A 143,811-nucleotide genomic window follows, 5' to 3' on the forward strand; every position below is an offset into this window, starting at 1 on the left:
CTCATCCCCTTCTGCACAAGTGCCCAGCTTCAAGAGGAAGGTGTAGAGTGTGTAGTGACTCGCTTCTTGTTAAGTGCTTGGATAAGTTGAAACAGTGCAGCATTTGGATTTTGAAAATGTTGCCTCTTTGCAAAACAGCATTAATTTAAGGATGGGGAAGCATTTATTCTTTAAAAATGACTCACCAGAATCAATGAGCACAGGAGCAGTAAGGGGAATTTTTCAAGGATCTAATTGCACGTACAGGTCATTTGTTTTTTCAAAGACCGAAGCTGACTGGCCTTTAGTTTTATATAGTCTGCTTTTAGTTATTTTACCTGTACAACTCAGTGCATATTCACATTCACAATGCTGTCTTTGGGCCTCCGCCTAGGTTTCTTCAGCATGCAGTGCATGAGGGTGGTATCCTACTTGCAGTGTGTTTGCTCTGTCAGAACAAGTATTAACTAATTCAGAATAGTTATCTGTAGTTTTCCTACCTGAAGCAGTCTGGATTCGCAATGCATGTGAGTCTGCATTCTGCTGCTTCAAAATGATCTTTGTTTTTATTTTTTTTTGGTCTGTGTGCGGCAGTATTCCAACCTTTCTGCAGAGTTAACGTCAGACAGTGAACTTGCATCATACACATCTCCACATACAGTGGAGAGATGAAAAAAAATGTCAATCCCTTCCATTCATTGTTTAAGAATGATGAGCTGGAGGAAAGAGTATGGTGCCAGACTTAGTGCTACATCCATTCCTGCTCACGCTCTGATAGGTCTTGTCACTTTTGCTGGCATACACGAATGGCATCACTCAAGTTAAAAAAAAAACAAACTCACCCAAGATTACAGCAGGAAGGAAAAGTAAGCAGGTTTGTTGGGAGACTACTAGGAAATTTCAGCTAAGCATTTCAAGAATATGAAATAAACAGGCATAGAAATGTGGGCAGTAATTCCCAGTGAGGTAACGTACAATTTCCTTGCAAAAAAAGGTACAACACTCACTTTGGGAAGGGAAATAAAAACACTATCATGGGTATTTTCATGTGAATGCCTACTTTTGGTGTTTTTTGATTATTTTTTTTTCCTCAGTCTGGTAGGGCTTTGTGGTAGCATTAATTTAGAACCTAACTTTTTCAGTAAAATGATCGCAAGAGAACCTTATTCCCAGGCTGTGCTCATTTTAGTACTGATGTCTTCTCTATAGGATCTAGGCCCTAACAGTCCTCCCAAATTACAAACGGTTCAGGGTAATACAACATAACTAGGAGGAAAAACGAGTAACCACAATAAGTTCCACAATTCCTTTTTCCATTAGATTCCCACTCAGTCCGTGTTTCAGGCAATTTCTCAAGGAGCTACGATTCTGTGATTCTGTGAACAAGAAGGGGGCACCTGATATGGCCGGGGTTATCAGAAACAACCCACAGCGTCAGCACAGCGTAGGTGGAGAACTCTGCTCCTGAATAAACAGGTAAACGGACTTTGTTAAGCAACAGGTCAAATTAGTGAAGGAGAGTAGAAAACCATCTGTTACGCTTGGCTGACTAGGTATGTAGGACAGCACACTACACAGAGACAATTGGCTTTTATTGTATGTACAGCAGTAGTTATTTCTTTAAAAAATCTTCTTCTCAGGCTTTTTAGTGATATAATAAATCTGTACATCATAGACTTCTTAATTGCACCAACTTAATTTTGTGTACACACAGGAAAAAGGAAAAAAAAAAACCCACCACAGAAGAAGTGACTATCACAGTTGAATGCTAGAAAAAAAAATGTTTTACCCCACCTGTAATATCAGAGTATAATACATTATTGGGAAATACAATAGAGTTATAGTATTGGAAAGACCTCAGACCCAGTCTTCCCACCTATTTTCACACCATGCCAGCACCTTGCATAGTAACAGTTTAGATATCCTGAGTGAAATGATATTATTCACCCATAACTTAATCACCCTGGTTAAATAGTTACTCTTGAGTTGTTTGTTGCCCAGGCTGTGGCTTAGCAATGTACAGAAGCATATATGCTGACTTTAAACACACAAATAAATCCACTTGGGTCCTGTGGAGGTCAAAGCATGAGGTCAGCTGTTCCCACTCACAATGGGAATGTCTTAGCCCCGAGCTACAGTATACTTAATTCTGTACCAGGATAAGCACTTATCTCAAGCTTCAGCTCTACAATTCAAAAACTGCAATAAACCAAAATAAAAAAGCCATGCGGCTCCCACCTTGTATAGAGCTCTTGCTCCTTGTAACACCCAGAGCTACCAGAGCTGAAAAAAATGTTAAAACAAGAGCAAGAGTCTTATTTTGCTTCCCCATACACATTTGGTAGCATTTTATGTAGTCGACTTCACTTTTTCCTATGATACTTTGCATATCAAGAACACCAAAACTTTACAAGAAATACGTAGCAGAAAGCTTTCACTTGAAAACCACCTAGAACCAGCGAGGAGATGCAGTACCAGAAAATGCTGTAAAGTTTCACTGATCCTCAAAACTGGTATCATTGCCAGGCAATAGAAAGCTCCGAAAAAAGCAGCGCTGTAAGGCGAGTCCTCTCAAGAGCAAGACAATAATAACTACAGGTCTGTATGACCTGCAGCACAAACCTCTCTCCCAAAGAAAAAGCAGGGGAAAAAGAAAATCTAACAGAAAGCATAAGAATAAAGCCCAGTATTTATGCCTGCACAGTTTATGACCTGTCCATTAAGCTGAAGAAGTGTGCCAAAGGTATTTTGCTTTTTAAATGAACTTTTTTCCACTACGGCATTCCTTCTCCTTCCTGCCACCTAAGATTCACAAGTTTCATATACGGTCAGGAGTGAAATTACTATAATTTCTTCCTGGGATGCACTGGATATAAAATTAAATTGGATCATAAAATTAATACCATGTCTTCTTTCCTGAACAGAACATCCAGAAAAACAAAAGGGTAAGAAAAGGGACAAAAAAGAAGAAAAATTTCACAGGTGGTTTTCAAGCTATTGTTCTGAAGTAATTAAATTGGAAGACAGAAAACAAGAAGCTTTCAGTGTAATATCATGCAGAGATTTGTTCTACTCTTCAAATGTGTAGTTATTAAAATTATGAAGTTTGCAAAACATAAAAGAGCAAAATGATTCCCTCCGGCATCCTTCACACAACTGCACAGGAAACGTGCAGCACCCGAGAGGATACGCCGCCGTGTTAGTTACACCAGTTTACAAACCCTCCCTACCCAAACCTGTAGCGTAGCTCCCACTGGTTGTCAGGATCCAACTCACACTGACCTAAATACTGGTACACAAAAAATGTAAGTACTCAGATCTCCTGATCTTCAGTGACAACCTAAATCATCTTGGAAGGTGGGAACGGGATTTAATATTGTGAGCCTTTGGGGTCATCACAACTGAGCAACTCAGTTGTCCCTTTGTGTTCAGTACTTCAGCTTGTTTTTACAACAGGACATAAATTATTTGTAGAGGAGGAGGGGGAGGTGAGGAGCACACCAGCCAGATATGGAGGTCAGACATCAAACCAAGCGATGTTTATTTTCCTGAGGAGTGAAGGCAATTAAAAAATAAGATTCCCTTTTTACCCCAAATGCCTTGCTTTCCTCATCTTAATAATTCATTCTCTCTTAATATATGCGAGCCCAAACCTTCACACAGTTTGCAGTATAGAATGTTCCTGTTTCCCACCATTAAGACATGTATTTAGGCAATCACCAAGACCTTAAGAAAGAGGAACCAAATCCACACTTCTTCAGCGTGTATCTGTTCTTTGGGGGTAAGCTATGAGCAAACCCTACTCCTGTGTTCTGCAAGTAATTCAGTGTTATCTCCACCCCGTTCTACAGTACCTGATAAAGATTCTGTAAATTAAAATCCCAGTTCAGTAATTTAAGTAGTCTTCAAGTAGTGTTACGTGGTCTCTTTACCTGCCAAATTCCACAGCTCTGGTTTTAGTGTAAGGGGGTACTACCCACGGAGCTCAGTCTCACTTGGATTTCTTAAATTCAGTGACCATCTGTGGTTTTCTGCACCAGCAAACAAGACCCAGCATTTAAAACACAACAGTGTTGCACCCTTCAAATGCAGCAGTGTTTTAAACAGACCCTCCACCCTGCCCCGTCCTGCAAAGAGCTCCTAGTAAAGTCAAGGGAAAAAGGATATGTCGCGACAACGTAACATCAGGGGTTTTAATGCTCATACCATGAGCAAATGAAGAAACCTAACTTCTACTTTGTATTAACTTAACAAAAGTGTTCAAGCACAAGCTGGACAAACCTGTATTACTGAACTGGGATTTCTAAGCATGTTACAGCTCTAGGAATACTCATTTGTATCCAATTTTCAAAATACAGATTATTAAAATGCCTTCAAGTGTTTTCATAATAAGCAGCATGCTTAAACATACAACTATTTGATAGCTTGGACTGCTGTACTACCACAGTGATTTTAGGAGGTTACACATAAACAGTATTTTTAAACAGTAGGCTCAGTTAACAGATTCTGACAGTTTATTTCTAATATTTCCTTGGTAAAAAAGAAAACAAAACCCCTCTACTTTTATATTCTTTCTAAAATTATTTACCAAGGAATCAAGTTCATCAGAAATTTTGAAATGTGTTTCTGTTCTTTAGTGACTTTCTATTTTTGAAGAACGGTTTAAGTTGAAAGCCCAAATATCTGCCAAAGTGTTGGATGTCTTAAGGGGAGGATGGGAGCAGGAGGTGGGGGGGAATCCCTGTTGGCAAAGCAGGCACAAATCTACCATCCATTCATGTCGGTAATTTAGATGGAATGGATGTTTTTCTTGACTAAAGAGAACAGGCTTGGTCCTTTGTCCTCAGTAGGAATGTAGATGATGGGAAAGTACAAGCATGCACAAAAGATGGTACCTGTGAAATACTGACTGACATTTCACTCTTCTTAATTGCCAAAACAAGAACTATGCCTTTACTTTCATCAGTTTTTCCTTTTAATTTAAAGGAGCCAGCTGCAATATTTAATGAGGAAAAAAAGTACAAAACCTCACCCAAGCAACCACTCACCACATGACAACACTGGTAGGTCTAGAAACTGAAAGACCACTAAGGGAATTATTATTATTTTTTAAAATGCTCTCTTCACAGCTGTGTTTTCTAAGATCTCAGTAAGTGTTTGACGAGTAAAACAAGCTGTCTAATGAAAAGCGCTATAGGTTTAAATATGCTCTATTCATCACTTATTGCTCCTAGCTTTGCATTTGATACGATGGTTAATACACTTGTCTAACAAGTACTTGGGAGAAGGAATTAGAGCCCCTAAGACAGGTTTTTGCATTAGCAACGCAGCTTCTCACACAGGGAAGAAAAGCTACATCTAAGAATTTGTAAATGTTTTGCTTACGAGTAGACTCAAGTAGACTTTAAAAAAAGTTCTGTTTTTTTTTAAGCGTAACTCTGCACAGAACATTAAACAATATGCTAGTGTAAGTATTTGCATAATTTATTGATTTATGGCTAATATGAAAGGCATCTCTCCACCTACATGGACTGAGCAGTTATTACAGCAGGCTACAGTTACTACAGTAGGCTATCTTTGTCAGCGCTTTAGTTCTGCTTCTGAAAACTTACCCGTTTCCAAATTACAATACAAACTGGATCTGAGTCTCTCTTTTCCCTTTCGGCCTGACTAGAAAAACAAGTTGAGACTTGCGTTGCTACTGTTCCAGGCTGCAGTAAGGAAGCACAGTGGTATCTTCTCACTTTATAGTGGTTCAGTCATACAGCAGCTACACGATGTTTCAGTTCTTAGCTCCCCGTTAATGTAAACTAGGTGCTTACACACAGGTCTTCCCCACCTGCACCTTTCCTCCCTCATCTTCTACAATAAACCACATGGTCCTCCAAAAGCTGTCACGATACAATTACCGCTGCTTGTATTTGGAGGAGCGACTTTATAACCAGAGGGAAAAAGCATTCTGGAAAAATAAATAAAAAAGACAAGCTTTCTGTTTATTCCTGGACCATCGTATTAGTGAACATCATTTTATGCAAGTCATCAGCTGTATTTGTATTCTCTAGTACTGCTCTGTAAACAAATGGTCAACTGATGTGCAAGTATCCCATCAGAGAGTGTTCAGTCTTATACGTGTGGTTCTGCCGAAGCACCATTCAGTTTGTTCTTGCTTTTGGTTTTGGAAAGGAGCTTTCTGTTCAGAATCCGTGAAAGCGTGCCTCCCTTCTTGCGCGTTTCCTCTGACAGTGGCTGCTGCAGGTAGACAAGATCATTATGCGATTGACTCATTCCCGGATCCTTCTGATGGTGTCGCCGGCGGAAAAAGAGCTTCGCACTTTTTTTCAAAATCCCACCTGCAGAAGCAAACAGGAGAGGTGCAGGACACTTTAGACAGAACAGGCTGCTTTCCTCTTGGAGCTCAGCTTTAACTGTAACTGCAGCATGACTGACCAAGCCTTGGTCCTAACGCTTCCAGTTTAAGCATCACCCTGGTAACTATTCAAACAACGTTAGAAAGCTAAGAGCATGGTGAATCTAAAGCAAGAATATTGATGGTTTGTAACCTAGAGGCCATAATAGTACAAGTTCCACCTTGGAACAAGTGGTTTCAGATCACTGGCAAACGCGAGCAATCGTCGTGCTTTCAGCCAGAGGCACACATACACACACTACATGCTACGGAATCCTCCTTGCCCCGCTGTTGATCCAGCTCTCTCCCAACTGAACACCACTGAGAAATTCAGACTCCATGGAAGTATGTATTTCTCTGCTACTCCTCGTTCCATGCAAGTGTCATGCAAACTGAATCATGACAGACTGTGGTAGTTCTAAGATATATGCATATACACACACTTGTACAGTTAGCAGAAATGTTCAGGAGAGAGGAGCTCACATACATTGCTAGAGGAGCGCTTAAGAAAAAAGGAATTTTCCTTCAGTTCTTTCAGAAATTATGCTGTTGAAAAGGAAGGAAAGCTACTGTGAAACATGCCTATGAGCCATCAAATATTAATCCTCTGATTTCAGCTTCTAAAGTCAATCCACGCATCTAGTGGAAGACTCCTTCCTTACACTTTTTTCGTTCGAAATGCTCTTCTGAAAGCTATGTTAGTGGTCAAACATACACATGCACAGCGTTTGGTGTGGGTTGTACACTGGGTTCTCACATGTCAAACAGACATATCCAATCTTTCCAATACAACAGAATTACCGAGTATTTTATAAAGAGAATGAAATAGAGGAAGCAGTGTTACTCTCTGTTGTTTCAGAGACCAAAGGAGCTGAAATGAAAAGATTAGCCCTTGATGCACAACATGAAGGTGGCATTTTAATTTGAGGTGAAGGACACCGTTGGTGCCAGAGAACAGAACCTGGCAGTCAACCTGCGTGCAGTGGGCCCACACAAGCCAGACAGCATGTATGCCATACAAATTCGGTAGCACCACCTAGAGTAACAACCATGAAGCATTTGGTATTTTTAAATCCTGTTAGGAATAGCAATTCACTTCAAGCAGATTAAAAATAATATTACATCTGCTTCCAACAGGTTCAGAAATTTGCTCAAATCCCTTCTGCGGTAAATTAGGTTTCTTTATTTTGTTGTATTTCTTCCCTTGATCCCATGTCAAACCTAATATGCAGCCAAGGCATTTGCAGCTGTCATCTCACCAGGGACTTGGGACTCATGTTGCCAACACCAGCCACCAGTGCTCTTCTCTCTTTGCAAGCTCGGGTTGTTTTTGCAGGCACCGTTCTGCCAAATTCCACCTTCCCTTTCCATGTGCACACATGTGCCTGATGTGTAAGGCAGCTCGGTGGCAGCTGGCAGGGACACCGCTCTGAGCTACCAGCAACACTCAGCCTGGTGTCGGTACATCAGCTCAGCGTTAAAATAGTTTTGTGCAGAATTGGGTAGCGCCGCAGTCCGAGTGGCATGAGCCAATTTGAATGAAGGAGGACCCAGGTAGCAAGCCAACACCAGAGCCTTCTGGCAGTCAGGCTAGTACGTGAGGACAGTCACCTCCCTAGCAAAGCTTCCACACCTCCTTCCCGCACTGCTGTCGGGTTTCCCAATTCTTTCTCAGTTCAGCTATTAATTCCTGCCACCGCACAGTCTTGATTCTGCTCTTCCTCCCATTGCAAATGGATACAAAAAGCAACAGGCAGACCCATTCTTTCCTGCGATACTGTGCAATAGCTAGAATTACATACTTGTCCCCCAAGGACTTGACACAGGCTGCGTGTCATTTTGCACAGCGACAGCTGCAGAATAGGTATTTCATGGCAGCTCTGTTGCATGCAGCCAGATGCTTCTTTGTTCAGACCGGAGCAGTTACAAACATGAACTTGGGATGACTACTTTGTATTTTAAGGACTAAACACTCAGCACCTGGGAGGAGATTCTAGCATGTTTTATCTTGCAGCTGCTGAGACTTTTCTCACACTGGGCACGATGGGATGGGAAGCAGAAGTCAGCTGAAAGCAACTTGAACTCATGGATTTGAATCCTGAGTGCTCTCCCATCGCCCTCTGATTGATCTTTTTGGCAAGGCAGTACCACTTCAAGCTGCTGTCAACAGCATAAAAGAAACAGTGTTCAGCCCCATGATCCTGACAGTTGTTAATATGCAAAGGGTGGGGGGGATTGATGAGGCCTTGCTGCTGTGCGGCTTTTGTTTCAGCAGTCAGCTGTTCTGCCCAGCAGTCTTGGCAGCTGCAGCTGAAGCGGTGCCAAGGGAAGGAGTAGGACAGAAGGATTTATCCGTTAGCAGCTATTTAGTCCTATCCTTTCAGATTGATTTCCCATACGAGGAAACAGAACCAAACCAAGAACCCTGCAAAAATTGTGCTGGTGGCCTGGGACAACCCACTGCAGCTGCAGAACTGCAGGCAGCACTTCCCTGAGAGCACTAGAAGCTCAGCAGAAGCAGCAGCCTCCCCCAGCCCCGACATGAAAGCTGTCTGTGTTTTTGGAGGTACCGAGGTCATTGCTAGCTGGAAGCTTGCCACATCCCCGCTGCCACCCATTGGTCTCTAGCCAGTTTGGTACGTGCTGCCTGACAGCGGCTCCAGCTGTTGTGGAGGCATGCACCCCTGCTAAGGAGGCAGGGCAGGGCAAATCACAAGCTTGGCGATGCTCGTGCTATTTGCATGCTTACTTCTCGAGTTCAACAGGGTCCGTATGCCAACTCTGCCCCTAACACCAGAAGATAAGCAGAGAGCATGTCAAGAGCGCGGTACAGACTGACTAGTTTTCATAGGCTCCTGTGCACTGATCTAGGGTGTTCTGAAAATACTTGTGGGGCTAGGATCACTTCTGAATCTCGTTGCTGTTAATGAAGGAAGACTTTCTTCCACATCTACAGGGATATGAATAGTTTCCATTCCTTCCCAACTTCCAAAACAGTTTTGATCCAGGTGGTTTCGTAAATACCTGCTACGGTCCTTGTAGCTCTATGAGTTAAGGTAGAAAAGAGATCTAGAAAACTGTAAGCAGCAGGTTTTAAAATAAATATTCTGCATATGCATATACAAGTATGGGGGTCTCACATGGCTTGCATGAGCAGATGTTTGATTGATAACCAGATACTACAGGAATGGGCACGATGGAGAGATCAGGAATGTAGAGCACCCCTCCAAGCCTTCCTTGCTGTCCATTCTGCATGACCCACCTGGACAGCACGACCACCAGGAGAACGATCTGTTACTGCAGACTTGTCTGCTAAGACACCTGAGCCCAGGAAGGTAATTTTGGAGGGAGGAAAGAAATGGAGGGGGGAAGAAGAAAACGGGTGCTGAACTATGTTTTGCTTCAGTTTTTACAATGAGTGTACCATTGTAAAGCTACATTTTCTTAAAAAGAAAAAAGACAGAAATAACTTACTGTGTAGGTAATTAATTCTGGTTGGCATAGTAGTCCTCTTAAGTTTATAAAAGGGAATGGGTAAGAAAGAGGAAGTCAGAAAGGTAAAAAACAAAAACATGCAAGAGTAGAAAAAAAGAAAAAGAAAGACAGTGCTAACTTTAAGACATTAATACCATACACAAGGCTTTTTCAAGCAGAGGGGGTTTGGTTTTGTTTTGTGTCCTGGTTTGAGGTAAAACAGAACCAATTTTCTGATTTGTAATTTTACTTTTTAGCTGGGCCTCTTCTAACTGGCTAAACTCCAAAATTAACAACATATTGTTCAGAAACTGTTCACTCTCAGAGTGATAAGACCTGATTATACCAAGGAATGGTACGCACAGAGCCTCTTGCTTATACTTATTGCTGTAACAACCAAGATCAGCAGACTTCGCTATCTGCCCCGTTAGAGGGTCAGAAGCGGAGAAGCGTAGAGGGGTCCCACCTGCAGGGAGGAGCAGACGGGACAGGTGACCCAAAACTGACCAACAGGGTATTCCATCCCATATGCATCACGCTCAGTATAAAAGCTGAGGGATCAAAGGGGCAAGGCTGCTCTGGCTCGTGCTCTTTCTTCAACGGCCGACGTCTGAGGAAGACCCTGTCTGTTTGTCTGCCTTTGATCCTGATCTGAGCATTCCTGACTCCAGATCCAGAATTCAGCTCCTGTCCGTCGCTGACTCCAGTCTGGGACTTTCCCTGTGTCTGCTGGTGACGTGATCGTCATCCTGGGAGCTGGATATGGTTTTGTATATATTGTACACTTTTTAAAAATTATTCTATTATTATTTACTATTTTCTTATTTATTGTTATTTTCATTAAAGTAGTTTAGTTCTTTTTCTAAACTCATAAATCTCCTTATCTCTTCCTCTCTTCTCTGGGGAGAGAGGGGGAGAGGGCCATCTGTCGTTCTGATTGGCCAATCCGGCCAAAACCACGACAGGGAGACTGAGATTGGATATTAGGAAGAAATTCTTTACTGTGAGGGTGGTGAGGCACTGGAACAGGTTGCCCAGGGAATTTGTGGATGCCCCATCCCTGGCAGTGTTCAAGGCCAGGCTGGATGGGGCTTTGAGCAGCCTGGTCTAGTGGGAGGTGTCCCTGCCCATGGCAGGGGATTGGAACTAGATGATCTTTAAGGTCCCTTCTAACCAGAATCGTTCTGTGATTCTATGATTCTAAGGGTGAGCTGTTCTGTCTCCTGATGGAGGGGAGTCTAAGAGAGCCTGCCATGTGTTGCAGAGCCAGAGGACTGCATTCCTTATGGCTGCTAGTAAGACAGCTCCAACCAAGACCGCAATCACAAGGAGTTTAAGGATGAAAAAAGGCAAGAAAGGATGAACTACTACAGTGTTGCATGACACTGCCAATTACGTAGAGAAAACGGAGGCAAGGATCTCATACCTTTAGATTTTTTCATGCTCCCAGTTTCTGAAACACTTAATGAGCTCCCAGATATTTCTTCACAGGTCTGGTCTAAGAGCGTGTTGGTGTCCCACTGTTGGCTGCCGTTCTCCAAACCCCAGGCTTTATGGGCACTTTGCTGTGGGTCAGTATCAGGTACTATTTCTGAAGGACCTAACGATAGCTTTTCATCAGAGGTGACTTTTGCAACAGCTTCATCCACAGTGGGTGGCTCTGCTCCTCTGCAAGAGCTGTCCATGGCTGCAGCATAGTCCATCATCAGTGCAGCTTCACTGTCCTGAGATAAAGAGGTCTGCCCGGTGAAAATAAAAGACAACACTGAAACAAACCACTCTGCTGGGAAAAAAAACAAACACACACAAGCCTCCCTGCAAAAGTTCTTTTCTCTCTTCACACTTTTACTCTATTGCTCAAGGTTATCAGAAAGCCACTTTGAGGCTACCTTAGCTCCACTAAAGGAGAGAAGCACATAGCCAAGTTTTAATGACGTCGTTAAAGCCAAATGACTGGGAAAAAAATAAGATTTAAGTATGTGCCTCCCACCTATTTCTGGCCCCACTGCTAATAACAGGACTCTTTCCTACATGTGCTGCTGTAATGAAGTACCAGCATGCATAGGCAATAACCTTTTGGTCTTTTTAAGAGAATAAACATTGAAATGTTTCATCTTATAGAAGGACTTCTTGGCATCTAGATGAGCTAAACACAAATCCATGCAGTCCCAGTGTCCCCATTTCCCAAGCAGATACATTCATCACTGTGGCAGCTGATCCCCATTCCCTGCCCTCAGCACAGCACAGTGACCACGAGGGGACCCGTGCCCACTGACCCGGCTTTCACTCAGAGCTCCTTAGGAAGACTTGACAGCAAATGTCGCCACAGCAGCCTGCAGGGAAAGGACTATAGGCAGGCACCAAGCATCAGATGGGAGACTTGACGCTGTGGATGAAGAAAGTCTGCAGGAATGCTATATACCATAGGAGAAACAGTCTTCTGCTTGCCTCCCCTCTAGAACAGAGCCCAGAGGACTAGGATGTGTTTCAGAGGGTTTTGTTTTAACAACTTTGAAAAAAACAGAAAAATCTTTCATACTTTTTCTGTGCATCTTTCCACCATGTGCGAAAACACAGAGAAAGACTAATTACCCTCTCCTCCACCTAAATTGTTTTTTCCAAATCCCTAATCATCCCACTCCCATCCAAGGAAGGATACCATGCATTTTTAGTCAGGCTATCAAATCTAACAATCAAAAACCAACACTCTCCCCAACAAAGCCACCCTGATTTGGCTTAACCTGAAACAGCTACTGAAACAAACTGGCACACAGACCTAGAGCCCGCAGAGACTGCTGAATGGGAGACAGCAGAATGCACGTCACTTAAGGTCTCAGTGGACCAAAGACTTTACAGTACTAAGCATTAGTGTCATTTTCTTCTCTACCTTGGACACCCCTGATATGATAATGGTGCTTTTCTTTCTAGGAGACTTCAGCTTCTGCTTTGCAGACTCACTTAACTGCCGAATGGCTGCTTCTGCAACAGGATCGGTGCCATTCAGTACCAGCAGTTCTGAAAAGAAAGCATTATTTCAGAGGGAAGAAAGAAAACCAGGAAAAAATGGAGCAAAGAGAGGCAGAGCTTGCTTTTGACTTAAAATGCAAAGACATTATCAGAAATGGTATAAACACCAAGCATACAAAAACATCTTCCAAATCACCACCCAGCTATTGGGTCTTGGCTTTCCCTTCTGTTACCCATTCTTTTGAGAAAAGCTACCTAAATTGCACTTACAAGCCCTTGCCCTGAGCACACAGGAGGTTTTGGAAGCCTAGATAAAACATCCAATTATTTCAGTGCATTGCTACACTGCAGCGTCTATAACCCAGAAGCGGTGGGTAGAGCATCAGGTATCTCAGTCACGCAGAGCCATATTTCTAACATGGTACAAAGCTGGCACGTGGTACTACTTCTTCAGGTAGCTTTTTTTCTCTTTTTCCAGACATCCTTGCTTGGCATTCCCAGATTTGCTATGGCACTACGATAGGACGGGGAAGGAAATAGTGGCAGTCACTGCTCTTTATCAGCTGCCTCCAAAGCCTGTAAAGTGCACCTCCTTTTCCCCTCCAAACGTCGCACAGGACTACAAAACCTGCTTTATAAAATCTCTTTAGTGACAAACACAAGTTTATTTTTAAGCATGGCCATTTCTGCCATCTACTATACAAGTACTTTGGGGACAGCAAATACACAATAATCAAATTTGCCAAGCTTAGGAACAAACAAGGCTAAGAAAGTTAACAAAACAAAAATCCCCATATTTAATTGTTTGAAGCGGGCTCTTCTAATAAGAAATTGAACAACAAAAGAACTCAGGCAGGAATAGCACCAGTGTTAATTAAACTGAGCAGTGTCTTTTGTTACTGTGAGATTAATGCAATAAAAGACAAGGTCTGAATAATTACGCTGCACCAAGTGCAGCGTAACTACTGGAACAGGCTTCCCAGGGAAGTGGTGGAATTGCCATCCCTGGAGGTATTTAAAATATGGGTAGACATGGTGCTTAGCGACATGGTCTAGTGATGGTTTTGTCAGTGTTAGGCTGATGGTTGGACTTGATGATCTTAAAGGTCCCTTCCAACCTAGATATTTCTATTCTATTCTAAACTCAGATAATTTTGGAATTTCCAAGTATGTCTGCGCAGGGGGTATGCATGTCCATGCATGTCTGCACACTCATTATAAACCTCTACTTTTCCATCTCCCCAGCCACCGCAAAGCCCCCAGGAACAGCTGAGAACATCTAGGACAGCATCAGTGGCACTTGCTAATTCTTACTGTTGTCATCACTTAAAACTGTAGCACGGCCACAGCATCCTTTCCATAGTGCTTGTTGCTATTTTGGCACAATGTTTGTAATAACTACTAATTAAGTTATTGCCATACCAAATGCTCCTTTGTATTTCTTTCTTTTGGCTTGAACTTTTGTTCTAATGAGTAATTCTTCCTGCTGTATTGTATAAACATTTCACAGAAATCCCCCTGCACTCCCATAAAAAGAAAAACACCGTCCGTATCAATGTGCTCTAAGCTGTCTTCAGATGAGTTTTCCAGTAAGTGCTTTGTATCTTTAATATAATAAACAGTTATGAGAGTTAACTCGGAAGTCTAGCACTATCTTAACATTTCCCAAATTGTCTTAGTCATAACCATCCTGCTTCACGGTATCAGAGTATTTCTTAGTGTAGAGGTAGGGAAAGATTCAAGCGCTATTACAGCTATTCATGGTTCATGCTCTTCCCCAGATTTATGTCTTTTGGCCAATACGCTTCTGTCTCTCAGCAAGCCTTCAGGCTCTTCCAGGAGCAGTATAGATCACCTCCAGATTGTCCCATCTGCACTCAAATCTGTACAAAGAAAACTGAACTCCACATCATGTGTCATTTGCAGCTAGACTGTGTCACATCTTTCCTTACTGTTGCCTACAGAGCTACAGAAAGATTGAATGGTGACCACACACAGGACTGAAAAATACGCTGAAGACTGAGAGTTGCAACTTGAAAAGGTAAAATGCCCCAGAGTCAAAATCAGGTTTAATACAGTCAAAATGAATTTATAATTAAAGTTAGTATCAATGCCACCTGACACTCGGAAGGCACTTCAGCTGTATGCCAGGTGACTTAGGAAGGTGGACAAACAGGCACAGCAAGAGAGTGTATTTGCATTAGCACAAAAAAGCCCCGTGGCAGGGTAGGAAGAGAATTCAGTCTTCCTTACATCAGACCAGCCTCATGCCTTCTGTTCAGACAGGGGGGACTTCACAATGGCCTTAGAGGTAAGTTTCACAGGGTCTTCATTTTGTGCAGCGTTCCCCTTGCCTTTATAAAGGAGCAATCTTTCATTCAAAAGTAAGAAAAAAGACAGCCTGGCTTTTCTACAGTCACCTCCCCACTCCAAACCACAGCTCACTGTTATTTATTCAAAATTAGCAATTTAAATCACCAATTAAAACCAGACTTCTATTGCAAGACTGCTATATCTCTAACCACAGTACTTGCTAACATAAACATCTCAGTGCCTGTTGAAAGGCAGTAGCCATATGGGTTTGCTGTTATTTTAACAAGATTAGGTTAATCCCATGTGCAGCAGAGGGAGACGTGTTCTCATTAGCAGCTTTGAACATTTCTATTACCTGTATCTGAAGATGATAAAGTTTTGCTGACTGGAGCACCATGAGAATGGATAGCTTGAATAGAGAAATCCTTTTCAATCACCTTTACTTTAACTGGAGTTTTCACAGGAGAATCTGAGGACCAAGTTTTTCGGTTAATTAAATTATTCAAGACATTTATTATGAAAATAAGAAGAATTTATTATACCAACATTAAAGCCTGTTCAAACCATAAGTGTTTGAGAAAGTTGTTTATTACAAATTCTCAACACATGCTCTCTGCGGTAACCTGACCCCAAAAGACCTGTGAAGCGTAGGAATTTATTGTTTTTAAACATTTTACTGTAATATGCTAGACAACACCCAATTAAGTAAATGATCTACTTTAACAACTTAAAAGACTGTGAGACTTCACACAAAGAATGTTTAGAGGTTTTACTTTTGTACTTATCCCAAGAAGAATCAGAGAATCTACTCCTGAAAGACACGCTGAAAAAAACCCACTTTGTCACAAGATGACGCCAATCCTCATTAGAGATTATAATATAGAACAAGGTTAGAAGGCACAGGATGGTCTGTCACCAGCAAACACTGTAACAGTCTGATACTTTTGTCATGTGGAAAACCATCCACCAAACCCAAGCTCTTCTGTATTATCGCTCTACCATGAAGCTTTACAGTGTGTATTAAAAGAAGCGCTAACCACTTTCATAAGAACAAGGTTTCATGAAAATTAAAAACCTGATTCTGAAGAATACAGACACATGCACACCCCCAACACATCACAGAAGCCTGGAAAACAGCCCCTTCCCTTACATCTTGCTCGCCTCCCAACTTCTCCTGGTCCTTTCCTTACATCCCGCCCCCTCAACTTTTCCTGGTCTCTATGGATAACCCTAAGAGCAAACACAAAGAAGTGGACTTCCTCACCTGTGCTCAGTGGAGATGATCTCCCTTCTAGACGAGGTTTGGTTTTCACAGCAGTGACAGTAGTGACCACAGTCCCACAGGGCATCACAGTGCGATCCTTTTCTATCTTAGTGGCTGGCACTGGAGAAGAGACTTGCCACGTCTTTAATTCATTGGGTTCTATAAAAGAGAACTAGGAAGACAAAAAAATGTCACCTTAGAAGCACAGTCAAGTAAGAAGGACACTAACATTTCTAGCTAGTGCTCCCTTAACATTTTTACTAACGTTCAAGAGCCAAACGGCTGATTCTTTTGATAGACCCAAATACCCTGTGAAGTGTTACCATGCAATCCGAATGCGCTACTCTGACTCAGCCACAAATGGCACTGCGCTGCGAGTGATAGTCCAAAGCACAAGATGAGCATTCCCAAGTACCTCCCGAAGTAAAAGATCCCCTGTAAAACCATCCAAACGCAGTCATACCTCCGCACTAATGGATCCCAGCCCGGGCCCCGGCTCTGAGCTGCCCTCGCTGGCCCTGCTGTTCAGTGCAAAGCTTTGCTGGCCAGAAGGTTGTTTCCTGAACAAGTCTAGAGGTACAGTCACCTTTGCGGATAAAGGTCCTAGAAGAAACAAAAGCAACAAAATCAGCGCACGTTCGAGCTGTCAGTATGTTGAAGGGCGAGGAGATGGGAAAGGAGGAGGAAGAACACAGGCAGCTCATTGCAAGAACTGGTTCCACACCACGAGGCAGAAACATGGCAGTTTTTACAGTTGCTTTCCATTTTATGACAGTTCCTCAGCCTGGCCTAATACTGTGCAACAGGGAAGATTGGAGACATGAAACATTACTTATTTGCCACTACTTCTGGCCATTATTTTTTCCTGTATATGCAGAATGTTAAGGGGAAAAGAAACCATCTAATGTTTCATTTCAGAGAATATTCTGAATTCCTGGCCAACTGGCGCATCTTTAATAATATTTTTCCTTAATTTCACCTTCAGTGCAAGTTCAGCAGTTCTCTTATTCCTCCCCTTACTTTATTAGCTACACTAGACTGGAGCAAAATATCAGTAAAATCACTGCATGATTTCAGGGATGAAGTCCTAGTTTTCTGCAGAATACAAAGAAAAATAGAGATCTACGTTATATTCACATTACTCAGCTCTCTCCTTACTAATATGATTCTACTTTGACTTTTCTAGGCAAATTTCTGGGAGAAGAACAGCTAAGATGGTATAGGGAGAGTGGAAGAAAGATGATCGCCAGTGCAATCAATTAGGACTTTTTTTCTTCAAGAAACGTGGTTGGTAGTTACATGCTCAGTAGGATATGGAATGTTACTGCTTGTTTGGAAGATCCACTGCTAAAAATGCACAAGTACAGGCAAGACTAAACTTTAAGCAAGAAACAATATATGTTTGCTGACTGTTTATAGATCCCGGTTTTTTTGTTAAAAATAAAAACCAGCATCCACATCAAAGAAATTTTTTAAAGCATTTGCCTAAATTTGACTTCCCAGTCCCACAGATAATCACAGATCGCATGCAAGGTATTGCACGACTTTGTATATGTAGATTATTAAAACAATAAATACAGTAACCCCAAACCAAAAATCAAACATAGTCCACTTGGCAATATTAGTTATTAATTTATTAACTGTGGCTTAGATAAAATATTATTACCTAATATATTATCGGCCAAGCCTTCCTCCACTATCACAAGACTCTATGAGTGAAAGCATATTTTTTTTCATCCCTGGGTACAAAAAGCTTTGGCCAATACAACTTTATCCTGAACTCAGTTGGATATAACTGACAGTACTAAAACACAAAGAACTAACTAAGTGTCAAAAATTAGTGCTTCTTTTTTGTTCCGTTTTATGCCTGCAACCTGCCGTAAGAAGGAAAAAGCAAATGGATCCAAGAGGTGAAATGCAGTTACTATTTCTAGCTACAGCAAAACTCCAGATCAGCAAAAGAACAGGCAATGTATAGGAGAAGAATTTATGATGCTGTGTCATCAGTTCAATAAAGCCCAAGTAATGAAGCACCTGGAGCAAGTTTACAAAGCTCAGGCAAACACCTCGACACGCTGTCTGGTCTCGGCACCCACCCACCCCTTACCCCCCCCAAGGAAGGTAACGCTTCTCCAAAAAAAACAAATGCAATAGATCAGTGGAGCGGTTTTCTTGCCACTGAAGGCTACTTGCAAACTGCAACAATAGAATTAAGTAGTAAAAAAGTTTCAGCCCCCAAGTCTTATATTTAATCCAATATAATCAGAATTAGTGTGTTTTATACCTGATAATTGCTAGGCAGCCTCTGGGGCTTGAAAAGGAAGGACTTAGGATTAATGCCTATGATCCCCTTTCAGCCACAGAAAGACCTGGAAAGCTTAACTTGAAACCAAAACTGCTCACAGTGGATCTGTTAAAAGTTTACAAGGCTGAAAAATTAGGCTATCAGCAAATAAAGGCCTCAGGATGTTGACAGTCTAGAAAGAAACTCAAGGCTTCTCTGTAATCTTAACTCTGAGGAGGATGGAGACACATGAACCGAGTATTCTCTCTTCCGTCCGTGATTACTGATGGAAGTAATAGTGTACATAGACAGCACTTAACCCAGGCCAATCAGTGTTGCCCGAGACCTCTGTGATTTTCCAAGGATTTCAACTCTAGGACATAAATTTAAGGACAGGCTTATGGAGCTTAAAACCACAAATTTAAGTTACAAATTTACCCCAAGCTCTCCATTTCATACAAGTTTGGCTGACTATTTTCAGCTGATCTCCTTTCCACAGCTGCTCTTCCCGCCAGGGCTCCCTAGAGCCGTGCTTGAGGCACACCCGATTTCAATGCCAGGACAAGTCAGCGTAAGACATCTACACTTTCATGCAGGTTCAGAAATCTGAGGGTTTCTTACATGGCTATAAAGCTTGGTAGAACTAAAAGAGGACTTTAGCAATGCTCACGAGCTGATCATGCAAGATAATTCAGTTTTAATACTTACTATCCAACTTTCCATCTTCTACTATTTGCAGTTGCAATGCTTTTGATTTGGCACTTAGTTCACTGTGAAGGAAAACGAAACTACGTTAAGTCTTTGCAGGCGAGCAGATTTTCCTCCCCACTTAGGTTTTCCCCTTTCCCATTCCAGCTGCCAACACCCTAACTTTTCTTGTCCCGCACTAAGCCCGGCAGTACAACTTGCTAACCCAGGCAGGCAGCGCTACACGGCAGCACTACCAGGCACACTGTGCATGTTGCGTCTTTTTGACCTCAGGTAGGACTGACTAAAGGGATCATAGTCAGAAAACACCTGGCTTGCTTCTCTCCAGCCCTGCTGCAGAAGCTTGGTTGCCTAAAATTCCAGAGTCTTTTCCTCTCCCTGGCAGTTGACCAACGCTGCCCCTCAAGCTGATGTTGGTCCCTAATCCCAACTGCTACACCACTGCACTAAGAGGCTATTTTTCTCCTGGCAGGATCAAATTTGTAAGTCAAGGTGCTGGAACAGGTCCAACCAACAACCCATTCAAAGCCGGGGGGGTATCCTGTCAAAGCAGGAAAGTGTCCTGCAAAAGCAGGATAGAAACAAGTAAACAAAAGCTGTTACAATTTTATGCAAGAAGAGTACTACTTTTTCAAAATAAGACTCAAGGATGTTGCAAGATAACAAAAACTAGTTTCTGTGTGACAGAACCAACATGAACTGTTAGCAGAAATACGGACATAGGCGGTACGTCGTAAGACGGACTAGACAACAGGTACAAAACCTTTCTTCTAATTGAGACAGTGAAGCAAACTGGGTACCTACTGAGGAAACTTCCAGTAAAACTTGATTTTATAACCTTCTCAGTAGGTGTTCTCCCAAAAACCTTAAGGGCACACATATATGTATTTTATTTTTGTATGTCTCCATTTTCAGGATGGTGTGATCTTGGCGGCAGGCATCCCACCTCCATTAGACGCAGCGGGACATCACCTATGCAGCAGGTTTTAAGCTTTTCCCTGCCACTACCATCCCCCTCCTGCACCTCCAAAACTTGCAAGGAAGCACCTTGATGGTACTATTGCTGCTCTTCCCATAAAGCTAAAGCAGAGCCTGACATGGCGGCTAAAACACTGGTCTTCATACTGGGAGGTATTTTTGTTTTTGAAGAAAGAAATGGAGTGGGCGGGATGTGAATCTGAAAGAAGATATTCAGCCAAATCCTGATCGCTCATCTGTAAAAGTCCCTAAGCTTACCTCATGCACTTCTGAAAAGCAGCCAGTGCTGAGGAAAACCCAGCATTATGCCTGGCTTCAAGGTGAAATTCCAGTCAACTTAATCACATCCTGCCTGCCCTCCCTCTGCACTTTCAGTTGGAAAGGGTATTATTCTTACAAACTTCCTGTCCGAAATTGTTGGGAACATGTTTGCTCTGTGACACCAAGTACGGATGCTGTTCTACCAACAGATGGCTGAAGTGATTCACAAACCCAGTGGCTGAAGCACTTTGAGACACTCCAGAACAGAAAGCTGTTACAGAAGTGCATTTTTTTCCCTCTTACTGTGGAGAGGAAACCGTATCATGTTAATCCTTAAGTCTTGATGGCAGTGCAGCACACTGGCACGGAAGAATGTCATCTAATCTGTGGCTTTCCACAAAAGCTGTACGTCCCCGTAACTAAAATCAGACTTTATAAGTCCTTGGACTCTATTGCGTCTGAAGGAAGAAAGCTTCCTAGCTGCTTTCCCACTTGACAGCAGGATGAGAACCAGGTACACACCCTCCATCAGACCACATAAAAAGGTGAGGTCTTTCAGTGTTTTTCTACATCAGTTTTTCTTTGCTGCCTATAGTGACTCTAATCATCTCCACCCTCGGCAGAAGGGCCTGGTGTTCTCCAAGTCCTGTACAGCTTGTGATGACCGATCCTGGCGCCTTCCTTCAAATCAAGCAGCCCCTGTCGCTTTTCCCCTCAGGTCTCCTGTTTCTGCAGTGCACGGTCCATAACCTTCACAGGCGCAGTCCAATAAACTGCGATGAGGAGGCAGAAAAACATCAGTGCACTGGACGCTCAGTCCCCCTTCAAGTTGAAGAGGAGCACGCAGAAGCACGCACCGCCCCTCGAGGAAGAGAGCACTCCCCACGGACAGGCACGGGTCTGAATACGCGCTCAGTTCCTTGTAAGCTAAGCCTCTGCTTTGCAAGAGAGGGAATGGGTACACTGCATGTCAGGCTCTCACTAGAGAGTGAAGATAAATGTCACACGAAAACAAGCAGCACTACTTTCTGAAATATATTTTTAATATATATATAGAGAGAGGGGAATGGAACTAAGATGGGAGATGAAAGCTACAAGAACCAGAGACTCCACTGTATATCAAATGCCTCTCACATTAATAATCTGGTAGAAAAAAAAACCAAGCAGTATCTGCAGTATGTTGCATGGCAGCATCTCTACTCCGTTCCCCTGGGAAGCTGCTTCTGCCTGTCTGTGCATGTGTTTAAAGCCACTAGAGAAACACTCCTCTGACCCACCCCACCATCAGTGGCTCCCCCTTCCTCATACAGTACAGAAGCTACCAGATATTTCTGCTCTGCCACCATAAAGTGGAAATGAAAATAGTTCTAAAACTGTTCGCTTTTGACCTTATTTACAGAAGCTGTGTGAATCACAGAATATCGTGCAGACTGCCCGAAATTCCCATTTTTGTTCTACAGAAAAAAAACCTAGTTAATTTTACACTCCCTTTTTAATCGTAGCCACCACTCATTTAGATGGTCAATTTTTTTTGGCGCATTTACATTTCCCACTCAGGGGAGGGAAAGGAGAGACATCAGATTTCCTCAAATGGAGCTTTCACGGTAAAGTAACTCCAAAACCTTGCTTATATTTTTTTTGTCACTGTATAATCACAGGGTGATTTATTATACCTGTTACTGCTGTCATTTACTAGAATCAGATACCCACCAGGGAAGATCTGGAGACCTATTTGATCTCATATCCATGAAGAGGGTAATTAGATATCCTGAAGTCCCTACTGGCTCCAGATTTCTCTGAGGCCATCCGACAAGACATATTTCAAAATGTCATTCTTGCCTTGAAATCTCACATAGTTTAATCAAAAAAAATGCTTTATTATAAAAGTATTCCTAGGAGGTAAGTTACTTACAAGATAAACTCTTCCTTCCAAAAGGGATTTGCAGCATTTTTGGCTACAGAGCTGGAAAACTTCTGCATAGGGTCATTCAACTGAACTATACATGCAAGGTTTGTGCTGCCTGTAAGGGTAAGAAAAATCAATATCCAGTTATTAATATTCCATCCCCAGGAGGCATACTCATTCAAAATAAAGTGAAGAACCCCCTTCCTTACATATGGTGCTTTTGAACAGACTATTGGAGACACCTCCTCACCCACCCACAAAATAAATTTCTTCTTTCCCTTCAGTTTGTATACCATCTACATTAATGGCTATGGTCAAGATTGGGTCACCATTGTCCTATGCATTGTCCTACATTAGAATAGAATAGAACAGAATGGAATGGAATGCAATGCAATGGAACGGAACATTTCAGTTGGAAGGAACCTACAACAATCACGTAGTCCAACTGCCTGACCAATTCAGAGCTGATCAAGAGTTAAAGCATGTTCTTAAGGGCTTTCTCCAAATGCCTCTTAAACAGACAGGCTTGGGGCACTGACCACCTCTCCAGAAAGCTTGTTCTAGTGTTTGACCACCCTCTCAGTAAAGAAATGCTTCCTAATGTTCAGTCTATTCCTCCCCTGACGGATGCAGCTTTGAACCATTCCCATGCGTCCTACCACTGGATTCCAGGGAGAAGAGCTCAGCACCCCCCTCTCCACTTCCCCTCCTCAGGAAGCTGTAGAGAGCAATGAGCTGGTCTCTCAGCCTCCTTTTCTCCAAACTAGGCAAGCCCAAAGTCCTCAGCTGCTCCTCACAGGATGTGCCTTCAAGCCTTTTCACCACCTTTGTTGCCCTCCTCTGGAAGCATTCAAGGACCTTCACACCTTCTTAAATGGTGGGGCCCAGAACTGTATACAGTTCTCCAGGTGAGGCCGCACCAACGCTGAATACAGCGGGATAATCTCCTCTTTTGACCGGCTGGTTATGCTGGGCTTGATGCACCCCAGGATGCGGTTTGCCCGCATAGTGTGAAACATGACGACCTGATTTAAATTCTGGCACGAAGCAAAAAAGCGCAGGCATAAAAAGATCAAAAAGGATGGAGAGACAGAATGAACAGCAAGGAGGTGGCAGTGTGAGTGCAAAGAGGGGAGGGAGTAAAGTTGCTTTCAGCTGCTTTAAAAATACCATGAGTTTTGAAAGTTCCTACTGGCTACAGTCACGGTGGTTTCTTTGGACATCAAAGCAAGCTTTTTTCTGCTAGCAAGTGAATGATGACAGTAATGTTAATTAACAATGGCTTTGTGGACTGCAGTTTTTTACAAGTTCACGGCATTTTAGAGTACTGGTGCAGAATTATCTCTACCTTAATCTTTGAATTTGATAGTGTGGCAAATCGGCATATCAGAGTAGTTATATTGCTGCTCCAAGGGGAAATGGTTTGCACAATGTGTTACTCTTAAAAAAATTTTTTTTGAATGGCTTTCACAGCATTAGAAATCATTTCAGCCCCAGCGCTCCAAAACACCACGGGAAGTGGCAAGAAACTCAGTATTGACTGTGTGCAAAGCAAACAAAAGATACACTGCTTCCAGTTCTCCAGAAGAATCTAGTTTATGTTTACTATCATCAACTCCCAGTTGTCCTCTGGTGGTGTACCAGTGCTGTGGATGAGCCCTGTCTCCGGCACAGAAGCAGCTTGGGCCTGGCAAGGTTATTAGAGACAAAGCACTGTGTACAGGCAGCTTATCTGGGATCCAAGCTAACCCTGGAGTAAAGTAGTTTAGCTGCTGTCGCAGCACGCTGAGCCTGAGTTAATGAACCTGGGGTGGTTTTCTGTTAACCGAGCCATATGTCTCTGCAGCCTGCTCTTGCTGCCAGCAGCACCGGCCAGAAACGCCTGTACAGCTCTGCTTGAAATTACACCAGAGACACTGACAGGGTATTTCAACATTTCTGCCCTCCACACCCTAGTGCACACAACTCACCACTTTTTTCCTTAACAGCAGAAATCACTTTTGCCCTAGATGACACACTGTGGACCATATAGTACTAAATCTAGGATAATCTTTGTTTACATACCCAAACTAAGGAGCCCAAAAATGGGCACAGCCCATAAGCAGAGGCCAGTTCTGCTACTGGTTACTTACCAGTTGAACCAACGTATCTACAGGAAAGCCACAAGCTCCTATAAATCATGTTAGCATCCATACGATGATAATGATCAAGACAGACAAACCACCCCTCCCCAGTCCTCTACGTATCTATGCAGGTTAGCCTGCCATATTGCACACTCTTATTGAGTCCCAGAGTTGCAACAAGATAATGAATTATTGCTGCAAGACAAGGCCAGGAAAAGGGAAGAGGACAATAATTACAAGGCAGCAAGCTATGTCCAGAAGCTAGCATCTTCCCAGCTGTGCACTATTTCCACGGGGTTTCGAGTGTATCAGCTAAACCCCACTATGAAGCTTTATTTCTCATATGCAGTTCCAAAGCGTTTACACTCCCCGAGTTGCTAGGGAACCAGCAAAATTCCCTCCATCTCCTTCTAGAAGAGCAAGCGGTGCTTTTGCCTCTCAATATCTGTGTTCTCAAAGCAGAGCACATTAATCGTTCCCTCTTCCTCTCATTTTCAGGGAGCGGGCAGAGAGGCTTCCTATAAGATGAATCCTCTGTTGTATGCATGGTATGCACATAAAGCCACCTCATCTCATGAGTTTTGAAGGTGGCCAAAATGATCTGCTCTATTGAAAAGCTTGGTTTGCACTACAAAACTGTACAGTAATAGCAAATTCTGAATGAGGTGTTCCTGCAATCTACAGTTTCCAGCACAGTTTTATTTATATAGGACATCGCACTGCAAAGAGTTCCAGAACTGCTATAAAAATAATTTGTTTTTAAAAAACAGTCAGCAGAAAGTTACAGGGGAATCATTTCCAATCAGGATGAGCAAAGCAGCATTATGCAAGAGTCTGGGGCAGAAACCTATTACATCTAACTGAAAAAAGGAGTACAGCAAGTAGGATATATTTATCCAAAAATAGTGCCTTGCCCAATTTAGCAGCCACAAGCTTCCACTAAAAAGACTCTTATGGAATTGTTAGTGACCATAAATAACAGAGCCTCAAATTTGTATTTCCGCTGACAAAATCTGAAATATGCTTGCTCATGCCTCAATCAGTGATGCAGGCGTGCTTGCACTTGAAGAAGTCTGAATACTTGCTAGGCAGGCTTGGGGCTTCTTTCTCAAACCAACAGTGCAACTTCACCAGGGAGTGACCTTTTCAGCTTCATTCTCCATTTGCAAGAGGTACTCCCTCCCCTACCCCAAGTGTCACTGTATTAGGGGGAAAAATCCCCAACAATACACCACCTTTGAGGAGCGTTTCCATACAGAAGGAGAGTTTCAGATAAATCAGAAAATTGCTCAGAAGTAAAGGGAAAGTAGCTGTAAAAATAAGGTAATACTGAACCAAACCAATGACATCGCTGGCAGTTAATGGAGAGCTGGATTTGAGCCCCCCATCTTGGGTACACACAAAGTGATAACTTTTAGAAATTAAAATTAAACTCCAGAAAATGACCAACCAACTTTATAAAGATGCTCATTGCAATTTGTTTTCAAAAATGATGGATTTGTTTACAAGATCGAGATGTTGAAATACTCAAACCAAAACATACACAGTTTTGTAGAAGCATGACTAAGTCTGTTTCTCGGAGTAATGCAATTTCTTACGTCTTGTTTTGAGACAAGGTTGTAACTCACAACTTCCAAATGATTTCACCCAAAAGGGAAAAAAAAACAACCACCCTGCTTGAAAATGTGCAGCATTGCATGGGCTACGTTACCTGCAGCACTGTGATCAGTTAGGTTTACTGCGATGTTCTTTACCAGCAGTTTGAGTTCATGAGCCCTTGGAGGTTTAGGCGGACTAGTGCCCTGAGGGAGAAGGCTTATGTTCTGTACATTCTGTGAAAAGCAAGCACAACAAGAGGGATCACACGTATGCAAATACAAAATACTTTGAACTTCTGTCACATTGATATAGGGAAGCAGACATGCGGTGGGGTGTAACACCAACAGACAGCCATAGAGGAATTATGACCACAAAGCCTTCACTGCCAAAGGCTATGTGGTTTTAAAGAATGCGTTCCAGTTGCTTCTGACCACCAAATGGTGTTAAACTTAGTCATTTGTGAGTCACGAATATATAATAAAAACACTAAGCAGAAGGCGACTTCTCAAAAGGTTTAGGTAGGAGTAAGACTTACCTGAACCTCCTTTATATCTGTAGGCCTCGTACTCAACACTACAGATGGAGAAACTGAGCTAAAGAGGTTCTTCAAAACACCTCTGAGCGTTTCAGATATTGCACATGTCCCTGCTGTCTGTCCCTAAGAGGAAACAAACAATCACGCTTCTCAAAACTCAGAAGAATAAAAGTCAAGGCAAAAATTAATTTGGTTTATCTAAACCACCAAAGCTACTGAACATTAACTTTGTCAGAGAGACATGGTGTCTGTTGCCAACAACAAAATGTAACAAGAGATCATGCAAATAATTATTTAAAGTTCTATATTATGCATTAAAGGAGAACTAGAAATATACACTGAAAAAGTCACATGCTCTTCTGAGAGTTAGGAAGGCACAGCTATTAGCCACAAAACCAGAAGTTTCACTAACAGTTTATATCTTATGCTGGTGTTTTAAAGTTTTCGTACTGCTTTGCACCCCTCTGAGAGAGCAGATCAGGTCATCAGATAAGCAGATCGGCACTGTTCCACTAATTTAATGGGAGTTATGCCAGCTTGCAACAGCTGAGAAGAAGCTAATCCTGTGCTGCACTGAATAAATTACTATAGCATCTCTTGGAGGCCTTCAACCTTGCCGAAAAGTGCGCTGCATGGACAGATAGTCATGCTGCTCTGGGGGACTGACCCGTACGTTTGTCCATTCAGAAATCTCATGGCAATCTGTGCTTAACACCACTATCTCTGAGGGATGAGAACAGACCACAGATTTTGCTTACTCACGTAGCTTCACACGACTAATTATAAGGTGTATGAGGACGGTGAACCACCCCTGCCCTCCCAGTGCCCCTGGAGAAGCCTGCTTCCCATGCCATGCCACTCACAAAGTCTCTTCTGCTCAGTCACCTCCAGGGAGTGGATTTTAAATAAAGCTAGCACAGAAAGGGTAGTTTGATACCCAGGTGCTCTGCAGGTAGTCCAGGAGAAATCTCACTCAGTGAGGTTTGTTTTCTAAAGACAATAGTGAAGTAGGAGACAAAGATCTGACTTAAACAATGGAGGACTCATCCATCTTTTCTTACCTGGTACTACACTTAAGGGACTTTACTATGACCAAACCAGGCTTTAAAAGACAGGGAACTGATTTACAGATGCAGATACAGAGTAGCTGGAGAATGCGATAATCACACAAAGCAGGAAAAAGGCACCCTTCCGCACGCTGCTGTCTGACGGGAGCACCCCTACAACTGGCATACCGAGGACAACAAAATGGGCCCTGCTGCAAAGACAAGGCACACTGGTGACAAGGACGCCCAATCGGCACCAACCGGGAGATCAAGTCAGGGAGCAAAGGCTTAATCCTGGTGGACTGCCTTGATAACACGGTGTTACCCGAGCCACGCTGGTGCAGCCGTGCGGCACAGCAAAGCTACCCGGCAGCACCAGCCCAAGCCTCAAAGAGCCACATCTCTGGGAACACAGTGCTCTGCCACCCCAGACACCCTGTCCCACGCTCCTCCGTCACCGAGAGATCTCGTCGCAAGAGGCAATCTGTCATTTCAAAAGCCTTGGGTCCTTTCTCGGGTGTGGGAGAATGATCCTGCAATGACTTCTGCACTCCCAAAGGTCTGCTTGCAGCTCGCACAACAGGTCAAACAGATTTGGAGTGATGGCCCTTTCCCAATTACCCAAGCGTTACAGAAACATTTAGGGTGCTTCATAAAAATCCCAGGAATGTTGCGCACAGAAATCCTGTTTCACTGCCTCCCCACCAAACCACCCTTTGATGACCTGTCATCAAGTCATGTATGTTCAAAACATACGACAGCAGCGTCCACCAGTCCCACAGAAACCCTGCTTTGTCCACTCCCTTGCAGATAATACCCTTTTAAAAATATTAATGAATAAGGCTGCCTAAAGCTTCGGTTTCAGTAGTTTCGTTATTTATGTTATTTAAGTAACCAGATAAATCATAGTTAGTTTCCACCGGTTTGGAGGTAATTTCCCTCCCCTGCCTTCATCTAAACACTGTTTGATGAAGAACAATGTCAAGTTGTAAAATCCCAGCCGCCCCTCGCTTTGCCATCAATCTAATCTGACATTTGTTATTTAACGGTAACAACAGCAACAACAGTTATTGGAGTTCTACTCATAGGTATTTTCTGATGTTTCCATGGTTATTTGGAAAGCCGTTTGGTTAGAGAGCCTCCTGCCAGCCCAACTTAATTTTTAGCCATCCTTATTTGGAAAGTGATGTTCCATCACAACATCCCCTACAAGGCAAGCCATGATGGCTTAAATGCCAACCAAAAAAGCTTGAGACAACACATTTCACTTTGGGTTTGATATGGGCTAGGGGTGTACAGTCAGCTACCGTGGCTAGCCTGGGGCACACCAGCACAAAAAGTCACAGTAGCAGCACAACCGCATGCAAACCCAAGCCTTGCCAGTCAGGCAGGTTGCCAAACGCAACTCAGGTTCATTCAGTTATTATCAACAGAAAAGAGGTTATCATACCCACCTTGTCTGACCGATGACAAAACCACTGCGTAGAAGATCTCAAGCAATTAAAGGTATTTATTTGTACATACAATATTGCTTCCAAAAGAGGAAAAAACAAGACACAAAAGCTGACATTTAAGTTCAGGAGCAGAAGCAATTTCCAAGATGTAGGTTGCTCACGGGTTTTAGCTCTTTGTTTATTGCCTCTTCTCTTCCCTAAGTGCTGATAGAAACTTCAAGGTGAAAATGAAGCCCTTAACTATTAAGAACTTAACAGGCCCATTTGAAAAACGGGGGCAAAGCGCAACAAGTTGCAAATCCTTTGCAACCCTAGACTCAGGCGTCTCTCAAAAAGCAGGTTGTGAACTCCAGTGACTGTACCAGACTCATCTGCATTTGCCAGGAAGTACTTAATGACCGTTCAAGATGTGGATAATCAGCACGCCACCCCAGCACGTGAGGGCCATTTACACTGCTATGTGTGCACAGTAAAATCTACATTAAAACGCACTTCAAAAGACTCATCTGTCTTAGTTACGAGTTTCACATTTTTGTGTACAAAAACTGTGGTAATAAATTATTACAATTCTAGGTCACTCAGCACAGGTCTTTAGAAGCAGCTCTACTACAAAATAAACCTATTTTTTAATGAGGCATTCGGTCAAAAAAAAACAAGTTCACAAAATACAAGCAAGCCTTCACCCAGTGTTGTAAGGAAAGGCCTAAGTCACCATGTTTGTGCCAAAAACATACTGTGAAGGGTCAAACACAGAAGAGAGTCTCAGTCATGAAGAAACTCTTTCAGGGGATGTCCCAGTAAAAAAACCCCACTGAATCAGTGTTTATATACTAAGATAAGGTGCAATTCCAAAAGCACCAAGATGTTTTTAGATCATCCATCATTTCCTTAAATAATTGTATTTTTTCCAGAGCTGTTTCTAAACTATCGTTGCCAGATTTCAAAACTGATTTAAGTTAAGGAAGGGACAACTTTGTAATTACTTTGATAGGAATACCATTACAATTGGGGTTTTTTATTATTTTAGAAGTGGTCTGAAAGAAGGTATTTAGGAACAGACATTTTTCACACCTTTGAATTTGGATGGAAAATGTTTGTGAAGTCATTTGTCTGTCAAATACAGACTTGATTTATCTTTAATGCTTCAGTAATCTTGAGAAATGCTCCCAGATTTCAGAGATGCAAGGTTTTGATGGACAAGCCATGGCAGATGTCACTGAAGCAGTTCAAGTCGGCACTGCCGACAGGTGACTGCCCCACACTTCTACCAAAAGCAGCCAGCAGAAAGGAATGGGCGTTTTTGCTTCAGCTTTTCCAGCCTCACCTGATACCTTATCTCTATACACTTCTACTGCTAACCTACAGCATTACACTGCGTTTTGCACTGAAGGGATGGAGACCCATCTTCTCTACCATTACAACAAATAAAACTAACGGACTGACCTCCTGCACTGTTGGCTGGATTTCAAAGTTGGTTTCATTGGCGTTAATGAGGAGCCACTCAACTTTGACATCTTCTCCTTTGTCTTTCACATAGAGCTGAAGCTGTGGATAGGAAAACAGTTATTAGACAGTGTTCTGGTGTCCTGTAAAGAAATTGTAGGTCAAGCTCCATACTAATGCTCGCCAAAGGAGGAATGATACCAGTTTCTGAGTAAGTAAATTCAGAGTGATAGTCTAAGAAGGCAGAAGTTACTTAAGCTTTGATAGTTCACACCAGTCAAAAAAGGGTACTGTTGTTCTACACATCCAAGTAGTTTACCCAATATGTTATTTACCCACCGTCCCCTAAAGAGGCGGCTTAATTTATGAATTTATCACTTGCCCCAAAGGGAAACTGTAATATTATTAAACATGTTACCGAAATTAACAAGAGCTTGTATGCATTTTGCAAACAGGAGGTTCAGCTCAGCTGCAGGATGAGACGGAACAAAAGGAAGAAGAGAGAGTGTAACACTTAATACTTTACCTGCAAGTAAAGTGGAGACAATTTCACGCTGTATGACTGACTTTCTGCAGCCCCAGGCGAAGTATGTGAGACACTGACAACAAATTTAACGGAATCACCCACAACATTGCAAGAAACAACCTAAAGAAATGAAAGGGGTGGGGGGAAACAAAGGAAGCGAAAAATACTTTAGTCTTCAGAAGAACGTTTGGTGAAGGCAAGAAAGGAACTAAGAAAAGGAAGGACTTTAAGCTACCAGAATCATGTTAAATCCCATAGGTGAGAGATTTCTAAACAATGTCATTAACTTCCCGACCTCCTTCTGTACATTCACTTCTAAAAACCGTAGTTCAAGTGTTCACTTCTGGACACAGAATGTAATACCTGGTAATTCTGGTATTTTCCAAAATTTCTTTTGTATTGTTATCCAATACGAAAGTTAACCCCTCACTTGACAAAGAGTCCTTTGTGTTTCACGTATCTATACATTAAAAGCTCAAAGATCACAATTTTGCACAAGGGAGACAAAGAAGCTTGTTCTTCTTCCTCTTCTGCTCTGAACTGAGTAGCTTACCATAGGACAGCTGGTTTTAACAAACAATATTTGGTTTAATGTTATCCTACAAATGTGAAACTTTGGCATAACCCTGCTGCTGCAGAAGAGGATTTTGTGTGAGTAATTAATTCCAGTTCCCAGTGGGGTGGGAAGGGGCAGGAGCCTTTAAAAGTTTATTCAAGTCTTTGACCAAACCAAGAAAGGCCCTGAAGTTTGGTGACGAAGCTAAACATTTGAGAAAACTTTGTATGCCACTTGACTGCAACAGACCTCGTTGAGTACACTCCCTCACTTTTATGAGCAGTAATTTAACTTGTTATCACGCTGAGTTTACAAACACTGCATGCTTTTTCCTCCCTCTCCTCTGCAAACCGACTGAGGTGCCAGAGCTGCTGCGCAAAATTCCTGGAGTGTGCAGAAAGCGCCTGGCGGCGCGGGAAAACCCAAGCACAGGTAGAGAAGTCAGAAATCACTCATTACGCCAGGGAGAGAAGCTCGCTTCGCAAAGAGCTCTGCTGGTTGAAGACAGCTGCTTGTCACTGTCCCTCTGTGCTTACTGTCCCCACAGCTCCACTGTTGGAAAGGACATCTGAGCCCTCCTTAGATTGACTCGGGCAAAGCTAACCAGGTTAATGCCATGTGCAGATAAATAATTCGCTGCAAGATGTTTGAGGGAAACTCTGCATGTCTGCTATTAAATTACGTTTGCGCACTTATTGTCTCACTTATGGGCACTGAAATTGAAGCTGAAGGCTTTAAAATGAATCATGTAACTTCTGGAAGATCCTTATCAGTCTCTCCTTAAATATATTTCATCTCCCTGGGCTCTATAGCACACATTTTAAGAAGCACCAGAGCATTATGAAGGGCTTTAGAGCACTTCCATTAAGGTAGAGACTTAATTACAAAGGAGCAGGGGGAGGGGGTGGACGTGACAAATAAAAATCCCAACCACACCCACAAGCAACAAGATTTGCCTTTCCAGGTTTGTCTTCTGCAAATTAGAAGTGGACAAATCCGTTTCCTCTCCCCTTCCCCAAAGTCTACGTTCCTTCAAAAATGATTTCTGACCCTTAATCCCATATACTCAGCACAAACACAGGTTATTATGATATAACGTAAAGGATTTTTAAGCATTTTTAATAGCTAACAAGACCGAAGAGCCTAACTGCTTATTTCACTTGCAGTCGAGGTGAAACACAGAATGATTCCTTTCATTCACAAGGATGGATTGGCACGGTGTCTCTTTAAAGACTTCAAAAATGAACAGGTTCTTCCCACTTTTTCGAGGGCAGAGGAGGGAAAAGGACAGGTCTGAAGCAAAAGCTGCTGACACCTGCATGTCCTAAATGCAGTGGTTTATCATCCGCACACATTTCATCCACAAATGCATAGGAAGTTCAGTGCATTCAGAACAAGTTGGACTTGCTGCACATGTGATGCGGAGCCATTTGTCTGGAATTTCTGGATGTCTAAGAGCCACAGTTGCCAGATACACAGTTGATTACTGCTTTAAAAAAAAGTGTGGCAGGATAGTTGGTAGATGAGTTCATGTGACACTTTTTTCTTAATTGTGTTTACTTCTAAGTAAAGGATGGAAACAAACAATGCAGGTGGTGGAACTTTCACTCTTCTGTCTACACATTGTCAAGAGATGCTAAATCCACTTTTTTTTATATTTGTACCTTTAGTTTAGGAACCCAAACCGGTAAGGTTTGGGCTTTTAGTCTCCTCAATTAATTTTCTGCCAAAGAAATCTACGAAGTCCTATTCCCCTTCTCCCCTCACTTCTAATAAAATAAATGTGGTCTTCAGATACAGAGGTCTGCTAATTTTTAATCTAATCGGAAAAAGGAGTGGTTCCACATTTGTTAACAGAAAATAATATGTCTTTACATGAGGTGAGTCCCTTTGTGCTGAGAGCAGGATGGATTATGGAGTCAGAATACTGAGGGAAGTAGAATTCTGGGCTAGAATTTGAAGAGAAAGTGATTCTGTTTTCATCTAAGATGCTGCCGCAAGTGGTGAGAAGTTGATTAAAGAGACCGCAACTGCCACTTCTCTTTTTAAGTGACATTCCTTTAGAAGTGTAGCGGATGATTTTGATAGACCAGAGCAGAAATATGTAGGCCATTTTCCACAGAACAGTCACAGGAAGAAAAATACTGAAAAATACTGTGCTACACTCCTGTTCCTCCGTGCCCCCATCCAACCTGCTTCCTCAAATTCATTTTCTCCCCACAGATGAAGAGCGGGAGAAGGGAGGGTCAGGGGAGAGAAAGAGGACGGACAGATGTTCACAAGAAAACAGCAGCACCTGGACTGATGGGAAGGGAGTTGCTCTTCAATTATTTTCCTCACCTTTCTCTCCCACCCCTCCTTACCAGGGACATCCCCAGTTATCAACACTTTCTGTTTTGGAGTCTAGAAAACCTGTCACTTTTATAACAAACTGCTCTTTAAAAATTAAGCCCTTGCACCACCCAGCAGCTGTGGCTGGCTAATTCTGGACTCACAGAGGGGTCACACTCCAGCTCTCTTTTTTTCTCTTACATCTGGACAAGCAAGACCTCAAAAATTAGCAGGAATAGGGTTAGATGAAGTAGCAGCACAAAGAAAACAGGACTCTTCTACCAGCAGGACCAAGGTGGTTTCTCCCTCCAGCACCCCCAGAGCTCTAGCCTCCCCCAGCACAAATACCCCATCACCAGCCAAGGTCTCTCCGTGCACTTTGGGGATCTCCCATGGAAGGGGTTCCCAGCCCTTCCTCAGGTGCCATCACCGGCAACCCCCAAGTCAGGGTTATTCTTGCTTTCTCCTCAACACCTTCCAGCCTCCCCCCTCACCTGCCTCCATCCCTGACGGCACCAGCCCACAATGTGGGTGAGCTGCCGTGGCAAAACTCCTCAACCTGGCTGGGTTCTAGTCGCCATCTGCCCGACACCAGCACATAGATCCAATGAGCTGCAGATGCTGTAGCACACCTTGCTTATAAGTATCTAAAATCATTAGTACAATTACCCTAAAAAAATTCTCTTTCAGATAAACAGCTGCAGGAATGAAGGAGACTGAAAAAGCACTACAGCTGGAGTAAGACTGTGCTGGTTTTGGATGGGGTACAGTTAATTTTCTTCATAGTAGCTAGTATGTGGCTCTGTTTTGAATTTGTGCTGGAAAGAGCGCTGATAGTACAGGGATGTTTCAGCTATGGCCGAGCAGTGCTTACACAGCGTCAAGGCCTTTTCTGCTCTTCACACCTCCCCAGCAGCAAGCAGGCTGGGGGTGCACAAATGTTGAGAGGGGACACAGCTGGGACAGCTGACCCCAACTGACCAAAGGGATATGCCATGCCATATGAGACATCAAAGCCAGGGAAAGAGGAAGGAATGGGGGGATGTTTGGAGTAATGGCATTTGTCTCCCCAAGTAACCATTACGCGTGATGGAGCCCTGCTTTCCTGGAGATGGCTGAACACATGCCTGCCCATGGGAAGCAGGGAATGAATTCCTTGTTTTGCTTTGCTTGCATGTGTGGATTTTCCTCTACCTATTAAACTGCCTTTATCTCAACCCATCAGTTTTCTCACTTTTATCCTTCTGATTCTCTCCCCCATCCCACTGAGGAGGGAGTGAGCGAGCGGCTGTGTGGTGCTTAGTTGCCAGCTGGGGTTAAACCATGACAGTCCTTTTCAAAGCACAGCAGCTATATTTTTCCAAGAAACTCAAGCATCCAAACTTGTGTACCCACAGCTATTAAAGCCCTTTACCCTCCCCATCTGTATCTTGACCTTTTCCCTTTGCGGTTCCTCTGGAGACAAAAATGCAGAATTTCAGCTTCTCTCTTTCCTGAAGTAGCAGCAGAAGCTGCTTCATCTCAAGGAGCACCAGCGTGCCTCTGCTCCCCACATGTGGTGTCCTCTCACTTTGGAGTGTCAGTTTTGGCACTGGCATCCCATCGATTCCTGCATTACACGTGGCCTTTTCATTACTCCTCCCTCCCCTCTCCACATGCAGCAGCAGGTTCCCTCCCATGGCCAAGGGAGAGTGAAGGGCCTTGACTTCAGGGGGAAGTTCTGACAGACACCCCTGCTGGCGAAGATCATCTTCACCTTCCCCAGGCCCTAACCGCATCACCTGCACATGTGGCATTACAGGCCTTGAATGCTTTTTTGTCTGGAAGGAAAACAGTTTTATTGCATTTGGTACTTATTTCCAGAAAGAGCAGGTTACTCAAGGTTGCTCAGTGGTACGTAAGTAATACAAACCTTTAACATTTTCTCAAGAAAATGCATATACACCATGACACAGCCATGCAGTGAAAGCTGCCTTGATCTCAACTGTAGGGACCAACACCCCATTAGATTTAGGACCCTCACCATTTCCCATGTTTGTTTTGGAGTACTACTCTGAGAAGGCGGCGGCTCTGGTTTTGGCACAGAAACCTTATCTTGTCTATGGCCACAAAGTCAGTTTGTGTGCTCAGCTTAAAACCTAACCATAAAAAAATTTTCCAGTCAGAAACTTCTGCCTCTTTTACAGTCATAACACTTAGCTGTTCAGAAGTAGAATTAGCCCATCTTCCCTGGTTACCAGAGCCTATGCTGGAGGGGGTTTCTATAGCTTCTTCACCATTCTCTCTTTACCCAAGCAGTTTACCAAGTGACAGAGACAAATTGAAGAAGACAAATGCTACATCTAACCTAGGCACAGTTAGGGACAGATTTTTAGAAGCCGTTATCAAAGCGAGTTTGCCTGCAACTTCAATGAGACAACCCCCAGCCAGTTTTCCAAAATGACGGTAAACACCAGGGTGAAGGCAGGGTGAGTGATGGAATGAGTGCAGGAGACAGAGAGAAGAGTTACCATGCCAGCAACAGAAACAAAGCAGAAACTGATAAAACAAGTGAATTTATCCATTCCTTTGAGACTGACAGACATACAAATTCAAAGAAGCAGAAAAAAGGGGAGGGGGGAATAATATAAACAAGCAGGGAGTACAAAGAGACAGGACAGACAGAATTTTCAATCCGCCTATCAAGTAAAGCAAATATCAAACGGTGTGAGGACAGGAAGCAGGACTTAAATTTAAGAAGGGGGAAAATAAATACATACCAGAAATAGACTTGCCAGTTTGGCCTCACAAACACACAAGTCTTTACAAACAATTTGGGAGACAGCGTATCTGAAGACATGGAGACAAACGGAAGACGATAAAATGCATGACAGGTTTGCCAGTTTGTGCTACAGTAGCTTGGAGAGAGATTGGGTTGCAGAGATACAGGCACGTCATGCCATAAGGGTGCCAAGGCATCCCTGGCCGCTGCGCTGGGCTGGTGGATGCGGCACAAGCCTATAGGAGGCCCGCACACATCTGCAGTAGCAGCTGGAAGACGGGCGGGCTACCTTACAGCACCAAAACCAGTATTATCTCTGCTGACGCAAACAAATCCCCACCCTGATGTCTTCCTTTGACAAGGCACTCAGTTCTTAGGTAGGTTAGATCCATTATGTTGCCTTGTCCATTTTAGTAGAGTCACCCCACTAATAATTAAGCTTGTACTCCATCATTCCCATGTTAAGGCGAACAGGGATGTGTCTGAAAGGGAGAGGACTGTACAGTGAGCAAGGAAGTGAAAGCTGGAAGCAAGTCACAAAGCAGCCTGTGAGGCACCAACCCTGTTCCACTGTTAACGTCCAAAATCCCTCAGGAAAAAACTGAAAGAAAGCATGATCCTGAGGAAAGCAAGCTGGGAAGCTGCAATATAGAGGAAGATTAGGACATCACATGGAAAAGCTGAAGAACCTTGAAGACTAGAAGAGAAATGCAATTCAAAATACAGAGCATGGGTGTATGAGAATGTTAACAGATACTACTCCTACAAAGGGCAGCTTATCACTGGGAGAACAGCAAAGGAAGAGAGACCTGGATGCATCAAGTCAGTCACAGCATGAAGCAGCCACAGGACAGGCAGACTGGAAGCCTAAAATGCATCAAGAAAGTACTTTCAGAGACAGAAGGAAGCAGTAATCTCCTTGCATGGTGAGGCCTCACCTGTACTACTGTGCGTCGCTTCAGCAATCAAGATCAATAAAATGGATTTAACTGGAGCTGCTGCAGAGAATAAGTGCACAGGAGTGACTTACGAGGCAGGACAACATAATGAAAGGAGACTTAAGTAACAACTTATTTAGCCAAGGTAAACAAAGACTGGAAGGAAATATAATTCCTTCACAGTGTATTTACTGACAGCAAGCACCATGGAAGAAAAGCAAATGCATTAAGGATGAAGTATTATATTAGCACAGAAACTAAAAAAAAAAAAAAAAAAAAGCAAAAAAGTTGCGTGGGCCACGATTCCACTTTGGCTTGTAAAAAAACCCCAGTCATTACAGCAGTGAAGCTCTAGGACAGCTTTTCAAGCAAAACAGGGAGTTAAAAGACAATAGGAACTGCACATGATGGTCAGGGCAGTCCACCCCACCAACAATAATCAGAAATAAACACACATACGTAACTAGGAGTCCCAGTTAGTACTGTAGGGGTGATGAGAAGAAACCAGTCTTTCCCTGAGCAGAAAGCAGTCTTTGCTGCACAATGTCTCTACCTGCTTCAGGGCAAGTGGAACTGGAAGCCCGAGTGCCCCAGCATGGCATGGACACAGGCTGCCAGCTGTCAGCAGGGTGGCTGCAAACAAAGTGATACAAAGATGAAGCTCCGACAGCCGTGTGGGTGCCTTTTCCGGCACGCTGCGCAGCTCATCAGAGAACAGGACCTCTCACAGGCATGCTAAACAGTGCTCCTTTCTCTCCACTATTTCCCCCAGCAAGATTCATCACACAAAAATTAGCATGAAACTCTCATATTTGCTGTTGTGATCCAAGACAGTCATTCCTTGTATAGCAACTGATTATCACTCATTAAAGGAATGGTGCTCTGAGGGCATTTTCCCCCTTTCTATTTAAGCATGAAGCAGGAAAAGAAGGGAGACTTCTGTTGTAGTCTGCTCCATCTAAACCCTCTTGTGCCAAGTCCCCAACAAGACAATCATCATGTTGCCGCTGTTGTGAAGTTCAAAGCCTCTGGAAATAGACTGCAGTAATGGAAAGGTTGGCCGAATTAGCTAAGAATATTGCTAATGTTTACTTTATTATAACAAAACAACCAACACCACACAACGAAAATGGGCAACTTCATTCTATAAATTTAGGCTCCGGGCCAAAATTGGAGCGAAGGCGACGTATAAATAGAGGCTTTGTCAAGAAGCAGTGTGGTGTAACCTTCAACCACAGAGCAGCTCTGTCCCTGTCACAATGGCTTTGGCCAAGCTCACAGCCAGCAGCTACCCTAACCGTGTCTGCAGCACTGCACCGTCAAGCATACACCAGTTTTACAGCTTTCAGCTTCTTCAAGGCAAGGACAGTATGTATATGCCTAAGGACTGCACGTGTCAGCACGTGTCCTGGTCATAAACAGGACTGTCTGCAGTAATATAATAATTACGGTCTGGCTGGCAATCCTGTATTGTTTTGGAGCAAGACTGCAAGAGAGGCTTCCCAGGCAGGAGGCTCGCTCCGAGCACCAGGCAGTGGTGCATCACCTGGGTGTGCTCCAAGGCCCAGCATTCAAGAGGACAGAGGACCACCCACCACAAAAGACAAACGGCAGGGCTCTATCAGCATACAGCTGCATTGAAGGTACCACACATCCCATGTTTACTGCTATTTTGATCTCTCGCCCTCAATCCTCCACTTCCTTTGATGACCACAACCTCCCTAATGCACGGTCTGATACATATTTGAAGTGACATGCAATAAATCAAGCCCTGGCTGCTGAACCAAGGCACCTATACACTCCTGCCATACAGATCACAAGTAAAGCAGCATGTTGAACTGGGTGCAGGGAAATAAGTCTTGTGCCAGCTGATGCCTCAGGCAAGTGCACAGCTCTGTGGGATGCTACAACATTGATAAACATGCAGCATATGGTCACAAACTACATTCAGAGCCAGTCACACCAGCAGTGAGTTACAAACACGTATCAGAAGTTTGAGTTTGGACAAGCTGCAGAGAGAAATTTCAATTTCATATGCAAAGATTAAGAGTTTAAAGAGCAGGGGTCGGGGGAAGAAACCACCACAAAAAAACACCTTTGGACCCTTGGTATTTCCTGAGGAATATTTAAGAGAGAGAATTACCATATGGGAGAACTCCTAAGGTGTTTAGAGAAAGGTATGCATTTAAGGAAGGAGGAAAAGTAGCTACCAGAGTGCCGCTCTAAGGTTATTATACATTAAAATCCAAATAAATATTCAGATTGTACCTTAACTGAAGGAGTAAGAATAGTTCACAGATATTTTTCCAGCAGCTGCGCACAAGATTATGGAAATGGGTTTTGGGACAGTTCAGAACAACCCAGTTTACGTAAGCAAACCTGTTTTAATCCAATACATTTTTAAATGTGCTTATATTGGTTTAAGCTGCTGCGAAACCACATTAGATTGCTGGCTGTAGTGTAACAGCTCGATTAACACACTGAAATGGCTCAACCCAAGGTCAGACAAGGACCAGAGACTGCACGAGGGAGGGTGCTGGATCGCAAAGCCACAGGTAGAGGAGAGCAAGAGAACAGCCACACAGCAGCCGGCAGCTCCCCAGGCTTTGGCTGCTTGCACTCACTACCTTCTACTGCCCAAGCTTAACCACAGCAGGTTAAGGTGCCCACAGGGCATCACGGGCACTAACTTACTTCACTGCTATAGCAGTCAGAATCTACATTTAAACAACACAGAAGTTAACTGAGGACTGCAGCGGAGATGTTCCCAGTGGTACAATGGGACTTCAGGGAAACCCAGCACTGCAGCGTTGTCCCCTGGTTCTGGCACACAGGCAAAACCAAAAGCGGGTTTTAGCCTTGAGAGGCTGCTTTTATTGTCGTCCAGCCACAGGCAGTACTATGAGCACACAGCTGGCCCCATACACCCCTGCTGAACTTTGACACTGGCCAAGGGCTGCCAGCAGACCCAGACCTCCTGGCCATCCCCCATGCAAACACATTTTCAGCCCTGCCCACCTTCCGACAACTTTTCAGGTACTGCACTGCAAGACACCTGTTTTTTGTGCTGTTAGTCGCTAGCTTTTTTTGGTAGCAGATCTCCCCCAGTTGCTAACCTCACACATTACATACAGCCACACCACTTTTAGACCTAGCAGCCCCCTCTCCATACAATTTCCCATCATGGTGTCTTCCACTGGCACAGAACAACACTAGTGCCAACTCTACAGCCCAACTCCAGTCTCTCTCGCCCCACTGCTGGGGTAGGGACCACTGGTAGGAGGAAAGAAAAAAAAGACCTAAAAGAAAAAAGAGAGAACAAGTGCACAAACAACTTCACATGTTGGCAATCCCCAGCTGCCACCAATCAGGGTGTGCCTATAAGTTGTGTATCAGGCAGATAAGCATGCATGGTTTTCAAAGGAATCATAGTAGAGCAGTTTAACATCTAAATCAGACAAGCAAACCAAAATAACAAAGCAAAACCAGAAGAAACGCACTAGGCTAATTTGATGCAGACGCCTAAAGCTGAGCACCAGTTCAGATGTGACTAGTAGTTACAGTCACTAGGATGAAAATGCAGCATTGCTAATAAGCATACATACATTTTAACCCTGTTCTAAGAGTCACATTCTGCCTTATTTTAATTTCATATCCACTAAACACGGGGAAACTACTTCCCAGTATGTGGGGTGGGAGAGGAAGAAAGAGACCATTCGCTCGTCACCGAATACAGGATTCAGTAGGGCGAAGACTTCACCCTGAGGACTTTGCAGCTGTTCCTCTCATCCTTACCCAGCTACGACTTACGAAGAAAACCTGTAATCAGCCACGCAAACAGCAACAGGCAGACAAAGATGTTTTCCTGTCGCAGAGGAGAAGTGTCCCTTTCCTTCTTCATGAATTCCCCACCCCATGCTTCAGCAACAGGATGGGGAAGCACCCTAACGATGGTGAGGGTGGGGGGAGGAGGGCTGCAGTATGAGTTCATTGCAGGTGTACTTATAAACTTGGCATAACCCTGGTTATTGTTCATTCGGTAGAAGCCCTGGAGCACACTCTGCTCATGACTTGCAAAAGGAGTGAATCAACGTGAAGAGTTTGCACAGGTCCATTAGAGAGGCAGCCTTTTACCAGCCTCAACAAACTCAAGTCAAGGGAACAGAAGTACCGACAAATAAAACTCCCACTGATGCTAATAAAAAAAGTTAACAACAACTGGCCAAAATTACACCAGAACAGAACCGAAGTTTACCTTCTCTTGAGCTGACTTTACAACACTAACAACTTGTTTAACTGCTAGCTCAAGTGGTTCTTGCGGGTCATCTTCCTCAAACGTAAGCAACTGTGAATCCTGAGAAAGAAGAAAACAAGAAGCATCGTTAGGTGATGAACCCATCGCTTGAAAACAAGTGATAAAAATGCACTGACAGCGAAGATCCTGGAATAACGAGACACAGAATTGCAAATGTATGTCAAAACTTGTATGTATTAATTGTGTGACACCTCACTACACAATACAGGGTAGAGCCAGAAAACCTATACTTAGGACATAACTATGAGCCTAATCATAACTCATCTTTCACTGCAGCAGAATAGCAAGGTACATGGCGCAGAGTGAAGCCCATGAGCAGTGGCAAAGTTCAGTGAAACCACCCTACGTGAGTAAGGATGAATCGGTGCTGTAGTTTTAAAAGGCGTTTTCGGTTTGGCCTAATAAAAAAAAGGGGGGGGGGAAAGGGGAAAAAAAAAAGGTCATACAGCTGCACTAGGCTTTGCCAAAACTATGAAAATCCAAGTATCATCCTGCAGAGGTGAGGAAAGAAGCCTTTCCCTCCCCAATCCTTCCTCATGTGTTGAAGGCAGGCAGTGATGACAGCTACTCAGTCTTCATATAGACAGCAAGGAAAAGACAGCGTATACCTGTTTTGGCAGTGAGGTCATACTTTCAGAGGCACCAGCACTCGCATTCTCCACCCACTACCCACAGCGAGCGGCCAGCGCTGCTTCCCTCGTCACCCGAGGTTGTTTTGCACGCAGGAATTTCATTAGCTGTGCGCCGCTGACATTGTTTTGGGAGCCTGACAGCGGGAGCAACGCCACGCTGCAGTGCCAGGCAGTGAACTCATGGCAAGAGACGGCTCCAGCTGCTCACTCCCCCCTCCCGTCAATGTGGCTTTGGACTCCAGTCAGGGATGGGAAGCTGACGCTTGTTTCTAGTTACTTTCAGTTCCTAGCACCTCTGCCCAAGATGTCTGGACTCTCCTCTTCCACAAGCGCAAGGCAAACCTTCGTTTCTTAGCACAATCCATGCGTTTCTTGACTGCACCGTGCAATTTGAAAGGGCAGACGAAGTATTTTCCTTCTGGTGCCCTAGCTTACAGTGATGTCTGGAAAGTGTCAAACTGCTTTTCTTATCTTTCACACACACACGCATCGCCCCGCTCCTCCTTCTCCCCCAGCCTGCCCCCCGGCATGTAAGAAGAAAGCATGCTGGGGCCAGCATGGAACCTCCTAGATCTAGGGAGAGGGCTGTGCACAAATTCGGAGACCTGGGTACATGCCGCTTACTAGATAGTCTAGCCGCAGCATTTGCCACTGACACGGCAAGGGGTCAGTCCTCAGGACTAGGGAATTAGGTTGCCGTGGCCTCACCTAACCTCCTCGCCTCTTAGACCAGGGCGCACTACTACAAACCAGTGAGCGGGATGTCACTCTGTGCCCTTTGCAGGAAGGGTAGGATGGGATGGGGCGCCACGCTTTCTGCATTTCTTACCTGACCCAGGTTAAAAGCAAACTGGCCAAAACCTGAGAAGCCCAACATCCCGCACCCATCTGGAAGACGCTAGCCCTCAGCGTTACTCTGACACACGCATGGGTCCAGCGTGGCCTAAGACAACACGAAGGAAGCCCAGCTCTGGGAGTTATTTGCCGAAGGACTGGCCGCAGGCCCCGTGCTGGCGCCCAGGCCAGGAAGTTTCCATTGTTTCCTCCTCCCCGCACCCGAACAATGTTATCGGTGGCGGCGCAAGCCCCTGCCAGGGGCCACTGGGGACACGGCTTTCCTCCCTGTCCTTCCCTGCTCCCACGCGTGCGCCCACTCCATGCCCTGGGCTGGCTCCTTCCTGCAAGTGCCTGCCAAACAGCCTCTTCTACATATATAAACACATATATATGTACACATATGTATACATATATAGAGATAGACAGAATCATAGAATGGTTTGGGTTGGAAGGGACCTTAAAGATCACCTAGTTCCAGCTCCCCTGCCATGGGCAGGGACACCTCCCACTAGACCAGGCTGCTCAAAGCCCCATCCAGCCTGGCCTTGAACACTGCCAGGGATGGGGCATCCACAACTTCTCTGGGCAACTCGTCCCAGTGCCTCACCACCCTCATAGTGAAATTTTTTTTCCTAAGATCTAATCTACCCTCTTCCAGTATCTATATACGTACACACACATCAATACGCATACCCACACACACAGACGCGCACGGAGGGGCAGCAACACACCGGCGGGCACCGCCACAGCGTGCTGTCAGCACCCCGGTATGTCTTCGGAACGAGTCCCACCGTCCCCACCGCCGCCCCGGGCGGGGGCAGCCCCCGCCGGCACAGGAGCACACGCTGCCCTCTCCCCCTGCCCTCGCCCCGCAGCAGAGGCGGAGGAGCCGCCGGCGGCGCCGCCCGGAGCTCCGCGGCCGGGCCCTTTGGCGGGGCGGCCCCGTCTCCCCCTTCCCAACCCTCCCGCCCGCCGCCCCTCACCTGCGTCCCCGGCACTCACCGCCCGCGCCGCCGCCTCGGCGCTGAGCGCCGCCACCCAGGCCCGCCGCCACTGCCGCCGCCAGCTGCCCAGCGACAGCGCCCAGGCCAGCACCGAGCCGCCCTCCTCCAGCAGCTCGTCCCGCCGCGGCGCCGGCGGCAGCAGCGAGGGGGGAGGCGGCGGCCGGCTCCGCCGCAGGGCCAGCAGGGCGTACTGCACCAGGTAGACGGCCAGAGTGGCCAGCGCCGCCACGAAGAGAGCGACCAGCGCGCACCAGCGCAGGTCGGCCAGCCCGCCCGCCAGCCACGCCATGGCTGACCATAATGGGAGCCGCGCTACAGGCCCCCACCAAGGCGCGCAGGGCGGCGGGGCCGGGCGGCGGCAGCAGCCGGCGCAGGGCCCGAGCCGGGAGAGGCGGCACGGCGTCCGGCCGCCTGCCCGGGGACGCGCCGCGCCGCGCCGCCCCGCCCGCCCACGGCGCGGTAACCGCCCGGCCCGCCCCTGCCGGCGGGGCGGCGAGGGGAGGCCCGGCCCCGGTCCGAGCTCCGGCCCCTGCCCAGCGCTGCTGGCGGGGCCGGGCCGCGCCGCGTATCGCCCCGCGGCGGAGCGGGTGAGGGGGAGCCAGGTGCCCCGGGCGGCGGCGGCGCCGGCGGCACCGGGAAGGTTCGGGGCTCGGGGGGCTGCCGGGGGCGCAGGCTGCGGCCGGGGGGGGTGGTTCGTGTAGGGCGCCCGGAGCCGGCGGTTCGCGGAGAAACGCTTTGCCGTATCGGGAGGTGCTGTGGGCAGAATGGGACGAGAAGCGTTTCCGAGGATGGGCAAAAAAGGGGGAGTTTCAGTACAGACCGGAGGCCCGGGAAAGACACAGGTGTCAAACTAATCGTTTTTGTTGTTTTTCATGCAACAAAATGTTTCAGCACACATCCGCGTCATTTAGTGGTGTCGTTTGCACACTAAGCAACAACTGTAAATGAAAAACCATGTGAACAGCCCCTCATGCCTTTGCACACAGCAGATAAACGTGTTAGTGTCTGCTTGCGGGCAGAGAGGGGGTCGGTTACAAAACAGGCCTTTTTCCCCCCAAAAAAGAAAGATCGTATAATCTTTGTGTTCAAGAGGCTGAGGCATACTCACCTAACGTGTGTCAGAATTACGGAGCCTGGTAGATAAAACTGCCACGCTGCCCCTCGGTCGCAAGTGCGTATTTCATGAAGGCACCTTTCACATAACAGGGCAACCGGCCATCCCACTCGGCCCTTCACAGCTAAGGAGATTACAAGACATTTTATTTTTTCCTCTGCTTCCCTTTTCTTCCTGGTGCCTGAGCATCTCCTCTCCCAAGGATGTCACGCTTGCCAGAAGGAGGAAAAATTCAATTCTGTGTTTCATCGTGACCTGCGGCCTGGAGTGTAAATTCAGAACTCGGTACTTTCTGCAAACCGTGCTGAGTTGTTATCAGTAGGAGGTTTGCAATAAAGGGGAGGAAATTGTCTTTTGACAGTAAATAAAAGTTTAATAATTATTTATTTCTGTCACATTCATTTTTAGCACGTTCCTGTTTGGTTTTCAGAGCGCTACCTTATCAGCTCATCACTATTTGTGTCCTCATTTTTCTTCTGCTTTTCTCTGCCTGCTCTGTTTCTTTCATAGTGACTTTCTTTACCCTTGGCAGTTCCCAGCCAATGGACCTTGCTTGTATTTTTGTCCCAATCCACAAGCTAAAACAACCAGTGATTAAGTCACTGAGATTGGTAGTGAAACGTCACTGTAAATTCTTGCTCTGCTCAGGTTTAGGCTATCGCTACTGTAGCCTTAAAGGGCAGAAACATCTTGTCCTTGCTGGAAATTGGAATTCCAGACTATCAGAGTACGTGCTATGGATCACAGAGGGGAATTACCGGGGCTCCCGCCGTGCCTGGCTCTGGCGTGCCTCCTGAGGGAGCCGTGCAGATGGCCTTTGTGCTGTTGATCACCACCCTCTGGGTCTGGCCATTCAGATGGTTTTCAGTCCACCTCACTGTCTGCTCATCCAGCCCATACTTCATCAGATTCTCAATGAGGATCTTACATGAGACAGTGTCAAAAGTCTAGGTAGACAATGTCCACTGCTATCCCCTCATCTACCAGGCCAGTAGCTTCATTGTAGAAGTTTATCAGGCTGGTCTAGCATAACTTCACTTGGGTGAATCCATGCTGACTATGCCTGATGACATTCTTGTTCTTCATGTGTCTGGAACTGGTCTCCAGGATTAGCTGCTCCATCACCTTCACGGGGATCAAGGTGAGGCTGACTGGTCCGTAGGTCCTGGCATCCTCCATCCTGCCTTTCTTGAAGTTAGGAGTGGCATTTGCTTTCCTCCATTGTTTCTTCTCTCAGTCACCATGGTCATTCAAAGATGATTAAGAGTGACTTTGTGATCCCATCTGCCAGCTCCCTCAGCACTTGTGGGTGTATCCCATCAGGGCCTATGGACTTACATATGTCCAATTTGCTTAAGTATTCCCTGACCTGACCCTCCTCCACCAAGAGCACAACTTCTTTGCTCCAGACTTTCACCTTGGTCTCTGGGGCCTGGGATTCCTGAAGGGCTGTTACATCAACATTTAATACAGTATTTTAGAATATGGGGGACAGGCTTCTGGGAGGAGGAACAGGCTGTTGCCTGAGAAACAATTTGATAATTTTGTGTTGTAAATACACCGTCCACATTTGCACCTATAAGCTGCAGACTTGACAGGGCCAGAACATGGTTTTATCTGCTGTTGTTAGTTTACTGTATGGACGTAAGAAGAATGGGCTACTCAGAAGTCAAAGTATTTGCCTGGGACACAGGGAAATCCCGCCTTCCTTTCACCGACCAGCTGCCTTCTGCCCACCTGACTCCAGGCAGGTGATGCAGAGTACACCTACGTGATACCAAGGAGCAAGCTTCCGAGATTTCCAGAGACCCACAACCAGGGCCATATTCCTATGTTAGTACAGCTAATAGGTTAATTGACCCTGCTGAGAGACCAGATTGATTACCTGTGCTAATTTTAAGACCCAAGCCAGCGTCTCTGCTGTACCATCTTGTTTTGCAGATAGCTCAGAAATTTCTAATAGAGCACTGCATTGTGGCAGACAAACCTGCCCTTAGCTTGTCCCATGTTTCAGTTCCTCACATAGGCCACATAGACAGTTTTCTTTAACTGGCAGGAATTTTGTGAGTCTAATTGGTGAACATGAAATGACAAGAAAGAGTAAAAGATTACATTGAGATATTAAGGACAGTTTTCCTTTGCAGAATTTACTAGCTATCTTGTTACTAGAAATATTTTACATTTTTACTTTTGAAGTATACCAAAAATATGTGGCAGCTAATATTTAATTATTTTCCTTTTTCGTGCACCTGTGAACTTGGAATAGCCCTCTCTTAACATTCAGGATCTTACCCATCAAAGCATAGCTCTGGGGATGCGATTAGTAAAGTAATTAGTTTTTCATAATTCCACGTACTTTGAAGCTGGGAACTGTGATTCTGACTTGCTCTTAGCCTCTGCTATGTGCTGTATTTCTGTGTTTCCCAAATCCCAGCTTTTCTTTTAATTAGCAAGAATGTATCTCTGTCAGTGATGGTTGCAAAGCAAGTTTAAAAAACGTAAAGTGAGTGAGATTGATACAGAGTTGATTTTACAAGGCCTCTGGAACCAGAGAGTTATAAATGCATCATTCATTGTGGTTACCTCACATGTCCTGTTCTTGGTCCTTTGAAGTATGAATTTTGGCAACCGTTTCACTCTGTGTGGGAAAGGCAAGAAGAAAACTGCAGACCTGTAGCTTACCCTGACCTAGTCTATGCTAGAATGTTTTGCTGGTAGAGTTACCCTAGGCACGTGAACAACAAAGAAATATCTCAGTTGGTAACTAGTGCTGCCAGGTTCATCATACATCATACATCATACATCATACATCATACATCATACATCATACATCATACATACATTCAGAGATGCCCTTTTTCACCCTGCAGACAGAACGTGGGCAGAATTTTACGACCTTGACTATTTGTTTGAACTTTCCAGATTTTTTGCAGATGGCTGGAACGGTGGCTTGGACTTGGCACAGTCAAATGTGTATGCCAGGGTGGGACACAGCAGGGTATGCACTCAGATCTGGCACCTGGAAAGTGCTAGATCCGAGACTACCCTGAGTCCCGTGCTATAGATATAAGCAAAGGGAGCAGGACAAGATCATAGTTATTTAATCAATTTAATTTTTAAAGCAGTGAGCGGAACAATGACCAAAAAAAAAGCACAGTATGTTCAATCACTGCAATTAAATGATCACTTATACAATTACAATGCACAGACATAAAATCAATCCAAACCTTTCCCACTAATCCTCTGCCTCTGAGCTCCAGAGTATTTTTTACACACATGAAAGAAAAAGAAGGTTGATATGAGGCCATACATGTAATCTAACACAAAATCTGAAACAAGTGCTTTGTCAGGACAGTATAATAGTGTAAGAGAAACTTAGTTTGGCAAAACTGCATTTTGGCCAGCAGAGCTTTTTCCAGTGTCCCAGGACTCTGTGTGATGCCACTTTTACCTTTGAGGTGGCTATAACTATGTCTTCATTATGAGATTTTGCTAGCGTAACAGTCAGCCTGAGGTGATACCACCGCACACTCTTCATTGACAGCTCTGCTGGCAGAAGTAGACCTGTTAATCTTCACACCTGGAATGTTACCCGACAGCATGTTACTTCTCATGGAGGAGGGGACCATTTCCCCTTTCACAGGTAGCATTTCAGCCTCTCTCCCACTCTTTTATCTACTGTAAAAGGCAGGTAACAGAGGCAGGTAACAAGCATGTCCTTCTACCCGCTGACTGTGGCAAGTTGGCTCAGGAGTTGTGGGGCAAGGAGAGGCACAACGCTAAAGCCAGAAGATGAGCTCCTCCATTTAGTCCTGCCCTTATGTGTACTCTCCAGTCAGTTTTCTGTAGCCCCTTTCTAGATGAGGTTCAGCACGTGTGACCTATCTTGTCTCATGTGACTCGAAGTACGAGAAACGTTGTCCCTTGCTTTGTGACAGCTGTCTCAGAGAGTGATGGGCATGCAAAGAGGTGGAACAAGGCTCAGGTGGGATGCCCAGAGAAGGCTCATTGGAAGACAGTCGGCAGTCTGGCACCAAGGAGGTGCCACTAAGCAAGCTGTTGTAAGTAGGAGCTAGTGTGGGGGCAAGGAGGCTAGCAATCAGCTGGCTCTTGATCTGGAATAACTCCCTCCAACGCACGTATTCCAGAGAACATCCTCGTCTTAACGAAGGAGTCTTGCTCAATATAAAAAAGGGTCCAAGATGATGACATCTTTAGACCTTCACTTTGACTAATTGCTCATATTTTTGGTTCTTTTGCAAAAACAGGAGATATCTGATCTATCCAAACACCAATCTCTATTGAAGAAAAAGACACTATGACCTCATAGTAGAAAAACTTCAATTCATTTAGGTCATTTAGTTCTTCTTTGCCCGAACGCCTACATCTCTTAAGCGCTTAAGAAGGCATACTGCCAGGAGCTGAGGTTTTCATTAAATTAGAAAATTGCTCTTATAGCTTTGTTATTAGGTATGTTATTAACATACAGACCTGGTCCCAAAAAAAATCTTGAAAAAACCATGCCCCATAAATATAATTGTTGACAAATTGGCTAACTTTCAAAACAAATGGGTCACAATATTTTATTTTGACCAATCATAATTTTGAATTATGTATTCAGATATAAAGCAAAACTGCAAAGCCATGTTTCAATTCTATTAGAGCAACCATGGACCCAAGCCGGTACACCTTGGATACTTGTGCTTTCTTTTGAAGCCATTCATGCACCAGAAATACAGCCTATCAAGGAAAAAAAACCCAAAACAAACAAAACAACATGAGAAAGCAAACAAATAAAGGCACCATGGTGCTTGTATTCATCATAGCACATCAGTATTCCACCCATTAATTTTAGAAGTCTCTTACCATTTTGTTGTATTATAGCTATTTTGCTTTTCTTGTAGGATCACACTTTTCCCTTTCTCCAATATCTGGTAAATAATCTATTCCTAAGTGGTCACGATTTTGCAAAAGGAATAAAGGCTAACGACAGACATTTTATCTGGAACTGCCGATTGTTTCTTTTACCACTTGTATGTAGCACTGCAATGGAAGAAGGAAAAATATTTTTGAGAGTGTTATTTTTTCTATGACCATGAATTTTCAAAAATATATTTACTAGACTTTAGTAAAATACCGTGAGTTTTTAGAAACTAAAACATGACAGACAAGCTTTTATTTTTTAATTTATTTCCACCTGCTGGAGCCAGTTCTATTCTCTCCACCAGAGAGCGCAAGTATCACCAGAGGTGATGGTGCTGGGATGGAGAGCTCGCTGTACTCGTAAGCAGTATTGTGAGCTGCCTTCCTCAAGGACGGCACCCTAGGCACGATGGGTGATTCCAGCTGCGTGAAGTTCCTTGCCTATGGGTTAATTTAGGCTCAGAGTTAACATTCTGTCCAAATGGTCAAGGCTTCCCATGTCCAATATAGACCTGAAGAATCTCCTGACAAGGAACTACTGGAGAGATTCCTGCCTCCCCTACTGAATGTTGGGCTCCAGCCCAGGAGATGCTGACTTCCCAGGGACGTGTGCTTCTCCCATGCACTACAAACACTCATGTGCCCCTCAGACAAATGCTTGAAGACACTAAGACCAACTGGCTTTGGGAATGTTGGGCATCAGAAAGAAGAAAGGACTTGGCAAGTAGTAAAAGAGATCTTCAAGTTTCAGATTGAAAGCAAAGGCATTTCAAGCAATGTTGCAGGAAATCAATAGCAAGAGTATGAAATAAAATAAAGGCTTTTGAAAAATCTCACAACTCGCACCTTCCTATAGAAGAACAGTGAAAAAGCTCTAACTCAGCTAGATGGATAAGCAAATCCAAGGGCACGTACCAGTTTTGTGTTGCATGTCATCCCAGGGCACACCCCCGTGGGTACTCTGCTAAGGCTAAAACACCTTGAGTCTGGAGCACATGGGTACAGGCTCACTCACAATACGGTTATGCAAATCCTGCGTTACTTGAAGGAGAATGCAATGTGCTCTGGCACCAACAAAGGGTAAAAAGCTTTTAACTCCTCAGTCATGACTTCACATTATGTTCAAGTGTGTTTACTATATGTTATCGTAACAGGTGTTAAGCTACAAGCAATGCTTTTGTATTTTCTTAGACAACTGTCTGTGCTGCAGAAACCATTGGCATAGACTGGCCTCCTCCTTGGCTGTCCCAACAGGGAGCAAAGGACTCAAGAGCCTGGAGATGCACCTTATCTCTCCACTGCTAGCTGTCAGTTAGGCAGAAACCATGCTGCTTAGTGAAGGAAATACCAGAGAGGACAGCTTTTGGACAAAAGTGTATTGTAACATGCCTTTGACCTAACAGGGAATTTTCTCCAAACGCAGCAACTGCCGTGTAACTGAGCCATATTTAGACACACACATTTTTATACACATACATACATATACAGAGGGAGAGGGGTTCACCTTCTGTGTGGTCCTTTGAAGTGGGGCTCTTCAGGTGGGTGTGATGTTGCAGTCTTTTGTTTCTGGCTCCTCCTAATGCCTGTACACAGTGTCAAAGGCATGTAATAGATTATAGGATCATCTCCATAAAACTAGGGTTTTTTTGTGGTTCTTCCTCACCTAAGCCTTGTACTAGTACTGCCAAAAAGCTACCCAGTTTTTGGGTAGTTTTCAGTTATTCTCCTCCAGACATATTCAGAGTGAGAGTTTGGTATTTTTACTTTTTTTTTTTTTTTCTCATGCTCTTAAAAATGCACTTACATGCCTCAGTCAAATTTCTCCCGAAACAACTAATCTGAATGCAAGCTAACAAAGCTAAGTTTCCTCCTTGTGGCACTTGGCGGTTCAGTTGATTGATGAGTGGAGAAGAGGCAGCAGCAAATAGCCTTGTTAATCACAGCCCTGGGCTGCCACGCAGAGGAAGTCTTTTCCTTTCCACCTATGGGTAGGAACAGCCGTGTCTGTTCTGACATTCACTGGACTCCACGCCGGGTGCCCCGCAGAGCAAGAGACTTGCACACAGCCAAGGACTAGCCAGCTGAGGAAGGAGTACGTACGCTGGTGCTCAACAAAGCTGCTGTACGTACTGTTCTACGGGTTCTCCTTGGATTTTAGATCCCTCTCTTTAGGACCCAGAGGTGCAGGTGGCAAGGTGGAGAAACTGCAAATGTATCTCTACAGGTATAGTTGCCACACCTGGCGAAGCCCTCAGGACATGCAGTTTTCAAAGCCTGTTCCAAGAGGACCCAAACTACCTCCAATGCAATATTGTAGGGGAAATATTATTAAACAATCTTTTGGGAAGTTTTTCTTCCCTTAGACTCTTTTGTAGACTTTATAGCATAGAAGAACGGATGCAGTTTCTTCTCAGACAAAAAGGGTCAGGAGATGTTAAACCTCAAGGGACTCCTAGGTGTTCATTAGGTAAGAAAGGAAAAAGCGTGAACCAAAGAGGTGTCATTAAGGTGTCGCTACAAATGACACCTTAAAACAGAAGCTGATGGTTTTTTTCTTGTTTTTGGAAGGGCCACAGCATGCTCTCTTCTACGTCTTATGTTCTTTTACTGTTTTCATCCTGCTTTCTGCCACCTCTTCTTCTGGCTTGTTGCCCATTGTTCCTTCAGACACCTGCCTGTGGAGCCTGCAAAACTCAGCATGGTTTGTTTCTTCCTTCCAGCAGATGTGTCCCTGGATGCTAGTAATCCCAGCAGGACTTACTGCCTCTTTTTTTAATACCAGGGGACTTCATTGGAGAGGTGCATGTTGCTGGATGAGAGCCTGTGCTCTCCAGTATCAGCTTAAGCTAGTAACTACAAGAAATTGTGAAGGTTTGTATCAAAACTGCAGAGGCAATTTACAGCAAATTCTATTAACAGAATCTGGCTTTGCTTTTGATGCACCTCTTTCAATGCATGTAAAATTAAGGGGACGTAAAAAGGTTTGTATGTTGCTTCATTGCAGCCAACACCTTCAAAATTTCTATTGCCAGAGTATTTCAGGACTGGAAATAGAAATGTTATCCATGTTGGTCTAATAGTTAAAATTATCCTATTAGTGTCTGTGTACTAAAAAGACTGGTAACAGGAAACATCCTATGAACGGAAAAGTAAGTAAAAGTTACTGGATTTGTTTGCACAGCAACTGTCTTAGGAAGCAGATGGCTGGAATTAGAACAAAAAATAACCATGAAAACAGGCACAATGTTCGTGGTGTTATCAGTGACATTTTATCATTTTGGTTTGCTTCTTGACTTTTACGTCTGTCCTGGTTTGAGGTAAAACAGAACCAATTTTCTGATTTGTAATTTTACTTTTTAGCTGGGCCTCTTCTAACTGGCTAAACTCCAAAATTAACAACATATTGTTCAGAAACTGTTCACTCTCAGAGTGATAAGACCTGATTATACCAAGGAATGGTACGCACAGAGCCTCTTGCTTATACTTATTGCTGTAACAACCAAGGTCAACGGACTTCGCTATCTGCCCCGTTAGAGGGTCGGAAGCGGAGAAGCGTAGAGGGGTCCCACCTGCAGGGAGGAGCAGACGGGACAGGTGACCCAAAACTGACCACCAGGGTATTCCATCCCATGTGCATCACGCTCAGTATAAAAGCTGAGGGATCAAAGGGGCAAGGCTGCTCTGGCTCGTGCTCTTTCTTCAATGGCCGACATCTGAGGAGGACCCTGTCTGTTCGTCTGCCTTTAATCCCGATCCCAGCATTCCTGACTCCAGATCCAGAATTCAGCTCCTGTCCGTCGCTGACTCCAGTCTGGGACTTTCCCTGCGTCTGCTGGTGACGTGATCGTCATCCTGGGAGCTGGATATGGTTTTGTATATATTGTATACTTTTTTTTATTATTTTATTATTATTTCTTATTTCCTTATTTATTATTATTTTCATTGAAGTAGTTTAGTTCTTTTTTCTAAACTCATAAATCTCCTTATCTCTTCCTCTCTTCTCTGGGGAGAGGGCCATCTGTCATTCTGATTGGCCAATCCAGCCAAAATCATGGCAATGTCAAATATTATCTGATGGTCTCTAGAGCAGACATTTTCTGTGAAGCATTTAAGCAGATGTTAGACTGCTCTAAAACAGTAACGGAGAGAGGAGTGGATGTAGATCTTAACTGGATGCAGAAAGAGACAGAGGAGTTCCTTATGCTGAAAGGAGAAAGAGGGAGCCAAACCTTCAGTGATTTACGAATCTGTGCACAAGCCGGAGGGCAGCTCTCCATCCTCTCTTTGCCTTTCCCACAGCTTACCTAACTTCTGACGTGCAGGGATACTCCATGGAGGGACAGGCCAGGAGCCCCTTGTCCCTGTTTTCAAAGAGATTTAAGGAGCATCAAAGGCCCAAATCCTCTTGAACTTGGAGTGCCCTTTCAACCCTTGCTTCTGACCATTTAGCAGACCTGGTACTTCAGGTCTGCTGTATGTTTCACCCGACCTATTGCCCCGCTTACTCTGACAAGACAGTACATGTGCACACAGTGACAAGCGCTGGGGTAGAAAGCACAGATAACTGTTCACTACATGCTCTCGCTGCAAATCTTATCCTTCCCACTAAGGCCATTCTTTGCTACCCAGTCAGTGATTTTTATGAAACTTGTTGGGAGACTAACTCTTGAGACCTTGTCTCCTCTATTAAATGTGAGTGAAACTGGTCAATGGGTTGAACCAAACTGCACGAATTAAAAATGGCAAAGGACAGCAAATACGGAGTCCAAGAAGTTGAGAAAACTAGACTAAGAGTTTACAAAGACAGTCTCATCTACTTCAAAGAGAGGAGCCTAATAAACCCTGTTCCCCAAAGATACAGAGATCATTTTCTGCATCATGGGAATCCGGACACTATATTCTCACGGAAGGGTTTTTGAAAAGGGAAAACACATGCAGCAAAACTGCTTTTGATGAGAGCACTGCAAAATACCATAAACACTCCTGACAGTGTATTTTCAAACACCTGCTTCAATCCAGTTTTAGATGAAAGAGATACTCAGTTGAAGTAGCCTTGCTTCCACAAAGCCCAATTTGAATCAGTGATGGCACAGGAAGCAGAATTTGGGCTGTGCTCAAATTTTTAAGAGACTGTCTAGAGCAGTTGGTTTTCTTGCATATTGCAGTGAAAGATTCAGTGAGGCACTTATTAAAACAAACAAAAGCCATTATTTCAGTAATGTAAAAAACTATCATTTACATCCAACAAACAGATCAAAAGATGCTCTTTTATAAACAAAATTCCCATCCCACAGACACAATGGTACGTACAATAACATGATTCTATGATCACACTTTGCCAAGAGATTCCAGTATAAGACACAGTAATTCAAAAGAAACAAAGTGTAAGTTTATTGGACGCCAATATTTCTTAGTCAAGATCTAAGTAAAGAAAACACACAGTAGAAAAAGTTGTACAAAGCAGCAATGGATTTACATTACATTAAAGAAAAAGTAACCCTAAGCTATTAAGTCTCAGTCCTAAAAAAAGTAAAAACCCATCCTTAATCAAAATTCAACACCGGTGTATTGAACTGATATACAATGACTATAAGGTATACAGGATTATAAAACCAGCTTCTTTTGTCTTACCTCTATAATCCTTTAAAATGACAAGTGATTTTGTGTAACTAATTGGAAAATTCTATAGCAAATATATTGGATAATTCCAGTTTCTAGAAACTGTAGGAAACTCTTCCCCTGTACCCAAGCACTAAAAGTGATCCCATTTTCCTGCTTTTTAAAAAGGGACACTGTCAAGAATAAGCCTTAAAATGTGTACTGTATATGTATCTTGCATGTTACATTGCAAAAACATATTTTGTTCTGGTTTTATGTACATATTTTAATTTAAAAAGATGCTGCTGCAGTAGTGGGAAGCTTGTGTCTTTAAAAGGTAATGCGTATCACTGAGAAACTGGAAGAGTGGATTGAGTCCATTTTTCTGGAATAGCAAGAGAAAAAGCAACGTGAAAAATAAGCTCAGCCCACAGAATTCAGACATGTTTTTCAGACATCCTTGCAAGAACTGAGGATGCCCTTAACAGGCATTTTCATGCCCAAGCAGCAAGTGTTATAAGTCAATCAATGTTTTTCTTTGATTTTATTAATATCAAGTATTTTTAATACAGATAAGTACATTTACTGTATACAACCTTTCTCTTGATAGTGTCCCTTTATGTACAACAGTTATAGTACAGTTTTTCACAAGTCATTTTAAATAAACAAGAATCAATGACATTAAAAAATACTATCAGGCTGTGTTCAACAACAACAAAAAAGATTTTAACACTGATTCATTAACAGCAACATTTAAAAAAACCAAATCCCTAAGCTTGCTTTGATTTTTATCTAAATCTTCTGGTAGGAAAATGTAAACAATTTATTGAACAGTAGAGGCACATGCCAGATTACAGGCTCATGCCATATATTTGCACCCTCATTGTTAGTGCCAAGAAGGTAGGCATAGTCTGTCCTTATCCCATGTGAGGAACTTCTAGTTTTATCACTGGAAGCTTGGAACAAAAACAGAGTACATGTAGCTTCAGACCAAACCCGCATGCCCTACTTGGGGAAAAAAACCAAACAAACAACATCAGACAAAAATTCTACTGGATGTCACTAGAAGGCCTGCCAAAATAGGAAATGCAGGAACAAGTCTCTTACAGCTGTGTTTTGGTTCACAGATAAGGCTACATCTCCATTCTGAAATACACAAGACAAACTCTAGTGTCACCCACAGAAAAGCGCAGATACAAGAAGTAGAGACGGTATTATCACTGGTTCATGTCCTTTGATTTTTGTAAAATGACGGAATTATACCCTAGCTGTATACGCAGGTTTCACGTAGAGGAAAATTCATTTTAACTTTTAGTTCTAAGACTTAAAAAAGATAATCTGGATATATTTTTCTGCCATTGCTCACTTTCAATGGCTGATCATGGTCCCAATTTAGCAACTTAAGCACATGTTTAAAAAAAACCTTAAGACTGATCTCAATGGAATTTAACCATAGGCTTAGATGCTTTGCCAACACAGTGCCTGAAAGGAAAAAAAGTCCCAAAACAAAATACATTTCATGGCTCGACCCTGCTCCTCTTAAATGCAATGGAAGTTCCACTGTACTTCCACTGAAGCAGGATAGTTCTCTGAGATTTATCTGACAGATTATAAAAATAGCAAAAAAAGAAAGAATTAAAGATTCTAATCTATATATTAAAACATCTGCACATTCCTGTCACAAATTTTAAGAAAAAAAGCAAAACATTTTTTATATTTAACAAGACCTCTAACTTTGTATCACTTTAGTACACGGCTACAAAATTAAACAAGATATGATGCAGACAGGTTTTTATATCAATAAATTTGCCTTTTATTTTGTCTGTGGCCAAACTAGACACTCTTCAAAAGACCTTTATTTATAAACAAGCAACTAACATTTTTTTCATAATTTAACTTTTAAAACATATATTAAAGTTATATAAGTGGAAGCATATTTATTCCGTATCCTCCAAAATAAACACTTCTATCAAGGGCTTTTTAAGATACTGTATAAAAGCTAATAGAAAACCAGAACTGCTATATAAACATCTCATATTAAACTTCAGAGATCCTGAATTTCTTTACTAAACAACAGGAACTGAATTTAAAAAAACGCACAGAACACGCTCAAAGTTAAAAAAAACAAACTTTAAAAACAACCAAACCAACAAACAACTAAAGAAAAACTTAGAAGGAGGCTATTTAGACCGAAAATATTTTATGGATTTTTTTATAATACATAGTATACTAGGAAAAAGGTAAGGTTTCTTCAAAGATGTTGCACAAGCTTTTGATTTAAAGTGTGTGGAATTTATCATCATATCACATAGCAGAATCCCAGCTGGAAGTTAGATGACTATGACATAGCTGAACTAGTTGCCACCTTCGTCTAGAAAGCACGCTGACTTTTCGAAGGCTACATATCAACTTTCAGACTGTTGCGTAGAGGAATCATTGGTGAAAACTTAGGAACCATTTTACAAAACCCTGTTCTATTTTATATGCACAGATTCCTTACGTACATTTAAATGATAATTAGCGCAGCTTTATGTTTTTCTGATTTTGTTAAACCAGGTTAAATGCAATAACCATTTTATTTTGAAATTGTTTCTGGCAAGAAAAAAATTTAGTCTTATTAGATGCAATAAAAAAGTAACTAGAAATGTAACTATTGAACAAGTACCTTATTTTAATTGCAATGTAAATGAAAGAGTTTGATTGATATTCTAACAAATTAGCGTAATCATATTCAGATAAAATTTGCCTGAAAGAGGACAAAAAAGGACATGTTACTATTAGAAGTATTAAGTAACAATTCCAGATTTTAATCAAAAATGAAACAGAAGATGCTTGATATTTTTTTGGAAGCTGAAAAAAAGTCAGGGGTCCATCCTGAGCCAATTCTTTTAAACAAAATTCTGTTGGAAAAAAAATGGTAGCACACTTGGGCTTTCACTGAGAAAAATCTACTCCTGTGTGTGCCTAGCTAAGGATGCTCATCCTCAGATTCTCAGGAGTTACACTTGTGCTTAATTTTGCTAAATCTTAGTGTCAGCTTGCAATTCTTTTTACTTTCAAGTTTGGGATGCTGAAAAAAAATTCATGGTTACATACACAATTAAAGCCTCACTCCTGATAACCCTGAAACTGGTGACCAAATTCCTGCTGCTTTCACCAAGCACAGACCGGGCTCAGACTAGGTAGCGTGGAATGCCATCCCCCTCTCCCAACCCACATGGGGTAAAGTTGGTCAGGATCATAAATACTGTTTTGCATCATTTATGTTCACTTTAGTCCATCACCACTCCATTAAGTCTAAATTCTAGCAGAATTTTTCACTGTTTACCACCTACTTCTGCGTAAATATTTTCTTTTACTTACAGAATAATTTTGGACCCTTACTATAGCTTCTGGTAAATATTTATGATACCACCTACACTAAATGGTCCAGTTGTGATTTGAGGTAAAATAATGGAACCACACAGAATATCTGCAGCCCATTATTACCATGATTTTCAACAAATTAGAAAATTGCAACACAGTATCACAAATTATAGAAAGCAGCAGAAAGAAATATTCTATGCACTGTATTCGTAAAATGCAGTGATTGTAGTGTGATGGTTTTTCCTCTGCTTTGAGCTGGATATGTATGCTTAATACAAATTTCAAATACATACTTCTTCATTTATACAGGTGTCTATATAAATATTTACATTTTTAGTTTTTGTTAAAACACATCTTTATACTCATGGCCAACCTTATTACTGTATGTAGGAACACAACTCAGCTTCTGTCCCTTAATGAGCTCTCTTCTTTTTTCATTTAATAGTTATACATTCCTTTGTAGTTAGAATTACAAACAGTTGTACAAATAGTGGAAACAAAATTATGAAACTTGTCTGACATCCATTCAGTCTTAGTTCATATTATAAACAGTACCATTTGCATTATGATGGCTGTTACTACAATGACTTTAGCTACCGAAGTATCTGTAGTATATTAGTCTTTGGGACGTTATATAAAGCAAAGTACCCCCTCCCCCAATTTTCCTTAGAAACATAATTAAATGGCTGAAAGCAGGCTTGCTGCTACTTTTTTATATAAAATCTTAGTAATAATATTGCTGACTTTAGATTCTATTTTAATTTGCACAAGTTCCATATAACAACAAAACAATTCTATGTTCCCTTAAAATATCAAACATTCATATCCAACAACATCAGGATTACTCAAACTTGAGGTTTATTTGTTATTGCTAAAGGTTTCTAAGACCTAAGTCAATACAGCAAGACACTCCATCCACTTTCTCCCTAACTGCAAGTGTATGGCAACTATTTATATGGAGCTTGTGTGTTGGTGTCTTTATTAAAAAAAAAAATAATTAATGAAGTTGATTACAGTATTTCACTACTATAAACTCACAGTTAGAATCCAAATTGTTGTTGCTCTTTCATTTAATATATAACTTTATATATAATACACACGCACACACCAACATCACAGGATGAAGATCCATGCATACAATCCAGATGTGATCATATTTCAGTGTTAAATGAAATAAAAATTATTCTGTTACTATTAGATCCCAGACCACAGTATTTTAAATTACTCTGCTTTCTACCTACTAACCAAGTTAGTTTACCTTAATCTTCAAATCCAAGCAGCATCACAAATTCCAAATTTTTCGTCGCTGTCGTCGTTATTTTGATCCTCTTAGATTTCTAGTTTATATGGCATACATCTGAAATCCTGAACACAGCCTCCACTGAACTAGCTTTTTAAGGTACCTGTTAAAGCTAATTGTGTGTCTGTTCATGGCTCCAAAGACTAAAAGCTGTCTTAAAAGTCCTATGACAGAGTTTACACATGTATTGTCTTTTGAACGTGATTGCTGACAGTGGTGGAGCATGATAGAAGAGCGTATCTGACTCCTGCGGTATGAATAATTTTTCAGTAGTAGTGGAGCTTTCAGACAAGCCTGTCGGACTATCAGGCTCCAAAGGCTGGATTTTGGGGAGGGGTGGGGGTGGAGGTAAGGGTGGTGGTGACGGGGAATTAGCTGGTGGACATATCTCAGGCTCTTTATTTGTGGACTCCTCTGCAGCCTGTGACATGTGAGACTGGAAGTGACTCCACAGACGGAAATTGGTTCGGAAGGCCTTGTTACACACATGACAAATAAATGGTTTCACAGAGCATAAGAGCTCTTGGTGACGCTCCAGCTGTTTGCGTACAGTGAAAATCTTCCCACACTTTTCACAGGGCCACAAACCAGCATCTTTGTTGGAGATTACTTCCTTAGGTTCTCTGCTCGTTTCAGTTACCTCATCTTCTATATCATCTGCAGGCTCTTCTTTGATCTGAATTTTAAACTGCTTGGATACACTCAAGTCTTCAGGTAGGCAGGAGGAATCTTCAGAATCAAAATTTATTTGTTCTGACGAATCACTGAATACACCATCTTCCTTTGCAGTAACAAAATTGTTCATTTTATTGGACTCTGACTGAGGAGGCAATCTTGACGAACTAGTTATTTCTCCATTGTGATCCAGGATAGGTAAAGAAAAGTTCTCTGATGGAGCCATTGTGTTTTGATTGTGAACTTCAACTTGATGACGCCAAATACTAAAGGATGATTTGAAGGTACGCATACACTCAAGACAAGTAAGCTTCTTGTATTCACACTTGCTTTCATGCTCATGCTTCAGCTCTGGAGAAGAAAATCTAACGCCGCAGTAAGGACAGATAGTAGCATTTCTACAGAGTCGCTCGTGATTTCCCTGTTCAATAAGTGAAGAGAGCTTAGCATTGCAGAGACGGCACTGATAAACCTCTTTGCTTTCTACTGGACTTTCAATATGAGCATGATCTTTCTGCTTAGGACCCTTATTTCCTCCAATTGGTTTCTCCCCTGGGTGCATTTTTATGTGCTGTTTAAATTGCGAGAGGAAACGATAAGCTTTCCCACAGTAGGTACAAATATAGGCTCCTTTGGTTCTCGATCTTAAATTCCTTTTGATGACTTGTTGTGCTTGTGAAGCAGACTGTCCCTGAAAACCTTGCTTGCCACGTCTTAGTTTAACTATTAGAGCTTTTTTAATTTCTCTCTCTCTCACTATATCGATCAGTTTTCTTTGGAATTTTTCATCCAAAACAGCATGTGAACTGGAAGCAGGTGAGGGATTCTTCACAATTCCATGTTGTGTCTGGCAGTGCGTCCACACTTTGAAATTTGTGTGAAATCTCTTGTGGCATATGTCACAAGCATAGGGCTTTTCCGGATTATGATACATGTTAACATGACGATGAAGACCTGCTGTTGATCGGAAAATTTTAAGGCAGTGTTTGCATTTGAATTTTTTATTTGGTCTTGCTTCTTCCATCTCACTGTATTCATCTTTACTGACATCAGAATCAGGAAAATCAGCATCAAGGTGCGTAGGGCTTGAGCCTTCCTCAAAGTTATCTTCTGACCCAGGAGAACCCTGCTCATCCGCTTTCTGTTTCTTAAATGGTAGTCTTCTATCAGCTTGAAACCTCCTTTTTGCTGGAAGTCTACTTGGTTCCTTATGATCATCCTCAGTTTTAAAAGGAAAGTCTTTATTTGTCGATGCTGAAGCATCACCCACTGTAACTCTTATTATTTCGGCAGGATCTGAAAGTGGACTGCTAGGTTCAGTTTTTATTCGCACCTCTGTGAGAGGGGAAGCAACCTCCCTATCAGTTGACTGAGAGGCACTGAAAGATCTAAGGCGATGTGGGTGTATTACCTGTGGTTTTTCATCTAAGACTAACTTCTCTGATGACTCCTTCACGGATGACTTTTGAGATACAATATTAAATGTCTTCTGGGAATCATTAGTTCCCGGCGAGGAGGATGATGACACCTGTGAAGGTTTTAGGTCAACAGAAGGTGAGTAAATAGGAACCTGGCTGTCCATGGACAGTGACCTTCGAAGGAGACTTTTTACAAGTGGCCCACTTCTGTCAATACTTTGGTTTTCTGCACCAGATCCGCTAGATGGGATTACTAGCCCTAACTTTGAGTAGTACAGCAAATTCCTGTCTTCACCTTGACCAATTCCTTTTCCAGCCTCTCGCAACAGAAATGTAGATTCTGATGTGCCACGCAGAGACAGGACTGGTGGACGCAGCCTTTTTAATGACATCTCTGCAGCCTTTCCTCTTAAAAGCTGACCACTGCTTCCTGGTTCATCGCTTGCAATTTCTTTCTCTGCTAAAGGCATTTGAGGCAATACTGTGTTCCTTTTCACTAAACCACCTCTGCTCTGATCCTCCACAGTTCCAGAAGTTTCATGAAGCTTGGTATAGCTCACAGGGCTTTCTTTCAGCCATCTCCTTTCAGTCAGCGATAAGTTGTGAAGGGTTTCAGTTGGTTTTGTTACTTGTGGTCTAGTGCTAGTTTTGACAGCAACAGAGGGTGAAGGTTTAGAAGTATGGCTTAAATCATGTTGTGTTTGATTTATACTTTTCACTTGTGCTTCAATTCTGTTCTGACAGACAATGACACTTCTCTTCTGAGAACTACTTTCGTCTTCATCTTGATACAGTATTTTCTTAACAGGGCAAGCTGGAAAAGGAGCTTGAGGACTCTTAGAAACAATGTTTGTAAGAAAGGATATTCCAAGACTGTAGCCCAGTTCTTGCACAGCTGCAAGACTGCCTTTTTCAATGAACAAGGATGAAGAATAAATGTAGTTTAACACATTATCAAAAGCATCTGGTTCACAAAAGTCAAGTTGAAACACCGACTGAGACTCATTCTCCTTATTTGTGAACAAAGTCTGGAAGTATTCACTGCTGGCAGCCAGAACATTTTTATGAGCTCGAAATTTCTGATCTCCTACTATAAGAACAACATCACACAGCTGTCCCTTTAGACGCTCCTCATTCAGCGCGCTTAGAAGTGAAATGGCATGTGCTGGATTTATGTAATGCAAGAGCCCCTCCATGATTCTGATGTTCCTGAAAAAGAACAACAAAAAAAAGTTGTAGGTTGCCTTACGTGAACAGTTGTTAGAGATAAAGTAAACACACTAATCCCTCTGTACGTCATAAACTGGCTAAATCACCATCAACAGAGCTGAAGAAAACAGCTTGTTTGGGGGAAAGGTATGGGAACTAAAACAACACTATTAGCTCCAACAGATGCACAGGCACAAGAAGAACCAGCTCACGTACCCACTTTCAAATACACTGTTAAACAGTGATCTTACACCAAGAATATTACACCTAACTAACTGAGGGGACTGTGTTCTCTTCCTGCAATACACCTGGTTCACATGAAGGAACAGTTCAATCGTTTCACTCTTGACCATCTTTTTCTCAGCTTTATCAATATCCACCTTGACAACTCCATTGATAAACTCTTGACTCGGATATTTAAGGCTTAGTTATGCTAACTCACCTTTCTGAGACTAAGCAAACCTGACAGTCTCCTGCTGACTAAACAAATTAATGGGGTTTTGTTGTCCTTTTTAATAGGATGATGGAAAGGGCATTAATACTGGGGATGGAGAAGGAAGCAGGATTACTGTTTGTAATCTAGATTAATTCATCACGCTTGCTTATGTTTAGTAAATGTTGTTAATATATACTTCTAGCTATCAAATCTGTCACTTAGAACTGCACTGACAGGATCTGGTTTGTTGGAAATTTCACAATTATAACTAAAGTATCCCTGCATTGCTTTGTTCTAGATTAAAAGCAACCAGAGAACTAAACAACCCATCATATTCATTAGCATAAATTAGCATGTGGGCACTTTATGCCCACAACCCATGTACTTGAGGAACAGCTACCCTCGGGTGCATCCAAGAGTACAATAAACTCAAACTCCAGTGCAGAAATCCCCACGTTCCAAATGCTTCAAAACAGAGCCCACTCCATACTGCACGATGTCTCAATAACTCCATAGACTGCCCCTGATTAGATCTTAATAAAAGAAGAGAATCAGCTTTTAAGTCAGTTTAAACAAACAACTTCTGTGGCATGAACTGAAATTTATATATCTGTGCACACGCACACACACAGAAACCAGCAATATCTGATTTTCTTTTTTTTTTTTCCAGGTACACTTTTACAATTCTGTTCAAGTTAACCTGTAAGAATTTTACATTATTTTCGTCTATGGTGGTAGTAAAACAAGCCAATGGTGTGTCCGTTAAAAGCAATTCTCTTCTTTTTACAGCTCAGTTGACAAACTACTCTTTAGATATTTATACATGATGTATGCTACCACAACAGAAAGGTTTCACTATTTGCTTACATGCAAAACCGAAAAGTTTATCAAAATAAAAAAACAATGTTAAGAAGCCGTAACCCCATAATTAATAAATAGGGGTGGTAAATCTTAAAACTAATGGATATACATAAACGATCAAGGTCTAAATTGGTGTTATTGAGAAATGACTTAACTGTTGCTCCATAAAGTGTCTTAGGGCATTGATCATATCATAGGATTGAGCCACCACTTCTACACCAGAAATTACCAAATAAATTAACAGTGTCAGAGCAATAGCAAAAGCAAAATTCTGTTTCCTCATCAGATCTGTCTCTTCACTGAGTGCTTCAGTGTCTTGCAGTGTTGTTTCATAAACACTTATTTATCCTTAATTCACCCCAGATGTAATGCATAATCCTCCCCACCTCCATCTAAAAAAAGCAAAGCAGTCAAGCTTCTATGAATTTGAGAAACCAATCTGTTTTGGTTTGCTTTCTATGTTTTGCTTAAAAGTACTGTCTGAGGACTGTGCACTACCTATCTCCTTTGTGGGTGCCACTGCAAGCTAAAGTGGTGGGGTCTGGCCCTAATCCAGTCTCATGGTCTGTGCACCCATTAACTTGGAGTGTTAATAGCACAACCATTGCAAGAATGCATCTTTTCCTTTAGTTTCACCTGAAAGAAATTGAGTTTGCAAACTCAAGGCAATTCATCTGTGATGCAAGCTGCAACATGGTATATGGAGGTAACAGATCAACAGGGTGATTATGAAGGAAACTTGAACTAAAATGGTATTGTAGAGACACTCAATAGAGGTTGCTGCAGAACCCACACTTCAAGGACACAGTGGGAAAGGAGTATATTTGTCAAATGTTTTGAAATGTTTTCAAATCTTCATTTTAGTCTGCTTTACCCAGACCTTGTGTCTTGTGTAAAACACTCACAGAATAAACGCCATGTAATTACTATGCATTCCTTTGTCCGTGGTAACACAGGAATGCCATTAGTAGAGACACGTGTAAAATCTTCACGTCTAAAGCGGAATCCAATAGTCACCCATCCTTCTTTCCACATTCTCCTTTTTTATTCATAGAACACCTTCAATTTATTACATTAAACAAGACAAAGATAAGCATCCCACTACAATCCTTCCTTTCTTTCTCAGATCACAGCCTCTTCTGTGCAGTGAAGGAGGCAGAAGCTCTTGGGTGCAATGTAACTCTGTCACTTTAACAGTAACCAAGGCTGCAACAAACACGAATGGCAAGGGACCAAATTAATCCTGCAAAGGCAGCTTTAATCCTGGAAACAAAACCGGAACTGGTTTGCAGAACCATTTTAACACGTTTACACAGATCATCTGAAAGTCTGAGATACTTAGATGTAAAAAAACCCCAAAAGATTACCAGAGTAAATGTACAATGTATTAAAATTTCACTACATGAACACTTTTCAGTAACAAAGTTGATCCGAGACATTCCTACTCTCTTTTGTTCGTCTTATCTGCACACGGCATTTCACTCCCTCAGCTATGCCTGTACAAATATTTGCAGGCCTGCATTACACAGCAGTTCAGACAATGAACCAAAACCAAATAACACTTCTTTTCAAATGCTGGTCAATTTTTATATTAAACCGCAATCTCAAGAATGAATGCGTTGGTGTAACCGAAGAGGCAAAAGGCAGCTATAAGAAGGCAGGAACTCCTTCCAACCATTTGCCATCAAAGCCAATGCTCGACTGACTGCACTCGGCCCTGACACAAAAGGTGTGCCTAGTTACTGTGTAGATAACAGAAATATGTCAGTCTCCTGTAATACTAGATTTGATTCCAGGTGTTTGAGGAATCACACTTCCTCAGATGAAGATTATTTTGCCATTAGCTACCTGAACTCTTTCCTCCAGATAATCTGCTCCTGTTGTCTACAACCATTTTTCCCCCTCTGTCTTCACTACTGACTGGAAACAAAGTTCTTTCTTTTTTCCTTCCATGAAGTTTGGGTGACATCAAGTACAGTAGGAGCATACCAGAAAATCTCCCATTGTCTGTGTTCAGGTGCCACATGCTATAGCAGCTGCTGGTCCTCAGGAGGAACAGTGACCACAAGATCCAGGAAGGGCAAGTGGAGCAGGCGCACCTGCAGCCTTCCTTGGGGAGACCAGAAAGAGATTTTAGTGTCAATCTTCAATAGCCCTTCTATTGATCTCAGCAAACTGGCTTTCAGAGACGTAAGTACCATATTTGCTACGAGATCTATTTTTTGAACAAGGATAGAAAAAAACACCTCTACTATTTCAAAATTACTTTCTGCAAAAAAGAAAATCTCTACTCAGGAAGGTCTTCACAAGGAAAGGGTGAAAAAGCTTATTTTTTGGCTCAGCAGTCTATTGATCTTCTACAGCTACCCGCATTTGAAGTGGTAGTTCCCCTTCCTTTTCTCTGCCCTTTACTCTCACATCGCCTGCTCCCAGCCCCATGGTACCCTCCTCTTCCTTTCACCAGCTCTGATGCTCATTTCACCTTCCCTAAAATGAAGCTGAAAACAAACAAAACCAACCCTGCTTTTTTATATGTTTGCTATTTTATAGGTTAGGAGCTTCATCAGCTCACTGAGAGGTCAGACGAGCGCCAGAGTCGCAGCAAGAGAAGCCAGAAAACTATCCGTTCTTTGTCAGCAAGTTGTTCAATCAGCTTTGCCCATCTGAAACTTCACTTTCAGAAACAATGAAGTCACCGATGCTGAAACGTTACAAATAGAATCAGGCAGACATTTATGTGAAAAAATTCAGCATAAGAGCTTACACTTGCAAATACACAAGCAACTAAAATAAGATGTTGATGTTGCCTGCTGACTTCCATTATAACAACACAGCTGTCAGCTAAAGCTATGTTAATAGCATGTTGGGGGTGGCAGTGGGAAAGACAATGTTCTGAAACACTTAATGAGAAGCAATGTTGCAGCAAGGAGGCGCCAGGGCTGTGAGAAACTGCAGTTAGAAGCAGAGAATACAAGGAAGGAGGAGAAAATGCACACAGAGGATAGATAGGCAACAAGGGAGACAACAGGGGTTTCAACAGGGAAAACATATGTAAGAAGTGTGGTGGGGGTTAAACCCACTAAAAAATCCAAAGAAACATGGATTATAAAACTCAGCCAAGAAATACAAGTGACTTCTGGGGGTATCACTGTGGTTTGGGCAGGTAAATGCCGGAATGTTGCACTCAGTTGTGACTGCACAATCCTCTTTTGCAGACAATTCGATGGCTCTGAAAATTCATGTGCTATTTCAGACACAAGGGGGGAAAAGAGTCCCATTACTCATCAAGAGCCCAGATGCAAAGGAAACCTACACTGTTTAAAATTCTACTCAAGTATCCTATGCTGGATTTTATTATTTGAGTTTGACAGCAGTTTATCAAATCCCTCTTATCCCACGTTGTGTTAACAACACAGGTACTCTCTTACAGTCCATATATATTTAAACACACACACCCCTACACACCCCCAAAAGCTATATGTAAAAGCTCCAAACCTGCAGAGCAAGATTGTTTGCACTTTTGTAATCTTTTTCTGACTAAATATTTGAGTAATCTCTTGCTGTAAAATTCAGGGATTCTCTCTTCCTGGATTTAATGAAATGTGATTTCAACTGCTATTGCTGTTTTCCACTGCAGACAATACTGCGAACTTCCTCCATGACGACAATTGTTTTTAATTTCCAACAGGTCAGCAACAAGGAGAGACTCACTGGTATGAAGACAGCTATAAAATTGGATAAATAATATATTTGCTAGTGTGTGAAATTGATGTATTAATTTCCAACTACTTATCCTCCACACATAAAGAAGCAGAAATTTAGGGAGACGAAAAGAAGAAATTCTGTAATATTGTGCAGTCTCTCTATTTTGCCCTCCACTAGAGACAAATAATTAGCAGTTATCCTGATACAGACTAGAAATTTTCTTAGAAATTAGAGGCTATTTTTCACATTCAGATCACACCCGTAGTTTCACCAATTGACCCTCAGAATAGCTCCTGACTTGCAGCAAACTACAAGGTGTTAAGAGTAACACCACAAAGCCCCACTTGTCCTTCTTGCTCCTGTTTACAACAAATTGCACAGCTAAGGGTGCAACTTCATCTTACTCTCAGCCCAATCTAACCGGGAATTGCTCCTCCGAGGAGCAGTCCATGTTTCCTCCCCCTCTAAGAAAGGACGAGCTTGCTGTCTGATCAGTAAACTGATACAGCTGACCATGGGATTGCACAACTACTGGATGTAAGGGAGAGGGCAGGAATGTGCTCTGGCTGTGAGCTTTTCCCATTCTTCTTGAAAGAGCTCAAGAAGATTAAAACGCATCAAACACTGTTTGTCCTGGCCTCCATTCCTCAACTGAAAAGTGTGTAACTCATCATCCAAACTGCTGTAAACTAAATCAACAAATTAAAAAGTTTGAAAACTCCATTCCCAAAGGAGTTCTTCATTTTTCGTTCTCTTGAGTAACATTGCCATTAAACTCCCTGATGGGACAAGACCTAAAGGCTTGATGTCAGAATATACATTCAAACATCTACTAAAAGCTCATTCCCAGAAACATATGAAATCAAGAATTTGAAGAAGGGAAGACACACATCAAACATGTATGCTTGCATTCTTTCTACAGGTTGACTTGGTAATGCCAAGATGTACTTACCAAACTGAATAATATTCAGTCATCTGCTTTACTGTATGAGCTACTCTTTCTTTGTTTAACCAGCGCAATTCACAATAAAATCTTGTTTACATACTGATTTTAATTTTGCTGGTATAGTGAAAGTGACAAACCCTAATTGTGGGCATATTTCTATTAATATAAAGGTGCTTTTTACAGGCACAGAATATTCTAGATGGGAAGAGAAACCAATTATACCCCTATAATGTATTTTTCTATGAACAGAATTGCATTTACACTAAGGTTTCTATACGAAAACTAGAGATGGGGGAAAACAGTCATGCTTTTAATCTGAAACATCTAGAACTAATATAAAAGCCAAGCCTAAAAAACTGCCAAGTGAGAAACTTATGATTTAGGGAACACTGGTATCTTCCACCCACTGAAGGGATCCAAAGCCTCCATTCAGCCATCACCTTTATTCAGCCTTCATTAATTATGGGCAAGATACTGTGAAGACAATATAGGATACTGTAAAAGGATAAAGACAACAGCAATTTTACATGAGTTTTACATAAGAGATTTACGAGGTCATGAATAGCACATGGAAGATTTTCAGCTTACTCAAGGTCCACGTGCATTTGGAGGCAAGCAACGTCTCGCACCCCTTTTTGAAAAAAAAGCACTAAAAATCCTCCTCCATGAACAAAAACACTATATTTTTTCTTCATTCTTCAAGAGTATTAATGAGAAAGGAGCTGGTCCTACTCTTACCGAACTTCTGGGGTATTGGCCATTGACCTCAATAGGTGAAGGAGTGTACTCAGAGTTATGTCCTGGCACAAAATAAACTAATTCCTCTTGGTTGTGACAGGTAGATTAGCTTGTGGCAAACGGTGATTAGAAATCACAGTATTTCCACTGCCTTTCCATCCATGTTTCTTATTTCACTTTAAAAGGATTTCTCTGAGGGATATTTACTGTACCAAGTACATAATTTTTGAAAAATTATCTGAAGACACTCACAAATGTATTCAGACCAGAATGCCAAATAGTTCACCCCAAAGTAGCTCTAATGTTTTTTTTTTTAGCTGGTGGACATATACGCAACTGGGATTACTGGTACATCCCTAGTTCCAGTGTATTGTGGTGTGAGGTTTGGTGCTGGCCTATGCATGAACGCTGGAGGGAAATATGTGAGTGGGAGGGATGGGGGGCAAGGGGGTGGCAGGGACACTCACTGTCCCCCATGTGAGAGCTGTCCCTGAGCTAACCACAATTTATCAAAGAGACTACTGAGAACAAATTGCAACCTACAGATTACTCACACTGTTAAGTGCTGATGCAGGATAGACCATGCCTAAGAAGATTAATGCTCCAAGACAAAAAATGAAAAAATATTTCTTCCTTTACCAAAGAATGCAATTTAATTGTATATGAATTACTATAAAAGGATAAATTTCAAAACATTTTTTTTTTTTAAATTATTTGGCCAGAGGATTTTTCATGTCTTTTCATCACAGATTGTATAGAAAGATTTTGTACAACAAAGGTCTGGTGTTTCACTAAATATCAGAGGGAAACCCCCCCCAACAATCAGGACAAGGTGATTTTAAAACTTTTTTATTTTTGATGGTCTGTAAGACTGCTGAACTGACAGGGGTAGTAGTGGAGGTGCAATAAATGTAGAAAGGCTGCTCAACACTTTCTTTCCTTGTTCATAAAATATGGCTGAGCTATTCTAGAACAACATAATACACAAAATAGCCAATAAGCAAAGACAATACATTGGTTTTTTTTTTATTTCACTGCTGATTAAAAGACAATATAAGAGAATTGCTATCATAAATATTATCATTAAGGAAAAAAATATGAAAAAATATTACAGTACATAGACTAATATTAAATCTACACCATAAACATTCAGGGAAAGCAACTCTGTCTGCACAGAATATCTATTTTAAAGCAGAGCATACTGCAGTCTTTCCGCTTGCAACAAATGATTTCGCTGCCTCTAAAGATTTTTTTTTCCCCTTCCTAGGATCTCAGATCATTAAATGTAGCAGAGTTCATTATGAAATAGCTCAATTGCTCAAAAGTTGAGAATTTCTTTTAATGAGAGCTGGAAACAGCTGCAACTGCAGCGTGTGACTCACAGCATAGTACCTCGCAGTGCAGTACAAACCATATGCTGGTTATAGCCCAACTTCCTCTCCCCAGCTCCTCCTTCCTCTACCCTGTAAGTCTACACTTGTTTATAGCCTGTAGTTATCACTGTTTTGCAGATAAAACAATTTGTATCAACTGACAGGGTTATCACCCTGCCACTTGGAACCTACACAGTAAGAAAAGGATGCACAGACGTTCACATTTGTTATACTTGTGTACCATTAAATATACAGCACAAAGAGGACTTCAGGAACTTCTTACAAGCTATTGCCTCTTTTTATATTAAATAAGAGTGCTAATACATACTAAAGGATAAATTACCTTAAGCATTAAAAAAGCACCCAACTCATTACAACTTTAATCCTGTGTTGGATCACAGAGAAGTGCTGAAATTATCGAAGGAGCAAGAGCACCACTGAGGGCAAGAGACATGGTTACCCGCTCTCAGTTCCGATTCCCAGGGGTGATCTTGGCTCCAGCAGGCTCAGGGGAGCTCACAGCTGGAGAAACCCCTGATAAATCCTGGTCTGGCACACATTCTAGCTGAAAACTCCAGAGGTTGTAGTCTGTGACATCACCCTGCAAGTCCCTACTGAGTTCTTTAAATGCTCACGATCCACTCAGGTTGGGTGGATTTTCTACAGGTAGAGTAAACCAAATCTTCTTACGAGATGACAACTGTAGAGCACATGGGTAATACAACTTCTGAGAGAAAAGGATGTCAGGTCCCCTTCCACCCAAGAGATGGCCACATAATTTGTTTTTTGCAAACAGGTTTATAAAAACAGTTGCAAAAGTTTGCTCAGAAGTTCCCCTCAAGAACATCAGCATAACCCTGGTGGAAAATTTTAGTCAAAGCAGTTAGTTTGTCAGTTTGAGAAAAGTCAGAACAGAACACTGTAAGTGGCAGTGTTCAGGCAATGCAAACATAAAGCAGTACTAGATTTACCTGTAATACATATTTACTACTCCTGATTTAATATCAAAAACCTTGTTGTACAAAAATACGTAAAAAACCCAAACTATTTTCATATTAACATCTAAGGATAAAAATATTAACTACAACTTAACTACAAGATCTTCACTGTACTCACAAAAAGTTGTGAGTTTATGTAATTCATCACAATCTCTTCTTACACCTACAGCCCACCTACCTCTTACTTCCACTGAGTTCAACAACAGAAAAACAGAATAGTTTTTAAAGTACCATTTAATTATTAAGAAGAGCTCACTTAGCACACAAAGTTCCACAATATTTCCTGTCTCATAATAACCACTTTAGACTAAGTTTTCCTGAGGCTCGATACTTCAACAAGCCGTGTCCAATCTGGACATACAACGGCAGTTCGGACTTTAAAAAGCATTAAAGTACATTTCTCTCAGACAGCTGTGATCGGGCAAAGCACCTTCCACACGCCGGTACACAGCGCAAGAGCATTTTTCCACTAGGCTATGAGCGGTACTTTTTCCTACTCATGAATAATGCACCCAAAGAGCGCCTGGACTAGTAAAACTACACTGCGTTTAATACCTGCATGTACTTATAGGTGGCAGGAACCTTGCTGGATTGCCTTCCGCCCTGAAATGTGCAGGCGAGCGCGGCTCCCCCTTCGAGACACACCAGGGCAGGCCTACGGCGCGGAGGGGCAGCCCTCCCGCATCCTCTCCCTATGTTTGACGGTCGGGAGCCGACCCGGTAACCCGCCCCGGGGTAGAGCCGCCCAGCCGCGGCCCCGCAAGGCGGCGAGGAGGGAAGCGCCGGTGTATCAACGGGACGCCACGTTTCCCCGTCGTCTGTCCCCCCTCACCCCACCCGCCCCGGCCTTTGCCGTAACCGCCTCCTGAGGCGCAGCGCAGGTAGGGGGGTGACACACGCGGCCGCTCGCTCCTTCCCGCCGGGCGCGTGCCTTCCCCCCCCCCCCCTCTCCGCATGCGCCGTGAAGGGAAAGCGGCGACCGGCGCTACCGCCGCGCAGGCGCAGTTCCGCGGAATTCCGGCCTCCCCCGGGGAAGGGGTGGGGGGAGCGGGGGGGAAGAACGACGGACGGCGGGAGCGGAGCATGCGCAGCAAGGCGGGCCCGGGCGGGCGATGTGGCGGGCGCGTGCCGGCGCAACGGGCGCTCCGCAGCCGTTTCCTCAAAGCTCGAGGGAGCATGCGCGGGGAGGAAGTGGGGAGGGGGGGGGAGGAGGGGCCGGGGAGACGCGTTTCGTAACCGGCGCAGGCGCATTGAGGCGCTCGGGGAACCGCAGCCCCGCTCGGTGGTGGCTGTGGAGGGTGGGGGGGAGGGGAAAAAAAAAAACAACCACCTCAGAGTTACGTCAGGAAAAGACGCCTTTGTACACGGGGGGACCCACGCGGCGCGGGCAGCCCCCGAAACGGGCGCGAGACGCGGCCGTTACTCACCCGCTCCGCCGCCAGCCGCGCCCCCCCCGCTGCCCCCCTCGGCGCCTCCTTTCAGGGTTCGCCCGCGCGCGCTGCCGCCGCCGCCGTGATTCCATCCATCTTGAATTTGACGTCATCCCACACCAGGGATGAGGTCATCGAAGGGAACGCTCGTCACGTGCGCAGCGCTCCGATTGGCCGGCGGGGGAGCGGGGGGCGAGGCGCTGGCGCGGCGGGGGAGGGTGGCGGCCAGGGACGGTTACAGGGGGGATTCCCCACCCCCCACCCGCCGCCGCCGCCCCTCCCCCCGCAGGTAGCGCGGCGCGCGGCAGCCTTCGGGCGTGCGCGCGGGCGCGGGCCGCCCGCGTGGCGGGGACGGCGCCGGACGCCGGCGTCCCCCGGCGCGTCCCCGGCTGTCCCCATCCCCCCAGCCCGGTAACGGCCTGGCGCGCGCGCGGGAGGGAAACTGAGGCGGCCGCGGCGGGAGGGGGGACGACGACACACACATAGGTCACCGTTGTCCCCCACCCGCCCCGCCGCGCACCTCGCGGGCTTGGGGCCAGTGTCACCGCTGGGCCGGTGACAGTGGCGTTAGAGTCTGGTCAGGATGAGGCTGTGGTAACCCGCCCCCCCCCCCCCCCCCCCCCGCGCCCCGGCCCGGTGTCACTGGAGGGCCGGTGACAGTGACGTTAGGATTCAGTTAGGGTGAGGCTGTGATAACCCGCACCCCCTGCCTGGCTGGTGCCACTGGTGGGCTGGTGGCAGTGGTGTTAGAGTTTGTTTAGGGTGACGCTGTGGTAATCTGCACCCCTTCCTTGGCCGTTGTCACTGATGGGCTGGTGACAGTGGCGTTAGGATTTGGTTAGGGTGACACTGTGGTAACCCGCACCCGTGGCCTGGTCCGGGCCCCATGGGTGGAGGGGGTCTGCGCAGGGGTAACCGCTGCGGGCAGCATTAATTTGCAGTTCTAATTTAATAGTCTGGTTTGTTGTGAGCATTTTTTTTTATTTTTGTTTTTTTAATTTTAATCCATGTTTTTCTGCAATGTAGGGGGGAAGGCCCAGCACGGCTTGCGAAGGAGCTCAACTTCTAGTGGCACGCACGTGGTGTCCTCGCAAGCTGGCCCACCGCTTCCCAGTGTTGTCAGGGAGGCACGTGCCCGGGTGCCAGTGGGTCTTGTCTCGACCCTTTGTAACCGCTGTACTCGTTCATCTTGTTGTGATTTGAAAAATTATAATGGATGTTATCATTGCTTTAGGCTTGCTTCTCGTGGAAATTATCCACTTTGAATTAAATACCTGAATAGGGCTTTACGTGTCAAAACCAAGTATTAAAATAGAATTACAAGATTTCTCTTGTTTTTGTTGAAAGCTAATCTGATCCATTATCTTTGCATTAAGGACAGCTTGAATTCTGGAGATTAACATCTAATCCTCATACAGATTTTCCAATAGTGCTTTTAGATATTCCACGTAAATCACAAATACTGTGAAGGAGCTACTAGAATCTCTGTAATGTGTTTAGTGCTGCGTTTAAACCTTTTTGCCAAGGATTTGTTGCAAATGGACTAAACCCCATGTAAGAAAAATGGTGATGTACCTCACTGGGTCCAGCTCCTCTCTCACCTCTCCAGGTACTTTTTTTGCCACTGTTGGCTCTGTAGTCGTTTTGCAAATTTGCTAACCTGCCTGTGATAGGAGTGGGTTTTTTTTCGTTCACAGACTTGTGCCACTGCCACTTCTGTCCTGACATGAGTGTGGCCATGTGATAAGCTGGCAGGAAAACCAAATGAGCTGTTTGGTTTCATTTGGAAGAGTTCCCTGATCTGGTTTGTTGCACCAGTATGCAGGCAACTGCTCTGGCACAGTAGGGCCTACTGTGGTAATGGGAACAAACAACTAGGAAAGCAGTTGGATCTGTTCGCGTAAACCAGTTTACGCAGTGACACTGGCTCTGCTGCCAGTGAAGCATTTGTGAAACTAACCTGAGCTCATAAATCTAGCGAGGCCCTGCTCTTTTTTTTTTTTTTTTTAGTGTACTCAGTTATCTCTCAGCCAAGCAGAAACAAGCTAGTCTTGCATAATTATTTTCTAGTCCACAGTTCTCCAAAAGGTCCTTTGTCATAGATGAAGAGCCTCCGTGCTGGAATTACCCTGCTGAAAAAATTGTGTTCCTTAAGGTGTACACTCACATAGATTCATAGAATTGTTAGGGTTGGAACGGACCTTAGAGATCATCTAGTTCCAACCCCTCTGCCATGATCAGGGACATCTCCCACATATATAATTATGTCTTACTATGCAGGTATTTATTATCAGGATTTTTAGTTTGTCAGTTTCCCTAGTAAAAGTGCAGCCATTAGAATAGAGCCCACATAGCAGCTTGTATAATATTGGCACCAGACAGCAGTTACTGTCTGAATTTCTTACCTTAAGCAGATGATTTGAGAAAATTTTGAATGTAATTCTCAAAGATTTTGTGGTTTGACGGGACATGAGACTCAATCTGACTGTATTTCATCATTGAGTCTGGTTGATGATGTTATTAAAGTTGTATGGATGTCTTAATTCCCTGTAAATCAGATTTTTCTTGATTCTAATGAAATCTAGGCAAGGATTTCATGCTGTAGAATTATTTGGGATTTAAGTTGCTTCTAAGTAGGTTAATTTTGTCAAATATAACATTCACAATTATTTGGATACTTTCTCATTCTTCAAGAGTAGCTTGTTTCTGAACATTTTTTTCAAACGTTTCTAATTTTAAATGCTTTGATGGAGCGCTTAAATAGATATACTTTTCATCTATATGTGTGTGGTTGCAGCTGTTATTACCAGATGCATGTTTGTTGAGTATAGGATTTGTTTTCCATTCACAGTATCCAAGAGCTGCTCAGATTAACTTTTGATCATACTCACCAGCAAGCTTAATTACTGGAATTTTGTTAAAAACTGAACCCCTGCAAAACATAGGATGTGAAGAAAACGATTTTAAAAATATGGATGATTATACATGGACTTTGTGAGAAAATTTACATGTAAAAATTAAAAAAACTTGCATTGGTTGTATGTGTAAATATGAGAAGTCACTATTTTTTGTGATGCAAATGTTGCACTATAGGACCAAGTTGTGTATGTACTCTGAATAGTTTGGGGTTTTTTTTAACGCTAACATTTGTTTCATTTTTGGTATAAAAATATTTGGAATAAAGTCATATCCTGGAGCTAGGGTGTCTTTTTCTAGATTGGTAGTTTCAGTCCTTTTTGATTTATAGACCCCTAAATTTTTTTAATGAAGGTTTGGACCTTGTGCGATTAATTTAAAACTAATGACATCAGGTTATTTTCCTTTAGAGAGCTTTAGAAGTATCTCAGATACCTGTAGGTACTCCTATATTAGCAGCTGAGAAAGAGTTTTGCAGAGAAAAGCTTGGACTTATGCTTCATTTTGGTGGGGAAACCTCATCTAGGTGTAGATGCTAAAATCTCTCATCTTGGTAAATTTTCTTTTGAGTCTTGAGTCTGTGTAGAGAGGTTCTTTCTGTACTTTGATAGCTTTAGGAGTATATACTGCTGCCGCATCCCCTCCTCCGAGGGAGGCAGCGTGTCTTTTCAAACTCTAAGGTTCTCCCATAGCTGCTGTAATAGCAGAAATGCAGTACCAAAGGGACAGAGAGTTGTTATGTCTATCTTGTTTCCTACCAAAATCCCTGAAATTATTATTGCCAGGGACATATTGCTGAGGGAGATCACTAATCTCTAAGAAACTGCCTCCTCTCTTGGTTGGCCCTGAAAATCTTATCAGTGGAGCATATGCTAGTGCTGCAGGACATGCTATTGCTGTTACCCTGTTCCTTCAGATACCGGCTCCTATTCCAGAATTTCTGGGAAGGGAAGCACTGTTACTTGTGATCACAGAAAACACTTGAATGAACCGGTTCCTTTCAGCCACTGTTGAATGCAGCAAATGTCTCTGGAAACACTAGAGGTCTAGCTTTATCGATTCCAAATATTCTGCCAAAACACAGGTAACTTAATGACTTGCCAAAATACAGACACAGAATTTTCTACCAGTTTCTCATTGATGACAGATGCGCGTGGAAAAGGGTGCCTGGATTTTTGGGTTTTGTTTGTTTTTTGTTTTTCTAATATGTGTGTATGAAACCTCCCATAACAAATGGTAAAAAGAAATCTTACTTTTTCTGGCACAAGTATGGACACTTATCAGTATTCAGAGAGACAACCAGGCAGTAAGATACAAAATGGGAATATTACAAAAATGGCAGTGTTTCCATAACTGCTCTGAAGCAAGGCACACAGACAAGGCTCCTTCTGAAGATTTAAATTTCTTACCAGGAAAATAACTATAATACAGTATAACGTAAAACTGTCTTCCTTCCTGGTATTGCCATTTCTGAGTGCCAAGTTTTGAGCTTTTTTAGCTGTCACCCCATGTCTTCTGCAAATAGCACAATCTAGTTAATATTTTCCACTCAGAATCCACATGCCTGGCGGCGTGGACAGTTTCAGATAAACGCTGCCAGACAATGACAAGCTAGATTGTAGTATTACCCTAGAAAACTGCTAAGTAGTAATAAACACATACCTACTTAAAAAAGTGATGGTTCTGTGGGTCAGACAATGATTCAGAGAAAAAGACAAGTAGTAAGGCCTGTGTTCTCTAAGCGGGCAGGCGGTCACAGTATTAAGGTTGTTGTTTAAAAGAATAATGTATCTTCATTTGCAACTAGTTAGCCATTTTTTGGGTACTTTAAAAAGCACCTTGATGAAAAGCTGCAGGAGCAACTGAAATACAAAATTTGTCATGGTGCAGGAGACGATAGGGCGCAATTTCATGTTATCAGTTTTCACAGCTCTGATTAACTTCAGCTGGAGTTTGGCATCTGAGCCTTCTAAAAATAAAATCTGGAGTATTCTGGTTACAGTGGAAGTGTGTAAGACAATATTAAAAAGTGGCTTTGATTTCCCAGTTACAAGTGTGTGCATCCTTTATTTTAGACAAACTGTGTAAAGAAGTCCAGGAAAAAGCAAATGGAAAGGTGGACGATATCTCAAGCATATTGTATAATTCTGCCCATACGCTAACTCCAAGCAAGGAAAAGCAAAGGAAAATGAAATGTCTTGTGCTTGTTATATAAAAAAAGGAAGGCTCATGCCTTTTGTTCATGTTTAGCAAAGTTTATTTTCAGGAAGAATAAATGGAATGATAGTGTGAAATTTTGCATTAGTACAATAATTATATTTATCATCCTGTTTTCCTGTAAATGTGGCTTTAGGGATCGAGTTTCTTGGCAGAAAGCACCGTGACTGTAACCTCAGTTCCCTAGAAGGTTTATATAAGTGAGTCAAGAGAGCAACAAAGAGCTATTAGTGCTATGGTATATTTTAAAAGTGAGCTTGATGCTTTAGTTCCTCAGTATCAGTCAGACAGTTTGGCCTCAAACAACAATCTTCTGGGGTTAGAGATTACACAGAGATGGACAGCATTTTTCAGAGTTGCAGCAAGTGCAGTTTGTGTTTGTGCATTGCTAAGATTCTGGAAAACTGTGGTATATGTTGAATAAATTGTTTTTCTTTTCAGAAGATGGTATCCAAATATTAGAGGTGATTTGTGGTAAGTTCTCATCAAGTAAAAAAGGCAAAAGTTAGGAATTAAACCTATTGGCTTGCTGAAAAATTGTGTCTGTGTTTCTTTGTTTCATCAAATGGTGCCAGAAATGTTATTTCTAGATGGTATTTTTTGATTTGTGCAGCCAAAAAGCAATTTTTAGGTTTGTGCATGTACTATACTCAAAGGTGTTGTTGTGTCACTAAAGTCATTTCATATGTGATGTTAATGTACTGGTCCTAAGACTACAAAATGCATATTCTGAGGAGAGGTTGCAATTTATAGCAACTTTAAACTTATTCTGGTGCCATTCTGTGCACCATAAAGACATGCCCATGTTTTGAGATGAGGAACTGAAACTTGCTTTCAGGCAGTGAATACAGAAATACTGCCCTGTAACAACTGTGCGTCAACTTTTGCATTTCTATGGACAGTGCAGGCTTATTGATGTCATCTCTGCACTGATTTATTCATTACTGAGTAGAAAGTTCAAGTGGCATAGCAAAAATAACCAAGATACCGAATTATTGGTGTCTCTATGTTTATGCTACTGGCTGAATTTATTATTGTCAGTTCTGTACTGCCTATTTACATTCTTTGCACGATGAATTCAGACCCAAAACAGAATGGGGATTTATTTAGTAAATGCTGCTTTACGGTTCTGAAGTACAGAAACAGTGCTGTGGAAGAGGCCTTTTCGCCTGACCTGCTTCTCTGTCAGTTTGACGCTCTTCCTCCCAGTTCCCTGTGGCAGTTCATTATATATGAGCCAATTATATATGGAAAACAGAGGGCTGATTGCCTCTCCAGTACAAGCATCTTGCTTGGGGCCTAACTGGCTCTAATGTGTTATATTCTAGGCATTTGGTAGGTAGGTGTGTTTATACAGCGCTATGTATACGTGTCATTTTGAATGCTGAATGTGGAGACGCAAAATGTGGCCATGCCATTACACAGTTGGCTTGCTCTCCTTCAAATATACAAGCATAACTCTCTCCAGTGTCATTCTCTTAGATATGTTGGCAGGGATCGTAGCTCTAGACCACACATGACCAGCACAACTAGATACTTAACTGGAGAACCACAGGATCAGTGTTTCTGGTTGAAAACAACCCCAATGGTAAAATCACACACATGAGCTGCCCTGCTTTGGTTTCCAGGCTCTTCACAATCTGAGACTTCTTACAGCACCTTCTTTGGTGTTGTCATGGGACTTCTTGGGCAAAAAGCAAAACAAAACAGCACTTTAAAAAAGCCATTTTTTTAATATCCAGACTATCCAGAGTTTTAATCAAAGTTTGAAGACCTAATGGAGGTCCCTGCGCAGCTAGCTAAGCAGCAAGGTCTCTCACCAAGAATCCTCACTTGGCATCAGAGTTAGAAAGAGTCTGGGTCAGTGAGATAGCAATGACAGAGAGAAGGACCTCAGGCAGGGTACCTCAGTTCTTCAGTCTGAGCTAGGGTTGTATGGTGGTGCAAATGCATGTGGACTGCACGTGTCTCAGTGCTTCGTATCGAAGTGTCAGTTTTGCTGCCGCTGTGGACTTCCACCTCGCAATTAATGTCCTTTTAGGCAGACCGCAGTGAAGCCTCAGCATTACAGTGCATGTGACGTGCATTGCCATAAGATACTGAGTATCTGATGTTTTTCTGCACAAATTATGAAGCTGAACAGAATCGTTACAAAAAGGATGAAGAGATGCAGAGAAGTCTGTGCTTTAAACTGTTTTTTTACATTTTTTTTTTACTTTGTGATGTTTGTACGCCTGGAACATTCTTGTTTGTACTGCAGATATGAGAAGATATTTCACTAGCTATGATATCTGATGGCTCAGGACTGGAGAAATCTTAGCTTAACATTGGCCCCTAGGTTGAAATTGGCTTTAAGATTATGCAGGTATATTTTGACACCGGATTAGAAGATGGTGGCACTTATTAGATGGCTAATTAAAGCACAGAAAATACTGAGAGTCTCAGAATTGCGTAGAAGGACCTAACTATTGTGTTTCAGTGTATGTGGCCATTCTTTCTCCTCTTAGGTCTCCTCCTATTTCCAACGTAGCACAAAGTAGTAGTAAAGTTGGTTTTAAATACAAAAGGGAAGTTCCCGGTTGGAGACAACCTAGTGAGAATACAAATTTCCGTCTGTATGTGGACGATCGAGGTAGTCAAAGTGGGAAAAGACAGAGAGTGCCATGCTGCCAGGATGGCATACTGGCAAATTGCTGCTGGAATCTGACACACTGGGAGGAGAGATTAGCGTTTTCCAGGCTAGAGGAGAGGGTAGGTTTGAGTGATTTAGAGCTAGTCTTAAATCCTGACCTCAGTGGCTGAGGAATCTGACCCCTGCAGTCTTGTCAATGGACTCTGGAGTTACTGAAGGGGCGTATTTGTTCCCAGGAATCTGCAGAAACGTGTGATGTGGAACAGAAATTTTGTCCTCTCCTCTCTGGCAGACTGCTCAGCTGCCTGGATATGGTTTCCCCCTGTTTCAGCTGGACATTTTTTCATTTAAATTAGGGCTGTAAAAGTTCTGGGAATATGTGCAGGCTCTCTGCATTGGAAACTTTTTCTCCATTGCTTCTCAACTGCTGCAGACCTACATTGTGATGAGAGCTAGTCTGTGGTCTCATTTTATTTATTAGTACAACGCTGACCTGGAAAAGAGAAAGTGAAAGGTGATTCTATAATTCATGACATATTTGACATCCCATTTTAAAAAGCTGATAAATTGATTCTTAGTTTATTTTGTTTCCTTAATTGGCAGTGTCACTCTTGGAGACTGGCTGGCATGTGTGGTACTTTGGGTGTTGCCTAGCTTTTGTGTATGAGACCTGCAGAAGGGCAGACCTGTCCATTTTAAACTATAGCTCATAGTAGATAAATTCTCCACTTTACCTGGATAAAGCTGTAGTAACCAACACTGTCTTGTGGTTTCCACTGGCCAAACACTTTTGAAAGATTATATCTGGAATTATTTTGCTGTTAAAGCTAAAATGACAGATTTTCTTCCCTTATATGTTTCATCATTCCCTCTATTTTAGGTCAGATGATTCATCTCTGCATTACTGCTTCTGCCTTTCCATTGCCTTAATTGGGTCTTTTGGAGTTATTACAGTCTATATGGAATTGACAAATGCTATTTCTAACAACATACAGATTTGTACTGTCTCTTCCCTTCCCTTCTCCCTTCCTCTGCCCTCCTCTCCTTTCCCTGATTCCCCCTCCTCACCTTCCTCAGTCCCAGGTGGTTTCTTTCTTCTTGTCTCTACTACACTACAGCTTTCCAGGGAGTGAGCTGGAGGGTTTCACTTACTCTGGTGCTAAAATGTGACCTGTTTTCTTTAGCCATGAGTTATCTCAGAGGAAAGTCCTCATGGCTTTTCATGCTGTTTTAAGTTACAGCCAGGTATCTATGAAAACCCTTGCAGGCAAAGGATGTCAGGAGATGTCCTGAACCAGTATGTTTGCTGAGTACTTCAGATACTGTGTCAGCAGTTATTGCTACTCATTTTTTAGCAGCAGGTCCCAGCACACAGAGGGTGACATGGTTGCTTTTCTTCCCATTCTGACCGTTTCCCACCAAGGTGTGCCTTCAGCCACCAAGAACATCCCTCCACCCGAGCATGTACCAACACAGGGACAGCAGTTGCTTCTGTGTACGGTGATTAAAAATTTGGCTCAACCTAATTGCATCTCCATATGTCAATTGGGTGCAGCTGGTGGGTATGGAGAGGCAGTTGCAAGTGTTGTAGTTAACCATAGTATAATAAATTACTGCTTGCCACCTAAGCTGAAAAAACTGTCTGGAAACGTGTTTTTAGCCAGTGGCAAACAAAACAAAATACCACTAAGAATGGTGAACATCAAAGTGTTTAGTATTTAAAAATGCCATCTATGATGCCAAATTGTTAATAGATCTGTGTTCAAAGATGATGTATGCATTTACGTTTTAAAGGAAGCATTTGAAAATTAAGTCATTTGTCATTAGTACTTACACAGAACTCTGTGATTTAAAATTCTGAAGTTAAAGAGGGCTCTTACAATCATGTAATACACCTCTGCATGTAAATAGTCCACAAAGCCCTTCGTTAACCCTGCACTGAATTTATAGCTTCTGGTAGAGATTTACCTTTTCTGCTTGCTTGAAAGACTTGAACCTTTCAAAATCATCTCCTCTCTAATTAAAAATAAGTAATAATTTAGGAAAGCAAGGAGCATTTCCTCTGAAAATATTTTAAGGAAAAAAGGTAATTTATGTTCTAGCAAAAAATCTGACAGGTTTCCTGGACTGGAAGCTGTAACTTCAAGAGCAAAAAGGCAGGGTTATTTCAACAGTGAGGATTATTAACCACTGGAAAAATTTGCTGACGGTTATGGTGGCTTCCCTGTCATCAAGACCAGGTTCCTGTCTGGAGACTGTGCCACAGACTGTGCCTGTGCCTGGTGCGTTCCCAGAGGTGTGGCCGTGTGTCAGGAGCCGGTGGGAAAGTTTCAGCAGGGAACTGGCCCTCGCAGGTCTTCTTGAAGCTCTGAATGGGGCAGCCTGAAGGGTAATGTTGAGCGGGCATAGCCGAACTCTTAATTCCTGCTAAACTGCATACTGATTGTTGTCACTTGATAGCTACAGATTTTAGTGAACTAAAGAGAATAATTTGTGTTTTTTGATCTGCTGAAATTTCTGGACATCTGTTTAGCTTCAAGTATGGGCTCACTGGAGTAAAACCTGGGCGAAAGTTTGCAGTGTGTCACTAACGGATGACCTAAAAATACTAAACTCAGGGCATTCTCTCAAGATATAGCAATCATTTCCTGTTGCCTGGCAATATCTCCGGCACTGAATACAGAACTGGGAATTTATTTTATGATGCTGTGCAGAAAAATTTGTTTACAATTTTCCACTGTGATTCCCCCAAGAGGAAGAACCCATGGCTCATACAGAGAGAGCAAGCGTTAATGACACCCTCTATTCATCTTGGCAAATTTATGACCAAGTTTCTGTTCCTCTTTCTATATTCCTGTAAATATTTACTGAAAGACACTCTTGCGTTTTCTTAAATTCATCCCACTTACTTTCAGTGGGAATTAGCTTGAATTTATTCTAAATAACTTATTATAGCATAACTTAAATTTTAGTTTATTTTTAAGTACTCTTTTTTAATAATCCTGTCTTCACATGGCATGCAAAAATCTTTTCCCTTTTATTCAAGGAGGACTAAGAATTTTTCTAATGTATCTCTAGATGACATTTTATTAGCCAAACAGTATGCAGGATTTGGTTTAAAGGGAATTTCATACACCCATGATGTCCTATGCTTGATAGAAGAATGCAAAGACCTGAATTTCATAGTATGCTTCAGGCAAGTAAGCTGCTACATACCTCCCTGAGCAACAGTATTTACTATCACTTGTAGGACTGGGATGTTTTTGTGACTGAATTCAGCATCCAGCAAGAAAAAAGGAGGGTTGAATGTCTTTGTTCTCCTGGAATATACTAAGAGGAGGACAAAATCCTTCATGGTTTCTTGGGCTGGGATAAGTTTTTCCTGTGACCTGGGTTACACCCAGTGTATGCCTTCAATCTGCAGTTTTTGGGGAATACATTAACACTGGAAATAGGTTTGTATGAACTGACTCCATGAAGAAGGTCATGAAATAAATCATGCAGAGCCATTCCGATGACAACCACAGTGGACCTATTACACATTTAGAAAAAAATATTGCATGCTAAAATCAACAGTTTCAAATAGTTTGAGTTTCTTCTTGCTGTTGGTATTTTAACATTTGGTCAATGCCTCTGATAACAGTAAACCCCCCAATTTCCTTTTATGGTAAATTCTGTTAGAGTGGATCCTGCCGTTGATGGGAGAGCTAATCAAAATTAGGCTTAGCTGGTGATGAGCTCAACTGAGCAAGTGAGATTTTGTTCTTGTTTTTCTTTTGTTTACATGGTAACTGTCTCTTTCCTTTTCCCATACAAATAAATGTCATGTAGCATAGCTGGGATGTGCTGCCTTTTATTTGCCAGAAGAAGTTGCTAATAACTGAATCACTTGAACACTGAAATTTAGAGGCAAGACTTTTCAAAGGAAAGAATATTGATATATGCTACACGATTAACTTTGTGGCCTGTCAAGACCACCCTGTCAAAGCTACCTCCTAAAAATAATGAATTCTTTTGTTCCTATAGGAAAGGTGATGAAGTGTTCCGAATCATCAAAATTCACCGTTTGAGTCACAGATTTTTTTGTACCATCTCAATGGTTTTAAACATAACCTCAGCAGCAGCTTCTTTTCATAGTACAGGACAATAATTCAAACATCAAACTGATCCAAAGTCAGTCCGACAAATACTTTTTGGAGAGAACAGATTTTGAACTGATCCTTAAACATGCAAAAACAAAATACGTTTCATTTGTTTTCGTAGCAGCTAATTGCATAATGTGATTTAGCTTGAATGCAGGGAGCTCGAAGGAATAAACAAGTTAATAAGGTGCTATGGGACTTGCCTTTATGGTGCACATGTAAAGACTTGTTAAGGATAGAGGCTTAAACTAAACTGATAGATAAAAGCTTCTAGAGGGTGTTTACAACATCCCGCTCAAGCATCCAATGCTCAGGGAGCCATTTCCCTCCTCACCGATCACACACGGTTGCTGGAGACCGTAATGCAAGACGCTTTCTATTTTTGCTCCTTTGTCTCATCTACCTGTGCCAGAACTGGTCCTTCCTTGTGACGATTGCTTTCTGTACAAATTGTGACGCTTGAAGAGTATAATAATCCTGGCTGAAAAATGAATTTTATAAGATCAAGTTTCAACAGGCTGATATAGTTCCATCGTTTTTAATTTAAATATTAACAGTATTGAATCAAATAGGATTCCTCTTGCAATGGCTGTATCTTTGCACGTCCATGTATATAGACATATATATGTATGCATATGTTTGTATATACATGTGCATATGTTTTTGTGTGAATATAAACATGTATGTATATAAAAATAAATTTATATAATGGCAGAGACATGATAAGAGAAAAAAATAAGCGAAACATTTGTCTGCATTTACTATTCAGACTGCTAGAAATGTAAATGGGGAAAGACAGAAGACAACCTAAAAGTAAATTAGATTAAAAAGACCTTTCTGCTTGGATAATCATTAGTGCTGTTTGTAGGAATGCAGAAAAGATTTTTGTAAGTGGACGTTGAGTTATGTGCATAACCCTTACCCTTTTGGGAAAACAGTCCTCCCAGATTTATTTTTGGATAACTCTAGATTGAAAATCAGCCCATTTTGTTAGGGACTAGGTAGTTGCACAATTTAGGCACATGACTCTTCAAAATTTAGATGCTTGCTTTTAAAAAAAGAAGATAGACCTCCCCTTTTTGTACTTGGCACAGCAAAAGAAAAGGGAATACCAGTATTGTTAGAATTCACCTTTGCCTCTGTTTGATCATATATCCCTTGAAGCGTGTTTCAGCAGCATCTTAAAGGCAAAAATGTTCTGACTATCCCTCTTTTTCTCTGCCCCAAGGACCAGAGAATTACACAGAGCCCATTTTTCCAGGTCTACATCACCTTGTGCCAAATGAAACTCCAGGTAATGAGTTTTTGACTGCTTTCTGTCACTCACTGCAGCTCCTCAGAGTGCAAAACTGCTTCAGACATGCCATTTTTGACATGGAAATAGTGCTTTAGCTGTTGCCTATATGATAAATGTTTTCTTACTGGAGCCTTGTTATCATAAAGATTTACTTTTTACCTCTCTGTGTCCTTTTGCAGCACGAGGTTTCCACCTTGCTAGTAAGGAAACGTACTCACCACATCCTGGAGGAAGCATCAGATTCCAGCACTGACATCAGGCTGATTTTCTCAGGCTGATGATTAAGGGTCTATCCATCTGCTGCTGTTTATAAGCCCTCAGGGCTCATCATGTGAACTTTTCCAGTGTCTAAAGTTGTGTTAGGTATTCTTGTCCCTCTTGCTTCTAGAAGTATGAGGTCTATCAACACCAGACCTTTTGCAAGCAGGGAATGACATTGCCCTTCAATGTTTTTCCTCTTAGGTGCATGATTGCTTAGAATCAGGGGCATATAGACAAAGCATTCATTTACTCTTGTCATCAGCTAAGCTTTTGCTTTCTTAGATCTGTTGCAACTGAGGCATGGAAGTTTCGTAGACTGTCCTAAAGCCTTTTCTGAGTTTGCCAGTGAGCCCTGGTCCATTCTTCCCATGAGATCTCTGAGAAGAAAAGAAGAGTGAATTAAATGAAAATGTGCTAGACGCAATCCTATTTCACTTGCCTCCCACTTTTTGGGAAGCGCACACACATTCTCTTAACTCTCATTACACTGATGTAACTGATGCACGTAATTATATCAGCCATACTACCTTTTGGGGAAGACTGACACACCCTTCACTCCCACCCGTCAGTGAGAATTGGAGGCATTAAGTCAGTTCATGAGCTCTGTCTCTTGAGCAGGACAATATTCAGTAGTTTTTAGAATATGATAGAAATTAATGAAGAGGGATGGACTATACGTGCTGATATTTATGCTTGGCATTTGAATGATAAACGAATGTTCTCATCATCCTTCAGTGGTAGCATTATCATTGTATGTATAAATTGAAGGCCCCGTCATTTTCAGCAGCAAATAACAAAGAAAATGCTCCCTGCCCCAGAGCACTTGCAATCCAAATATCACGAAGGACAGGGTTGTGTGCCTCCTTAACCAAAGCCAGATGTTTGATTTCAAGGAGGGAATTAAAATCTATTTTCACTAGGGAATTTTTCTCATGCGGAAGGTCGGCATGGGAGAAAGCACGCAGGAAGTTTCCCTACTGGCATTTGTGCTAATTAAGGGTGCAGAACAGATTCAGTAAATAACCCACTGTTTTCACAAGCCAATAAACATTTGAAAAATATTTCGAGCTTTAAATATCAACTCTCAAGATCTGGCAAAGTGTGATTTTTATTTTTTTTTAGCAAAATAGAGATAATTTTAGTTGGGGGTTTTGTGGTCTGAAAACTGGAAGGAGAGAAAAATCAAGTAAATAATTTTCCTATTTTACAGTGCATGACCAAATATTTCTCTTCACCTGAGAATGCCAAAACCTGGTATGAAGTCCCTTTGCGCTCCAAACATCGAACCTCCTTGCCAGGTATCTCTCCATTTTCCCTGATTAGGTTTGCAAAGAGGGTGATCGATTGTTTCTTTTACCAAGACAGTGGTGCAATATAATCTTTATTCCAAGCCAAGCGTTTAGATTTCTGCTTCCCCTTTCACCACTATGGTATTGTAGAGAAACTGCCAGTGTTTGTGTCAGCAGTTGATGCTGTTAGGAGGTAGGAATGATTTTCTTTTCCTGAGTACCTGGAGAAGCAGACGGTGCTATCTAACTGAGGCAGGGCCTGCGTGTAGGGGAGGGTGTAGAAAGAACAGCAGTTTTCCTGGCATCAGAAGTGGAAATGTCAGTGCCAAGAAACTCTGCTGAGATGGAGCATGGCTGTTCCCCAGTATAATGTAAAACTCACGCTCTGAGGATGGAGGCTTCCTTCTGTCTGCACAGTCCTGCAAAGTGTCCCCCTTGCGAGAGACCTGTGGGCTAATATCAAACTTCCACTGTCCCATTACTTAGTTCATGGGTACTGATGGAATAAATCCTGCTGGCATGCTGGAAAGCACTCTGGATGCTGGAGCTTTGCTCTCTGCTGTTTAAGCAAAAGCTTGAACTCGACAGATGCTTCAGATGACAGAAGTCACTTGGTGGGTGAAACCATGGCGAATATATACATGTCAAAATGCAGAGTCAGAGCAGGATGCTAATAGCCTCCTGCTGAGTAATTCAGAGGGTGGTTTAGCCCTGTAGTGCCTTCTGGGCAAGTCTGAATATTTGTTTAGACTTGGCTTTGTTCCGACAGACACCTGGTGCAGGGGTTTGTAAACTTAAGTTGGGGGAAGGGTATGAACAAGGGCGTGCAAACCCCATAGACCCTTTGATTTTAATCACACTGATGATTTAGTATCAATCTCAAACCAGAAATCATTTCAAAACAACAGTTACACTTGAGAGCAGGCCAGGATTTTCTTTAAAAAAAAAAAAGAAGAAAAAGGAAAGCATTTCCTCACTGTATACAGTGAGATCTCTGAAACTACTGGTGAATTTACTGTTTGTTCAGATTCCCCGAGAGACACGGATTTGGGTTCATAACTTGTCTAGTCATTACATTTTGGCAGAAACATTGAAATGCTTTTTCTTTTTCTTACAGCCCAAGCTTCCCTTTACTTCAAACTTCCACTCCATATTGTTTTTAATCATTTGGTGTTTTAGTCATTTGGTGTTTTTTTGCCCACTTAAAAAGCTCCCCATCTCCTTTGTACTTAGTAATCTAGTGTTTTTCTGGGTGGATCACAATTACAGGTATTAACAGGGAGAAAAAAAGAAACAATACACCTCTCCCAAAAAACTTACTGCATTCTTTCTTCTAAACAAACCTATTCAAGTGTTTGTACCGTCTAACCAGGTTAAAACGTGCTGGTTTTTGCGAATCTTTCCTGAAGTCCTTCCTCAGCATTCACAGAGCAGGAGCAGGGTGCCATCCCTTGCCTTGTCTGTATAGTACGTTCCTTTAGTCCAGTGTTTCTGCTTTGAAAGCCTCCTCTTCCTTCATTAGTGTCTCTGCTTTTAATTGAGCTGGTTCAGGAGCACACAGAAACAATATTCCTTTAGGTCCTTCCAAGTAAGAAGCTTCCTATAAGCATTTAAATCTAGTGCATCAATAAAGGATCCTACACAAATTGTGAAACGTTTTCTGGGGTTTGGACTATAGATCAGCTTCTGCAACGATTTAGAAAAATCTCCCATCAGAATTGTGTGCTTGCATCTGTGTGTGTATCTCTGTATTTCTTAGCTGGAAGTAAGGGACAAATCTTCTGTTGACTAACGGTGAAAAGTGGATTGTATATTTTGGTTGGTTTATTTTGTACTTCAAATCTGCTTAACAGAGGCAGGTTTTGCATGTGTGCGCAAGAGATGGATGCGTGAGGGGAATTGCCAGTTGCATGCACAATCCTCTGTCCTTCCCACCTGTATCCCGGCTGTATGTCAGATGGGTTTAGGAGTGGTAAGAAATGGGAAGTCATCCTTTTTCTAAGAGGAGCAGCAGGTGCCTTCAGTCAAAAATGGGTTACAGGCAGTGGCACTGGTACAAACCAGTGTAGCCTGGCTCCTCCATGGGCTGGTCACTGGTGTTTGCAAGATGTTGCTGTTTTTGAGCCCCGGAGCATTGGGTCAGCAAAGAAATGTGAGATCAGTGTCGGTCCTGTGTTCCTGGCATTTTGCTGCAGGGACCAGCCTGGGAGACAGAGCGAAGAGGACTCCGGTCCCATCACCAAGTGCTGATACAGGCCAGGCATGATGCTCTTTGCTGAATAGGATCTTCAGGTGGACCAGGCCCTTGTATCCCATGGGGGGATGGTGAGTAGGAGACTTTTCTTCCAAGTAAGACTTCATAGCAAAGGGCAATACCCACCGCCCAGACTGCTTTCTTTTGAAAACGCTTGTTTTTTAGAGTTCTAAACAAGAAGCCCGCTATGAAATGTCTTAGATGGGACTTAATTCCCTGCAGCACTGCTAAATCATGTATGAGGTGTGATCAACAGTCTCATCTGGTATCAAACACGGCTTTGGGAACTGGACTATGCCATGAAAGCACTGGAGCAAACAAGAGCTTCTCTGTGCTGAGATTGCACAAGCAGCGCTCAGCCGGAGGAGCAAGGCCAGGCAGAGGTTCAGCATGACCTCCGCCTGACTCATATTTTTTCCTCCTGTTACCAATAAGAACTTTTTCCTCATGAGTCACTTTAAGACAGTTTGTGCGTGTTCAGGGAAAAAACAAAACCCGAAGATTTTCCTGAGGAACAGTTTGTCTATGAGACAGAACAAATCACTGAACACAGTCGGGGACTGTTCTGCCTGCACAGTTGAGCTAATTAACTCTTAGAGCTTTAAGTGAATTTTTTTTACTGTCATTTGTCCATGTCCCTTAATCTTTAATGCATTTCTCTCTGAAACACAACAGCGAAATAAGGAAGTGGCACTATTCTACCTTTTGGATGTGCATCTGAACTCAGGGAAACACGGATCCCTTCAAAAAATCGTCAGTCTAGCTCTTGTCCATCCTAACATAGCCCTAGCATATGCTGGCAAACCTGTGCTTTTTCTATTCTACTTTTTTCTCAGGTAACATAAGCAAAAGCATATTTATGGTATGGTAGCCATGGCTTTCACGAGGTCTGAAATACCCGCCCCCCATGGGTTCAATGCAGTGGCAAATGTGACCTGTGTGACTTGCTCGTGGCTGCACAAGAGGTCTGTGGCAGGGACAGGGAATTCAAGTCCCTGAAATCGCAGACTAGAGTTTTAACTCAGAGCTGAGCAGTTAAAGTTTCTGAGAAGTTCTGTCCTCTGTAAGGAGTAGAAATTAAGGTGTCTGTTATACGTATTGATTTTCAGAATCTGGAATAAGTTTGTATCCTGATGGCAGGAGTGATTTATTTTGTTTTGTCTTTAGCTGCAAAAAGGTTACTGCTGGTTAAATCAGCCTTTTTCTCTCTTCCTTTTGGCCTTGCTGACCGATTTAAGCCAGTTTTGACAGATCAGCTGCAGGCTCAAAGGCACTTAAGTTCCTGCAGGCTTCACAAAGATCAGGCGTGGAGAAGAGGAAAGAAACCTTAGCAATGCCCCACTAAGGGAAAGACTGTGGTTTGAGCTCAACCCTTACCAAACATCTGAAATGTCACAGCAACGGCAGTTTTTCAGTCTGCCCCGATGATGAGTTTGTCTCACTGGGAGTCACAGGCATCAGGGAACGCAATCATGGGGCAGAAATCGGATGGAAATCAGGTCTCATCTGAACTTCTTGTGACCTTCATTGGCAGTTAGCAGCATGGTTTTGCCTTTGTTTTCCTGACCTGGATCTGTTTATTTCTACTGCGAGATCCTCAAGACTGGTGGCACCTCCATTCCCACAGTCTGCTGTGGCCGTAGTCTGGTCTTTCTCAGGCTGACAGGCTCTAATCAGATTGAAATGGTGGGAGTCTGGAAGAGGTATCTGGGAGAAATTTACTGACAGCTGATTTTGAGAGGCCAGGTTAAATGATTTAATGGTTCTCAAGCTTTAGGTCGTATACCTCTATGGGAAGGCATGCTGGCTTCTGGAGCACTGAACAGCTTTTGTTAGATTCCCATGGAGCCCAAATGCATAGTCCTGTTTCCTGCATGCAAACCAGTCTGTCTTGAAATGTCATGAGCATTTGGGGCATCTGAAATAGTGATTACTTCGTAAACAAAATAATGTAAAGCAAAAAGAAATGTTCCAGCAGCTGACCTTTCTGTGTCAAACTCCTAGCCTAAAGAAGATCAGGATCTTCTAAGTGACTAATTAAATCAAAAGTGAATGTGTCTAAAGAAATAAATGCCTAAGAAGTATGATGAGAAAGCCTGCTGTCAGCCACAATATTCCAATTACTGATAGTACAGTCTAGAAGAGTCAAATCCCATCTCTAAAAGTCTACTTCTTGATCTTATAGAAGTATCCATGAATGGATTTTGACATGGCTTTTACTGTCACAGCGCTTCTTTGAATAAATTGCATACTTTGCATCAATTCAGACATTACAAATGTAGCTTCAAAAAATATAAAGAGCAGAGCCAGGAGGACTGATTGGCTCCAGATGACTGGGCCGGGAGGACTGTGATGAGCTCCTTCCAGAGTGGAGTCCAGCTCACTAACAGCACCACACAGCCAGGGCTTTTATTCCACTAAACATCTTTTCCTCCGTTCCTCTCTCTGTGGACCTTCCTCACCATCAAAGCAAGAGTGAGCAAATTTTCTACTGGGGCCCTAAGGTAACGCCTAGTTGAAAGGAATAAGGGAAAAAAGACAAGAAATTTATCTCTGAAGTACACCAACGGTTACTAAAAATATAATCATATGTAATCAGCCATGCACGTACAGGTAGTTTTCCAAATTGATTGATGAATCTATCTAGTTTCCCTACAGGAGACTCTCTATTGACTTGTGCTGAGTAAGCGCAACTCATTCCAGCAGCTGCAGTGATATGAAGAGCACACGCTACTGCCTGGGATGCAGGGCATCATCTTAGACTTACTGCAGTTACTGCAGTGCAAGAATATGTCTGGAAGATGTGAAAATGGTTGTACAGGACATAGGATGCATGCTTAATTGCCTGAGTGGTCTCTTCCAGTGTCTGCATTGCTAAAAAGTAAGTTGCTGTGTGCCTAAATGATTGTAACTGAAGAAATAATGCAGATGGGAATCAGAACCTCAAAGAATTCGCAAATTACCAGGTAAATCCTGAAAAACTCATGACTTCTGTATCCATTTCTTGTTTAGATTAAACACCCACTGACTTTACTTACAGTTTTGTTTGAAGAGGAAGTTCTGCATATTCTGTATTTAGGAACCGTTTCATTCACTACTGCAATAACATTGCAACTGGCTGTTAGTTGCCTCACCCAGAACAGCCCGCTACAGCTGTCAGCCATAAGACTGAGCTGTAAATATGCAAAGTTTTATTCATTTTTTTAATAGTTCCTAAACATGAGCAAGTATACTTGAGTCTTTTAGAGCAGGGATGTTAGTTCTTTACCGCAATTTGGAGGATCGTACTTCAGTCAGAGAAGTCCTCAGCAGTGAAGATGATGACCTTTGTTTTATAGCTAACTCTGGAAAGCAGCAACTGTTCAGGGCATATGGCAACCCTATCCAGCAATTTAGGATTGTAAGTGGGAGACCCCAGATACAATGCAATTCAGATGCCAGTCTGGAATTACCTATATTAGAATTTGGCCAGGACATACGCTTCTTGCAGAAGGTGCCAAGACATTTCTAAGGTCTATAGATCTTTTTTGTTAGTGCTAGCTGAAAAAAATTAAATCAAGATTTTTTTTCCAGAAAATCTGGATAGTATGTTAAAAAAAATAAAAATGTAAAGGACCGTGAAGAAATATTTCTATTTACAAACTGAACTTCACTGACTCAAGTCCTCTTTTTCTTATTAGTGGGGTTTTTGAGTCCGATTCATCATCCTCTGTGCAGCCTACAGCCGGGGTCTCCCTGTTGCCTCCCTGTGCTGACAGGAGGTGTCAATGGTGCACCTGGGGGTTACAGCCTGACCACACATCCTCTTGTGTGCAGGAGAAGAGTGTTAAGGTACACATTCTCCTTAGGCATAGCAGCAATGTTTTCAAACCAAAATATATTTTGGGTTTTTTTTTGGTTTTGTGGTTGAAATATTCTCCTCTACCCATTTTTCCACTTTTTCCAAAACCATTTTTCAAGTGAAGTTTGGGCAAGCTTCAATTTTTCTTTTTTTTTTTTTTTTTTTTCCCCCTGATGAACTTGATATTTTATCTTCCAAGCCAGAAGAACAGCTCACAAGTGCCTCGACACTACACGGAGCCCTGGCTCTGCCCTCTGCCAGAGGATCTGAACCACCCAGCATCTCCCCTGGTGGCCCTGCATGTTCTCTAGGCCCCCAGCTCTCCTACCTTGTGAGCGCTAACACAGTGATTGCCCGACAGTGTTTTACAGAAATGATATTACAGATATTCCGAACATACAGCAATGAGAGAGTTTGTGGTTCTAGCTCCCTTACATCTGGCTTTTTCATCCACCTGAAACTGTCTGTTATACTGTAATATGTATTTAAGTGCTGGTCTGAACATACTGCCTCAGCTCCAAGAACCGTACCTGTGATTTTCCATAGTTCAGTGTCAGCTCCTCATAAAACATCAAATTGTGTTTACTTCTTTTCTTTGCGTGAGCCAAGTGTTGTTGCACTGAAGTTATTGTCCTGCATTGTAAAGCTGCAGGCACATTTATCTTGGGAAAATGCCTTCATGATTTACACAATGAGAAGAAAGGGATTTCGGTTTGTCAAATCTCCTGATTCATGCCCTGCCTAATGAGGTTCTTGTTTGCCTACCATTGCTCTGGTTTATGTGATGCTGAAATTGCAATGAAATGAGGAGCACAGTGAGAGCAGCTAGTGAAACAGCTTACATTCAGGAAAAAACATTGACGTAGGCATCTGCTTTTACTCTTAGTTTGTTTTCAAAGTATAAAATTAAAGATCTAAAAAGTAGTAACAGCTGATGTGTGGACAGAAATGAAATTCAAGATGCATATACCTGACATTGGAGGTACGTAAATCTGGCTCCTGGCTGCCAGGTGTTCAAGGTGCGGGAGGGAATAAGTTCTCAGAAGGATAAACGTGGGCTAAACCAGCAATTTTGAAATGCCTTTTTCTCAAAGCCAGGCAGGGGGGTGGGGAGCCAAGCTGAGCGGGTAGAAGAGGCAGGTTCCCCCCTGGGAGAGAGCGAAGGGGAGAGAGAACCAGCAAAATTCCCACGGGAGCCTCTTTGTTTCTGTTGCCAGTAGTTATCGCCCACTTGCAAAAGGTAAAAAAAACCAGAGTGCCTTTCCCCCTAATCCAAAAGCCTGCATGTAAGGACGATCGAGCTCTACCGCCTTGGAAACGAAGGGATATGAAGGGCTTATCCCGGACGGGCGATACAATGGCCAGTGTCGCTCTTCTTTCTGTTCTCATCCTCTGGGCAGCCACACGGCAGGGAAGGGGAAATGAAATTACCGGTGAGTGATGCAAACCCGGTCAGAGGACCACGGCTGTCGTAGAGGACAGCTTGGTTTGGATGTGGGATGTCTCTTTATTTGAAATAAACCGGCCGAGGTGGCCGCTCTCCAGAGAACTGGCAATGTCTCAGCCATTTAAATGGAATTTAAAATTCCTCTGTTGATAATTAAACAAAGAAAATCTAACCAAGCCAAAAGACAACCTTTGTCCCCAGCTCCTCATCCCCAGGCGTAAGCCTTGTCATTTCCTTTGTGCCAGAAAAAAATGAGTAGGATTCCTGCTTTGTGTTCAGTAACGTGCAAATTTTTCTGGAAGTTGTCTTTAAAATAAGCTTTCGGCGGAAATGATGCAGTAATGTACCTGGCAAATTCCTAGAGATGCATAAAATGAGGCTGTAGAAGACACATTTAACTTTCATCTATGGTATGGGCTGTAATTTGGAAAATCCTAACCCAATTGCTAGATTGTAACGGCCAAATTAAATTCTAATTTGCTCTTAATTTCTGGTTTGGTTTATTTAGATGAGAAAAGATCGTGATTTTTGGCTGCTTTTTGTTGCATTTTTTTTTACTTAAGTGGTTTTTCAAGTCTCACTTAAAATACAAACCATATTTTTAAAAGCCTTGCAGACTTTCCAGTTATTCTGTCAAAGTTGCATTTAAAAAAGAGGCTGCTACAGACTGGGGGTCAGCAGAACACCCATTCTAGTGCCATTAAAAGTCAATGGCGTTGACTTTAAAAAGGATTTGGAATACCCAGAAAAAAATAAGCCCTTAATCTCCTTTTCTTCGTGTTTCGGAGCCTTTGCATTTTAAAGCTGAGTTTGAATCTGCCCTCTGTGAACCTGTTCCAACAGATTACTTTTAAGGTTATGTCAAGACAAGAAAGGGGCTTGTCTTTGGCTCTTGCTGTTCTCCAGCAAGAAAAAGATTTTGCAGATCGCAGCTCACAGTGGCGTTTCTGACACTTCAGCAGTGAAGTTTCCGGAATTACAGCTAAGTCTGTGGCATGAATGCTACCAAGCGTATTTTATTGCTGATTTTTTAATCATGCGCTCAGACCCGATCAGGGTTTGACCTTGAATTCTAAGCAGCCTGCTTCTAACGCAGGGTTCCCTTTCAGCCTTTCCTCTCCGTATTTGTTCCTATGAATAAAGTATTTGCTTTAATTGTTTCTGCTCTTGCTTGACGTAATAAAACGTATACTTTCCCTGACAGTGCTGAAAGCTGGTGGTTACTAAGATAAAAGCCTGAAGTCCAGAGATGCTAGGAGTTAACGTAGCCCTACTCATGTCGGGTGACTGCCTGCCTTCTCCTGCTTTGCGATTGACTTCAGCTTTGTGTTGCTGGAAACAACAGCCCACGCATTTTAATTCCATTTGATAGTGCCATAATCACATAGGTGGGGGTAATGAGAACAGAAAGCCAATTTACTAAAGAGCACAAATTGATCTAAGCCACATTGCTCGGCAGGAAACTGCTGTCAGCAAATAATTGAACGTTGTGAGTGTCAAAGCTTGTTTTAAATTGGATGGAGTGATGGATGATGGCAAGGTTGGTGGTGCTGCACCTTTCCCTGTCACCTTCAGGCTAACCTCTTCCAGCGAGGGTATCTTTTTGTACCACCATGGCTATATCTCAGACCTTCTCTTTTGGCTTTATCAGCCTCATTCTATACCCAGTATCAATGTTTAAGTATGAAATATGATTTCATATCTCCTCTGACAGCTGTAGCTTCTAATTATAAACTGTATCTAATTCTATACTGTTTTATTCTCAATTTCATACCTGTATTTATGTTGCACATTGCTGTAGAGCCTGAGCCAGCTCAGCTGACTCTGGAATTTTTAGCTTTCCAGTGCTATGTCCTTGCTGCAGCCGCAGCTCTGCACGGACAACACGAATATTCCGTGCACTCCGTACTCAGTTGTCCTCTTCCCGTGCCTGCTTTGCTCTAGCCGTGCTAATACGTGAGCTCTGGAGAAACGGAGGGATCATAGTGATGAGGAGCCAGGCTGGACTCTTCTTCCTTACCTACCCTACACCCTCTAACATAATTTTATACTCTAACAGTACGATTCCCAAATACAATAGTTTATTTTTCTTGTTTCCACAGAGCAAAATTCGTCCTGATCCCTGATCGCCAACAGATGTTTGTGCTCTTTCTCCAGATAGAGGCTAGATCCAAAATTATTTAGATACTCTTTCCATTCCACTTTGGGTATTTAGCCATTCAGGTCCCAAACTAATAATAATAAAAAAAAAAGCTGAAAACAAGATTATTTTTTTTCCCCCATGCCTACATGTCTACATTTTCCAGGGTAGGTATTCTTGGAGCATTCTTAACATGTGGCAAGGGAATGCTTTACAGAATGCGATGACAGCTACCTGCCTCTTGTAAGGCACTTGCGCCTGATGTGAAGTGGTAATTGATCAAGTGCATTGGATAAAAAGCAGCCCTTGATCTCAGATTTCTGCTCCGGAACCCACATGTGTTCTCTTTTCCCTTCTCCCAGAGGGACGTCCTAAAATTAACCAGGGGAGAGAGGCCACCTTGCTTTCTCAGGCTCAGTTCACCTTCAGTTCCCTCCTGCACAGCCACCTACCTGCCACGGCTGGGTACGGGCTTTCCTGGCCCTGGTCAGACCTCCGTCCTGGCCATTGGGGTCCTCTCCTGGGCCACGCAGGGTGTGGGTTTCAACCCCTCAGCTAGAGATAGGCTGGATGTCTTCCTTCCTGCTCCTCATGACCATCTCCTTTCACTCTCTTCTTAAGGAGAAAGAACAACCCTGGTGCTTTTTAGGGATGCGAAGGCCTTTCGTCTGCTGTCTCTGTCTTCAGGGACCGGACACAGAGGTACCCTGCTTGAGGCTGGGGAAGAGGCAGAGAGTGAGATTTCCAGATATGCCCTTATTCTTGATATTTTCCTGCTGACCTGCTCTAAGCAGCAGCACGGGGCTCCCTGGAGCCTGCTGGGAGGTCTCTTGCTTTCACACACACCCTCTGTAGCACACCCCGGCACCAAACTCTGCCTTTTGCTGCAGGATGAAGGCACAGACGGGTTAGGCAGAGCAGGGCTGGACTCCCAGGGGCCCGATGCTCCTCCTGGGTCTGGTCAGACACAAGTTAGTTATACCCGAGAGGGAAGGCTGGGGGTGGTCCGTGGTCAGTCTCAGCTACCCTCTCCTTTCTTCTGCTCTTCCAAAGTGCCCTTGTCTGCGAGGAGATGTCCGTGCCTCCATCTGGGAACTGCACCAAGCAAATCCATTTTTCTTCACGGCCTTTTGAATACCTAAGGCAGGGGATATCTTTCAGGCTATTCTTATTTGAGCAGTTCCTGGGATCAGGGCTGGAGGAAGACCTTCTGGGTAATTTGCTTGAGTCAGCTTGAGGGACGTATTGTGGCCTGTGGTACCTATCCCATCCATTCTTCTGGACTGTCCTTGCACTGCAAATGGATCGTCCAGTTCAAAGCTCTTTTCCCAGTCCTGTTCAAATTGCACATACGTCTTGTGTTTAGCTGGAAAGCACATAATTCCTAAGAACCTGACAATTTTTTTTCCTTTAATTGTTTTTTACATGTTTCATCTTTTCACCCAGGAGATAAACTGTACAAATAAGCTGTTTGTTGTGTATACTATGTTAGCTTCAGTCTGTCTGTCGACTGGCCCTGGTCCCCTCAGAGCTTTCAGAAATACCAGTCCTGCCATACTTGAATCCCTGCAGCTAATTCATATTTATCCTTATTAAAGTTTCTTTTGCTTTGTCTAAAGGATGATATAGGCATTTTAATTCTATCCCATCTATTTCCCAAATGGGACACAGGGTGACTCAGCCCCTATGGCTTCTGTGACATCTCATTAAGAGACAGCCTGATGTCTGTGACATGACTGTAGTTGCTTACTGCTAATTCTTAAACTCCATCTGGTTTTGTTGCTGTTGTTGTTTGGGTTTCTTTGTGGTGGGTGGGTTTTTTTCCTGCTCCTGCTCATTTCAGTTTTAAGTAAAGCATGTAAAAAGTTTGCTCCTCATCATGACAGGTTTCAGAACTCCAGAAACTGAGTCCTGTTCCCAAACCTGCATGAAATTGTGTCGTTAATGAACTTATTACTGACTTCGTTTATACTGAACTCAATGAACCACAGCAGCTCTCAAAGGGCCTGGTCTAATATGGTCTGCTACAGATGCAGATAGGCAACATAGGAGCTCGAGGAAAGGAATACCTTTTGTGTCAGATACCTGAAAGTCCTTCCCAATGATGCATGAATACCCAGTTTTAGCCTAGGGCGATGTCTGAAGGATGTCTTATTCCAGACATCTACTGTGACTCATCTGCCCATGATGTCCTCGCCCTTCATTCCCTTTATAGTCAGTGGAGAAAACCGAAAAATTTGGCAGCATAAGCCTGGAGTGGACATCTAAAGTACTTGGATGACTCTGCCCTGGAAGTGCCTATTCTGCTCTGCTGCTAATTTCTATTAACATATATTAATTTCTTTTATACTCTACTTGAGTTAAATTGCCCTTTACCTGCTTTGCACCTGAAGGCACTGAGAGCTCTTTGAATTATCTGCCAATTTGCATCCTTTTATGACTGAAGTGATGCATATGACAAGCAGTCACTACTAATTCTTTCTTCTGTCCATTTTCTGAAGTGATGTTCTTCCTAACATCAGCCTTCCTGGAAATCATTCATCTGAGTTGATCCTGTCACTGCTTTCTCATAATGCTATTTTTAACTAGATACTGCAGGGAACTGATGCTCTGGGGTGACAAGTTAGTGCTCATCTCTTTCTTTCCCATTTGTTTGTTTGTTTGTTTGTTTGTTTTTCCTCCCTAGAAAAAGGCCTCTCTTTGCTAGGGTACCATCTGTGCAACTATAGCCTGACCAAAAATGTGTTTAAAATGGTTGCCTACCAAAAGTCCTATGAGAAAAGCACTTCCTGCGGAGGATGGATACCATGGATGGTGTGTCCCCGGACGTACTATAAAATGCAGTATCGTACTGTTGAAGTCCCTGAAACCATCACTCTTACAGATTGCTGTGAAGGATATGAGCAAGTCGGACTCTACTGTTCTTTAGGTAAGTTTTAGTCAGATTAATAGTTGAAATAAATGTCTGATGAAGAGGATTCACTTAAACTGAGACATATACAGGCTTAATTCAGTTCTGGGCAATTGGTTCCTGTTCACTGACATTGTTGAGCCTGCAAAAATCTACAGTAAACTTCATCCAACATGGTAAGGAGTAGACATGAAAGACTAATGCTCCTGACTCTTGCTCTTTGCCACCCCTAGTAGCAAATTCACTAAAGTTCCAGGTGAGCATGAAGAAGGCACCTGCTTGTTACCTCTACAAGGGCTCATCAATTGTCCTGCTTCAGGACAATGTCCATGCCCAAGTGCAATAACTCGCGTGGCTGTGCCTGGTGCTGTGTGTGCTCTGAGCATGCTTGCATTTACAGTAGGAGCTTTCTTCTCAAAGGTAATTCAGAATGCACTGGGGTAACCTCTCCTTTGATTTGGAGCAGGGTCAGTTCCCAGGATGCAAACCCAGTGTTGGTGTTAATTTAAAACAGCCTGTGACCTCAGGACAAGTTAGTACCAACCACTTTCTGATCAATTCTACATTAGGGACCATTTTCTCAGGGCTTCCTTAGTTACCTAGGGCTATGTTGGAGGACTGGAAGCTGGAGAACCTTTTGGTGGATCTGATCTGAGTTTTAACAAGACTCTGCTTGGGAAGACTTAAATGTCTTTGACTCAAGATGGAAGCTTTTTCTCCTTCCCATATCAGGGCTACCAGCTGTCAACAAGAAATTGCTAATTTTTAGCAGAAGCCGAGTCATAGGTGGAAGGGATTCCTTAGGGAAAAGGAGCATTTTAGTTTTATTTTATTGTTTAATGGTTAAAGTCACATGGTTTTAGGCTGAACAGGCATATTGGATTAACCAGGCCAGCACTGAACTATTCCAGCATCCACAAAAGTTCTGCAGGACATAATTTTGTCTCCTATTTTCAGTATGACATTGCATTTTCTCCATTTCCCCTTTTCAAGTTATCATCCTGGGAATTTACAGAGTCTCAACACTGTAACAAAAGATCAAAAAGGAAAGGTCCTATTGCAGCCCAGGCCCTCGTTTTGGGTCATAAGACATGGGTGACTCAGTTCTGTGGGAATGTCCCCAAACCTGCTCCTGCATCAGATCATATAACGTGACATGAGAGGGTATGAGCCATATGTCTTGTCATGGGATCTGTAAAGAACGATGTGTTCATCCTACTTTTAAGTTGCTTCAGAGCACTCAAAAATGAACCTCCAAACAATTTTTTTGCAAGGTATTTTCTCAACAGTTACTGGTAAAATATTGTGTCCAGCAGGAAAATTCCTGTAGCAGAAAGATGGGAACACAGAAGTGGTGATTGTATTTTACTTGTTCTTAAAATGATTTACTGGAGAAGAGGCATGAAAGCATAATTAGACAGACATCATCCCTCGTTTATTGTATCCTGCAATTGTTTGTCTCTATGGCTGTTGTGGAGTGTCAGCCAGGGCAAAATTTGACCTGGAGGTTACCGTATGTCCAGGCAGTCTTCTCAGACCGGCAGCAGACCCGCTGTTGATCGTACCTATTTTCCAAGCAGCAGTTCCATGCCGGGGAAATTTTTCCATAGATCTAATTAGTGCAGAATAGTCACTTCAGGAAGGTCTTTTTGACATGCTTGCATGTGCATGCATGTGTGCACGCATGTATCAAATGACAAGGCTGAAGAGCAATCGGAGAAAATTGCTTTTTAATTCTGTAGTAGTAGGAAATAGCTGTCTCAGCTAGATGTTGAAGGGTCACTGGCTAGTTATGGTTGCCTCTGTTTGCACAAGAAACTGTGTAAGTGATCAGGATTTTCAAGGTGTTTCAGAACCTCTGAAAATCCAGACCGTCTTCTTGGGTGGGGGTGGGGAAAAAAAGGCATCCTGGTAACATTTTAAATATTTTTTCCCAGTATAATTCTACGCCTTTAAAAAGCATCTCTAGGGATATTTTAGGCTTGGGAGCTGTTGATGAGTTTATTTCACCTAACATTAACAAATCTGTAAATCTCTTGTAAAGCTTAGCTGCAGAATTTCCGCTCTGCCCTTGCCACATACTGATGGGCGCTCTGGGCAGGTTTGCCCATGAAATACTGTGGTCACCTTGACTCTTTTTCCTGTCAAAGTTAATTTGGGAATGTTTTAAACCATAAAAGGATTGGAATGGCTTCTAGGTGATTTCTGCGTTTACATTATTCCGGTATCTTTGCTTTTCAGGGCATTAGTCATAAATTCTGTGAATGGTAATGCACTGTCTAGACACGGTCTTAAATAAATGATGAAAAGAGAAACTGGAACTGCTGAAATTACTGCACAGCACGCTGCTGAACTACTGGTGTTTTCTTCTTGACGTTATCCATGTTGGCATGCTCTCCATCCTACTAGGAGTGGAAAGGTCTGCGTGACCTTTCGTAGTAACCTGCTCCTGGCCACTCCCTACCTTTTCTTCCTAGAAGGAAACATTTGCCCCTGCCTGGGATACGGCAGGCCCCGCTCTTCTTATTTCTTTACTGTTGGGGAAAAAACGTCTAGATCATTAGTCAAGTTACTCCAGTTGTTCTCACAAGTTGCCCGTCACTCCAGAAGGATAGTATTGCATGTACAAACTACTTTTTAAAAATAAAAATTGCAAAGTGAACTATCTAATAGTTAGGAAGTGCTATAATTAATTCTAATGGTAGGGTTAAATAAAACCAATCTTTGTTTCCTCTCTTTGTGCCTATGCATGCATATTAGTAAACTCTTCTAATTACCTGATCCGGCGCTGCCTTGCTCCGAGGACCGCATTTCCCTGTGGTGCTCAAGGAAGATGGAGCCCCTCTAAGGAGCTTCCCAGCAGCGCGTCATCCTGGCCTCCGCGTTTGGTGCGTGGTGCAGTGCTCGGCCAAGCCTCTCTCTGAATAGAAAAGTATTTATCACCTCTTGAGGTGAATCCCGGGGCGACTCAACGGGCAGCAATTCGTCTCCACGAATCCTGCAGGAAGGGAGGGAGGTTCTCTGCCTTTCGCAGCTGGGCAATGGAGCTGCAGAGAGACTGGGATCAAGCCATTTGGTGTGCCCACTCTCAGACACCTAGGATGCGGTTTTATTTTTTTTCAAAATTTATTTTGATTTTGATTTTCAGAGCGTTTAGTGCTGCTTTTAACAACTTGCGTGGTTGGAGCGCAGAGCCTCGTGTCCTTGATGGTGACTGTGAGCAGTCCCCCGATTGCTAAGCAGGTCCCAGGGCTGCAGGTCAGATTCCTGGACCTGCGAAAACCATGGCTCTGAAAGGTTATTATGAGTTTGTTGTAAGGAACTTTCCCAGCATCTTGCAGGATTTTTCTTTCAGGTAGAGAAAGGGTCCACTTCTCCAGGCTGCTTGAATGAGCGGCATGGCCACTTCTCCTGGTAGCTGGTTTGCTGCCCACCTTCCACCTTACTGGGTAAGATGAAACCAGAGAGCTACAGGCAAGAGGTTCCTTCCTTATCTGCCATCTGACCCTGCTGGATCCCAGCCAGGGATCCAAACAGTGCATCAACACGTGATGAAGGGTGGTTTTTAAGCACACGTATACGAAAATACATTGAAATAAGAAGGCCCAGGCAACTTTAATCCTAGAGTTTGTAACTCGAGAGCTCTTGATTTGCAATGTTAAGGCCACACTTCAATCAGAGTATGCTTTGTGTGCATAACTTCCTAAGGTTTTCCAAAAAACAACTGTAAAGTTAAAAAATGTTCATTTCAGGTGCCCAGGTAGTTCCTCAGCAGGGCTGAGACCTTTCAGAGCCTGCGTGCAGATATTTGCATGCTGGGTCTAACTGGAGCAGCGGGGAGCCGCAGCACAGCTGTCCCTCCTGCTTGGGCCGTTGCCAGAAAGCCATGGGACAGCAGTGTCACCGGGGGCATGCGGGCAGCGTCACAGCATCCCTCCAGGGTGGGAGGGTGGAACCTCACCCAGAAGCAGGTGTTGCTGGATTTTAGCCCATGGCTTCTGAATATGTTCTAGTGCGTGATATGGCTTTTCATGGGGAAGAGTCTTAAATATTTGTCAGATGCTGAACCAGCGCATCCCAACGCTGCCCTCCATCATGATTAACTCACGGACAGGCAATCAGGATGGAAAACATCTGTCTGAGCAGCTAAAGGCTAGCAGTGCTCAAAGACCCCGAAAACATGTCCTGTGATGAAAACTGCCAGCCTGCCTTTGTAGCAGGCTTTGCCAGGAGCTCCTCCTATAATCTCCTAGATTTGTCTCCGCCTTCTGATGCCTGAGATGAATGCAGGGTTTCGGTTCCTGGCTCTGCCGCACCCTCTGGATGAAACCCGGCCCTTCCAGGTGGAAGGAGGGAGAGGGTTAGGGCTGAGCTAATGGAGTCCCTCAGCATCTGTCTCCTGGGAGATCCCTCCACCCTGCAGTCACAGCAGACCGGCGGCTCTCATGCAGGCAGGCTGGTAACTGAGCTTTCGTTGCTAAGCACTGGGTGCTGCATTTCTGCTTCTGTAGGTTTATGCAAATAACGGAGGAGAAAAGCCTAATACTTTATCCAACCGACAGAGGAGTTGGCTGGGTTGCTCCCCAGTGCTGGCAGCGTTGCTTGGTAGGTGACTGTCCCCAAGATGATTGAAGTGGAGAGCACAAATTGAATTTTCAAAGTGCATCTGGTACAATTAGGCAGAAATGTGATGTGAATCCATCTCTGTTTCCGCTGATCCGAAAATGATGACCTTTTGATGTTAGATAAATGGCTAGTGTGGCACTCAGCCAGGATTCAATAGTGTTTTCTGAGATAAATTGCATGTGACTCATTAAATCTTTTACACCACAGTAAAGCATGCCAAAAAAAGACTCCGGTGGAAAAAGCTGCTTTGAACTTCAAACCTGCTTGAACTGCACTTGAATTGCAGAGCTGGAGGGATTTAGATGCTTGTGTCAAACTTACCAAGATGCACCTGGTTGGAATAGTGAGGAGCCCTGGTGCCCTGCAAAGGCAGGGAAATCCCTTGGCGCTCGTGTCTGTGCAAGCTCCCAGTGAGAGAGGCTGGCCGGATGGGCGAACGTCCCAGAAGGAGCACGCAGAGGGTTTCTTTCTCGCCCTTTTCCAGGTGGGGGTCGAGTTCCCTAATTTGCTGCCCAGAGGTCTTGTGGGTCTAACACCAGCTCTACTTGACAGATGCTCACAGCCCTGTTAAAGCATGTGCTCGTTGGCTGTGTGCACACAAAGTATACACACAGTGTATCAAATACGACATAAAAGACTGTGGGAAAGTGCCGTCCCGTGTATTCTCCATGCAAATCTTTGAAACTCCACCTGCAAGTAACTTGCAGGCTGCTGAAGAGGTCTCAACTCAGTTCTCCAGCTTGTGGGTTTTGGCAGGTTTTTCATCAGAGGTGTGGACACCCATCATTAAGCTATGCCTGCTTTTCTTAATTACCTTTTAGAGACCTTTGACAAGCATACTTAGGGCCCCCCAAAAGACACAGACCAAAAGACAAAGGCCTTAAAACCATTGGTCTTAATAGCCTATTTCTTTATGCAAATAAGACTGCATGTCCAGTGGATGACTTTAATTGCCCAGTAATGGATCAAGAGTTCATAGGACCAAAAACCTGTAGGCACGAAATTAATGGAAAAAAAGAAATCTTTTAGGCTGATTAGAAAGACCAGAGCTGAGCATTACTTGGGGCTGTGTTTGAGAGTGTGGGTGAAAGCGATGTTCGTAGAGCTTAGAAATATTTTCTCTTTTCGTCTGGAGAAGAGCATGTGCTGGCCCTGAGCCAGGACCACCGTCTGCCCTTGGCTTGGGAAGCAGCAACCTTCTGCCTTAGCTGCTCTCTCTGCAGGGCTGTCCGGTGTGGGCTACCAACCTCCCGCGGTGGCTGGCTGGCTGATACGGGGCGGCTGCTGCCAGGCTGCAGACCGTGGGCTCAGTTCTGCTCTCCCGCCCCTCTGTGTGTAACCCACTTAACTGTACCTGAGAAGAGCATTTTGTCTCCGCTCTCATGTAACACCCTCAATTGCTATAACTAAAGGTTAACTTTGTCGCAACAAAAGGTTAAATGAGAACTCACGATTTCTAGCTTAGACATGACCTGTTTCCTTGATCATTATATATGGCTTGGATTAGTCAGAGCTGACATCAGGCATATTTTCTGTTTTGTAGTGCTTCAATGTCTCCACATTTAGAAACTTGACTATCTACATATCATCCATCGATCCATAATTATTAATGGAAAATTATCAATTCAAAATTTCTGTAACAGAAATGTCATGAACAAGGGAAAAGTCTGAGAACATTTACACTCTTAACATGAAATAACGGTATTTAAGCTGCTATTTTCTCCCCATGAAAACCTCAGAGCAGACACGCTTCTAAAATGAGGAGGAGGTGTTTGCTGTAAATTAAATAGCACAGTTTTATGGAAATGATTTTCTATATTTTTGTTCTCAGAAGTGTTTTTGTTACTTAGCACTCAATAGATCCAGTGTATTTGCCTCAAGACCTGGTGTTTGTCCAATGGAGAATATGGAAACATCTGATTATCCTTGCACGTTCGATACTGAATGTCCAGGGCTTAAAAAATGCTGCAACTCATCCAAAGGAGCAGGCTGTGTGGATCCAATGCCAGAGGGTATGTTACTGATAAATTCAAGACTGCTTCTAATAGAAATATGCTTAATTTTTCCTTCTGAGGGTGGGAGTGGGCAGGAAAACTGTTACCATAGCTCTTCGTAAAATAAATACGGGAATCTGCTTTGGATCAGTTCCAGGATATTCAGCTTCAGTACTTGCACCCGGGAGCACTGAACAGTGCGTGGGTGCTGTGGGTCCAGTGGACCTTCCTTGGCTTCTCCTCCTTTGCTGGTGCCGCTGCCTGTGGCAATTGGCAAACGAGGCCGCAGCTGATGGCTGTACGTGGACCCTTCATAATGTCAAAGTTAAAGCTTGCCTCGGTTTCTCAGAGCCTTCCTATAGCTCTGTCGCTTTCTACAGCATCAGACCTCAGATGACTTGGCTGTTTTATTTTGTACGCTTCAGGAAGAACATTCTGGTACAACGTGACAGTGCTTGTGAAAATGGATTTTAATGAATTAATCAGAGTGGATTCCTACCTTCTGAATCATTCGCGCCTTTTGCACTCCATGGTATGTACAAACACGAACGCTCCTGTGTGTTGCTCATTGTGTCCCTGTTTCTGTTAGTCAGTCACCACCACTTGCTCCAGCCCAGGAAGGATCTCAGAGTCCTCTGCACTGGGCATAACCTTGCCAGCCAGTCACTCCCCCTTTGTTCCACTAGATAATTTTTTGGGGCCCTAATTTTTCTCTAACTGGTGAATGTCACACTCGTTCTCAAGGAGCTCAAGTAACATTGATCTGCCAGCTTCCTTAGTAAATTTTTCAGGTCTCTTCCGAGGGCAATTTAAAGATATTCTGAAATATAGGGTTTTTTCTTGCTTAAGCAATGCTTGCTCCAGCTCCAGCTCAGTTCAGTTTTGGGTCTATGACCAACAGGGTCCAGATTTCAAGACCTGCAAAGTGTGGTGCTTTCTGATAAGGAGTTTTGAGTTAAACCCTTCAAGCGATACACCTGATCTACGGCACTGGGACCTACATGGCAGGTGGCCTCAGCAGCACCAGAAGCTTCACTGTGAAACCCCAGGATTATGGCAGGGGACTGTGTCTGGCTCAAGGGCATTTTGTTGTCATTTTTGCCACAGAAACAGCGCTGGGGGAGACAGCAGGGTGTTGCTTTTGCTGTCAGACCAAGGCTTTGCCTCGTGCCTGGATTAGCAGTGGCATTGGCAACAACACGTGCACGGCCACAAGCCAGCAGCACGGCGTGCCTCTCCCCATCCCTGACACAGCAGGTAGGAAGAGTCCAAGGCAACCAAGAAAAGCAGAGCCCCAGCAGAGAAGTAAGGCACGCTTCCTGAAAGGAGGCACTGCAGGAAGATGCAGGCTACAAACTAAAGCCGTGCTCAGACAGGGGAGCCCTCTCTGGCCTTCAGGTGGTATTTAGGGAATGGATTGATGAACTGGGGCAAAGACTCTCCAGGCCTTAATGCCACGATGACATGGAGAACCAGGCTTGTATGTGTCCTTTGAAAGGTACCCAAGAGGACAGTTGCCTATTTCCCTCCATTTTTATTTCTGCTCCTCCCCAGTTTCCGGCTAGGAGTGGGCTAGTAGCAAAGGAAACCCATCTCCCATCATCAACTAGCACTGACGGGCAGAATAGAAGGTAGCAGTAGCATGGGGTTGTTGCATGAATTTACCTCATCCTCCTACCTGAATTCACCATATACTTAAAAAGCAGGAAGCCCTGGTCCTGTCACTGTATAGTAGGGAACAGAGGGCAATGATCTACCAAGACTTTTACGTCTTGGTCTAAAGCAAGCTATGGCAAAGTCAAACACTCAAAAAATGGCAAATACAAACTGAAACTTTGCAACGAGCTATTATTACTCAGAGGAAGGTCTCCCAGGTCCTGTCTGCTCTGCTGATTCCTAACGCTCAGCCCCCCACCACCGTGTCCCTTCTCTGATCCTTGACTCACAGTTGTGACGACTCGGTCAGGCCTGGGGTCTCTCCATGGCTCTCAGTCCCAGCCTTCTTGCTCAGCCTATTGCTTTTCTTCTTTTTCTTTCTACTCCCTGTGCCAGCAGTCTTTTTAGTTGCTTAAAGTAAGAAGTGTTTGACAGCTGTTACAGATGAATTTTAATAGCACGTCTAAAGTATATTCTGTCTATTGAGCCTTTCTCTTATTTTCCTGAGTTGCATCCTCCTGCCTAAGCATTTGAGATCTGACATGCAGCTCCACACCTCCCTTAGCTTGTCACTACTGTCCTGTAGCTCTGCTGTGAAATGTGATAATAAGAAGAGCTCACCTTGCATAAATACAGACCTAAATGTTGCCACTTTGGTATGGTTTCTGAATTGGTGCTTTCTACGCTCGGATTATGATGATAATTGTTGCATAGATTATGCTTCATTGCCATACAGTTGTGCTGATAAAGAAATGAGATACCAAAGCGTTTGTTACCCTGTTTTCCAGATTACTGGTGCATTACAGCCCTTGAATGCCTCTGTATACCACATCCAGAGTAACCATGCAGAAGTATATGCTGGGACAGTGGCCTCCCATGTTCTCATTGGACTGCATCAGCCAGCTCCGCTAGCGGAGGTTTCTTCTTCCTTGAAGGACATTGTGAAGCGTGTGTATGAAGTGATTGACACAGAAGTTCAAGGTTAATCATTATAATCCTGCCACGGGGGGAAGCTTTTTCACGGGGCTTTGTCCAACTTCACTTGGGATTTTGTCTGTATGACTATCAATTTTCTTTCAAAAACAGAGTAGTGAATCTTGTAAACTTTGCAAAAGTGGCCCTAACCTATCCATTATAGGATGGAGAGGGTTGTAGTTAGTTAGTAATTGTTCTGGAGTGAATAGTTTGGAGGGGAATAGTCCTGCTTCCTCAATTTTTTATTTTCTCCTGATAACGTAACATAGACCATCCTCATATGAAAAAGCAAAGGTGTTCAACATTTGTAGCACAATCATTAGTTGTATTAAACAGGCTCTTAAAAAATTATTTAGAGTATTCTTGGGAAGCACACATAGTCTGTTCTTATAGATGTATCTTACTTCTAGTAGCTTGCATGAAACAAGGAGTATTTATAGTCTGTTAATTACTGTAGCATATTACTACCTAATTTTTAAATGTTAGGTAAATATTTATATATATTGAGTTTAAATTATTTTAATCTACTTATTACTGTGTAGTTATCTGAATGTTTTCACTTCTGAAATGCACCCGTAAGCAGCGTTGTTCTCACTCCTTATTCTGTGTTTACTTTTGAAAACTCAGTCCGACTTGCAGTGAAATCACTGGGTAGGTGTCCTTCACCCCCACCGCTGACGTTTCTTAGGTTTGGATGACACCCTGCCACTGTAAGCAGGAGCTGCCACTAACTGTCCTCTTATTCCAAAGAGTTGGAGTAAAAAGCGATAGGGTTATAACTGAGTGGGGGCTAGTTTTGGGGAAGGGCAGCATTCTGTTTTCATTGCACCCATGTACACCCAGAACAGTTTCAGCAGAGTTGCTGCAGATTTACAATGATTTTATCATATCCAGAGCCTGGTCTACACTCGTTGCAGATCAATCTTGATGCTGTTATCAATATCTGTGCAAGGTGTCTTCTTCTTCTTAGATGTCAATGAATGTTCCCATGTTGAATTGAATGCTTGTCCCGAGAAAAACACCTGTGTAAATCTGGAGGGTTATTACAGCTGTGGCCCTCAGCGTGAACATGCAGATGTCAACCCTCACCACCTGAGCCCAAGAAAGGAAGGTAAGAAACATAGGTCTCACCTTGGGAAATACTGAGAACACTTCGGCAAGACATTGCGGTCTATGGCAGGAGCCACCTGCAAGGCAAAGATTTCTGGAGCACGCAGTGCCCCTTCTCCTCCTGTCGGGAGGAGATGCCACGTAAGCCAGCTGTTAGCCATTTTTGATTGAAATGCAGTGTATGCATTTCACAGTACCTGGCTGTTTCTCATCTCTCACCCTCAGCTGTCCTCACTCACCTGCCAAACCTTCTAGCTTCAGACCCTGACTGTTTCTCAGAGCACGTCGCTCAGTGTCAGTGCACCTCCCCAGCCTCCCGGGGAAATACGATGAGTGACACTATTTGTACGTGACCTCTCCTTCCCATTTTGGCTGTGTGACTGCAGCCGGGACTCAGTGGTTGTATAATCCCACCCTGGATTATACGAGGTCCTCTGCTGGAGGCAGACGGAGCTTGGCAATGGGTGAAATAATACTTTCTACCAGTTCAGCAAAATACAGAGGCATGTACTTACAGACCAGACATCAATGGGCTTGCTAATAGGCTTAAAGATAATGAGATAAATAACTGCTTGCAGATCCAATGCTTTAGTCAGAAAAAAAATTTACAATCCTTTAATCTCAAAAATTAAGATAATGTATTACTTTATGCTTTTGTGATATGATAATACATTTATTTTCATTTCTATTTATATTATTTCTCTTGCTGCTTTTCATCGGCGGAAAACATGAATGGTATTATTTCGGATTTGCTTTGTTAGGAATGCTTTAACTCTTTGATAATACTATTTTTCCCGTAGGCATAGCAGCATCTACTCCAAGTTCAGCTTTGGATCTCATTAATGCTAGCAATAGCTCTCCGTCTATAAGTAATTCAAGTCTCTCGTCCGTGACTAACCAATCTACAGATGCTGGGTGCTGTAAGTAACCTTGGATTTGAATTAATATTGTCTTGCTTTTAATTCAGCCACTCTTTGATCCCTTTGTCCTGGGGCTGATTGAGTTACAGGAGGGTGTTCACAGAAGCTGGTAATAGTTTTGGAATGAAAGTCCATGTATGGAAATGAAAAGAGAGAGGCTGCCCAAACAGGACATTCGTATTGGGGTCTGTAGTGCTGTGACCACTGGAGAAGCCCCACTGTTATTTACATGGCTACCAAAGGGAGCTGGCCCCCTGGAAGTGCAGGTGGCCATGCTGGCTTCTTGAGCCACTTGCACCTGGTGAACCATTCAAGTGTAGGTCCCATCACAGGGCTTGTGCTGGATAATCCTCCAGCGTGAGAAGCATGCCAGTGAGGGCTCTGCAAGGCCAGCACTACTCACTTGCCCTGGACCCAGCTCACTGCGTGTCCCAGGCTTGTCCCAGAACGAGGTATGGGAGGATCTGCTACCAACCACAGGAGCTCCTCCTGGCCACAGCCACCGGGATGTGGGCTTCTTGCTTTGGAGTCCGTGAAGATGATGGTGGGGTACATGAGTACGGGAGTTGGCCGCAGCTACCCTACACTGGAGTCAACCTTTGAGAATACTTTTCCTGCTATACATGATAGCTGTCTGAGGGACTATGATGGGAACAAACACCAGTAGATTTGTCTTTATATGGGCAGCTTCAGCCCTTTCAGGCAAGTGTTATCACAGTCCTTTTTAAGACATTTTCTTCTTGTGGGAGGAAATAGCTTTAAGTAGTTCTTTGCTTAGGTCAGAGAGACAGGCTGGATATTCTTGGTCTTTGTCCACAATTTCTGATCCAAGCTGAAGCTAGAGGAATTACTCTGAAGTCCTGCTAGAGTAGAGGCAGTATGTCTTTGGGGGCGTTTGGCAGCCATATGATTCAGAGGCCTGGAAACAATTGTGTCCTATTGAAATAATTTAAGAAAATAACCCTTTTTTCTCAGGCTAACCATCAGCATGAAAGAATTGAAGTTGGGGCAGCAGCATGCCATGATCTCTTGGTTAGTGTGGGGGATGATATTCATCTCACCTCACCCCAGCTGTCTACAGGAGAGACTTCTAGTCTGTGCTCACCATCCGGGCTCTCTCTCTAGTTAGTGGAGACAGACAGGCTCTGCTGGAGGGCAATTCATCCTACCCAATTTAGACACCTCCTCCTCCTCCTTCGAGGAGGGGAATCATCTCTCAAGGGTCCTGTCTTTTCCCATCGACATGACAATGATTGCACTGGACTAGAGTGGCATAAATAGGCGAAACTCTGCCTACCACTCTGCCCCCAGCCTGTAAAAGCCAGGGTTTGTGGTTTTTTTCCAGGCATAAATCAAGGCAGACTTTGCCTGAAGAGGTGCATTTTGATGATTAAAGTGACAAGAGGCAAAGAAGGTGTCAATGTATGTAGAGTACACAGATTCACTGTTCCAAACTTACTTCTGTTCCTTGAACCTGTAGCTCACTGGCTGATTATTAGCGTTAAGAGAGATTCAACATGAATAGGTATAGTACAAAGAAATAAAAAGAGTAAGCACCCAATCCCTCTAATGGGATGGTTCACGGAAGAGGGTACCTGGTACTGGGAGAGAGGCAGAATCTGTCCTGATGTAATGTAAAAAGGAGCTTCTCCTATTGATTGTCAAAGTGCTTCTCTATAATGAATTTCGAATAACACAATGCTTTAAAGATGAAATGTTTCTTTTTCTGTGATGACTCTTCCTGGGACTGCAATAGATCCCTCTGCAGTTAGAAACCACCAAATCTTCAGCGTTACCAGCAACAGTTTTGAAATGTCCTGGCATGTCAATTCTACTCTGAACCATACTTTCCAAGTCCAAGTGTTCAAGGACAAAGAGATTATACGAAACCTGAAGACGGAAGAAATGAAAATGGATGTGTCTGGACTGGAAGCAGGTGTGATGTATTCAGTAGAGCTCGGCTATGAAACCTGTGGTAAAACCAGCATTTCCCATCAAAATGTTAAAACAGGTAAATAGCTACTTTAAAAAATATAGAATTTCTCCCTCCCCCCCTCTCTCTTCTCCCACTCATTTGCAGTTCAGCAATGATCCATTTGGTCCTCCCTGACTTACATTTCCCTCTTCCTTCAGCACTTTCTCCTCTACGCCATCATTTATGCAACTCAGACTATCAGGCAGCAGAGCTCTGGCCTTAGTTGATAAAGCAGTGTTGGAGCTGACTCAGACTATTATAGATACCAGGCTAAGCTAGAATACCCATTTAATTTTTTTTTGTGCCTGGTACTGCATTTTGCTGCCACCCATCTCCCATCAGGCCCCATTTTTCCTGGCTGAAGACTGTGGCCAGTGAGAAATGCAGTCGTTATGTCAAGGGCTCAGCTATGCTAACAAGAGTTCCCAGAGGATGGCCGCATTCAGCTGAATATTTTTGAGTGACCAGGATTAAAGGGAATAACAAGGGCTGTGTAAGAAAGCTTGCAAGAATACCTGCATAATTTCGTTCAATTAGCTAGTGATGCTAGCTCCCCGAGACCCTAGTCTGTTGATCAAACAAAATTCTGCTTTTCCTTTATCCTTAAATTGTTTCCTAAGCCTTCATGCAAATAAAGAAATAAATCTCTCCATATTTTCTTCAAAACACAGACAGTGAACTATTTAATAGTGGCCAGAGTGAGAACACTGCTATTTATGTTTATCTGTAAGAGCCTTCCCTTTGATCAGACGAGGGATGTCTCCAGTCTGGGTCAGAAGGAAATTACTCCTTTTGTAGTGGGAAAGTAGGAGGTCTAGTGGCTACGGAAACAGTAGGCTGAACTTCAGAGTATGAAGTTGGAGCCCTTGAGAAAAAGAAGAGTTTTCCAAAGATCAGTCCAAAGAGTAACAGCCTCTGACTGTTTATACAGGTTAAAGTGGTTAATAGGTTCCTTGGCTCTTGGTTTCGGCTCACGTGCTCTGTTCGTTATCTGTCAGGGCTTACCACACAGAGAAGTGGTGTGCACTGTTTTCTGTTACTGTTTTCAGTTTAAGAATATATTTACTACCCATGCTACCGAGATTGGGAAAAAAATAATAATTGTGACTGGTGGACCAGAGCTGAGCTCAGGGGCAATTCAGCCCTGGAGTTCAATGCAGGACTTATGTAGGGCCAGATCTACAAGGATATGTGTATACCCAGCTCTCACACAGCTGGAATTAGGCACCTAAATATCTTTATGGATCTGATGTAAGTGCATCTCCTCAATGTATGGGAGGCTTATAGCAGAGTATTGGCTTTATTTTCTTGGTTTAATACCAAACTCTCTCAACCTTCTCCTCTCTTTCCCCCTCCGACATCTGAGATTTTGGTCCGGGTACATCAGTTCTGGCTGGATCCTTTCCTCTTCTGCTTTGTCAGTGTGCGTTTAAATGTTGTGCCCTACAGATGCCAAGATATTTGGTATTACTATGAGGATTCTCAACTACAACTTCACTGAAGATTTCCATAATGCCAGCAGCTCAGCATATGAAGAATTTTCAAGACTGTTGCTTACAGAGGTAACGCTAAAACATATGTGGGTAATATATCTTTTTCAATTTAGAATTTATTAATGTAATAGAGGATTTTATGCCTGGCTGAAACATCCCTTGAAAATCATCATATTGTTTCCTGTGACCTTTCCTTATAATTAAAACAAAATCCAACTGACTAAACAGATCAAGCCCTTGGCCTTATTAGCAACGGAGGCAATGAGCATTTTCCTCTACAGAAGAGTAAAGGGATTAAAAATGCAAGCATGCAACAGGGACTCCTTTCCTTGGATCTTTACTTTGGCAATAAACTCACACTGAATTGACTTGAGGCTTCTTAATGGATTATTGAAATTACATTGCTGTCATTCATTTCAGTGATGTCTTATCAATAAATGTCTGACTGCTCTCAAAACTTTTTCTTCTTAAGGAAAAGTGACCAGGTCAGGCTTTTTTCTCCAGCCCCATTCATCTCATGCACACATGTAGCCACTGTCTATGCTCAGGTGTAAACAGCCGTAAACAAAATTTGAGTCATGAAGTCTGTTGCCAGCTTCCCAAACAGGTGGGATGTTTCAGACACAGCAATCTCTTACAGTTTTGTTGTAAAGAACAGGGTCCATACAGAGGAACTGGAATCTCCATCCAAAACTAGACTTTCCCAAAGCAAAGGGGGACTCATAAACATATGTGAATATACATCTAAGGAAATAAAAACAGTAATGGGGCTATACTTTTGAAGCCAGGAGAGAAGAGGCGTTTGCTCATGAGAAATTGCAAGTTGAACCTCCTGACGTGGTTTTATTTCCCATATGTGGAAATTGTTCGCTTTTGTTGTGCAGGAGGATTTTTGTCAGGGAATCTCCTCTGAGACTGATGCAGGCCTAATTGGCATCATGAGGTTTGGAAGGAAAAGGAGCATTGCCCATCTGTGTTGCTTCTGCCTCCTTGGATGGTTGGGAGCCAGCATCCCCCTCTCACTTCCTCTCTCCTCTATTTTTCTTGCCTTCCCACCCTGATCTGAACTTAGACCAGTTAAACAGCTTGTTCATAGGAATATTTTGGAGGGAGCTCTGGCTGAATGGGAGCAAAGATGTGTTGATTTATGGTGTTGCATTGCGTGCCCAAAGGCATCCTTTGAGGTGTATGTAGGAACAAAAGGTTCAAGCAAGGAGATGCTTTCTAGAAATGTAAGGCAAAACAGCCAACTCCTGCAGGGCTCAAATACAGACAGCAGTATGCCAGATTTAATGTTCAGAGTAATACCTTTTGCTCAACTCATGTGTCCACTTACCAAATTGATAATTAACCGTAGTGTAATTGTGATACTGCCTTGAAGCTGAGCTGCCACAAATGCATTTTGTTGAGGTCATCCACCCTTATTTAGAATCTATGATTCTATTTTTCTTGTCTCCCATAGAATCATAGAATGGTTAGAGTTGAAAAGCCCTTAAAAATCATCTAGTTCCAACCCCCCTGCCATGGGCAGGGACACCTCCCACTAGACCAGGCTGCTCAAAGCCCCATCCAGCCTGGCCTTGAACACCTCCAGGGGCAGGGCATCCACAGCTTCTCTGGGCAACCTGTTCCAGTGTCTCACCACCCTCACAGTTAAGCATTTCTTCGTAATATCTAACCTAAATCTCCCCTTTTTCAGTTTAAAACCCTTACCCCTCATCCTATGGCTACACTCCCTGATAAAGAGTCCCTCCCCACCTTTCCTATAGGCCCCCTTCAGGTACTGGAAGGCCGCTGTAAGGTCATCCTGAGATTTCTTTGTCATTGGACTCAGCTGCAGGGTGGACTTGGTCTGGTGAGTTTCGAATAATCGCTGGGAGCTAAAGCTACGCCCATAACAGTAAATGAAACATTTCCTGAACCATTCTCTGGCACTGACACCAACTGACACAAACCATCCTGTACCTGTGCAGTTGGGTCTCCTGAAGCACGCTGGTCACACTGAGATTGCCTGTTGGGACTGGCCCCTGGCCGATGTTCGGTCTGCCTGGGTACTGCCTGGGGCACTGCTGGTTGATAGTAGTCAAAAATCAAGTCAGAGTCTGCTCCAGCAACAGTGGAGATGACCAAGTTACTGTGTCTGGGAGTGCAGAGGTGAATATATAGGAGGCTTGGGACAAAAAGCTTGTGTGACATACAGAGCTAACATCAAGGGTCTGATGCCTGCAGACTTATGGGGCCCATGCAGCTGTGATGCAGGCAAACAGGGGCAGAAGGAATTCTGCTCCCTTGAGCCAAAATGAAGTCTGGCTTCTAAGACCAGTGGTTGGATGGGTACCATTTTCAAGGGTACCTAGATGCACCAAGGAGACTCACACTTTTCTGTGCCTCAATAATCTCTGGAAAGCAAGATTTCTGAAACACTTTGAAACTTTTCTTTTTGCAACATTTTCTATGTTGTGCATATATAAATCTTTAAAATGGTACCACCATAGTTCAGTTTTAGAAGGAGGTATTCCTGTTGGCTTCCTAATTGTCGATGCTTCCCTCCCTTTGCTCAGCTTGAAAATTCATTTCCACCCAACATTTCTACTTTATACAAATCTGGGAAGCTGAAAGTGCAGACCAAATCCTTGCAAGCCGGAAGCATCGTTGTGAGGCTCAGAATCACTGTGGAGGATCCCGAGTTTCCGGTCGACGCCTCCACGTTTGCCCCAGTGCTTTCTTACCTGCACAATGGCTCTGCGCTTTTGGTGGATCAGCAGAACACTGCAGTAGAAGGTATTTTTTTTTCTTTTTTTTTTTTTTTTCAAACAAGAAAACAGAGTTCGTATTTCGATCATGCACAGTGTCACCGTCATTCTTCATGAAAAGTAATTTTTAGAGAGACAAAGTATGTAGTTTGTTGGAGAAAAAATCATTACATGAGAAGTCCTCCATGGTCATTTATCCATAAGCCCAGGAGGGGTCAGCCAACAGAGCATTGGCTGTCCCCAGGTACCTGCAGGTGCTGCTCCGCTGTGTTTAAGGAGGAGTTGAGCCCTCGGTTTCTCTATTAATTTTTCCTTCCTCTCTTCTTTGTGAGCAGTTGGAAGCTTGCCATATCTTTCTCACACTGAATTGCAGATAGGATTACTGTGGAATATTTGTAGCCTTCAGATACACGTGCCCTCTAGACAGTTTTGTGCCTCAAGGCTGTGGGGCTGTATTTGGGCCAGGGTTTAAGAAAAGAAATCTAACATCTTCACTGTAGAAATCCATCCAGAGAAATTCCCAAATGTCCTCTCAGTGAACAGGAGTAAAGAAACACATAAGGAATTTATGCTAAACTAGGCCTTTGTTTGATCTTCAGTAATGACCATTTTTATCTTCAAAGGCCTAAGTTCTGGCTTCAGGTTTCCCAGCTGGCAGAGACAGCCAGAGTTTGGAGAGTTGCTAAAGCCAACAGAACGGCTTATTCTTCTCCCCCAGTGCATTGAGGCCTTAAAAGCTTATTTACTGTGATCAGGGAAAACTCCCTTTGGAGTTGCAGAGCACATGGAGGTTAAGGGGAACAGGACAGGAAAAAAGCAGGAGAGACAAATTGCACCTGAAGCCTCCAAATACCAGATACTGAATTACAAGATGCTGATGTGTGCCAAAATACTGTACAAACATTATTGATCCTGGGACTGAAAGAGCCAGGAGGAAGAAGGCAATAGCTCTGGACTGTTACTTTAATTGCAGAAAGCCAGGTGGCTTCCAGTAGCACCACTCTTCGCCGGGAGCACAGCCAACTCCTCTGCTCCTCCTTAGGGACAGAGAAAAGGGATCTATTTCTTAGCTCTGCTCAAACAAGCGTGTGTTTGACATGAGTTTCCTGAACTCAGATGTGGAAAAGAAGGCAAAGGAGTGTAGCACATGAAGGAAAGATTTGTATAATGGGCTGTTTTGCTTCCTGACCCCTGAGAGCCCTGGGACGTGCCCTTTGGCAGTAAGCCCGCACAGCTCCTCTTCCACCAGTGGAGCAATTCCACCTGGATCCTTGTGGAGCCTGGCCACCAAAAGGCTACGTGCTCAGTTTAGTGACAGCGGCAGAGCAGGGAAATCAATTTTGAAGCAGCAAGGATGAGAAGTCAGAAGGGACAGCACAACTGAAGGGGGTGGAGCATTTGCGTCTCTCTTTGAAGACTCATAAATTATTAAGCTTACTGCCATGATTAATAGAGACACTAAAATGTCTGTCTATTGTGTGAGGCATGCTAAGGAAAGAGAAAGGGATGTGTGCTGAGTCAGGCCCAAGATCCATCTAGGCACAATATCTCGTCCTCAGTAGCTGCCAGGAGCCAATTCCTGGAGAAGTGTAAGAATGCGGCAAGTGTAGATGATGCCTTTCACTAACTCTCTCAGCCACCGACTGTTTTCTGGTCCAAGACTCCCTGAATCCAAAGTGATTTCTTCAGATTTCTCCTCCACGGGTTCCCCGTGAAATCATACCAACCTTTCGCATCTCCAACATCATTAAGCAAGGAGCTTCACAAAATTTTACCCATTGCATGTACCCCTTACAGGTATAATGGGTAATCATAGCAAACACAAAGGCGGGGTTTTTTTATAATTTATAATTCTTGGAGTGGGACTGTTGGTTGAGGGGGGTGTGTATGTGGGGGAAGGCACTTGCCACACGGGAAAGTCCAGAGAGATACCAAGAGTGCAGAAAGAGAGCACAGAGCACACCTTGGCTGAGATGTAATGGTTATAGAGGAAAAAAGTGCAGTGTGTGTGTGTGTGTGTGTGTGTGTGCACGAGTGAGGTACTAGTGCCAATGAGCACTGAGAAGAGAACATAAATGTTTTGGTCTGATGCGTGATTGAATGTGGCCATCAGAGGTGAAGGAATTTGCTTAAAAAGCCATGCTAAGTGCTGAGAAAGGAAACCCTCAGAGGCAATGGAGCCAGTGAATGTAAGTTATTTGGCAATTAGCACAGGACCGTGTCTCAGATGGTGTTTGGAGCCATCAGGAGTCACAATTAGCTCATAGCATAGTAAGGCATTAGCGAGAGCGCTTTCATTGCTGGTGCTTTAGCCACGGCTGCAGTGTGCTCCCTCTAAGCGGCCTAGGCTGTAACGCAATAGGCAGGTGCTGGCCATAGGCACGTGAAATTGACTAACGGAAACAATCCTGGCTACAACAACTACCTAATGAGGAAGAAAGGAAAAAGAATTGCAGTGTTAGCTGGGAAGAAGTACAAGGGGAAGGCCACGTGCAAGCAGAAAGACGAACGCATGTATGTGCATGTATGTGTGGCTCCGTGCTTTCTGTTTCTAGAATGGGACTTCCCTTTGTTTCGGAGAAAGAATCACAGTGATTAATCTCTGCGTGTTCGCAGAACAAGCGCTTATGATAATGTATTGTTCAAAACAATTTTCTAGCCTCTGATCGGAATTATTTGTTCCAAGGCACGGTTTTCAGCCTGGTTTTCTGCCCTCCCCCACTTATGGCCCTGAGGCAGTGCAGGTGTAAGCACAAGGGAGCGCACACAGGCAGGGCTCACGTGGGATTCACTGCGATTATTTGTGTCCAAAGCATTAACTCGGCCATTGCATATTTACTGGAACAGGGTGTGAGTGGTAATACAAGACTTCAGATCTAAATCCCTCAAGAGGGAAGAGGCTCAGATATAAAATATGTCTATAACTCCATGAAAGAAGCATCCCTAACTGATTCAGAGCAGCTGAAATTAGACATAAGGAACACCCTTAGAGCATATCCATGCATTGATGAACCGGAATCTCTTTTCTGAGACTACCAGAAAGAGGGTCACAATTTTACAGTATTACCTTTGAGAAGAAATCTTTTATAAAAAGAGTTTTTGCCCTTAGCACTTTTTCTGTTAAGAACTGCAGAGTGCTTCTCGGGGGAGTTACTTGCATTTACCTTCTATTTGAAGGAGAAGATTATTTGGATTAAGTATCTATTTAATATTCTATCTACTGGTAGCTAGTGGTAACAGATCTATTCATTACCTGATGTACCTGGAGGTACTGCGTGCAGAACTTGGTATAATATATGCTTTTGATATAGCTATAGAACAAACCTACAATACTTTTGTCACTTCAAATAAATGTTTACTTCTAAAAAAAATTAATAAAGTCTTTACCCGGAGAAAATTGTTTTCAGAGTACAAGGACAAAGGTTGCTTTTTATGTGAGAGAATAACAACACAGACAGGGCTCTGCATCACTCAGAGCTTGGCTGTCAGGTAACCGACGAAAAAGGAAGACCACATTCATAAATTCCAAAGCTGAAGACAGGACTGCTTTATGATTATTTCTAGCTTAATGTAGCCAGAAGGGAGGCTGTCTGACCGACGTTCTGGTTTTGGTTTTACAGACTGGGATGAATGTGCTTCTCCCGCCGAGAATGACTGCTCTGTGTTCGCAGAGTGTATCAATTTGATGGGCTCGTACCTGTGCAGATGCAAGACAACCATGGATACCAATCCATCCCGACCTGGAAGAAACTGTGAGGGTGAGCAAAAGACTGGCATGTAATTTCCCTTTCCCACGAAAGATTGGAATAAATTGTGGTTTTTTACCTTTGCTTTTGTTGCAACAGTTTACGTAGCACACAACGTGTATATAGATGCACCTTTGCAGTCTCTGGCTGAAGGAGTATATATATGGTCTGTCTCTGAACATGAAGGTGAACCATATCTATATCTTCAGATGAAATCTCTCTGAGATCCTTCTTGATTAGCCTAATAAGTGACACAAGGTGTACTTTTTCCTCTTTTGGTATATCTGTGGCTAATTTCCTCCCACTGTAATGATCCATGGCCTGCCAACCAGAAGAGGGGACCCAGGTATCAAATCTGCTTCTTTGTGTAGGCACAAACCAGATTCAACACCATAAAAATCATGTATGCTACAACATATTAATGAAATATCCAAGACATTTCCGTAAGCTATTACACGTGGCTGGGTGGTCTCAGTCCCATTTTCAGGTCAGACCTTTGGTGCCTCCTCATCCAGTTTGAGGTCCCATTTCAATGTACGTTTGCTGTGTTGCAGGTGAGATTGTGGACCCTCTCACTGAAACGATGGCTCCTGAAGTAATAAACAGCACAGAGTTTGCTCCTGAAGAAGTAAGCCCTGCAGGGCCTGCTTCCCCTGCCACCGCCGAGATGGTGGCTACTGTAGGCTCTGAGATGAGCGCTGCCATACACCCTCCTGCTGCACTGCTCCTGGGTGACAAGCAAGTGCCCCACGGTCCTTCTCCCACCAGCACTCCTCCAGCCCATTGGAAAAAAGGCCTGGCACCACAGATGGGCTTCGGCAGGGACAATAGCCCCACAGCCATGGGGGTTGCAGCCAGTGAGGAGACAGCCATGAGTGCAGAGCAGTGGGTGGCCATAAGTCCATTGCAGCAAAGCTCTGTGGCAGAGGCTTCCTCGAGTGCACCACAGCGAGTGGCTGCTCTCACCAATGCGCCCATGGGCCCGGCTGGGCAAGAGCAACTTGGTTCACCATTGCTGGCGTTTCTGAATCAAACAACTGCTGCTACCACCAGAAGTCGCACAATTTCTGGTGTGCCTCAAGCCAGCTCTCAAGGTGGCCCCGGTACAGCTCTGCCAGCCACAGGGGATGCTGGCGCTCCCTCCCTCAACGCCACCCTCAGAGCACATGTAGAGATGGGAAGAGAGAATAGCTCTTGGTCCGAGAAATACGCTGGAGCCCTGCGGTCACCAGCTTTGTCAGGCGCCTCTCTGGCTCCCAGCCCAACGCCAAGCCCAGCCAAGGACTGCAGTGAGTATACGTTCGGCGGAGGCCTGCACGCGTGGTAATTTGGCTGCATGAGAAGCAAAGCCTCACTCAGAGTCAGGAAAGATGCACAGTTGGAATCAGTGGTCTGGGATGAAGGTGTCGGAAGCTATTTGTTCTTTGTCAAAATTATTTTCTTGCAGGAATCATCTCTTTTTTCCTAATTCAACTTGTCAAAATGATTTCTCTTTCTGGTAATTTGGCAGTTAGTTTTAGTTACGTTTCTTCATCTCAAAGCAGATGAAGCAAGTCATACAGTGTGCTGAGTGTGGCACATCGAAACATATGCTGCTTGTCCTTTTGCCACGTGTCTTGGTTTCTCCTCCGTGCTCTGGCACCAGGGTACTGCAGCAGCCCCCGCCTCTAGAGTTACCTTAGAGACCCGTGAAGGCAAACACCCTTCCTCCCTATTCCTCTCAGCAGAGGATGGATTAAGCAGAGCCCCGCAAATCCCCTGTGGGGCAGGAGCTGCGTGGAAACTCGGGAGCCACTTTTTCAAGAGCTGTAATTGAGAGTAACTAGGCTGGCAGCGGGGTGCTTAATCTGTTTGTGTTTGGGCAGAGGTATTGCCGCTAATTAGGGGATTTTTCTGTAGATTGGAGCTGGATCGTATTTCGAGGTTAGAGTCAAATTTGGTCTTTAAATTCTGGTTTTGTTGGGGATAGGAATGCTGCTGTCTCTGCCCATTGCTAAATGTATTTTTTCTTCAGTGTGTTAGTAAGTGATATCTATTTCAGTTTTGTTTCTGCTTGCTTTTATTCTGCCTCTCATGCCCTCCACATCTCTCCGAGCCCAAACCGCACTTCCCTCTGCTCTTTCCTCTTCCCCTCCCCTATGATCTCCTGTTCCTGGGAGCCTCCACTCACCCAGCCCCTCTTCTGGTCCTTCCTCATTCCTTTCTCCCTGGAAAACCTCTTTTTCAGCTGCTCTGCTGCTTCTCCAACCTCTCTTGTACCACCAGTCCCTATCACCAGTGCCACAGTGTCCAATTCTCCAGTCCTGCTGAGCTCTGGGCAGCCATGACGATGCCCTTGTTCAGCTTTTGCCTTCTCTCTTCATGTTGTATCCTTTGCTCCGCCTGGCACAGGTGAGATCTGGGGACAGACCCGGGCAAATAACTGATTTGGGACCTCGGTGGCCAAATGGACGAAACAAGTAATTTTGAACTGAACAACATGTTGTGTTCTGCTTGCCCCCTTTCAATGTAGGGAAGAGTAAAAAAATGTGGATTTTTTAAAAAATTAAAACAAAAAAATGTTTTGTTTTGTTTTTTTTTGTTTTGTTTTAAATAACAAAATAGCTAATATTAACAGCAGAAAAGCAAAGGTCATTTTCCAGCTGGAAGCTGGAAAACAAATTGAAGAATTCTACACAAGCAAGTTCAGTTTATAAAAACCTGTTTTCTTTTCCTGATGAATCAAATATTCAGCCAAGTGCTTCTGCTGGGAAAGAAGCTTGTGTAGGGATTACGCCTGGCGAACAAGAGGAAGAGCCAGCATAGTGGTATCTCACTAGCCCGGGGCAGAAAATTCCAAGGGCAAAAATCCATGTTTGGTGGAATTTAATATATAGCTCCTCCTTGTGGCAACATCACTGACCTGGAGGGTCAACCTCAGCTAACTCTTCTTAATGAAGTCTGTTATCTCTTTTAAATGCTGATTGTTCTTTTTTGTTTGAAAATTGTTCAGAACATTTTCCCCTCTTACCGTCAGATAACTGAATGTGGTTTATCACCTAAGTACCGATGTTCATGGGACAACATGAACAAACTGTAGCAAAAAGCAACCTCAAATGCTTTGATCTGTCTGGTGATGGTGAGGGTTCCTTTGGGATCAGAAGTATGCTGGGATAAAGGAAGCCTCCTTCGGTGGCTTGCTTTAAGCAGGCACGACTTTCTCCTCTCCCCTGCAAAGCTTTACTTGATGACTGTTTCTTTTCCTCTAGTACTTGTCCTAGTTCAAAGGATTATTGTCCCCAAAGTGACTAGAGACAGCTTTGATGTAACATGGCCCACTGAGTTTATGCAGAGCCCGGCTTTTCAATTCCTCCTGGTTCAGAAAAAGCAGCTAATATGGGAGGCTAAAACTCAATATAGGAGTCTGACAGTCTCAGAGCTGGAACCTGGTGCCTTATATACTGTTGAAATCAGGACAAATTTGTGTAGGGAGGAAAGCAAGCTGGTACATCAGAAAGTAGACTGGTCACGTCACTTGATTCAGAAACAATTTTAAACCTTAGCCAGATGATAGAGGTCTTGAAGTCTTTGGTGAAGACTATCCTATATGCATATAAAACATTGAAATGTTAGATCTTGGTACGCTAGGAGTGATGATCTGTTAGGAGCTGGCAGGCAGTGCGAAGACAATTGGGTGGCAATGGTCAATATCGGGTGGTGGCAGTGAGCTTGCCTGGGTAGCCACTAAAAAGATGCTAGGGATATGAATCATGCCTTGATAAGCCCTTTCTCTCCTGCTTGTGATCACCTTCAGTGTCTGTAGTAACAATGCCAAAACTGGTGATACCGAGAAATAACCTGAAACATTTGAGACTGCCTTAATATGATTCAGCAGATACAACTTCAGGGAGGAAGGGTACGCCCTGCTGGCGTTCATCTAACCTTAGAATAACTGTCTAAAATGTAGACGTCTAATCCTAGGTAGCTGTCTGGCCTTCTCCTGAGGCTGGAGGGAGGAGCTTGGTGCTGCAATGATCTGCCCTCTGGAGGGACTGGTGTTGCCTCGTTGGGTCTGGAGGGAGCTGTGGCAGCTAGCTGAGTCTAGGAGAGGAATTCAGGTGCTGCGCATAGCCATAGAGCAGCATTTCAGATGCATCCAAGACAGAGCTGGCAGATGTAAGACCTACAGGAGGTCAGTGCCCTTCTTCAGAGTCATCTGGGGGTCAGAGAGGGCAGAGTAAGGTGCTAAGACTACAGTCCATGGAACATGTATTTAAATTGTCTTTTTCTTACTTTGCAGACGTCCAGAAACTTAGTGGCACAGTACGGATAACAAACATGAAATATTCTCCAGGCTTTAGCAACACAAGCAGTGAGGAATACCAAACCTTTGCACAGCTCTTTGTTGATGAAGTAAGTGGCTAAGAAGGATGGGACCAGTTACCCATCTCAGTGAAACCACGTGTACAATCTTTTCCCCGTGAAGGCTGTATGCCACATGTGCGTCCCTTGGCACAGCTGTGAGGGCTGAGTTCCCCTGACTGCCTGAGACTGCAGGATGAGCGTGCAGCTGTGTTTTAGAGTGAGATCAGGATTTGGGGATTCTCTGGTGCCTCCATTTCCTCTGTTTCTCACACCCGGTTGTTGATTTCATACCCTGGCTTATCGATTTCCTCCAGGGGCGTGGTGAAAAGTTAATGGATATTTGAGAAGTGCTCTGATATCGTTGCCCTGCACAGTGGTATATTAATGAACTGTATGATTGTTATTATCCTTTGTCACAGTACCTTGAGAGTGGCATTTCTTGTAATCATCCTTGGTTTTGTTAGCCCTTGATGTGGAAAGGGAGTGGTTTCTTGATAGGTCACCTCTGCCCTCACTTCTAATTAGAGTGCAGGATATCAAAGCACACTGTGATATCAGCTGCACCTTTAAGGCTCTCATAATTCTCAGGAATTGCCTTTGACAGTATCACTCTCCTAATTTCTTAGTGAATTTATCAGAAGTTTGTTCCTGCTGGTGTTTACTCAAACACACCTGTGCTTGGAAAACGGATAGTTATGCAGGGCTGCTTTATTGCCTTCCTTATCTCTCCTTAACTGTCTGTGTTTTTTAGAGGCCTTGATAACTGTGGTGGTAAATCCATCGCTGACAACGGTATGAATTTTTCAAATCCTGCAGAAACTCTCCCTGCGTGCAGAGTTACAACCTGTCACTGAATTACAGCTGTCTGCAGTGGCTGCACTGACAACAGCGTGCGTTCGGGCCGAGCTCAGGCCAGCGTGGGGAAAAGTGTGATCCGTTTGGCTGCGCTTGATGTTTTCTTGGATATCAAACCAGTTTCCCACTGCTGCGTTACCGGTTTGCACCTTTCTGGATGCGTTAGCGGAGCACAGCTTTCTCCGAGTTGTTTTGGCCCCAAGCTGTCACATCAGGAAAACAGTCGCAAAATGAGAGTGACGTGATTAGCAAAGTGAAAAGGGAGTGATTCTCCACTGACCTCGCTCTCGTTCAGCATCGCTCTCTGCCCGAGGCTGTTTTGGAATAGCATAGTATTAAAATGGACTAAAATGAATATATTTTCTTCAGTCAGTCAGATGCATTAATCCCAAAAATCACGGATACAAATATATTTGGAAAATTTCTAAAATGATTGCATGACGGAACTAAAGTAAGTTTTGTGTCAGTTTTACTGGGTTCTCAAAGTTTCAAACAGAAAATGATCTCTTGTGATTATAAGGAACTAACTCCTTTTCCCAGTGCACCGGGTTTGTGGATCAGCTGGCGAGATGCATTAGCGCTGATTCCATCTACCTCCGAGACACTGTATATAGGCTGTAGTTGCATAGCTACTGTAAGTGGTAAAATATGTTGCGAGTGTTTTATTGCAAATCTTGTGTTTCTAGATGCCAAAGAAAAGGAAGTTTAGGAAAACAGAAAGATGTGCATATTTTCTTTTCAGGTTATAAGGGCCAGAAATTGATCCTTTAAAGTGAGGAAAGTTTCATGGGCTTTAAAAGCATTATCAGGTTCCAGTTAAATAAACTTTGGCAGAGATTTATTTTTTTTTAATACCTCTTTGGAGTCGTCACCTACAGTTCAGAGGATTTATAAATCCTAATGTGTGTAATGTTATTTAGCGTAGAGTTGCCCCAGCACTTAAGTGCCATGTGGCTAAATTGGCAGCACAGCAAATGGAAACACTGTCCTTTAAATAATGTGTAGATGAGAATGAGGTGAAAACTCGAGGTAACAACTTGCACTGTCATCGTCCAGGCTAGTTTCACCATCCTCCTTGCAATGCAACTGAAAACCATCATAGCTAAGGGTGACAGAGTATTTTAGTCTTCTTGGGTTTTGTTCAGCTGCTCTTCTGCAACTGCCAAGAAGAATATCATGGCACTAGGGCTTGTCCTCAAGAAAATGAATCAGGAAAACAAAAGGTTTGAATTGAAAATGCATTCACTGAGGTGCATTAAATTCCTGAGTGGAAAAGGTTGATTTGAATTTGTGTACCTAAAACTAACTGATTGACAAAAAGTGTGAAACTCATAAATGGTATTGCCTTATCAAGGTGAGCCCTTAATTTGGAAGTGACATAGCCTTTGTTTGATGTAGCTTAATGCGCTTTAAATTATTGCAGTTAAAGTAACCTGAATGTGGAATGAGTGTTAATACAGGGATTAAGGCAGTTTCATTATTCCAGTGTAATTTCACCCCTTTTATTAATTTGAATTTATCTGCAATTTGGGACATCCTTAAAGCTGCTGGTGATGGTGGCTGTGCCGATGTGTGCTCTAGAACCTTCTCTCTGAAGGTGCAGTCAAAGAACAGACAGGGAGGAGGGTGGGTTTTTTTTTCTCTTTGAGTGAAGAAACATTCTTCATGCAGGGTTCCATTCAAATTAATGTACCTTTTACTTACTTATTTCCAGTTTCCGGACTGCCAGTGTGTTCCCTGCTCTGCTGGCCACGCAGGCTCCTGTGCAGGTCCCCACAATAGCTCCAACGAGCTGCTGACATTTTGCCTGAGACATATGGTTGGGTGGTCCCAGAAAACCCACCATGTGGGTGGTGGGCTGCCTGAGCCTGCCACTTCCCTTTTACTCCAAAATCCTGTTGGCCTTTCCCATCCCGTTAGATCGGTTTTAGTGTACCTTCCCTCTGGCCCTGAACTTGGACTTTAGCTGCCTCCTGCTTTTCTTGCCTGAGCAAAGGACATTCCCTTCCCTCGATGCTGGTGTTGATTTTGCTCATGTTCTCTCCCTTGCTTGTGGCTCTTCTCTAGCATAATGATTTCTCCTGGTCTGGCAGTGCTGGTGTTTCCTTTGTGTGCTACAGAAATTGTAGATAAAATGATGGATTCCAAGATAATTTATTTGTCTAGTAAGAAAACCTCATACTCAAGGGTACTATATATTGAATATTTATTTCTAAAAAGTTCACTCTTTTTTTCCTTTTTTTCTAGCCCCACTTCATCAACCATTATTTTGATAACCCAGGGTGTGGTACCCGCTGTGAAATCATGTAGCCTTCTGGATAAAGCGTTTTGTAGTGTCACCTAGTGGCTAAATACAAATAATGTGAATGTCCCCTTGACACTTTTCAAGTTCTGAGTCCTGCTATGTGAGGAAAAACATCAATAAAGACAGAAAACAAACAAACAAACAAACAAACAAAAAGCCTTAGGTAAAAAGAAGCACTGATAAAATAAAATATTCAGGAGACAGATGAGAAGGGAATACATGTGAAATCGGGGGTGGGCTAAGAGGATGTCACAGGTGTGCATTTAATTTCCAGAAGTTCAGACAAGAACTATGAAAGATGAAAACTTGTGGCTGACCTCCAGATTTTCAGTACATGCTTGTGAAACAGCAGAAAGAGAGAGGAGAAGGAGGCCAAGAACCCCCTGGCTTGGTGCAATGGGAGATTTTGGGGCTGAAAAGGACAGAGTATGGTCTACCCAGGCTTTCGTGGGGCAGTTAGCTCTTTCCATCCTCCCAGCTCTCCCTGTGTGCCCCATGGGACACCGCAAGGTTTGCTGTGTGGGACTGCCAGGTGCATGGGAGCTCTTTCCAGGTACACGCAGGGGGTCTGCTCCGTGCGTGTTACTTTTCCACCGAGCGCATGCAACACACATCAGCTCTGACAACTCGGGAAAGGGCTGCAGCACGCCTGCAAAATCTGTGCCTGTCTGCAGGGCTGGATAATACATAGCGGGCAAGTAATTTGGGGCTGGATAACACACAGCAGGCAGGTAAGTCAGGCTTGGCGCGGCGGTGCGCAGGAGCTGTGGTCACCCGGGAAAATCCAGGGCAAAATGCACGAGCTCTGTGCGTGGATGCAAGAGAAATGAAACTGCTTCTCCTGTCGGCTCCCACCACTGACCCTTGCTTTTTCCCTGGGATCTCCTTGGTAGGAGTCATTGCCTACACCCCTGAGCATTACATTAGACCACTGACATTAAGCCATTTCCTAGTCCGGCTCTTGGACTCTCAAGGAGGACTGTGAGTTGGGGCTGTGTGCCCTGATGACAGCCAGAATTTGCAGAAATAATATGATACTTCTCAGGGAAGACTTTAATGAAATATTTCTGAAATCAAATGGAAGACTAGCTTGATGGGATGTTGAACTTTGTGTCTGTGCTGATTAAATGAAACACCTTTCTGTTTTCTTTATCCTGGTTTGGACATTTTAAAAAGAGGCGTTATTTGCTGGGCTCTGGTGAGAAATCGGCCGTGAAGAAAGGCTTGAGGGTGGTCTGCTCTAAGCTTTAATGCACCCAAGCTGAAGCAGCCCTCTGAGACATATATGCAGTGTGGAGAGTCAGGAGACATCTCCACTTCCATCAGCAGCTCCTCCTCATATTGCGTTGCCCCCTCTCCCTGGAGGCATTTTGAGAGGCAGAACATGGGAGCTTCCCTGCACTCTCCTCCCTTGCTGTTACCAGAGGCAAGGACTGTGCCAAATGGCAGATGAGGTATCTTAATCACTTAGCTTGTTTAATATTCATGGTTAAATATATACCATATCCTTCAGCTGCTGTAGAGTGGAAACCTTATAAAGAAAAAGGTCAATTTTCTGCGTCTCCCTTCAAGAGTATGAACCACAAATGTAACGCGTAATGCTTTCTTCTGGGCAGTGTACAAAGCCTAAAATGTAATTGCTTCTATTTGTCCATCTCCACATGCATTTTGTTTTTATTCTAGGTACATAAATCTCTGCCCCTTAAGGTTCTTCAGCAGATGGATGCTGGTCTGATTAAAGTGTTGGTAAGGGGTATTACTAATGGGAGCACAGTGGTAAGTTTCAATTTACTGATTGCAGAAGATGTGGATATCTACTACATCATCACCACTTTTCATGAGGCTTTTGAACGCAGCTCCTATTTCACAGTTGACAAGAGCAGTCTCTCCATAAATGGTAAGGAGCAGCTTGTATCCCAATAGTTCTTCGGAACTAGAAAGATGACAAAGCCTATTATTAATTTGTGCTTTTTGAGGTGAAAGTATCTGTAAATTGGATGAAAAGCAATTCTCTCTCCTTATATTGCTCCTGTTTATCCATCCAATAAGCTTTTTCAGGTAACATCAAAAGATGAAATAAGGAGTGAGGTACTCCTGATCCAAAATGACAAAACCAACCGGTCTTTTTCTATGGCTAGCATTAATTTTGTAGAGAAGAAGATATGGAGATGTTAGAAGGTTTTATAAGCTACCAGTGGAAACAGGTCTCTACGCAGTCATAATTAGCTCTGTTTAAAATAATTTTGAAACACATTACCCTCTGCTTTGCACTGATAATTTCGCATGAGATAGAAACCCCAAGAAACAAATACATGAACATGTGAATTCTTCTGCACTGGGAGTATGTGTTTTCCTCACACACCTGTGGGCTGGGAGTTCAGATGAAAGTCCACACTTTGCCAAGACCAGCACAATGGCTGATTGTACAACTTCTTTTCCTTTATATGTAATTTAAGTCAGTAACAAGAAATGTTATTCTTGTGACTAACTGCTGTTGAATTCTGTTTCGCAAGTCAGTGTCTCATCTATAAAATACCAAATTCTATATCATTAACATGGTACATTTGTACAAAGAATATTGTTATAAGATGTCAATTAGAATATCATGCAAAATGACTTGAGAAACTTGTATATGGTCTGTCCTGTGAATTCTCTTTGCCTGTTACCCTCACAGCTGTGAATCCGGAAAGTTACATATCCCATTAATTAGTAAGATCATGACTATCTTGCGGTAGAGCTTTGTAGAGTTCCTGCCCCGCTCAAACCTGTGCTAGAACAAATTATTTGGTTCAGAGACAAGTCTCCATAGAACAGGTGGTTAGTGCTGCTTTCTGAGTCCTACCTATGGTGGGACTAGGTGGTGGTACACACTTATTTGCACAGTTACAATTAGATCTTGGGAAGAAAAAGGGAAGTAAAGCATATTTTTCTTTCAAAAGTGAAAATTTTGTCCAGCTAAAAATTAAGAAAGCAACTAGACTGCAACTTGGACCACTCATGCAACTCTCCTGCTTCACACATGCTGGGCATTTACTAACCATCTCCTCAGAAGTGTGGAATGGGGGAGGCAGCTGAGGAAGCACCTGGGGTTAGAAGCATCCCCTTGGGCTATTGATCAGTTTAGGAGGATAGGAGCTCTGAAGCAGGGTGCCTACATTTCAGTGAGTATCTGCTGATCAGCATTGGTAGCACAGCTCCTGGAGGGTTTGTCCGTGCCTTGCAATTAGCCCTCTGGGCTGTACTTCTAGTATCCCACATCTTCTGGACCCAGCAGCTGCCTGACAGGTCCAGTTGAGTATCACACCTAAGAGGTGTAATCCCACCATGATATCATGGTGATACGACCATGCTCCAGTTTCAGAAGCATCAGATTTTCATTTATAAGCTCTCCACCTTTGTCTTTTGCTTAAATATACCCAACAGATTATGATGAATGCAAAAGCAAAGAAGACGACTGCTCCCCGGATGCATCGTGCCACAACACACTTGGGTTTTACCAGTGCAGCTGCAATGAAGGATTTGCTGATGTGCATCCAGAAAGGCCCGGAAGAAGCTGTAAAGGCAAAAAACAATTCTATTATTGAATGGCTAACTGAATGCTTAGGACATTGTAGAGAGGTTGGTGCTGGTCTCTTCTCACAGGTAATTAGCAATAGAACAAGAGGGAATGGCTTCAAGCTGCAGCAGGGAAGGTTTAGGCTGGACATTAGGAAAAAATTCTTCACAGAAAGAGCGGTCAGACACTGGAATAGGCTGCCCAGGGAGGTGGTGGTGTCACCATCCCTGGGTGTGTTTAAGACTCGTTTAGGTGTTAGGGGATATGGTGTAGGGGAGAGCTTTGTAGAGTGGAGTTGATGGTTGGACTCGATGATCCCAAGGGTCTTTTCCAACCTAAATGATTCTATGATTCTATGATCTGATCTTTACTGGATCATGGTCACACACACCACAGGTCTTGAAATTTTGCCAGGGATGAATTTGATTCATTGTTTTCAGCTGGATCCTAATGGGAAAAGTCTTGCAGCGGACTTTAAATATTTCTGACTGTAATACTCTGTTATGAGAGTTTACTATATTAATATTTAATGCTGTCTTTGTAAGGTTCTTTTAACAGTTCTGTTTTCTCATATTTTCCATTAAAATTAAATAGGATTGTCAAGATTATTAGTTATTTTCATTAGCAGTAGCAGAGGGGACAGCAGTGATAATAGGGAAGGTAACAGAAAGCCCTAGGTACATGGTTTGACTGCTGTATGGCAGAAGGTTTGAAATGTTGGTATTACAAACTACATTTTTGTATGAGTCAATTCATCTAGTTTCTCTCTTCCCTTAAATCATTTGTTAGCTGACATATGATGGGTCTTTAAGCTCCTAAATTCTTTTAGGCTTCTTCAGTAATTTATATTTGTTTTTGTAACCACAGTGATAAGCTACTCTTTGGCTGAAGTCACAAGGATTTGTCAACTGATACCAGCCTTTGCTCAGTTTTGTTTAACCAAGATATTTAGCGTTATGATAATGAGCTTTTAGGAGATTCAGTTATGAAAGAGCTCAGACTTTTCTTTTTCTTCCTCTTACGTGAAAATCAGCAACTTTTTAATTTGAGGCATTTCTGAAAGATGGGGAGTTCCAGAAGGATATAAATATATGTACAGATTTTGTGTTGCTTGGGAAATAGATGCAGTTTGTATATACAACCCATTAAAATTACTTAGGAGAATTTTTGTGCAATGAGACACAGTTTGTGTTTTACTGCAAACAGAGTTTATTAGCTTGGTGCTCTTTAAATCAGTGGTGGATGAATACTTAGGTTGTTTCTACCAGCAAAGAGCTGTGGGGTAACCTCAGAGCCTCTGCTGGATGCTGGGTGTTTGGTGTACACATTGACCTCAACCTGTGCTCCCCCTTTTCCCCTGCTTGCTTTCTCTTGAAACCATTAAAAAAAGCTACTAACACATTTGTTCAACTCCCCACTGTGTCTCTCAGGACACATATGTGCAATGTGGGCCTGCTACCTGAGATTTGTCCTGCACTTCCCCCAGAACGGCCTTTCCAAAGTGCTCAGGGTCATATCTTTTGCGTACCAACAGGTCACAAATGGGGCCAGGTTTTTTAACAAGCTCTGCTCCTGTTTTTACCCCACAGCCAGAAGTATGCAGTCTCCTACTGTATTAGGCAAAAAGATATGAACACTTGCCGAGCAGCTTACAGCTGGGGATCTCTTGCAAGCACTGGGCTTCCAAAGATGAAAATACATGTTTTACTTGACCACATTAATTATTGCAGCTCTCAGGAAGTAAAGCACTTACAGGCACTTTGTGTATCTCTTGCACTCTTTCTTAAAAAAAGCCACAGCTTTGGCAGTAAGTAGAGCAGGTTAAAAAAACAAAAGCAGCTAGTTTCCTGCCAGTAACTGGGATTTTCCTCCTAAGGGCTTGCTCTTACCTTATAAAATAAATTTGAATCTGTGAATTACAACAGTACCTTTATTTCTGGTATTTCTTCAGCATTTTCTTTCAGCCAAGAGGAAACACTGACGGATAAGAAACCTGTACACAACACAGTTTTACCTGTGACATCTTTGCAAACTTCAACTCATGTTTCCTCCCCTGCTTCATTGGACTTCTCTACCGCTGAGCGCAAAGCTCTGGAGCACACCACGTTCTCCAGCGTGGTGCTCTCTCCTCTCCCCATGGATCCTGTGTCTACTCCTGATGTTTCTCATCAAGCGTCTCCTGTCCCGCTCGTTAAACCTGCCCAGGAGATTTCCATTAAAGATGCAGTGAGAGTGTTCTGTGAAATAGAGAAGATCATCCTTGCTGTCCAGAAGAGATTTTTGCAGCAGGAGTCTATCCCTGAAACCTCCTTGTACCTGGGGGAGCCTCGCTGCAACGTGAGCATCAGCAACAGCACTCACGTGGTGCTGCAGGCAGGCTGGAGGGACTGCGGCACCGAAGTTGAGACTGTAAGTCCCTTGAGCCGGTGAATATGAAGAAGTCCTGGAGCATTTTGTTTTGGTCTTGGGGGTGGAGTGAGGAAGGGGAGCAGTGGCAGACCAGTATACTAGGAGTACAATCTATTAGTTGCTGAAACGTTGGACAACAAAGTTTCTTTGGAGAAAGAAAAACCTTTCCTGGGAGTGGAAAGTTACCTCACTGTTTGGGGAGCAGGGCAAGCAAGAAAGAGAAGGGGAATCTTTGGGATCAGGCAGCAAAGCTCAAGGGCTTCTCCAAACTGAGAGCCACTTCCCATGTCTCTCTATGTTCCCTCTGCAGTTGTCAGAAGCTTCTCTTTTCTTAAAAGCAATTTCATCATCATATTTAGACAAATACCCCAGTTGCTACCAGTAATGGGGACAAAGAGCAATAACTACCACTTTGGATCCCAAACCAAACACTATGCTCAGGTCATGCCCAAGTACAGAGATTCCCTTGTGGAGCAGACCGAGGAAGAGGAGGAAGGCCAGTGGATTTTTATTGTCTCAATGTACAGCAAATAAGATAATAGAGGTTTAATCTGTTTGATTCTCGCAGCCAGGAGAACGGAGAAGTCCTAAGCACTTGAAGCTGGTAACCCTGTAGCTCTGTTATATCCCTAGATAATACAATGGTGTTCACAAGTTGTGCTTGCTTTCTGTGTTCCAGAACATGACCAATACCGTAGTGAAAACCATCCTTCGGAATGACATTTCTGCTCAGGAAGTAATCCACCACTTAAAAGTTGCCAGTCCCATTCACTGTGTGTTTCAAAACGATCTCTTGACTTCCTCTGGATACACTGCAGAAGGGTAAGTAACGACTCTCTCTGCTTTGAAATGCTGTTGTGCAGCTGAGCACTGCTGCATTGGAAAAATCCCCAGGGACCTTAGCTGTATCCAGTGACAGTACTTGCTATGCCAAGTAGTCTGCCATCCTGTGAGTCCTGTGCTCAGGTGATCCCTGCTATGGGGTTCTCTCCCACTCCATCTGATGTCTCAATAGATCCAACAGCCAACAAGACTGGTGATTGCCTGGCTAAGCCACAGATGAAAATGAACCTTTGGGAGCTACGGGTACAGGTTCGGGAGCCAGAATTCCTGACTCCTCTTTGCCTGCCTGGGCAATCATGTGTCGCAATGGCAGTATTTTCCTGCTTTTGGAACATAACAATGATGTATCTTCTCAACTGATGTAGGCGTGCAGACTGCTATGTGCGTGACGAGGATGGCAATTTTTAACCCGCACAAATCCTTATTCGATCAACTTGGAAAATAGAGAAGACATGTAATGCAAATACATTTTTATGAAAGGCCTCATCTTCAAGTAGGAGGGGATCTCATCCACTGTTCACAGAAAATCAAAACCACGCTCAAAGAAAGGGTGGCAGCACAAGCTTTTCTCTGATGGTGACTGTTCTGCTTTTGTACAAGTGCAGCTCCTCTCTCTTGCCTAGCACCATGCTTAAGCTATCATCAAAAAATCCACTTTCTGTTTCCTGACCTTCCAGAGATTGTATTTTCCTTTCCATCCTCCTACAACGTCTTTGTTGGGCCCCTTCTCTCTGAGCTCCATAATTTTCTCATGTCCTTCACTTACTGTTCAGATTTGTCCTTTCTTAATTTTTTAGGCTCTACTCTTCTTCACTAAGCCTTTACTCTCCTTACATTTAACTTTAAGGCAGCTCATAGTCTTGTTCCCCTTCAGCTCCACTCAAATATCCTTCTTGGCTCTATTTGTTTTGCCAGGACATTCCACCCTTTGTATTTTCCCACTTGCGTTTCCATGCTCCCTACCTTCCCAACTAAAAACGTGGTACATTTTCAGCCTCTTGAACAGTGTCTTAATATTCTAGACTGCAGATAACTAACTCTTCATGACTTTAATGTGCAAGAGGTGGAGAAACAGGCACTGATTTATAGAAACACAGTCAAATTTGTGGTCTTTATAGGAAGTTAATTGTTGTTTCAGACTTTACACAATCTTGGAGAATTTGCATGGATCTGGACACTTCAGAACAGAAATGCAGTTGTTCATTGGAAACTCCCCAATACCAAAAAATTTCAGTGTCTCTGCCAGTGATGATGTCCTAATTGAAGTGGGGATCCAGAGAGCAGACAGCAAGCTCAAGGTGGTCCTCACTGACTGCTGGGCGACTCCAACTAATAATTCAGTGGATCCCCTCTCATTTGCTTTTATCAGCAACAGGTATGGCAATGCCACTTGCAAATAACATGTGCCGCACATTTAGATCTTCCGGTGGCGCTGACTGGTGATATATAATATTTGAAATATATATTTTAATATATATTTTAAATGTCTTTTTTTGTGTTCTCATCATTCATATATACTGTCCCTTACCATTCTGACTGGTCACACATTCTTTGAACAAGGAAGGTAGGTAAGAAAAGAAAATGTTTTCAGAGGGTAATGAGGTAGTTGTTTGAGTTTAGTTGTCTTCCTCATAGTTTTGTAAAGGAATAATACTTTTGACCTGAGGAAATAGGTGGTTTTGGCAGTAAGTCATGAAAGAACATTGAAAAGTGTGTGTTTTATCTCTGTGGTTCAGATATTACCAAGAGCTTATGTGACTTTCATCAATGAGGATGTAGATTAGTTGATTCCTATGTGTTGTGACTCACAAAGAATATTAATGCAGCCTCTGGTAAAAGAGATTTGTTCTTGTCTGGATCCTTGATCTCACCCCGATGTTGTATTCCCTGGGCTGACTCACGACCGTAAAATACAGGATAGTCCTTTTGCTCAGTAACAAAAGCTATTCCTTTTAATATGACGTTCTTTCACTTTGTGTTTGGTGAAGCCAAGTTTGAACCCTACTTTCTGTCACTCTTCCCCTCCTTTTCCAACTCTCCAACCACTTCTTGAATCTCCTATTCTGTTTGGATACTGTGAGAATAAAGCAGCAAATAGCCCCTTATCATCCCTGCACTGCTGGAGAGTTGCTTCATGGAGGGTTGGTCTGGCTTTCTAAGGGAGCCTTACAACCCGAGTTCTGTGCTATAACCACAATATGCCTTCTATAGCCCTAGCTGCTATGTATGGTTTTTTTTTTCCTTTTCAGCTGTCCCATCCCGAATACATACACAACACTGCTAGAGAATGGGAATTCAAGCAAAGCGCAGTTTAAGATGAAAATTTTTTCCTTTGTCAACAATTCTGTCGTTTACCTACACTGCAAAATACGTATTTGTATGGAGACACCAGGAAGCACCTGCAGGACAGTAAGTGTTTTGCTCCGATACGCTATTATTCTCTGACATGCCATATGCAATCCTGCTATGGAATTGAAGGAGTAATGTTTCCAAACAGGGTTTAAAATAGCTCTTGAAGTTTTCCTTCATTCTCTGCTAAGAGCAAAGAGGAGTAGGGAAAGAACTACAACCGTACGGAAGTGTCCACCTTTCTTCCTGTTCCTCATCCTTGTCATTAAAAGCATTGAGCTTGCACAGAAATGAGGAAATAAAAGCTGGGGAACCTGAGAACTGAACCTTTCACCTCTGCATGACGGTGGCTAGAAGGAAATGAATAGAAGCGACAATGAGATAGGCTGTGCAGAAACTTGTCGGGTCAGATGGACATGCCACAGAAAAGTGAGCACCTATATTGGCAGTGTCAGCAGGGAAGTCTGAGTAAACTGTTTTGGGATGTTTTTTTGTCCTTTCTTCCTCCACCTTGAGATTTATTTGCCTCTCCAGGTCAGAGTTTAGGTGCTAGGAAAGGAAGCTCGATGGCGTGAATTTTCTAGGGCTGTGACTGTATTAGAGTTTATTATGGCTTTTAAAAACCCTATTGCTTTTTAAAGCAATAAACCAAACAATGTTCTGATAGCAACTTCAGTTTCTAACTGTCTGTGTTCCAAAGCATTGCATTGTTTCTTTTTACTTCTAAGTAAGTGATACACACTGCTTCATCTAAAAATGTGTTGCCAGTATAGAAATAACAAAAAATAGGTTTTGCTGATGGATTTTTTTTTTTTTTAATTTATATCAGACACACAGGAATTCTCCTCTCCCTCTGCCAATCTTCCTGGCTCTTTTTTTATCAAGGATGTTTTCATTAACAGTTTGGTGTTGCTCCATTGTTTAACACTTTCCTCTAGCTCTAAATAACTCAGCTTGAGCCCATTATAAAGCAAACGATCTCTTCCTAAAAGATTAAAAATGGCTAGCAGAAGATATTTGTTTCCTTTCTCAAAGTATAAAGCTTCCTCCAGATAAAAAAAAAAAAAAAAAAAAAAAAAGTAGAGACAGGAAACATGACTGACAGATGGAAAGATGGCTCCAGTTTTCACAGCTGAATATGCATGTTAAAAATCAGTGCTTCAGCAACCCCCAGCCTGTGGCTTTCTTTGGAGGAGGTGGTGCCCTCCCCGGGTTCGCTGTGTGCCCTGCTCAGCTGAGGAGGGACATGGTGGTGGGTGCAAGGCAGGGGAATAAGAAGGATGGGCAGGACAGGGACTGTGTGGGCTGGTGTGGCTGCTGTAAGGAATCAAACAGTTGCTTTGCTAGGAGCCGCTGGGTTTGCAGTTAGAATAGGCTTTAGCTGTGTGGATTAGAGTGCAGGGACACGGTTAACTAAAGGACTGGCTTTGATCTGACTTACAGGGGTCAGCGACGGCGTAATTCTGCTAGCCCAAGATGAGGTTTGTTTGGGATTGACATCTGCAGTAAACAAGGCACAGCAGGGTTAATCAGTGAGGCCCTCTGCTTTCATGTATTCTGTATTATTCATTTCTATATTATTCACATATATGTAAGACATATTATTATTCTACGCAAAATTTCCCCCCTATGAAAAGTTAGTGAATTCAGTATCTTAGATAGCAGTTAAAATGTTTTGCAGAGAAGACAAGTACTAGACGCATGTACAAAGGATGGCAATGGCTTTTACAAAGAAGGGAGGGGGAGCCGCAGGAGGTGCAAAGACCAAGGAAAATTGGAGCAAGAACAGACTATACTTGGAAATAATGTGAGATGTCTGGGCAAGTGCCCAGTGTCTGGGTTCCGATCCTCTGATCTGTCTTCTACTCTGGACAATACTGACTTGGTTCAGGGCAGATTTACTTCAACTCTTTGCTCACCAGATTGAGACTTACATCTTCTATTATTTCTTCCTGCCCAGTCTTTTTATTCATTGTTTTCTTGTCACAAGACAGTAAGGTGCTCTAAAGTTTAAAGTAGAAAAAAATAGACAGGCTGGGAGCAACGTAGTGAGAAATGGGTAAGAAGCATGACTTCGAATGGGAAGAGGAGCAATGTGTCACCACCACGCATATGCTTGGTGGGATGTGGTGGCTCCATGGCTACGTGGAACCAAAAAACCATTGACATCAGGGAGCAGCTATGTAACCGTATTCCCTCATGGCTCCACCTAGCTGGGAAAACTATTCAAGGGTAGGCCAAAGTCGCAGCTACATGGGTGTTTTTCTGGGGGCTGACCCAGCTAAAGACACCGTTGTTGACAATGGATTGTAGAGGTTTTTCAGTGTAACCAGGCTGGTAACACTGGTGAGACATTCTTGCATAGACAAGCTGGTAAGACACCCTTGCCCTTCCCTGCTTTCCTTTGCTGGTTATTGTATGGTACTGCAGTTTCTTTGTTTTTATGTGCAATTCCAGGAGAACCACAGTATCTTTTGAATAACTTCAAAAGGCTACGGTTCCGGTCAGAGACCTTTAGGTTGCAACTTAAAACAACAAGGTAGCAAACAAACTGAACCGTGCCACGAGGGAGTGTGCAGAAGATGAGCGTGTGCTTGTGTATTCTGCAAGTGCTGCTCACGCAGAGCTAAAGCAGCTAATCCCCAACATTTCACAAGGCAGGGCTTTCAAACTAGTAGTTCCCAGGCTAGTAGTTCACATGTCACTGAAGCATTGTGCGTTGCTTCAAAATGACACACAGCTTGGCAGGGGCTGAAATTTGCCACTGCTTTTGCTGGTGCTGGTTGTAGTATTTGCTGTGCCTGCCGTGGGCAGCAGAAACATCCAAACAAAGATGTTTGCAAAACCCTGGCATGCAGAAATAATGAGAAGTTTATTCTCCTGTAAGGGTTTCTCTAAAACAAACAGAAAGTTAATGAAAGGAAAGAGATTGTCTGCGTGAAATGTCTGTTCTCAGCAGCGTTTTCCAGTGTGACTAATTACAGATTTTATATGGATGTTTCCCTAATGCAATTTCTTTTGAGCTTCCTGCTGATTTCAGTTTAACAAATCATAACATTAAGAAACAAAACCCCTTATGAGTGAGAATAGCACTGGGCTTTCACATACTCATCAGAAGGCTTTGTATTTTTAATTAGTAAGCCATATTACTTGTTGGAGTTTGAATTGATCGTTGCAGAGATGCCATGCGGTTCGATCCCTGAAGACTGGTGAAACCATCGCTATGCACAGAACATCCTGGGGACCCCTGTGTAAATCGGCTGGTGAGTTATGAATAGAGGCTTACAAAAAGAGGACACAGAGTAACCACCATTTTTAGATTCCTTTTCACCAGTAAAGGAACCTGAAGACCTGTGATACAAGGTTTTCATGCCCCTCTGCATATTTTTCTGAGGAGCAGGCGTTCTTACCGAAGCCATGTGGCAGCGTGGGAAAGCATGTGGCCTCCTTGGTGAAGTGACTGTCAGATTGTCAAGGGAATGTAGAAAGGGAGAAGATAACGTGCTTTGTGTAGCTATTTGCACAGGGTAGCAAGTTCAACAGCCACAAAATCAAACAGTTATTACAATTGTAAAGTGTGAAAGCAGCTTGGCTCTTTTAGTTTGCATTCAGTTTTTCGTGTGTTTACTGTTGTTAGACTGCAATTATATTGAGCTCTGAAGTCCAAAATAAGAGGAGATAAGAGATTGCGTTGTCGTGTTTCCTTAGACACCCTGCCGTTGACTTTGTTACTGCCATGGGGGAAGGCGACAGAGCCTAGCTGATGCTCAGCACCTTGGTTAATCTGGTGGAGTGGTACAGTCAGGTTACAAGAGAGCGAACACC

General features: G+C 43.2%; 3 protein-coding genes across 10 annotated transcripts in view; 1 reads left to right on the forward strand and 2 right to left on the reverse strand.

The window, feature by feature from the left end:
- Window positions 1-5,951: 5,951 nt before the first annotated feature.
- C2CD2 (C2 calcium dependent domain containing 2) lies at window positions 5,952-45,075 on the reverse strand. Of its 4 annotated transcripts, XM_074602573.1 has the most exons (16): window positions 44,639-45,075; window positions 42,108-42,206; window positions 31,267-31,386; window positions 30,741-30,842; window positions 26,798-26,920; window positions 26,375-26,495; window positions 22,547-22,655; window positions 19,396-19,457; window positions 16,867-17,006; window positions 16,404-16,575; window positions 15,495-15,608; window positions 12,747-12,874; window positions 11,286-11,598; window positions 9,860-9,896; window positions 9,135-9,172; window positions 5,952-6,329 (listed from the first exon to the last, which is right to left on the reverse strand). In XM_074602573.1, the coding sequence occupies exons 1-14, from the start codon at window positions 44,927-44,929 to the stop codon at window positions 9,871-9,873; spliced, it is 1,920 nt and encodes a 639-aa protein (XP_074458674.1). In that variant the 5' UTR covers window positions 44,930-45,075; the 3' UTR covers window positions 5,952-6,329; window positions 9,135-9,172; window positions 9,860-9,870. The 4 variants fall into 4 exon arrangements, with proteins under 4 accessions (XP_074458674.1, XP_074458684.1, XP_074458663.1 ...); XM_074602583.1 differs by lacking the exon at window positions 9,135-9,172; XM_074602562.1 differs by lacking the exons at window positions 9,135-9,172; window positions 9,860-9,896.
- A 3,924-nt stretch (window positions 45,076-48,999) lies between these two features.
- On the reverse strand, window positions 49,000-74,845 carry ZBTB21 (zinc finger and BTB domain containing 21). 5 transcript variants are annotated; one of them, XR_012589313.1, is made up of 4 exons: window positions 74,728-74,845; window positions 60,900-64,243; window positions 50,621-50,797; window positions 49,000-50,494 (listed from the first exon to the last, which is right to left on the reverse strand). XR_012589313.1 is itself a non-coding variant. In XM_074602604.1 (2 exons), exons 1-2 carry the CDS (start codon window positions 74,841-74,843, stop codon window positions 61,054-61,056), a joined length of 3,306 nt encoding a protein of 1,101 aa, XP_074458705.1. In that variant the 5' UTR covers window positions 74,844-74,845; the 3' UTR covers window positions 56,045-61,053. The 5 variants fall into 5 exon arrangements, 2 of the variants coding, with proteins under 2 accessions (XP_074458705.1, XP_074458726.1); XR_012589309.1 differs by having other exon boundaries at window positions 49,000-50,797; XR_012589312.1 differs by lacking the exons at window positions 49,000-50,494; window positions 50,621-50,797 and adding an exon at window positions 56,045-57,280.
- Window positions 74,846-101,926: 27,081 nt separating this feature from the next.
- UMODL1 (uromodulin like 1) overlaps window positions 101,927-143,811 on the forward strand; it is a 47,683-nt gene continuing 5,798 nt past the window's right edge. The window contains exons 1-19 of the mRNA XM_074572869.1: window positions 101,927-102,095; window positions 108,554-108,715; window positions 109,123-109,229; window positions 111,142-111,334; window positions 112,299-112,439; window positions 113,239-113,358; window positions 115,115-115,369; window positions 116,783-116,895; window positions 119,388-119,607; window positions 123,200-123,337; window positions 123,880-124,614; window positions 127,605-127,717; window positions 132,513-132,726; window positions 134,253-134,390; window positions 136,337-136,794; window positions 137,474-137,616; window positions 138,776-139,012; window positions 139,887-140,046; window positions 143,165-143,249. Of these exons, the coding sequence (XP_074428970.1) occupies window positions 101,978-102,095; window positions 108,554-108,715; window positions 109,123-109,229; window positions 111,142-111,334; window positions 112,299-112,439; window positions 113,239-113,358; window positions 115,115-115,369; window positions 116,783-116,895; window positions 119,388-119,607; window positions 123,200-123,337; window positions 123,880-124,614; window positions 127,605-127,717; window positions 132,513-132,726; window positions 134,253-134,390; window positions 136,337-136,794; window positions 137,474-137,616; window positions 138,776-139,012; window positions 139,887-140,046; window positions 143,165-143,249 (3,850 nt within the window). The 5' untranslated portion in view covers window positions 101,927-101,977. The remainder of the gene's footprint in view (window positions 102,096-108,553; window positions 108,716-109,122; window positions 109,230-111,141; window positions 111,335-112,298; window positions 112,440-113,238; window positions 113,359-115,114; window positions 115,370-116,782; window positions 116,896-119,387; window positions 119,608-123,199; window positions 123,338-123,879; window positions 124,615-127,604; window positions 127,718-132,512; window positions 132,727-134,252; window positions 134,391-136,336; window positions 136,795-137,473; window positions 137,617-138,775; window positions 139,013-139,886; window positions 140,047-143,164; window positions 143,250-143,811) is intronic.

The sequence above is a fragment of the Larus michahellis genome, chromosome 1 (genome assembly GCF_964199755.1).
Source record: "Larus michahellis chromosome 1, bLarMic1.1, whole genome shotgun sequence".
In the NCBI taxonomy this organism is placed as follows: Eukaryota; Metazoa; Chordata; class Aves; order Charadriiformes; family Laridae; genus Larus; species Larus michahellis.

Coding starts and splice junctions, on each gene's coding strand:
- C2CD2 (XM_074602562.1), bottom strand. CDS start 44,929: ATGGCGTGGCTGGCGGGCGGGCTGGCCGACCTGCGCTGGTGCGCGCTG. Junction 31,387..42,107: donor TAAAGTCAGCTCAAGAGAAG/GTAAACTTCGGT, acceptor TCATTTCTTTAG/GTTGTTTCTTGCAATGTTGT. Junction 16,576..16,866: donor TGGGATCCATTAGTGCGGAG/GTATGACTGCGT, acceptor TTGTCTTCCTAG/TTCTCTTTTATAGAACCCAA.
- ZBTB21 (XM_074602604.1), bottom strand. CDS start 74,843: ATGACGTCAAATTCAAGATGGATGGAATCACGGCGGCGGCGGCAGCGC. Junction 64,244..74,727: donor CGCGGCTGGCGGCGGAGCGG/GTGAGTAACGGC, acceptor GTTCTTTTTCAG/GAACATCAGAATCATGGAGG.